At 39.0% G+C, this 144,179-nt stretch overlaps 7 protein-coding genes and 2 pseudogenes across 17 annotated transcripts in view; 8 read left to right on the forward strand and 1 right to left on the reverse strand.

Moving 5' to 3' along the window:
- LOC127433453 (short transient receptor potential channel 7-like) overlaps positions 1 to 1,387 on the forward strand; it is a 22,341-nt gene extending 20,954 nt beyond the window's left edge. Inside the window, exons 8-11 of the mRNA XM_051685379.1 lie at positions 1 to 60; positions 148 to 225; positions 635 to 710; positions 945 to 1,387. The exon at positions 1 to 60 is cut by the window's left edge and continues 186 nt beyond it. Of these exons, the coding sequence (XP_051541339.1) occupies positions 1 to 60; positions 148 to 225; positions 635 to 710; positions 945 to 1,084 (354 nt within the window). The 3' untranslated portion in view covers positions 1,085 to 1,387. The remainder of the gene's footprint in view (positions 61 to 147; positions 226 to 634; positions 711 to 944) is intronic.
- Positions 1,388 to 16,346: 14,959 nt separating this feature from the next.
- LOC127433517 (eukaryotic peptide chain release factor subunit 1-like) lies at positions 16,347 to 24,761 on the forward strand. 7 transcript variants are annotated; one of them, XM_051685494.1, is made up of 11 exons: positions 16,353 to 16,541; positions 16,905 to 17,013; positions 17,655 to 17,830; positions 18,124 to 18,263; positions 19,895 to 20,033; positions 20,120 to 20,310; positions 20,401 to 20,530; positions 21,205 to 21,375; positions 21,840 to 21,904; positions 23,122 to 23,269; positions 23,362 to 24,761. In XM_051685494.1, exons 2-11 carry the CDS (start codon positions 16,928 to 16,930, stop codon positions 23,439 to 23,441), a joined length of 1,326 nt encoding a protein of 441 aa, XP_051541454.1. In that variant the 5' UTR covers positions 16,353 to 16,541; positions 16,905 to 16,927; the 3' UTR covers positions 23,442 to 24,761. The 7 variants fall into 7 exon arrangements, with proteins under 7 accessions (XP_051541460.1, XP_051541459.1, XP_051541454.1 ...); XM_051685495.1 differs by having other exon boundaries at positions 16,908 to 17,013; XM_051685497.1 differs by lacking the exon at positions 16,353 to 16,541 and having other exon boundaries at positions 16,908 to 17,013; positions 18,105 to 18,263.
- A 397-nt stretch (positions 24,762 to 25,158) lies between these two features.
- Positions 25,159 to 42,531, forward strand: LOC127433516 (F-box and WD repeat domain-containing 11-B-like). 4 transcript variants are annotated; one of them, XM_051685489.1, is made up of 15 exons: positions 25,160 to 25,816; positions 25,899 to 25,978; positions 29,631 to 29,693; positions 32,799 to 33,039; positions 33,569 to 33,755; positions 33,981 to 34,071; positions 34,336 to 34,473; positions 35,587 to 35,705; positions 35,851 to 36,100; positions 38,864 to 38,982; positions 39,139 to 39,249; positions 39,921 to 39,999; positions 40,461 to 40,478; positions 41,314 to 41,478; positions 41,617 to 42,531. In XM_051685489.1, the coding sequence occupies exons 2-14, from the start codon at positions 25,940 to 25,942 to the stop codon at positions 41,473 to 41,475; spliced, it is 1,617 nt and encodes a 538-aa protein (XP_051541449.1). In that variant the 5' UTR covers positions 25,160 to 25,816; positions 25,899 to 25,939; the 3' UTR covers positions 41,476 to 41,478; positions 41,617 to 42,531. The 4 variants fall into 4 exon arrangements, with proteins under 4 accessions (XP_051541453.1, XP_051541449.1, XP_051541450.1 ...); XM_051685491.1 differs by lacking the exons at positions 25,160 to 25,816; positions 25,899 to 25,978 and adding an exon at positions 26,158 to 26,382; XM_051685493.1 differs by lacking the exon at positions 29,631 to 29,693 and having other exon boundaries at positions 25,159 to 25,978.
- Positions 42,532 to 43,972: 1,441 nt separating this feature from the next.
- Positions 43,973 to 58,974, reverse strand: LOC127433782 (fibroblast growth factor 18-like). Its single transcript, XM_051685977.1, has 5 exons — positions 58,538 to 58,974; positions 58,084 to 58,123; positions 57,793 to 57,970; positions 56,739 to 56,845; positions 43,973 to 46,962 (listed from the first exon to the last, which is right to left on the reverse strand). Exons 1-5 carry the CDS (start codon positions 58,654 to 58,656, stop codon positions 46,678 to 46,680), a joined length of 729 nt encoding a protein of 242 aa, XP_051541937.1. The 5' UTR covers positions 58,657 to 58,974; the 3' UTR covers positions 43,973 to 46,677.
- A 17,092-nt stretch (positions 58,975 to 76,066) lies between these two features.
- Positions 76,067 to 81,133, forward strand: LOC127433780 (protocadherin-10). The gene is made up of 4 exons (XM_051685975.1): positions 76,067 to 78,726; positions 79,514 to 79,575; positions 79,682 to 79,794; positions 80,446 to 81,133. The coding sequence occupies exons 1-4, from the start codon at positions 76,222 to 76,224 to the stop codon at positions 80,709 to 80,711; spliced, it is 2,946 nt and encodes a 981-aa protein (XP_051541935.1). The 5' UTR covers positions 76,067 to 76,221; the 3' UTR covers positions 80,712 to 81,133.
- A 644-nt stretch (positions 81,134 to 81,777) lies between these two features.
- LOC127433781 (protocadherin alpha-C2) lies at positions 81,778 to 86,825 on the forward strand. Its single transcript, XM_051685976.1, has 2 exons — positions 81,778 to 84,439; positions 85,183 to 86,825. Exons 1-2 carry the CDS (start codon positions 82,028 to 82,030, stop codon positions 85,204 to 85,206), a joined length of 2,436 nt encoding a protein of 811 aa, XP_051541936.1. The 5' UTR covers positions 81,778 to 82,027; the 3' UTR covers positions 85,207 to 86,825.
- A 9,681-nt stretch (positions 86,826 to 96,506) lies between these two features.
- Positions 96,507 to 100,187, forward strand: LOC127433223 (protocadherin alpha-13-like; annotated as a pseudogene).
- Positions 100,188 to 102,767: 2,580 nt separating this feature from the next.
- Positions 102,768 to 106,614, forward strand: LOC127433224 (protocadherin alpha-3-like; annotated as a pseudogene).
- Positions 106,615 to 117,387: 10,773 nt separating this feature from the next.
- LOC127433160 (protocadherin alpha-C2-like) overlaps positions 117,388 to 144,179 on the forward strand; it is a 28,333-nt gene continuing 1,541 nt past the window's right edge. The window contains exons 1-5 of one of the 2 annotated variants that reach the window (XM_051684859.1): positions 117,388 to 120,117; positions 122,613 to 122,671; positions 130,305 to 130,393; positions 142,660 to 142,863; positions 143,304 to 144,179. The exon at positions 143,304 to 144,179 is cut by the window's right edge and continues 1,541 nt beyond it. In XM_051684859.1, the coding sequence (XP_051540819.1) occupies positions 117,613 to 120,117; positions 122,613 to 122,671; positions 130,305 to 130,393; positions 142,660 to 142,863; positions 143,304 to 143,329 (2,883 nt within the window). In that variant the 5' untranslated portion in view covers positions 117,388 to 117,612 and the 3' untranslated portion in view covers positions 143,330 to 144,179. Of the gene's footprint in view, positions 120,118 to 122,612; positions 122,672 to 130,304; positions 130,394 to 142,659 lie in introns of both variants that reach the window. The other variant, XM_051684858.1, reaches the window with a different exon arrangement.

A 144,179-nucleotide genomic window follows, 5' to 3' on the forward strand; every position in this document is an offset into this window, starting at 1 on the left:
CAGCAAGACAGGGGATTGGCCAATCCATGTTCCAAGGTCAGAGATCAGGCAAGGGTTTCCGTATTGCTTACTCTCTCACATTGTTCTTCAAGTTAAGAAAAAACAAAATTATAATTCTTATATATTTCTTATTGATTTATTTTTCAGCTTCATCGGTTTCGACCTTACCATGCACACGAGGAATTCACAGTTAGAAATCCCATCAAACACCCAACAAGATATCAGGTACTGATAAACTCTTTCATTTATAAGAATTGCAGGCACGGTCAACATATTACTTCTGCAATCTTTCTAAGCGAAATTTCAAAGCGAAAAAGGATATTCAAAAATAGAAAAAATGTAAGACGGTACTTGATTTGATCCTTTGGGATTTGATTAGACCAGGAAAAGTAGCCATTCCATTGCACAATGGAGACAGGTGAATGGAGGGGAAGGGTTGGAAAAGGGAAAGTAATTTTAGAAGCTGATAAAGCTATTACATATTGATAAAAGATTATGAAGAAGAAACTTGGAATGTGTACTTGGAATAATGTGCATAGATGCATTGTGCCCCCTGAGACACGCAACACGCATCAAGAAAGGAAACAGGGTCAATTTTGATTTCATATTGACTTCAACTCTCTTGATCTCATAGAAACTCATGAAACGTCTCATCAAGCGGTATGTCCTAAAGGCCCAAATTGACAGCGAAAGTGATGAGATCAATGAAGGTACGATTAACCTGTTTTATGGTCTTAACTAGACTCCTAAAGACCACTAAGATGTATTTCTTCATTTGTTTCTCTGTGATCTATGCCCTAAAACACATCCCAGTAATTATCCTGTTATAGCCTACATGCATTATACAGTATGTGTGAAAAATTGCATTCTTTTTTTTTTTTTTGCAAACAAATATTACTTGAAACAAATCAAAAACATATTTTGTGTGTTACTTTTTGTCACAGGTGAGTTGAAGGAGATCAAGCAGGATATTTCCAGTCTCCGCTATGAGCTTCTTGAGGAAAAGTCACAGGTCACTGAAGAACTTGCTCAGCTCATCCAACAGCTTGGAGACAATCTCAGCAAAGGAACCAAGAGACCATGAAAAGTGAACCTTTAACAATGTATCTGTGTCCTGGGATTGATTAATGAAGAGGCAACCCTTCTACGGCTCATGAAATACAGATCTGCTAAAGTTTAGTTAAGAGGCTAAATTTCAAGGCTCATTATGCTCTCACTATATTTTAGTCATTGGTTTGTGAAATTCTTAAGGTTGCCTTTCTGGGCTGAAGTTTGCATGTTAAATTAAGTGATCCTTACACTAACTCAGGAGAGATTCAGTGCTATAGCATAAAAATAGTAATACACTTAGATGAATATATTGCCACAGTACTTATTATTAATAACAAATAAATTATGGAGCAATGTGTGTTAGTTTTGAACATTATGACAATGCATTTTCAATATAAAATAAAATATATGAATGTTTTTGGTTGTACTTTAATTTGTGTGCCAATGCCATTTTCTTCTGATTTGTGTATGTAAATCATGAAACATGAACATTTTGTCAACATTCCAAAAATAACGATACGATGAATCTCACGAAACCTGTCAAGTCCATGTCCAAAATATTTTCTTCTCAAAATAAATTTTTATTTTTTTTATTTTTGCATTAATGGAACATTCCTGGTTCAATACAAGTTAAGCTCAATTGACAGTGTTTGTGGCATAATGTTGATTACCACATAAAATCATTTTAACTTGTCCCTCCTTTTAAAAAAAAAAAATACAAATAATTTTATAAAATCATTTACATTAATTCTTCTGTTAAAACTCATGTATTATTTGAGCTGTAAAGTTGTTTAAATCATCATTTTTACAGTCGTTTTAGGGGTTGTTGACATAACGTCATCATAAAGGTTAGTTAGCGATTTTATCACACTAAAATCATGTTAACATAAATATGTTTTCGTCTTGTGGATATACTTTTGAAACAGTGATTATTTTAACATTTACGGATTGTCCCCATTCACGTCCATTGTAAATGACTCACTGGAACTCAGACTTTTTTTTTATTAAGTACTCCTCTGAAGATGCTATTTCACATAACAGATCCTCACATATTGTATATTCCACAAGACAAAATAGGAACTGAATTTACACAAATGATCCTGTTCAAAAGTTTACATTCCATTGGTTCTTAATATGGTGTGTTGCTTTCTTGATGATCAATGACTGTTTGTGTAATAATTGTTCATGAGTCGCAGCTTTGTCCTCAGCAGTGAAGCTGCCCACTTTTCTTAAGAAAAATCCCCCAAATACTGAACAGTCTTTGGTTTCACAGCACCTTCTGCACATTTGAGTTCTTCCCAACAGTGGCTTTATGATACTGACATCCAGCTTTTCACACTTGATGGACTCATACACAACTATTTACAAAAGGTGCAAATATTCATTGATGCTCAAGAAGGCAACACAAGAACCAAAGAGATACAAACTTTTGAACAGGATGACTTGTGTATATTAGAATACATTTTGTGTTATGTAGCTTCTTAAGGGCAGAGCTACACTGGCGGCCAAAAGTTTGGAATAACGTACAGATTTTGCTGTTTCAGAAGGAAATTGGTACTTTAATTCACCAAGTGTCATTCAACTGATCACAAAGTATAGTCAGGACTTTACTGATGTAAAAAACAGCACCATTGCTGTTTGAAAAAAGTCATTTTTGATCAAATCTAGACAGGCACCATTTCCAGCAGCCATCACTCCAACACCTTATCCTTGAGTAATCATACTAAATTGCTAATTTGGTATTAGAAAATCACTTGCCATTATATCAAACACTGCCGAAAGCTATATGGATCATTAAATGAAGCTTAACATTGTCTTTGTGTTTGTTTTTGAGTTGCCAAAGTATGCAATAGACTGGCATGTCTTAAGATCAATGTTAGGTAAAAAATGACAAAAATGAAACAGCTTTCTCTAGAAACTCGTCAGCCAATCATTGTTTTGAGGAGTGAAGGCTATACAATGCTTGAAATAGCCAAAAATCTAACAAGGACAGAAACAGATGTGGAAGGCCCAGATGTACAACTAAACAAGAGGATAAGTACATCAGAGTCTCTAGTTTGAGAAATAGACACCACACATGTCCTCAGCTGACAGCTTCATTGAATTCTACCCGCTCAACACCAGTTTCATGTACAACAGTAAAGAGAAGACTCAGGGGTGCAAGCCTTATGGGAAGAATGCAAAGAAAAAGCAACTTTTGAAACAGAAAAACAAAAAGAAAAGGTTAGAGTGGGAAAGAAACAGACATTGGACAACAGATAATTGGAAAAGAGTGTTATGGATCTTAACCCCATTGAGCTTTTGTGGGATCAGCTAGACTGTAAGGTGCGTGAGAAGTGCCTGACAAGACAGCCACATCTATGGCAAGTGCTACAGGAAGTGTGGGGTGAAATGTCACCTGAGTATCTGGACAAACTGACAGCTAGAATGTCAAGGACCTGCAAAATTGTCATTGCTGCACGTGGAGGATTTCTTTGATGAGATCTCTTTGAAGTAGTTTAAGAAGTTATGAAAAAAAAAAAATCAAATTGTAATGGTAATTTTTCACATTATTAATGTCCTGACTATACACTGTGATCAGATGAATGCCACTTTGGTGAATACAAGTACCAATTTCTTTCCATAAGGTCAAAATCTGAACATAATTCCAAATTTTTGGCTGCCAGTGTACATAAAAATATGATCTTTACATTCATATTATATATACATTCTGAAAGGGGTGTGAAAACGTATAAAACAAAAGGGGCATACAAACTTCTGCACTTAACTGTATATATAGTTTGTGAAAATAAATATCTTATTTTATATTTTGTTTTTCACGATTTAACCACATTTTAGCTTTTTTTTTTAATGTACAAATTCCATGTAGCCTATTCTATTCGTATAATTTCATATTGCATATGTAATTATGAATTGCCTTGTCATGTCAGGTACACATTTTATCACAAAATTCACAACATTGGAACCTAAAATTCAAAACACAATCCTCACATCTCAACATTTAAGTGCTTGTACGATGTAAAAAGTGCAGTGTAGCTGTCTGAATGTGACATATCTGATTTACCTCCGTGGTCGTGGTGAAATAAACATTCACAGTAACAGCAAAACACATCGCTTAAATTTTCACATGTTGCGGGAAGAAACGGATTGGCTTCTTTCAGCTCGCTGTTGAAAATGCATTTTTATTTGGGCATTTCTAACTTGCACTAATTGTCAGGACAACATAGAGCGCGAGCGCAAAGCGCATGACTTCATTGCCATGGTAATCAGATACACTTCAGCTGATTTACTGAAAAACTAGAATAAAAGTGTCATGTCAAATCAACGTGCGACGCAACGAAATTACTTCTCCTCTCTGCAAACGATACTGGAGACAACAGCTAGAAGGACAATGAGGATATTTAATTTAAGAAGAAAAATATCAGTGAGCCTACCAGCTGAAACCGAGACATAATTAAAAACATTTTAGAGGATTGATGGGACAGCGGGATGCACCTCTTAAAAACTGGGACTGTCCCGGGTAAACCAGAACGTCTGGTCACCCTAGACCCCATACATATGTGTATCAAATTTGGTGATACTAATATCTCATTCCGTTCATAAGTTATAACCGTTTTAGTAAAAGTGGCCACGCCCACTACATACGTTTTGGCTTACCGTTTTGATGATAAATCTAAAGTTAACAATTTATTTGATAACTTTTCATATTGGGACTGTGCTGAATCTTTCTGCACTGGTTTGGTTCCGATCGGGCGAACAGTCTAGGACTAGTTCATTTTTATTTTTTTAACATTCCAGATAAGTGGAGTCACGTGACGCCATGCGAGGAGCGGATGTGTAAACGGCGAGCTCTGCGCACTTTGCTAGTTTTTAATTATTTTTTGTCATAAACCGGTGAGATTCGATACACCCTGCTACATAACTGTCCTTTGAAGTCAACATGGCAAAGAATTCAAAATCCTCGGGTTCTGGAGATATTAAAAGACACTTACATGCTCAAGCTGATACCTCACATAGGCCTGCACACCAGGGACTCGGTTTGGACGGTGCGGCAGGAGAAATTCAGCGTCAACTGTCCAACATGTCTGTGATGCTGACGAAAGTTGTTGCCGACTTAGAGGATCTTGCTGTGATACGTCGATCGATTACTGCGATGGAAACAAAATTCTGTGAGTTGGATACAAGAATTGGGGATGTCGAGAGATGGATTGATTATCTGGAGTCATAGGAGAGGGAATTGGCTGCTAATCCGCTAGCAACCAAAATAGATTTGCAATGTGTTTTGCAAAAACTGGAGGATTTGGAGAACCGCAACCAGCAAAACAACATCCAAATTGTTGGAATTCCTGAGCATGAAGAAGGCAGAGATATGGTGAAATTCCTAGATGAGCTCTTTCCGAGTCTGCTCGACATAACAGGCCACAAGCTGGAAATCGAGAGAGCTTACAGAGTCCCGGCTCAGAGATCTGCTGAGAGAGACAGGCCCCGATCAATTCTGGCCAAATTTCTGAGATCATCCAATAAAGATCTCGTGTTGCGCAAGGCGAGGAGCAAAGGAAAGCTTTCTTGGAAGAATCACAACATTTTCTTGTTCCCAGACTTTGCGAATTCAATAAGAGAGAATTGTGATCAATTCAAGGAGTGCAAGAAACTCTTACATCAGCGGAAGATCGCTTTTGCACTAATGTTCCTGGCCAAACTTAGAATAGATACTAAGGATGGCTGCAAAATATTTACATGCCCACAGCAAGCATTGTCTTTCATAAAAAACAATGGGTGAGTAAACCATTTGGTGATTTTCATATGGCCCCCAAGTGAATTGACTCGCTGTACATACTCTTGACTGTCTGAGGAAGCTGGGTGCCTTTTTGTTTCTTTTTGTGGTGGTTCCACCTAGCGGCTGGAGTTTGTTTTGTGGAGTATCACTCCTTCAAGAAACTTTTGCATCAACGGAAGGTTGCTTTTACACTGAAGTTCCTGGCCAAATTGAGAATAGGTACTAAGGATGGCTGCAATATATTTACATGCCCACAATAAGTGATGTCTTCCATAAAATCAATGGACTGAGGAAGTAATGGTGTGTTTCTCATGCGGTCCCCGAGTGAACTTCACTCGCTGAATATACTTTTGACCGTCCGAGGAAGCTGGGCACCTTTTTTGTTTAGTTTTGTGCTGGTTCTGCCTAGCGGCTGGAGTTTGTTTTGTGGAATAACACTCCTTTGGGACAGTTTGTGGATGAATCTGCTCGTTCTTTGTGTTTATGCATCCTATTGGCTGGAGGGTGTTTTTTTTTGGAGTATTTTAGCAGGACATTGGAATGATTAGGGCATCTGCTGCACTCAAGAACAGCCGGCTCACTGAGCAATCGTTTGCCTGTCCAAGGAAACTGAACGTATTTTTTATTTTTTTTGTGCTGGTTCTGCTAGCGGCTGGAGTTTGTTTTGTGGAGGAACACACCTTCGATACAATTTTGTGAATGAATCTACATGTTCTTTGTGTTTATTCTGCCTATTATTTTCTATCATGTAAATCTGTCTCACAAAATTTGTATAGAAACACTGGACTTGAGCAATCTGATGGCAAAGTTGTCGCAGGGACACTCATAGGCATGCATGGACTTTTTGAGTTTAGAGGGATGGACGCCAGTTGGCACTGTCGTGCACGGGGTTAATGCACACGTTTTCCTTTTTTCTGTTTGTTTGGTTGGGGGGGGAAGTTCGGGGTTTGACTGTTGCACTAATAGGGAATGACTTAAAAATTGAATTTTTGACACACAATCTATTTTTTCTAATATGTCAAAATGTGAGATGTTAATATGAGTGGATTATCTCTCTCCAAGTGGAATGTGAATGGGTTGGGGCACCCCATAAAAAGAAGGAAGGTTATTTATTTTCTTAAACATAACAAATATGATCTTTCCCCTCAGGATGCTGAAAAATTTGGGAAGATATGGGGTGGACATTTTTTCTTTAGTGCTGGCTCAAGTAAGTGCAAGGGAGTCATTATATTGATAAGTAAACATCTACAATTCAAATGTCTCAAACAGATTCATGATAAATTAGGAAGAGTCATTATTGTTTTAGCAGAAATTCAGGGGCAAAGGTTGATTTTGGCTAATATTTACACACCTAACGCTGACGATCAGGGCTTTTTTATTGATCTTGAAGGGATGTTGCAAGCCGCTGACACCCCTTATGATATAATATTGGGAGGAGACTTTAATCTTTTGATGGACTCAGTCCTTGATCATAGTGAAGCAAAAGTGTATAAGCCCCCTAGAGCAACACTGATGCTTCACAGGATGTGTAAACATCTTGGTCTTACAGATATTTGGAGACTTCTGAACCCATCTGGTAGGGACTATAATTTATTTTTCATCAGTCCATAAGATTTATTCTAGAATAGATTTTTTTGGAATCTAAGTCCCTCATTTCATCTGTTGTTGATTGTTCAGTTGGAAACATTTTAGTCTCAGATCATGCCCTGGTGAGTTTAGAGGTGTTGCCACATATGGAGGAAAGGAAATCATATAGTTGGCACTTTAATGTATCCCTTTTGCAAAATCCTGATTTCCAACAAATGTTAAAGGCTGAAATCAGTGTTTATATGGAAACCAACTGGTCCTCAGTATCCTCTGTGGGTGTGGCTTGGGAGGCACTTAAGGCAGTTCTTAGGGGTCGGATCATACAGTATGCCTCATTCATAAAAAAATACAAAGCATGAGAACTCGTGGAGTTGGAAGGGAATATTAAAAGTGCTGAGGCAGAGCTGAAGCGCCGAATGTCATCTGATGGCCTCAGGGAATTGACCCGATTGAAATACAGATATAATACTATTTTGTCGTGGAAGGTGGAGTTTTGGTTATTCAGGGTAAGATAGTCATACTTTGAGTCAGGGGACAAAGCAGGAAAGCTTTTGGCTAGATATATAAAGCAGAGAGAGTCTTTTTCTACCATTCGCTCAGTGAAATCTGCTGGTGGTGAAATTTTCAACTTTTCATTGACATTAATAATGCTTTTAAAGAATTCTATCTTGATCTCTATAGTTCCACGTCTTCGTCTACTGTGAAGATATTAGAAACTTTGTGGAACCATTAAGACTCCCTAAACTGACAACTGAGCAAAACAATTCTCTTGATTCTGAGATAACCTTGGAGGAGCTTGATGAGGTAATTAAGGCCCTGTCTTCAGACGGCTTTGCCGCTGAATTTTTTAGATCTTATGCTACAGAACTGGCTCCAATTTGTTAGTTGTTTATACAGAATCATCAAAGAATGGAAAGCTTCCACCAACCATGACACAAGCCCGGATCAGTATGATTCTTAAAAAAGACAAAGATCCAAGCGAGTGTAAGAGTTATCATCCAATTTCTCTTATCCAGCTAGACATTAAATTATTGTCAAAGATTTTGGCTAATCGATTAAGTAAAGTTATGACATCTCTTATACATTTAGATCAGGTGGTGTTTATTCGGGGCCACAGCTCTTCTGATAACATTAGGCATTTCATCAATATAATGTGGTCAGTGGTGAATCATCAGACTCCGGTCGCTGCCATCTCACTTGACGCCGAAAAGGCATTTGATATGGTAGAATGGGTTTATGTTTTTAAGATTTTGGAAATATACGGGTTCGGGAATACTTTTATTGGATGGATTAAGTTACTTTATAGACACTCGGTAGCGGCGGTACAAACAAATGGATTAATTTCAGATTATTTTGCTCTGGATAGGGGCACCCGGCAGGGTTGCCCTCATTCCCCATTATTGTTCTGTCTTGCCCTGGAACCATTAACAGCCACAATAAGAAAGGAGGATGATTTTCCAGGGGTGATGGTGTGAGGTGTGGTGCATAAGCTTTTGCTCTACGCAGATTATATTTTATTATTTGTCAGAATTCACAGAATTATTCATTCCTTCTCTAAGTTCTCAGGATACAGAGTTAATTGGTCTAAATCCGAAGCTCTGGCTCTGACAGCGTACTGCCCAGTAACGGCTTTCCAGCCAGGCGCCTTCCAGTGGCCCAAACAGGGCATTAAATATTAGGGCATTTTATTCCCAGCAAATCTGTCTGATTTAGTTAAAGTTAATTGTGATTCCTTAATAAAAAGTTTCTCGAGCGATGTGGGCAGGTGGGCTTCATTACATTTATCCATGATTGGGAAGGTTAATATTATTAAAATGAATTGTATTCCAAAATTTAACTACCTGTTACAATCTCTCCTTATAGCTGTCCCCCTCTCTTACTTTAAGCAATTTGATAGCATAGCAAAGTCCTTCAATTGGAATGGTAAGCATTCTAGATTACATTTTAACAAGTTACATAGACTGACTTACAAAGGTGGGCTAGGCCTACATAAGATTTTGTTTTATTATTTTGCATTTGGTGTCAGACATTTGGCTCACTGGTCGCTTCCACCTGAGAGAGCCCCTCCCTGGTTTTGTATTGAATAGGAAGTTCAAGATTCAATACAGGACGCATCATTTTGGGACGATCCCGTATTTTACAGGATGAGTGGCAACACTAGTTCGGGGTGGGGTTGGGGATAGGGAGGAGGAGGGGTGGTAGTGGGTGTTAAAAGTTGATTTTGTATATTTATGTTTTGTTTTTCTGTGTTTTAATAAAAATGTTAATCATAAAAACAATCCAAATAAGTGGGAAAACGAAAGGGCGAAGCAAAAATGTTATGGTATTCAGAAAGATTCGACATGATGCAAGGAATCACATGAAAAAAATATTTTGTTCCTAGGCCTACGGTTCAAGAGTTATGGCCCAAAATGTGATTATTTATTTATTTATTTTTGTTCACTGTAGCATCCACTTGGTGAGTCCACGTGTATGGCTACTCAACCAGAGTACTACCATTTCCCAAAGATTCAAGTCTCTAGGGTGGCCTGCACGATCAGTTTTAGGGCAGAATAATAATAACTAGATAGGTTCATTTCCTGAAGAAAATGTGAGTGGTGCTTGCCGTGGCAAAATTTCTCACCACAATGTCCCTCCAAATGCCCCAAGTTGAAAGAGGCAACCCCCATGACAGTAGGATGTTCTGGTGCAGAGATATTGGTGTTGTTCTATAACCATCTTAATGATTAATGATTTTGAATGGAAGTCAATGGTGTTTGGTTTCTAGGGTGCTCTAAATGGTTGCTAGGGCGTGGCTAAGTAGTTTCCATGATGATACTTGAAGACTGATTGCTCACCCAATTAAAACAAGCCAACTCTCATGTCTCTAGGACATTCTGATCTGAAAATATCATACTCTAATTGAAAGCAATAGAGTTGGTTGCTAGGGTGCTCTAAATGTTTGCCAGGGCATGGCTAGCCAGTGAACAGAGAGATTCTTATTGGCTGCTTACTAACCTGACTCAAAAGAGCAAATCCACAAGTTTCTAAGACATTCTGTTCTGAAGATATCCTTCTAAGACATTGAATGGAAGATAATGGGGGTGGTTGCTAGGGTCCCATAAATGGTTGTTAGGGCGTGGCTATGCCATTTCCAAGGTTATACTTAAAGAGTGATAGGAAGCCCGATTAAAATGAGCCCACCCCCATGTCTCTATGTCATTCTGATTGGGAGATATGATCTGACAACTTTCTTGAATTGACTGCAATAGTAGGAATAAAAATCCCTTACCATAGTATGCTTATGGGGCAGATTTGGGCCGATTTTATCCCCCAGGGGTACATCTTACCCCCAATGTAATGTTATGGTCAAAAACTGCTTGCTAGGCCGAATGAAAGGAGTCCACCCACATGTCTCTACGAAATTCTGATCCGGAGAAATGAGCCGACAAAATATTTTTCAATGTTAAGTCAATGGGACATTTTGGGACGGTTTTGTAACCCCCAGTGGTGCACCGTACCCCCCACCCCTTCGAAAAGTCATAGCACAGGTGTCATAAATAGGCCGGTCAATTTGACACCTCATTCGTGGGTCTACACCAAATGGTGCGGGACGAGTTAGGTGCCGAAGTTTTGTATGGAAGAAGAAGAAGAAGAAGAAGAAGAAGAAGAACTAGATAGGTACATTTCCTGAAGAAAATGTGAGTGGTGCTTGCTGTGGCAATATTTCTCACCACGATGTTCCACCAACTGCCCCAAGTTGAAAGAGGCCACCACCATGACAGTAGGATGTTCTGGTGCAAAGATATTGGTGTTGTTCCATGGTTGCTAGGGTAACCCATCTGGTTGCTATGCAGTTACCAGGGTGATACTTAACAAGGCTACTTGCCATCCTGAGTGAAATAAGTCAACCTGGAAGTCTCTACAATTTTCTGGTGCAGAGATATGTGATTTGTTGCTTGGTTGCTAGGGTAACCCCATCTGGTTGCTAGGCAGTTACCAGGGTGATATTTATCAAGGCTACTTGCCAGCCTGAGTGAAATAAGTCAACCAGGAAGTCTCTATGATGTTCTGGTGCAGAGATATATTAATTGTTACTTGGTTGCTAGGGTAATCCCATGTGATACTTAATGAGGCTCCTTGCTATCCTGAGTGAAATAAGTCAACCCGGATGTCTTTACGACATTCTGATCCTGAGATACCCATCTTAGTGATTTTGAATGGAAGGCAATGGTGTTTGGTTACTAGGGTGCTCTAAATGGTTGCTAGGGCATGGCTAAGTAGTTCCCATGATGATACTTGAAGACTGATTGCTCACCCAATTAAAACAAGCTAACTCTCATGTCTCTAGGACATTCTGATCTGAAGATATCACACTCTAATTTAAAGCAATATAGTTGGTTGCTAGGGTGCTCTAAATGGTTTCCAGGGCGTGGCTAGCCAGTGAACAGACCGATTCTTATTGGCTGCTTACTAATCTGACTCAGAAGAGCCAATCACCAAGTGTCTATGACATTCTGTTCTGAAGATATCCTTCTGAGCCATTTTGAATGTTAATGGGGGTGGTTGCTAGGGTCCCATAAATGGTTGTTAGGGCGTGGCTATGCCATTTCCAAGGTGATACTTAAAGAGTGATTGGTATCCCAATTGAAATGAGCCCGCCCTTATTGTCTCTATGTCATTCTCATTGGGAGATATAATCTGACAACTGTCTTGCATTGACTAAATGATAGGGACTAAATAATAGGGAAAACGATATCTTCTTATAGTACCCTATGGGACTTTTTGGGATTTTTTTGCCCCCCTTTTTACCCCCTGGGGTACATTTTACCCCCAAACACAGGGTATGTTCGAAGACAGCTTGCCAGCCCGAATCAAATGAGAGCACCCACATGTGTCTACGTCATTCTGATCAGGAGATATGACAAAACAATTTGCAATGTTAAGTCAATGGGACTTTTTGGGATGGTTTTGTGCCCCCCAGGGGTGCACCATACCCCCCACTCCTTAGAAAAGTCATAGCACAGGTGTCCTCAATAGGCCAGTCGATTTGAAACCTCATTCGTGGGTGTACATCAAAGGGTGCGGGACGAGTTATGTGCCGGAGTTTTGTACGAAAGAAGAAGAAGAAGAAGAAGAGAATAAGTATGTGAGATTACAATAGTGATGCTTTGCTCCGCAAGCACCACTAATAACTAGATAGTTACATTTCCTGAAGAAAATGTGAGTGGTGCTTGCCATGGCAAAATTTCTCACCACAATGTCCCACCAACTGCCCCAAGTTGAAAGAGGCAACCCCCATGACAGTAGGATGTCCTGGTGCAGAGATATTGGTGTTGTTCTATGGTTGCTAGGGTGTTCCATCTGGTTGCTAGGCAGTTACCAGGGTGATACTTAACAAGGCTACTTGCTATCCTGAGTGAAATAAGTCAACCCGGAAGTCTCTACGATGTTCTGTTGCAGAGATATGTGATTTGTTACTTGGTTGCTAGGGTAACCCCATCTGGTTGCTAGGCAGTTACCAGGGTAATACTTATCAAGGCTACTTGCCATCCTGAGTGAAATAAGTCAACCCGGAAGTGTCTACGATGTTCTGGTGCAGAGATATGTGATTTGTTACTTGGTTGCTAGGGTAACCCCATCTGGGTGCTAGGCAGTTACCGGGGTGATACTTAACATGGCTTCTTGCTATCCTGAGTGAAATAAGTCAACCCGGAAGTCTCTACGATGTTCTGGTGCAGATATATGTGATTTGTTACTTGGTTGCTAGGGTAACCCCATCTGGTTGCTAGGTAGTTACCAGGGTGATACTTAACAAGGCTCCTTGCCATCCTGAGTGAAATATGTCAACCCAGAAGTGTCTACGATGTTCTGGTGTAGAGATATGTGATTTGTTACTTGGTTGCTAGGGTAACCCCATCTGGTTGCTAGGCAGTTACCAAGGTGATACTTATCATGGCTCATTACCATCCTGAGTGAAATAAGTCAACCCGGAAGTCTCTACGATGTTCTGGTGCAGAGATATGTTATTTGTTACTTGGCTGCTAGGCTAACCCCATCTAGTTGCTAAGCAGTTACCAGGGTGATACTTAACAAGGCTTCTTGCCATCCTGAGTGAAATAAGTCAACCCGGAAGTCTCTATGATGTTCTGTTGCAGAGATATGTGATTTGTTACTTGGTTGCTAGAGTAACCCTATCTGGTTGTTAGGCAGTTACCAGGGTGATATTAACAAGGCTTCTTGCCATCCTGAGTGAAATAAGTCAACCCGGAAGTCTCTACGACATTCTGATCCTGAGATACCCATCTTAGTGATTTTGAATGGAAGTCAATGGTGTTTGGTTGCTAGGGTGCTCTAAATGGTTGCTAGGGCATGGCTAAGTAGTTACCATGATGATACTTGAAGACTGATTGCTCACCCAATTAAAACAAGCCAACTGTCCTGTCTCTAGGACATTCTGATCCAAAGATATCACACTCTAAGTGAAAGCAATAGTGTTGGTTGCTAGGGTGCTCTAAATGGTTGCCAAGGCGTGGCTAGCCAGTGAACAGAGTAGTTCTTATTGGCTGCTTACTAACCTGACTCAAAAGAGCCAATCCCCAAGTATTTACGACATTCTGTTCTGAAGATATCCTTCTAAGACATTTTGAATGAAAGTTAATAGGGGGTGGTTGCTAGGGTCCCATAAATGGTTGTTAGGGCGTGGCTATTTCCAAGGTGATACTTAAAGAGTGATTGGTATCCCGATTGAAATGAGCCCGCCCCCATGTCTCTATGTCACTCTGATTGGGAGATATGATCTGGCAACTTTCTTGCATTGACTGCCATAGTAGGAACAAAATTATCTTCCCATAATACACTATGGGACTTTTTGGTAAGTTTTTTTTGCCCCCTTTTTCCCCCCTGGGGTACATTTTACCCCCAAACACAGGGTATGTTCGAACTCGGCTTGCCAGCACGAATCAAATGAGAGCACCAACATGTGTCTAGGACATTCTGATCAGAAGATGTCACACTCAGCCATTTTGAATGGAAGTCAGTAGGGATGGTTACTAGGGTGATCTAAGTGGTTGTTAGGGTGTGGTTAAGTAGTTTTTCAAATGGATACATAAAGACTGATTGCTCATCCACGTGAAATAAGCCAAATGCCATGTCTGTAGTATGTTCTGATCCAAAGATATCCCTCTCAGCCATTTTTAATGGAAGTCAATAGGGCTGGTAGCTAGGGTGCTCTAAATTGTTGCTAGGGTGTGGCTAGCCAGTGACCAGAGAGATTCTTATTGGCTGATTACTAATCTGACTGAAAAGAGCCAATCCCCATGTGTCTACAACATTCTGTTCTGAAGATATCCTTCTGAGCCATTTTGAATGGAAGTCTATGCTAGGGTGCCGTAAATGGGTGCTAGGGCGTGGCTACACCATTTCAAAGATGATCCTTAAAGATTGATTGGTAGTCCGATTTAAATGAACCTGCCCCCATGTCTCTATGTTATTCTGATTGGGAGATATGATTTGACAACTTTCTTGCATTGACTGCCATAGTAGGGGAAAAAAGTTTTTTTCATGGGCGAGACCCTTGCCATAGTATGCCTATGGGACATTTTTGGGATGTCTTTTGCCCCCCAGGGGTGCACCGTACCCCCAATCCCTTACAAAAGTCATAGCACAGGTGTCGTCAATAGGCCAGTCGATTTGACACCTAATTCATGGGTCTACTACAAACGGTGCGGTTAGTTAGGTGCCAAATTTTGTACGGAATAAGAATAATAACAATAAGTATGTGAGATTACAATAGTAATGCTTTGCAAGCACCACTGAGTATGTGAGATTACAATAGTAATGCTCTGCAAGCACCACTAAGTATGTGAGATTACAATAGTGATGCTTTGCAAGCACCACTAATAATAACAATAATAATAATAAGTATGTGAGATTACAATAGTGATGCTTTGCTCCGCAAGCACTACTACTACTAATAATAATAAGTATGTGAGATGCTTTGCTCCGCAAGCGCCACTAATAAGTATGTGAGATTACAATAGTGATGCTTTGCTCCGCAAGCACTACTACTACTACTAATAATAATAAGTATTTGAGATTACAATAGTGATGCTTTGCTCCGCAAGCACTACTACTACTAATAATAATAAGTATGTGAGATGCTTTGCTCCGCAAGCGCCACTAATAAGTATGTGAGATTACAATAGTGATGCTTTGCTCCGCAAGCACTACTACTACTACTAATAATAATAAGTATTTGAGATTACAATAGTGATGCTTTGCAAGCACCACTAATAATCCTTACAATTTCAATAGTATATAATAACGTAACAAAGCAAAAATTAAAAAATAAAATAAAAAAAGTCTTAAAAATAGGCTTCATTTAAAATAATAATAATAATAAAATTGTGTGTATATATATATATATATATATAAGAAAAAAAGGGCTTCATCTAAATTAAAAACACTATACAATTATTAACTTTGAATTTTTTCACTTGCACAGAGCCGAGGTAATGTCAACTAAACCCTGTTTAAAGCTATTTTGCATAGACTTAAGAATGTTTATGACTGATTCATTTTACCAGTAACATATATATATATATATATATATATATATATATATATATATATATATATATATATATATATATATATACATATATATATATATATATATATATATATATATATATATATATCTTATTTTAGAAGAAAAAAATCTTTATATAAATGTACATTTATAAACGAGTAAAATAATTTTTATATCTTTCTGCTTCAGACGAAAAAGAGACCTCTCTTTGTTCAGTTTACTATTTGCAGAATATTGTATTGTATTTCCATCGTATGTGACCGTTATCTCTGTTTTTGCAATAAACGGCATTGTTCCACCCTTTTTGATTGACAGCACAATCACCCAATTACATAGCTCCAACTACACCCCCGTGCGTCGCGTTTTCAGGAAGTGATACTAAATGGAATTTCTGCCTTTTCCCCACGTGAGCCTCCATCGAAGCACCACGCGTAGCAAGAGTAAACCGGCTGCTAACGAAAAGTGTATCAGGTCACTGTGAAAAACAGCGGCGAACTCGCTCTGGACCATTAAGTAATTGCCGTACGGACACGGCGGAGCGGATCACTGTAGCCTGTAAGTATCGTACTGACACCGCTTTCAATAAAATGCGTTTGAGGATTCTAGCAATGTTGATTAAATCAAGATATATTAAGGGCTCTTTTAAGGGTTATCTCCCGCGAGCGGCGCGTGGCACGGTGTTCACGGACGCGAGAGGAGAGAGGCCCGCGAGCTGGGTGGCGTTAGCGCATCAAACTTTAGTCCCACTTCTCTTTCTTACCCACAATAAGCCTCCCTTAAACTGTCCAACCATCCGTTCTATCATATATAGTCAACCAGTGCACTTTGAGACTTTATTTTGAATGACCGGTCTTTAAAATCGCCGATAATTCAAGTTATCCGTGTTAGCCAGCTAAAGTAGAATTCTTTTTTTCCCAGCAGGTCCAGACGGCGCGAGGAAGATGGCGGACGACCCCAGCGCAGCGGATAGAAACGTGGAAATTTGGAAGATTAAGAAGTTGATCAAAAGCCTCGAGGCGGCCAGAGGGTGAGGCTCAACTCGGTCTCATCCTCTTTATTTGTATTACAGGCGTTGAATGACAAACAGCAACACATCTGATGTGTGATTTGATTCGTTCTTGGGGGATCCCACATGCTAACCAGCTTGCTAACAGCTGTTGAAGAGAGAGCAGCATGGTGGACGGAGAATAAGACCGCGCACAGTAAAGCGCTTTATTTTTTAATGATTACAAATTTTTTCATGATGAATAACGAGAGCTTTGGATATGTGAAGGCCACTTGGGATGGCGCCTAAGCATTTGGATGGTGAACGTGACATTTAGGTTGGGCCATATATAAAAGGCTAAATGTTTTGTTTCCCCAAAACATAAATGGCAATTTTATGACTTGTTATTTTAAATTAATAGTGTACATTGCGATGGCATTATGATTGTAGTTGAAATGCTGTCTTAATGTATCATGTCACACCTTGACAAATACAGTCATAAACTTAAAATGTTATAAGGTATCTTTCAAGTTCATTTTATATAAATAAATGTCACTTATTTGTATTGAGGCTGAAACGAGATGAAACAGTTTTAACAAATCCTGCTCCGTTGCATCCTCTCTTATGTACATACTTAGGATATTGTGTTTCTTGCTAAACTTTTCTCTAAACTTTGTCCTCAGAAATGGCACCAGTATGATTTCCCTCATCATCCCTCCCAAGGATCAGATCTCACGTGTGGCGAAGATGTTGGCCGATGAGTTTGGCACAGCCTCGAACATCAAGAGCAGAGTCAACAGACTATCTGTGTTGGGAGCCATTACCTCAGTACAGCAGAGACTCAAACTGTACAACAAAGGTGAGTGTGTGGTTGTTAATGTGGCAGATGGGGTTTAGTTGGTACCAAGATATTTTGGAAGTATTTATATAACCGTTTCCATCTCTGATCAGTGAATTTGACTGTTGATCACCTTAACTTTTCTTATTGGTGGTCTTGTTTAAACATTAAGCTGGCAGTTCAAACAGATGTACTGTGCATGTATTGGTTCAATGGAGTGTATGTGGTTTGCATGTTTGTATGGCAGCTGATTTAATCTTTTCTTGGGTGTGGTCTCTCTTGATCCCCCTGTAAGTTTGCTCTCTATTTTGCAGTGCCTCCCAATGGCCTGGTGGTGTATTGTGGCACCATAGTGACAGAGGAAGGCAAAGAGAAGAAAGTCAACATTGATTTTGAGCCTTTTAAACCAATCAACACATCCTTGTATTTATGTGACAACAAGTTCCACACTGAGGTGAGAGCATTTGAGCACCAGGGAATAGATAATGAACAAACTGTTTTTGTCTTTTTCATAATTATAGTTATCATGTTTTTTGCCATAAATGTACCTGCACACTACAGTTTATGTTGCAGATTCATTGATTTCAATGGCAATATTTTGTCAGAAGGATAGTGGAAAATTGCAAGCGTTTACGACCAAAAGTTGAGAACATCCTGCTTGATTTTACACCCTCAAAACCGAGCTCACGCATTCCTACCTGTCATATGCCTTCTTATATTTCTGTAGTGTAAAGTTACCCATGTGTGATAGATTCTCCTAGTACATGTACATTTTTACAAAAATATGTATATTTTTCTAAACAAACATTTACTAAATTTTTGAAACAACCCCCTTACCCTGAGTATACTTCGATATGTAACTTGCCCCGCACCGTTTGTGCTTGGACATGAATGATACCTCAAATCATGCATCTTGTTGAGGAGAGGTCTGCTATTACTTAAAGGGTTAGTTCACCCAAAAATGAAAATTCCCTCATCATTTACTCACCCTCATGCCATCCCATATGTGTATGACTTTCTTCTGATTTTTACAAGAATATCTCAGCTCCGTAGGCCCATACAATGCAAGTGAATGGGGTCCTTTGAAGCTCATAAAGACAGCATAAAAGTAATCCATAAAACTCCAGTGGTTAAAGGTGCTGTAAGCGATTTCAGCCATTGGATTACCCACGCCCCCTCTTTCCAAAACCCCGAACTCCAAAGATAGCAAAATGAGCTTCAGTGAGAGCAGAAGCGGTTGTTAAAAAGAACAGCTGCAAAGTAGCGCCCTCAACTGACAGCTGTTATGAACAACATGGCATAAAAATGCATTATGCCTCAATTCGCTTCAATTACAATACTATGTGAACGCGCAAAAATATTGACAGGCAGAAAGTATCATTGTCCACGATCCGTGGACACATTTTTGTTTGCTGTTTACACAGTCTATTGCTGTCACAAATACCATTGAGAGATCTCAACACTTAATTCATTAATATCTTTCAGGGAGTAGGAACATTTTTTGCATACCTTTCCATTAAAAAAAATCGCTTACAGCACCTTTAAATCCGTATCTTCTGAAGTGGTCCAATCAGTTTTGAGTGAGGACAGACCAAAATATAACTCCGATTTCACTTTAAATCTTGACATCTGCAGTCTCTTTGTTGATCATGATTTCAAACTCGATTACACTTCTTATAGCGCCATCTAGCGCTCTGCGCATGCATCAAGCACCAGGGAGTGTAATCAAGCTTGAAATCATGATCTTGCCCAGAGACTGCAATGGCAAGAAGTACAGTAAAAATGAGTTACATTTTGGTCTGTTCTCACCCAAAATCTATTGGATCACTTCAGAAGACATGATTTAAACCACTGGAGTCTTATGGATTACTTTTATGCTGCCTTTGTCCTTTTTGGAGCTTTAAAGTGTTGGGCACCATTCACTTGCTTTGTATGGACCTACAGAGCTGAAATACTCTTCCAAAAATCTTTGTTTGTGTTCTGCAGAAGAAAGTCACACACATCTGGGATGGCATGAGAGTGAGTAAATGATGAATTAAAATTTTTGGGTGGACAAAAATAAGTTTACCATTTATATGTCTGCAGGCTCTTACAGCGCTGCTGTCAGATGACAGTAAGTTTGGCTTCATTGTAATTGATGGTAGCGGCGCCCTTTTTGGGACTTTACAAGGCAACACCAGGGAGGTGCTTCACAAGTTTACCGTGGACCTGCCCAAAAAGCACGGTAAAAATGTCTTCAAATCGCTTGTTGTGCCTCTTTCCTAATTTAATTTTTTTTTTTAATTTACTGACTTCTATCTTTGCTACCAGGTAGAGGAGGGCAGTCGGCTCTTCGATTTGCACGTTTAAGAATGGAGAAAAGACATAACTATGTGCGTAAAGTTGCAGAGACGGCTGTGCAACTGTTTGTGTCCAATGATAAGGTCAATGTGGCAGGACTGGTGCTCGCCGGATCAGCCGACTTCAAGACGGAGCTCAGCCAGTCAGATATGTTTGATCCGGTGTGTTCTTTAATTTAATCATCTTTCAGCATTCATAATTCAGCTTTAGGCCTTTTCTGACTTTATGGTCTTCTCTCTGGGAACATGCAGAGATTACAAGCGAAGGTTCTGAAGTTGGTTGACATATCATATGGAGGAGAGAATGGATTCAACCAGGCCATTGAGCTCTCAGCAGAAGTGCTGTCCAATGTTAAATTCATCCAAGAAAAGAAACTAATAGGTAACAATAATTTCCAGGGTGGATGAGGGTGATGGACAACTATGCACATTTCAAACTGGTTTAGATGTTTCTAAAATGACATTTAATTAAGCATAATAAAAGCCATGGCTTTCTTCTTTTTTTTTTATCCCCTTTTCTCCCAATTTGGAATGCCCAATTCCCACTACTTGGTAGGTCCTCGTGGTGGCGCAGTTACTCACCTCAATCCGGGTGGCGGAGGACAAGTCTCGGTTGCCTCCGCTTCAGAGACCGTCAATCCGCGCATCTTATCACATGGCTCGTTGTGCATGACACCGTGGAGACTACGCATGTGGAGGCTCATGCTACCCTCCGCAATCCACGTACAACTTACCACGTGCTCCATTGAGAGCGAGAACCACTAATCGCAACCACGAGGAGGTTACCCCATGTGACTCTACCCTCCCTAGCAACTGGGCCAATTTGGTTGCTTAGGAGACCTGGCTGGAGTCACTCAGCACACCCTGGATTCGAACTTGTGACTCCAGGGGTGGTAGTCAGCGTCAATACTCGCTGAGCTACCCAGGCCCCCCAAAAGCCATGGCTTTCTGTGAAATCAAAATAATACATTTTTAGAAAATGTATTTATGATTGTTTGCCTGTTTGAATTTTTATGATGTCCTTGATTGTGTAGTGACTAATTTGTTTGATTTCAGGCCGATATTTTGATGAGATCAGTCAGGATACAGGGAAGTACTGTTTCGGAGTTGAAGACACACTCAAAGCACTGGAGATGGGAGCAGTGGAGATTCTTATAGTTTACGAGAACCTGGACACAATGCGTTATGTCCTACGTTGTCATGGAGAAAACACTACACCGGAAAATGGTAAACACACATTCACTCTCACAATCAGTACGTTCAAATGCACTTTTAAAAGTTTGATTTCAGTCTAACTAAAAATATATATATATATTTTTTGGTCTATAAATGCTGACTCAATTGTATAAGTCTGACTAACAGACCTAAATAATGCAGTTGTAGCTTGGCATCGTCCAGCATGTGTAAACATTAAGCAGACCACGGTTGGCCTCGGCAGTGTGTGCATGCTCTTAAAAAGAGGTTACGTGCAGAAATGTAGTAATGTTCATTTTTGGATGAGTGACGCCTTTCCTTCGAATATTTGATTACGCAGTGTGTCACGTATGCTTGGACAGACAGATGAATACTGTAGCTTGACCACACAAAAACCTGCTCTAGCTCGAATATAACTTTGCATGTAAATGTACCGATTGTATTCAAAATATAAAAATGTTCCTTTCTCGTTTTTAATTTCAATTATTTTTTATTAGATGAAAAGACACTCTACTTGACACCAGAACAGGAGAAGGACAAGTCTCATTTCACTGACAAAGAGGTAAATGAAGAGATGTCACAAAATACATCTTATGTATGATATGACAGATTTGAATGAAAGTAGCTTAAAATGCACTGTTTGCTGGAACACTTCCCCCAGAGCATCCCTCTTGTGAGCTTTAATTGCTATTCTCAAACACCCAGTGACAATCTCTGTAATTAAAGTTGTACCCTGACCTAACATCAAATTGTCAGCCTTTGAGTTAAAACACCTGATCGTTAACAATTATGATGTCATCAACACATTAGTCATTGTAGTTCTGCTTTGTTGTTTTAGGATATATAGTGGGATCCAGAAGTTTGAGAAATGCCACATTAAAATCTAGGATTCAAAACTGAATTTAAACCTGGAAATAAAGTTTGAGGATTTTGAAAATTTTTAAAGAAACCTTATGAAATATTTAAGATTCTGCACTATTTCTAGGTCATTAATCAAATAAGCAAATTTATGACATTGACAATTGTAAGCAGCTTTCTTGCTTCCATTGAAGAACACAAAATGCCCTTTTGAACATTCTCCATTCATTCTAATTCAGTATGAAATTTGTGTTAAATTAGAGAATATGCTAACTAGATGCATTTTAACTTGTGGTTTCAGACTTAAGGACACCACTGTATGCACATTTGGTTGAACTGGATGAATTTGCCTATTGTTGTGTAATATTTACCTTTCAGTATATAACCTATATGTGGTTCCAGTTAGAGGTTGACTGATAGTGGATTTTGCAGATACCTATAACTAAGGTAGTGGAAAAGGCAGATAACCGATTAATCAACCAATAGTTTTTTTTATTTTTTTATTTTTTTTAATTATTTATAGTTTATAGAATGTAAAACATTTTTTTACATCTTTCTTTACTATGAGGGGCACAGACATTGAGGCTACAAGTGTCCAAAATGAAAAAAATCCCTGCAGTTTATTGTGCAACCAAAATCCCAATAATAACCAGACTTTTAACTATAATCAAGCCTGAAATACACTTGTTTTGAAATGACGAAGACTTGGCTTCGTTACAATCCTCCGTATTTAAGGATTTACCAAATTAAGGTTTTTATAGCCTACATTCACTAGATTAAAACTATCAGCAACTTTTGCTGATAATCGCTAGTTCCAAAAATCAACTATAGGCACCGATTAATCAGTAAAACCGATATACCGGTCTACCTCAGTTCCAATATGAGATGTAATGTAAACTGTACCGTATGTGCTTGTTTTAGACGGGTCAGGAGCACGAGCTTATTGAGAGCATGCCGCTGCTCGAGTGGTTCGCCAATAATTACAAGAAATTTGGGGCCACCCTGGAAATTGTTACAGACAAGAGCCAGGAGGGATCACAGTTTGTGAAAGGCTTTGGAGGCATTGGTGGTGAGTATTCTTCCACATTATTATTCAAGAAATATCTGAATAGCGATGATATCAAGGGGCATTTTTTCATCTCATGTTCTTGTTCTTTTCAGGAATTTTGCGGTACCGGGTGGATTTCCAAGGCATGGAGTACCAGGGAGATGATGAATTCTTTGATTTAGATGACTACTAGGTAGTCGAGACTGACACAAAAGAAATTTCAAAAATAAGATTTCCCCCCCTTCACCTACCCCGCAAACGGCAGGGGAGCGAAGGAGATCGAATCAGCAAAAGGGAGAATAAGAATTTGAAAAGATGGCAGATGTTTCCCTGGCTTTAGAAATGCAATGATCTCTGGACTGGAAGAGATTGAGTTTTCTCCTCTCCACTGCTTACCGGGTCAGCGCAACAACATGGCCATGGCCCGTCTGCCTGTTCTGCCACAGCTCTTTACAACACCTTCTTTTTCTTCCCTCCTAATCTCACTCCTTTCTTCCTTTTGCCTCTACTTTTAGAATGGCATCTGCTGCTGTTGTATTTTATTCAAAATGTATTATATTTTCTCTTATTCAGTATATGAAGAAAGCAGTAGCAAACGATTAGATCTGTGCTGCTTGCATCGCCACTTAAAGCTCATTGCTAGGCCTGCATTTTAAATTCCTGGTCAGCCCAGACATGATTCGTTGCCTTGTTTCTGCTGTTAACCAGTGGTGGTGGTGATGCACTCTGAGCCAGCGGTACACCCTGATCCTCATATCGCATTGTTCCCACGTTGAGGCAGTTTCTTGCCCTCAAATGGACCATTATAGTAACTGGACCCATACCCCTGTGCTACAGAACTTCCGCCATGAAGACCGAGAACTGTCTTTCTCCGTACATTTCCCTCACTTGTTTTCCTCAGCCCACAGGAGATGCAAATTCTCAAAATAAACTACATATGAGTGCCTGAATTTTGCAGTTTGTGAGAGATGACAGCACAGTGTACCAGCATCTGGACCCCAACTTCAGCCTGCTGCTGTTTCAGAACATAAAATCTTAGCTTGAGCCTTCAGCTCTCATTGGCGGCTTCTTTGCCAGCAGAACACATGCATGGAAATGTCCGTTTGGACCGATTAAGGGGTGGGGGTTACTGTGATAACTGTGATGTATGTCAGTTCGGCTGTTTAAGTCCCGTTTAGAGGTCATATCCCCTGAGCCTGTGATCAACCACACAAAGCTCTAATTTCTTACCATTTTGCCCAGTCACGTTGTAACAACAGATTGGTTTTAGAAAAAGATAGCTAATGCAGGTAAATTACATTTTTGGACCTTGAATAATTGTGGCATAGATGGTGTTTTGGCACCTGCTAAAATTAACTGGAAATAGACAACCCAATAATGTAAAAGGAGAAAAAAATGATCAAAGACCCACAGTATTTTAACATATGTTGTATATTTTCTTTGATGCATCACTATTTTGTATAAATCATTTGTTACATCTGGACAGACATTAAATGTTCTCATTGTTTGCAAATTGCACTTTAAGCTTGTTTGTTTTGCCAAGTCTAATTTGGGGGCAAATTAAAGGGATGGTTTGCCCAATTTTCTCAGCATTTACTCGCCCTCATGCCATCCCAGATGTGTATGATTGTATTTCTTCTTCTGAACACATACAAAGATTTTTAAAATAATATTTTAGCTCTGTCCATACAATGCAAGTTGATGGTGGCCATAACTTTGAAGGTCCAAAAAGCACCAGGCAGCATAAAAGTAATCCATAAGACTCCAGTGCTTAAATCCATATCTTCAGAAGCGATATGATAAATATAAGTACTTTTTTACTATAAATCTTCACTTTCACATCTGAAAGTGAATGTAGCAATTTATTGTAAGAAAGGACTTTTTTCTACCCACACTTGTATCTCTTCTGAAGAAGATGGGTTTAATCACTGGAGTGTTATGGATTACTTTTATGCTGCTTTTATCTGCTATTTGGACCTTCAGAATTCTGGTCACCATTCACTTGTATGGACAGTGAGAGCAATACAAATCTTTGTGTTCTGCAGAAGAAAGTTGGACACATCTGGGATGGCATGACGGTGAGTAAATGAGAATTTTCACTTTTGGGTGATCTATACCTTCATTAAGATGGGTTTTATATTCGATTGTATTGTTATTTTCCTTTCTGAGGTAACTCATAGGCGTTGCAGAAGTTTTGTAGGCATTTTAACAGGATAGTAAAGCTTCTGGGGAATTTATTTTCCCAAATATATTTATTCATCTAGTAAATTACATAAAGTAGTAAGATTGGAAAACTTTAAATATTGGCCTGCAAGCAATTTTATCAGTCATTTTCAGGCTCAGCTAAATTTGAATCATCGGGGATAACCCCATACTTTACCCTAGCACCAGAACGCGGCCAATAGCTATTTGTTTTACAAAAGACGTTTTGTCATTCGGCGACCAATCACGAGTCTTGTTTCACAGATTATACCCCACTTCGATCATGACTGGTGTGTTTGTACACGCTCTGTACCTTAGCAGCAGAAATTAGCCAATCACGACACGGACAACGCCCATTTTTGTCAGGTTTGTGTGTTTGACAGCCAATCGTATGTTTCATCTTAAGGCTTTTCTCCACGCCTCCATTTATGACGTGATTGTGTCGCAGGGCGGGGTTTCCATTTTCACTGCGAGTTTCGTGGAACAGATATGGAACCGGAGATGGAGGACAAAACCTTGGAGCTGATGGTGAGTACTCGTTTCTGCTTTGAAAAGATTGTTTAGTCTTTTTCCCAAGATATTATTGATAGATAGATATCCGTTTGCGAGGACAGTCAGTGTGAAGTTAACCAGCGTGTGAAATGTGTAAGGATCGATTGAGTTGGTGGGGGGAAGGAGGAGTGAGAGTGAGTGAGTGAGTGAGAGAGAGAGCGAGAGAAATGGCAGGCTCGGCTGACAGGGAGGGCCCTGCTCTGGATCGCTGGCTCTTTGGCTCTCTTGTTCGTTCTCTTGCACTCTTCTTTCTGTCTTTTCGTTGTTAAAACAGTTGAGACCTTAATAAACAAGCTGCGATATTGTATATGGTGATGGGTGATGATATTTACTGAACTTAGTGGCCGAGGTGGAGCGAAGAAAGCTGCCGCGGCATTGTGGTGAGTCGGAGTCTCATCGACTTCAGCCGGCGACTCGAGCTTGACTGCGGCGCATCTGCGCCACTCAATTCCGCCTAGAATTTGTCCACAGCGCAGAACTATGTTTTATATAGATGCTTAGTGCTCTTAACAGTGTTTTGTCGTGTTCTTACGTATTATTTCTGACTTATAAACATTCATCGTTTCCATATCACGACGTATTTTAAGTGGCGTTTAAAGCTGCGTAATAGGAAGTAACCGCTCGTGCAGTCAATGGTGACGCTTTTAAGCCAGAAGATGATTACACGTAAAATATAATTATGAATATTACGAGAACAGTGTTTGAATAAGTTAATATTTATATTTTAAGTGAACACAAACCTTTATCAGTGAAATATAAACACCAGTGTTGTGAAACACACAATGCTAGCAAGCAGCTAGGTGGCTAAGCAAATCCAATCATTAGCCTACTTGAACTAATTGCGATTATTTTGGTTTAAAAGAACACATTGTTTATGTCAATTGTTTTTATTTATTTTTCAAGTGTTAGAAGGTTGTAATGAAAAGTGATTAAAAAGACAATACAAATAAAGCTTTAAATTGTCCTGTTTACTGATTAAAGATGTAGGTTTTTTTTTATCCATTATCTTTTTATTTATTTATTTATATTTTAGCTTACGTCTGTGTAGTCTTATCAAGTTTAATGTAATTTTTTTTAATAAGAGTTAAGGTTCAATATAATGTGTAAGGTATTTTATATTTCTATATTATTTGTTAAATTCAACATTAAAAATATATTAGGTATTATTTAGACTTCTATGAATCAATACCTGAATTCAGTAACATTATAGAATCAGATGGCAGAGTGGATTTGCTTCTTGTTGCCATGGATACAGTGAAAATGATAGGCGTGAATACTCTTGAGTTTGTTCACTTACAGTTGAAGTCAGAAGTTTACATACACCTTAGCCAAATAAACTCAGTTTTTCACCATTCCTGATATTTAATAGTAGAAAACATTCCCTGTCTTACGTCAGTTAGGATCACTATATTTTAAGAATGTGAATTGTCAGAATAATAGTAGAGAGAAGGATTTATATCAGCTTTTATTTCTTTCATCACATTCCCAGCGGGTCAGAAATGTACATGCACTTTGTTAGTTTTTGGTAGCATTGCCTTTAAATTGTTTAGCTTGGGTCAAATGTTTTGGGTAGTCTTCCACAAGCTTCTCACAATAAGTTGCTGGAAATTTGGCTCATTCCTCCAGACAGAACTGGTGTAACTGAGTCAGGTTTGTAGGCCTCCTTGATCGCACATGCTGTTTCAGTTCTACCCACAAATTTTCTATCGGATTGAGGTCAGGGCTTTGTGATGGCCACTCCAATAACTTGACTTTGTTGTCCTTAAGCCATTTTGCCACAACTTTGGAGGTATGCTTGGGGTCATTGTCCATTTGGAAGACCAATTTGTGACCGAGCTTTAACTTCCTGGCTGATGTCTTGAAATGTTGCTTCAGTATATACACATAATTTTCCTTCATGATGCCATCTATTTTGTGAAGTGCACCAGTCCCTCCTGCAGCAAAGCACCCCCACAATATGATGCTGCCACCCCCCATGCTTCACGGTTGGGATGGTGTTCTTCGGCTTGCAAGCCTCACCCTTATTCCTCCAAACATAACGATGATCATTATGGCCAAACAGTTCAATTTTTGTTTCATCAGACCAGAGGACATTTCTCCAAAAAGTAAGATCTTTGTCCCCATGTGCACTTGCAAACTGTAGTCTGGCTTTTTTATGGTGGTTTTGGAGCAGTGACTCCTTCCTTAGTGAGCAGCCTTTCAGGTTATGTCGTTATAGGACTCGTTTTACTGTGGATATAGATACTTGTCTACCTGTTTCCCCCAGCATCAACACAAGGTCCTTTGCTGTTGTTCTTGGATTGATTTGCGCTTTTCGCACCAAACTACGTTCATCTCTAGGAGACAGCGGTAGGATGGCTGCGTGGTCCGATGGTGTTTATATTTGCATACTGTTGTTTGTACAGATGAATGTGGTACCTTCAGGTGTTTGGAAATTGCTCCCAAGGATGAACCAGACTTGTGGAGGTCCACAATTTTTTTTCTGAGGTCTTGGCTGATTTCTTTTCATTTTCCCATGATGTCAAGCAAAGAGGCACTGAGTTTGAAGGTAGGCCTTAAAATACATCCACAGGTACACCTCCAATTCAGTACACCTCCTTTCAGAAGCTAATTGTCTAAAGGCTTGACATCATTTTTTTGAATTTTCTAAGCTGCTTAAAGGCACAGTTAACTTAGTGTATGTAAACTTCTGACCCACTGGAATTGTGATATAGTCAATTAAAAGTGAAACAATCTGTCTGTAAACAATTGTTGGACAATTTACTTGTGTCATGTACAAAGTAGATGTCCTAAACGACTTGTCAAAACTGTAGTTTGCAAATATTAAATCTGTGGAGTGGTTAAATAAGTTTTAATGACTTCAACCTAAGTGTATGTAAACTTCTGACTTCAACTCTATATATTAAGCTTGAGGGAGATGGTTAAATGCCTTTTGCTTAAAGATAGCAAGCTATGTGTATAGACTTCAATAGTTGAACCCTCACAATGAAAAGTGCTCTTCCTGCTCCGCGGACCTACAAAGATAACTGGAAATGAAACCTTTATATTGTTATCACTTGTGTCTAGCTTTTATGTCACTTCACTTTTAGTCCTGAGGAATTTTGTCTGAGTTTGTATAAAGTTTGGCTGATTTTCATAGTAAAAATTATAGGTTACGGATTAAAGCAGGTGCTGAATCATGGATATGAAGAGTGATGGTATGGATGGCATAATCTCTGTTCTTGTATTTGGGATGTAAGCAAATCCTTGTTATGGCCTTGGCTAGGGGACAGCTGTTGACGCATTACCCAAACGCCTACACACCCTACCCGATCTCCCATCTATACCACACACTGATGGGGGAATTTGTCAAGTTATTAAGCACACACAAATCATAGGCTGTTGGACTGACCTTTCATCTGCTTGCCAGCATACAATGCATTTCATGATCATGAGCAGATGATAGAAGCATCACCACACAACATTAATGTTTTAAGCAGTTTTTTTGCAGTTCAGTGGATAAGTGTTGGATTCATTTTATATTTAATCTTAGTTGTAGTATTAATTTAGTTTTCAATTGAAATCACACATCATTTATTTTTTAGTTCCGAGAACATTGACCCAAATAATGGTGTGATTTCTTCTGCAGAACACCTCTGTCATGGATTTGCAGACTGCAGACCGCTCCCCAAAGATCACCACAGTGTTTAAGGTGAGGTGGATGCGCTGTACGTCAAAGTGTGTTGAAAGAATAAAAAGATAAAACTATAGCAATCCATTGATTAGCCTCTCCCTGGACTAGGAAAGTTTTCCTTGGTCAACCAGTGTTGACAGTGGAGTTTGTTATAGGGCATGGCCTAATCTGTGCCTGAAAAACCTTTGTGTCATTTTCCACAGGCCTTTATGATATTGTATTCAGAATCAATAGTTTCTTTTTTGCAAATTTGGAATGTTCCTCAAACAATAGATGTGGGCATCTTAGCTCTGTTCCAAAATTTGCTGTCAACCATCTACATAAGCAGCATCCTTACTGAAAAGGAGCCTCATGAGTGACTGATTTGGAATGCTCCACACAGGCAAAATTAACACTCCTAACATGAAGTGAATGAGGGACTCGACTTTCAGTTGATTCCAATGTAGTTTGACGTTAGCATGTTGCTATGCTAATGATGCAATACTTTTAATCTTTTAAACATACTTGCCACACACGGTTATTGGATAAAATAGTTTCTAATTTTAACGTGAACTAATTTTATCAGTATTTTTTGGTATAATTGTAATGCACATTTCTCTGGACTTGTCTGCCTTGAGTGAATTGTTTCACATTTTCTGCAAAGCATACATGTGATGCTGCCTTAGAAAATGTGGCCAAAATGTGATATCTTAAGGCATAATGTTGCTGCCTATTTTTTTAAATGGTCTTTGCATCAGGAGCCAGAGTGTGACTATGATGCCTTAAATTGTTTTCTAGGTAGATAACTTGCTGTGTTTTGGAGCAGATTATCTCTCCAATTCACCTGGTTATTCAGGAACTGCAAGGAGAGTTGCACTTTGCTGAGCAAACATACCTAAATACAAAGTTTAGTTTGAAGTCTCATTTTGCTAGATTCATACGTAATCCATCCTTTCTAAGGCCTCATTTACTCCTGGTATTAAAACTGAAGTGTGTAACTTTTTCGGTGTATTTACTTCTATCCCAGCTTAATATGCAGTGACAACTGTAAGTTAGCCATTTGTAGGTTAATTTCTCAAACTGCGATTGAGCCACACAACAACATTGGCTCAACCAATGGCGTGAGTTTGGAGCAGGACTATCTTGTTTGTTGGATCAACAGCAGGCGGTGGCATATTTGGAATGCTGTTTGAAACATTTTTTTTTTTTTTTTTTGCAATTCCGTTCGGTGGCACAGAAATTGCACATTTCAGCTTTAAGATGCGTTATGGGCGGTCCGTTGGAAACATGATGATTCTAATGACTGGTATAAACTGGGTCCGAAATATTGAGATTTGTCCACTTCAACCACATTCAGAGGTAGTTGAATGTGGTTTAAAACGCATGTGACCACATTGGGTTTGTAGCGTAAATGCTCATCTGTTTAAACATCAGCAAAGCACCACCCAATCAACCACTCCGCTAAAACAAGTGTGTGGTTTTGAAAAGAATTAACCATCTGATTGGAAATATTGAAAAAATAATCACACATTCACCTTATGCACAAGAGAAACAAGTGCGCAGCCATCTTGAAAATTTTGTCTTTGAACTTCCGGTCTAGTGGTTTCTGTATAGATATCTATGGTAATGATGTCGAAGTGTAATTGCTAGCAAAGTGGAATTACAGGTTATAGAGTTGCCAAAAGATATGAGTATTTTAAAGTGTTCAGGGGAACACTTTAAAGTGTTCAAAGTGTTCAGTTCCATAACAACTGGAAGCAGAGCAGGGAAATTTTGAAACATGAGTACTTGGGTCATAAGTACACAAGATCCTACCTTCATGCAGTGGACATACTGATATTCTTCTGTGCTCATGAAACTCCAAGAGACAACACAAAGTCATTACAAATTTCTCTGTACGACACCTCTGACCATCTTCTCGTGTCATCCATCGCGTTATAGTTAACAGGGTTCCCGTGGATCCTTAAGTCTTAATGTCTTAAATTCAGTTTTCCAAAATTTAAGGTCATAAAAAGTCTTAAATATCGTAAATGATACAACAGAAGTCTTAATTATCATTTAAAGAGGTCTTACATCTGGGGGTGGAAAGACAGGAATCGTGATATGACCTAATGTGATTATCACATTTCAAAATAATATGATTTAGTTAAACAAATGCATGCGCTGCATCCTTCAAAGTGAAAACGCGGCACTGTTATATTTTCTCAAAGCACGTGGGGGCTTGTGAGTGTTTCCAGCTGTTGCAGAACAGTTTGCAATCATTATTCTATATCGGAAATTTATGACAAGCAGTCACTAATGATCAACCGTTGATTATGATGATATATGTGTTGATGAAATATGACAGTTTACTTTTAATTGTTTATATTGTAATACATTGTAGATCATTGTAGGATGTTTTATTTTACTAATCAGTTTGAATGAGCAGCTGGAAGCGGTGAAGCGCATTTCAAAATAAGAGTCCCCGGTGTATTTCAGCCATTAAAGTTAAAAGTTACGCACTTATGAATCACATCTTTCCACCCACTTAGTGTCGGAAAAACTAACATTTAAAGTGACAGAAAAACACCTCGCGAACATTTTCATAAAGGGGTGGTGTACTCTTGATGAAAAATACTTTGTGCTCCAAAACGTAATGCATTTTGATCGACTCTTCTCGATAAGATCAACATGCAGTGACACGGATGAGAAGCGCACACACACACCCCTAGCTCAGTTAATACAGGTACTGTAATAAAATAACTAAGAATTCTGTTAGAAATGTCACGTTTGTGCTTGGATTAAATGCATAGAAGAATAATTGGGAGAAATGCTGTTTTTCTTTTTTCTTTTTTTTTCTTTTTTTTTGTGTGTGTGTGCTTTTTATTTTACTTTTTTGCGCATTATCATAATGCAGTAATACACTGATGTATTGATTGACGTATGTCATCATAAAATCAGGGACCCTCCCCTTGAAATCCAAACACAAGTGGTCAAAAAAGACACACATTACGACCAGATGTAAACAGTGTATCGTCTTGGGGGGATCGCATCTTTAATACTTGATGTAAACGGGGCCAAAGAAAAAGAAACCTGGACAGGTTTATTTTGTCTCACCAGGCCTAATATATCTATTTCTTTGTTTTTCTCATACGATTCTTCCAGCCTACCTATCTCTGTCCTCAGGTGAGTAATGGACTGCTAACGGGCTCCAGGAAGCGGCCGTCTGAAGGAAATTATGAGAAGGAGAAGGACGTGTGCATCCAGCTTTTTGATCAGTGGTCTGAGTCAGACCAGGTGGAGTTTGTGGAACACCTGATCTCACGCATGTGCCATTACCAACACGGCCACATAAACTCCTACCTCAAACCCATGCTCCAAAGGGACTTCATTACAGCACTGCCAGGTAACAAATACAAATCCTTGTTCAGATTTATACAAAATGTAACTTTTGGATTTAATTACACCCATATGCATGTTCATTGTTCTTGGCTAAGATTTAGACAAAGATTTAGTCTTTAGATTTTAAATAAAACTCATGCATTGCTTGGTCTTTTTTTTTTTTTTAATTTTTTTTTTTAAAGTGTATTACACTCAATTAAAGATGACGTGAAATCAAAATTGACACTGTTTACTTAAATACATGTTCTTGGTTTTGCTGTGCCTGATTCTTTAGTGCATGTTATTCCAGAGAAATAGTTTTCTTCAAACTACCTGACTCCATTCCGCTATATTATGCCCACTTTTCACAAACCAATCGAGTCCCGTCCTTTTTTCTTTTTCTCTCCTTGAAAATCCCCTTTCAGTCGGAAATGCATGCGTTTACGGAAGTAAAATGGGTTCAGAAAGTTGCTTCGTGTTGACTTACGTCCTGCTTTTATGGCTTTAAACTCTTACATCCTGGTATTTTAAGCACATTTCTCTTTGTGTTTCAGCTCAGGGTCTGGATCATATAGCGGAAAACATCCTGTCTTTCCTGGACGCACGCTCACTGTGTTCAGCAGAGCTGGTGTGTAAGGAATGGCAGCGCGTTATTTCTGAGGGGATGTTGTGGAAGAAGCTGATTGAGCGGATGGTTCGGACAGATCCGCTATGGAAAGGCCTCTCAGAGAGACACCAGTGGTGAGTTACAGTGCTGATATCATGGTTTACATCCACCCAACCCCCTCATTTATACATGAGGGTTTAATAACAATCTCATCATTATCTCTTTACAGTGTAATTCTCTACCAGACATGCTTGAAGCCTCCTTTAAGGCTGTCTTTTACATCTTAGTTGGTCTTGAGTTATTTGACTTGTATGTCAGTTAATTTAATTAAAAGATTTTTTATTCTTTTTCTTTCACAGGGAAAAATACCTGTTCAAGAACCGCACAACAGAAGTTCCTCCGAACTCATACTATCGCTCTCTTTATCCAAAAATCATTCAAGACATTGAGGTAGGAACTGATGTAGATGTTTTTTCTGACTGTCATTTAGATTTGTTCACTGATTCGTTCATTAAACAAGTCTAATTATGATTTGATGATCTGATTTTCATCTGTAAAATTAAAATAAGATATTTTCGTTTATGCCAGTGCTAAAGTGTAATATTTTTATTTTTTTTGTATGCTTTAATGAAAAAACAGTTTCCTCTTACTAAATTTCTGATATAGTGAGAAATTATTTGTACTTTTGTTTCCTCTCACTGTTGCTGTTTCCAGACCATCGAGGCAAACTGGAGATGTGGCCGACATAACCTGCAAAGGATTCAGTGTAGATCGGAGAACAGCAAAGGTGTTTACTGCCTCCAGTACGACGATGAAAAGATCATCAGCGGTCTACGAGATAACTCCATCAAGGTGCCATTGCACTCTCTGTGTGTCTGTTTTCTTGCGAATCTTGTGGTTTTCACTCCGTTTAGATTATGAACCCACATGATCTGATTCCATTCCTACGCAGGTGTCTTATGTTGAATTAAGTTAACCACATCTGACAATAACAGTGTACTCATTAAAGATGTGCACTGATGACGTTTGTAAACACTTTTAGCAAGTGTATGATTTTGGGACTTTAGTTGTTGTGCATGAATGGATGAGTTTTCCCAATCAAAAGGGTTCAGGATATCCATTTGTGATGAAGTGATGCTTTTAAAACTCTGTAAACAGAAACGCCCACATGCTTTAAGTTTTGACTTATTTAAAATCCTCCCTTAATGTAATATAATACTGAAACTACTTAGAGGGCATTTCAAATCAAAACCACAAGCATTAAATTCAGGATGTGACGTAAATTGGGTTTACAGCCCGCTGAAGGGATAGTTTGAAAGGACTGTCCCATTAAAAATCAATCTAGCTGATTTCTTTATAGAGTTAATGTATTCACACCTTGTTGTAGAAGTGAATGTCAGCATATGTATCTTTTGGCTAGAAAATGCGCAGTTTATTGGTGACCATATTGGTATTGGCCAAACTTTTTTTTTCACCCTCATCACCCTAGCTTCTTGATGGTGAGTTTTTACAAGAACCACTCTTGGATTTAATTACTGTATTGGTTTGAATAGGCTGCTGTTTGAAGCAGATAATATCAGTCCTTTTTTTTCACCCCAAATTAATTTCTGAATACTAAACAGTATCCATGTACGTTAACATCTATTTTAGATTAGGCTTTGAAAAAGCATTTCAGATTCTAGGTGGGGCCTTTATTTATAAATAATATCTGCAATCATATAGATGTTTTGCCATAATAATTATGTGCTCTTAGTATAGGCAAAAACAGTGCGTCTATGCTACAAATGTGAGATTCGCTGAATTTTTAAAATCCACTATGTGTGTATAATTATGTGTGCTGAATACATGTGACTAACTTTCCATAGTTTTGCATGTTCATTGTCTGTTACCTGGTAATGAGTCAGATCCACTTGTTAAGAAGACTGTTCAGCAGTTGTGATAAAACATGTATATGTTTGCATTCAGATATGGGACAAACAGACTCTGGAGTGTTTGAAGATCCTGACGGGGCACACGGGCTCCGTGCTGTGTCTGCAATACGATGAGAGAGTCATTGTTACCGGCTCCTCTGATTCCACTGTCAGGTCAGATTTCTGTCACACTCTCACTCTCTAAAAGTCCTCTGTTCATTTCTAAAAAAAAGTGGTCACACCCCCACCATCTGTTCTGCTGCAGTGAATGAGGGATTGATTATTTCAGTGCTGACTTGTCTTTCGATCTCGTTCTCAGAGTGTGGGATGTGAACTCGGGAGAAGTTCTGAACACTTTGATCCATCACAACGAGGCTGTACTCCACCTGCGGTTCTGCAACGGGCTGATGGTGACCTGCTCGAAGGATCGCTCCATCGCCGTGTGGGACATGGCCTCTCCCACGGACATCAGCCTTCGCCGTGTCCTTGTTGGCCACAGGGCTGCCGTCAATGTGGTCGATTTTGACGACAAGTACATTGTCTCCGCCTCTGGGGATCGGACCATAAAGGTCAGCGCTCAGATCTGACTGACTGTCATCGGCTGTCAATCAAACCACAAATCGATGCGTTGTAAGAAAATCTAAAGCAGCGTGAGAGGGTGGGGTGAATGTTGAGGTAGTTTCGCATAGGCAGACTTTTGACTCCAGGGTTCCTGTGGCTTTAAACCTGGAAATATCAGTGAATTTTAAAATTGTGTTGTCCAGGCATGGAAAAGCCATGGAAATTAATAAATAAGTTAAGGAGAATGAAGATAAAAAAAAGTTATGCTCTGCTCTTAAATATGGCATTGACTAAATATTGTTTTTGTGTAGAGAGAATTTTTTCGCAAGCCATATTGATGTCTGATTTGTGGGCGACTCGTTTTTTTCTTCAGTAAATCAGTTAACTTGATTCACGAATCAGTTGGAATGATTCATTATCAAATCTGTCTGAATTTGAAAGGTTTGTAAAAATCTTTAGGTCATGGAAAAGTCTGTGATTCTTTGTGACTCTCAAATGCGTCTTTTTCTCTAAATTTTGGCCTTCCGTCCATACTGACATGGCATTTTTGACAGCGAAAACCGAGCTTTTCGAAAACGCTCTCCCAAGTGGATAAATTTGAAAACGCTGTCTTCGCGTTGTAGTATGGACAGGGAAAAAGAAGATATCTGAAAACGATGACGTATTTGTTGTCATGTAATCCATTCAACCCAAAACAATCAAGATGGCGGCTCTGTGTATAATATCTGCAAATATTAACCCTATAAAGCTGTGCGTATCATATTCCATACACTATTTATTAAAGTCTCTAGATCATCAACATGATAAATACTTTGCTGAAACCCTGTTGTATGCAATGTATTAGATGTCTACTTGTTAAAGTTTCTGTACGTCTGGAAGCAGAAGACCGTGTAATGTAATTTCTACAATGTTTCATTTTTATGCACGTCTTTTTTTTAGGTGAAATCTTTGCGTATTTTGATAAAGGAAAAGTAACAATAAGGTTTCCCCACAGCCACCACCACTGGGTCCTTGAGCAAGACATAGCTTATGTTGTAGCTGTGTTGTTGTGCCTTATATTCACTTTGATAGCGTTGTTAAAGATAAATGTTACTTTGTACAACCTTCACAATGCATTCCTTCAAAGGTGACGCAAAGTTTACTCTGAATTGCTGTTCGGTGACGGAACACGAGGACAATTGCGTTTGACCGTAGATGGAACGCTGATTTTTCGCATGCGCAGTATTGGGATTTAAGAGTTTTCATGCGTTGCAGTGTGGACGAGCAACTTTTGGAAAACGCTTGAAAACGGCAGTATGGATGGAGAGCATTTCAAAAATGAAAATGCAGTTTTCAAATGTATCCGGATTAATGTGGATGTAAACTGAGACAGAAAAGGCAGGGTTATTCCAATCTCCTCTTTCGCTCCAACCCTGCTCCTTCACCCCTGTTATTTATTTATTTATTTATTTATTTATTTATTTATTTAAGGAATACTGGAGATCTTGATTTGCTTGTTCAGGTGTGTTTGATTATGGTTGGTGCTAAACTCTGCACAATGTCAGCCCTCCTGGAGCAGATTTGAATAGCCCTGATGTAAATTGTCTAACCCCAGTTTGCTTTTCATGTGTGACATTTTGAGGCTGGGGAAATCTACAATCTGTCTCAACTCTTGAATATGAATTTATTGGCAAATCCAGTGATTAGTTCTTGTGAACATGACTGTTTTCCAGTGGACTGATGCACCCATGCACACCCTTCTAGAAATTAAGTTAGCTTATGAGACGTGAATGATGTGTTGGCATGCTGTCTGAGGCTAAGATTTTCTTTGCTCTGGTATATGCTCAAAGAAGCCAGCAGAGAGCAGCAGTGTACCAACAGCCTCAGAATTCTCTTTAGACTGTTAGCTTGCTCCTCTCACCCAGAGACCTATAAGGCACTTGTATTGTCCAGCCCCTCTCTGCCAGATGCTGGGTTTGCGGCCAGTCGGGATTCCAGAAACAGACAACCCTGAGCCAGCCCACCCATCACCCTGGGAGAGGTGCCAAGTGATTCTGCAGCGCCCACCCTCTCAAAACATTCCCCAAATAATGAAGCAGGGTAGTGATGGCTGGTGTGTAGAGGCGTTTTCACATGTGGACATATTCTCGCACACTTGTTTCAGAGTGTTATGTACCAGTGCTTCTACAAATATCTCTGTAATTCATCTAAAAAAAAGATGCCACTGATTAGAAACTATACCTAAACCAGTTAGTTTGGCCTACTATGTTTTGTGTAAATATGGAGTTTGTGGAACATGTTTTTTCATGTAAACATGTGCTAGATGGAGGTCTTTGACTGTTGCGCTGCATCAAGCTGGTTTTTCAGCAACTCGTGCAAGAGCGGCACGTTTTGTAGATGTCAAGTTGAAGAACTTTAGCTTTTAAAAAAACCCACCTCAAGACACCTGCGTTCTGTTCATTGTGCTGCATCTAGCATTATGTTTGGTCTGCAATAATGCATTCAGTCGGAAATGCCCCTAATTTAGTGATTTGTAATTCAAGATTGCCATGCCAACATAGTTGTTTGTAATACAACTGTCTCAGTGTGCTCATGAAAATGGCAACAATACCAACAAGAACATCAACTTGAGTACATGAACACTGTGACATGAGTCAGTTGTGTGTTGTGTGTGTGTGTGTGTGTGAGTAGCTCAGTGATTTAATGTTTATTAAGATTAAACATTTAATGTTTAATATTTTGTTGCATGTAGAAGTCTAATCTGGAGGGTATTTTATGTGTGTATTCCGCAGGTGTGGAGTACGAGCACCTGCGAGTTTGTTCGGACGCTGAACGGTCACAAGAGAGGAATTGCCTGCCTGCAGTACAGAGACAGACTTGTGGTCAGCGGCTCATCGGACAACACCATCAGGTGTGTACGAATAAACAATAAATACAATTAATAGATGTTTACAATGGTTTGCGTTTACCTTGGGCCATTTGGTATATATGACATCGAAACCTTGTATTTTTAGTTTTTGTTTTGTTGGGGGGGTTTTTCTCTAAAAATCTTGTAATCTCCCTCCAGGCTGTGGGATATCGAGTGTGGAGCATGTTTGCGGGTTTTGGAAGGGCACGAGGAGCTTGTTCGCTGCATTCGCTTTGATAACAAGCGGATTGTGAGTGGAGCGTATGACGGGTATGTCCCAGTCTGATTTATTCAACATCAAAGGGAGGTATATTGTATTATTTTTTTTATTTGTATTTATTTATTTATTTTATTTTTTTTGATTAAAAAAAAAAAATGTGGGGGAAAAATGAAATGGATTTTTTTTTTTATGACTTTGTCTGTTTAACAACAGCAGTTTATAACTGTGAGGGGAAGATCCTGTTAAAATTTGTAACCCCATATTCCATCTTGGAGATTGGGACTTATCCCGTCACTGATAATAAATAAATCTATTAGCAAACTCCTCTTAAATTGTCTTTTCTATTCGAAATGCTCTGCAGTCTGTGGATTAAGTTTGTGCAGGGTTTTTTGTCTGGATTACGGCTGGTATATTCCTGCCCTTAATGTGTGTAATCTCTTTATTCTCGCATCTTTAATTGCGGAGTTGCATTTGTCTGCACCCTGTACTCTTGTCATAAATCTGATACTTGAGCAGTGCACAATACCCTCACAACCGAGGGAGCAGTCACATTTAATCCCAAAAAGCTCACAATTGAATCTGAGATTATCTGTAGATTACGTGTGAAATGCAGCTCTAGAGAACAAAAGAGAGTGGTATTTTAGCCGATGCATTTTGGATTTATGACATTTATATTGTGATTGTGTATTGTCTAATGGGTTTTGATTGTTTGTGTGTGCAGTAAAATTAAAGTATGGGACCTGCAAGCTGCACTTGATCCGCGAGCCCCAGCCAGCACTCTGTGTCTGCGTACACTTGTGGTGAGTTCCATTGTCCCCAAACAAACCTGCCCACCTCATTGCTACATCACTCCCCTTCCTCTTTAACGGGGAGGTGTTAAAGGTTTGTGTATGTATAATGATTTTAGTTGTATTTACTCATTTTAGATTTTGTTGGCAGTATTTTGCAACTTCAACTACCAGACTTTCAAAAATCAAAATAACTTGCAAATTTTCTTTTTTAATTATTATTATTATTATCATTTTTTTTTTTTTAAGAAATGTTGATAAAAATGGTAAATGAAGCCTTAGCATCATTCAACAAAAACCTTTTTTAATTAGCCTTTTCTGGGGCATTTTATCTTAAAAGGGCAGCACCTGTTTTTTTTCTTCTTTTTCTTATGTTTAAATATTTTGTTAAACAACCTTTTAAAAAGGGTCTAAATGTAGAGCACAACAGTCTGGTTCTGTATGTAAAAATCTCATTCATTTTTTTTCCATAGGGCAATCAACCATTAACGGTAATTTTAACATTTAACCTTTCTGTTATGTTTAAAAATGACACCTGTGATATATATATTTGTGTGTATATATACAGTATAAATATATATTGCTTCAAATCAAAGTTTGCAATGTTGTGATTCACCTCTCAGCTGGTTGATTTGGTTCTTGGCTTAGACCTGTTTCTGTAAAGAACTTTATGAAATCCCTATGCAAAAATGAATGGGAAAAATACTTTCGGATCCAAGGTGGCTGAAAAAGTGGGCACTGTTGTGCTCTATAACCAGCCATTGAGTTGATCACATTTTCTGTCTGTATTACTTTTTAAATTCTATATCGTGGTTATATTGTGCATATTTAAAATGAGGCCTAATTTAGAATCAGAATAGTTTTATTGTCCAGCTAAGATTTCACTTAGGAATTTGACTTGGCAGTTGCTAAAAAGTACATACATACAATTTAAATACAAAACAAACAGGAAAAAAAAAAATCTTTAAATACAAAGTACAACTACTAATATGTGCAAATAAAGATTGAGAATGAAAGGTAACAGATGTGCAACAGTACATGGCATATAAACAATTACATAAGTAATTTGTACAGTAACAAGGTGAATATATAAACTGTATAAAATATTTGTAATGTTTAATCTTCCTATACCATAACTAAATCAGGTCTGATTTTGTTAATCTTTTCATGTTTAGTGACTCGACTGTCTCCATTGTACATATGGATAGACTGATTTTTGTCACATCATTCCCAATCTGTTTCTGATGATTGATGGCTGTAAGGTTATGACGTAAAAGTATCACCTTAATTATAGTGGCTATCTCGTTCCTGTGTGTCTGTGCGTAGGAACATTCTGGCCGAGTGTTCCGGCTCCAGTTTGACGAGTTCCAGATCATCAGCAGTTCCCATGATGACACTATCCTTATCTGGGATTTCCTGAATGTGTCGACCAATGGACAGACAGAAGGACGATCACCGTCCCGCACATATACCTACATATCCAGATAGCAGGTAACAAACGCTCAACAACTCATAAATGTATTTTAAAAGCAGGTTAAGCAATCTCAGTTTAACAGTAACTATCATTTTGAGTATTCGAACGCTCACGTTTTACAAGCTCTACATTTTATGCATGTGATCTCTTGGCAGGGAAGCCCTGGTGGCATGCGGAGTGTGTGTGTGTGAGTGTGTGTGGGGACTGTTCGGCTGATCCAGTCTCTGTGGAAGTGTGCCAGGATCAAAGGTCGAAGAATGCAACCACCAACCCTCCCCTTCACCCTCCTCTCTCCATCTGTCCATTTGATTTCTCCCCCTCTTCTGTCGTTCCGAGGGCCTCCCCCATCACACAAACCGAATCGGTTCTCATTCTCCCTCTCTTGGAGGAGGTGGAGAAAAGATGGAGAGAGCGATGCCATGAAGCAGGGAACGTGAGGGTGGGTGTGGAGCCTGCCCCCACATACAGAGTGACGGCTGCCCCGGCTCCGCCCCCTGGGCCCATGAACTCTATCTGTCTTTTTATTTTTTATTGACATAAAGAAGAAAAGAAAAACTAAAGGGAGAAGGCAAGGTCTGAGAAGACCTGGAGCGCTTTCCTAACCCCAGGACTGTTCTGCATGAATGAGTGAGAGATGGGACATATTGTGTGCTGGTCAACCCCTGGTTTCTGTCTTGTTTTATTTTTTTTTTGTTTTTTTAATGCTTTTCCTCTTTTGGAAAATTCTTTTTGAAAAGTTGGGAAATTGACTTCACTTTTGCTTTTCATGTGAAATCGTATGAACAATTGTAGTTTTTTTTTTTTTTTTTTTTTTACTCTTTCCTGATATGTCCCGCCATTTCTCAGTTTAGCGCTGTCCTTCTCCTCTCCGTCTCGTACCCCTATCACTGTCTGCTCGTCTAGGTTCTGAATGATCCATAAATGATCTGAATTTAGTTGTAAACAGAATTGTCTTGTCTAAAATGTTGTTGTATATTGAAAAGATTTTTTTAAAGAAAAAAAACATTATTAATAAGAATAAAGTACTTGACTGTGAAGGAGTGTTAAGAAGCTTACACAAGCACATGGTGTTTTAGTGTATTTGTATGCATGATTCCTCCCATTTGAGAGAGAGTCTTTCCGACTGCCCCAGATTTCATTAACCTGCCACGATTGCTGCCAAACCCTTCTGCAAGCACCGCTGCAAAAGCACAGGGCTGCTGTTCAAATATTTAAGTTTACCTCCTGCTCAGAAAATGTGCAAATTGGCAGCACTATTTTTCATCTAATGGTGAAGTCTTATTTCATTTCTGCTTTCTTATGATCGACACCATAGCAACAGGCACAATATGAGCCCCATTTGGGAAATCATTTCAACACTTCACCGGATGGCTGTAGCAATTCAAAATATGTATGAATGCTGAGCAATTTTTTTTAGTCTTCAGTGATAAAATATGAACACTAATAGTTTCCTTAATCATAGGGCAGAATTCCATTCTGTGTGAAATGCAGAATGGAATTCCATCGAAATAAGTCAGTAGTATGAATGATTGCAGGCTAACACCAGGCAGTGTTGGCTCGTGAGACATTAGGGTGTATGTGTGAGAGAGATGGAGTTGTTATAAAGAGGGAGGATCAAAGTCAGTCTGCAGACAGGGTGATCTGGAATGCAGCAGAAGACGCTTCACTCACACATTTACTTGTTGCTTTAATGTCTTTTGATATGAATAGACCAAGCGCTTATCAAATGAGGAAACCTGGGACTTGATCTTCAGTGCTGCTGTAGAGGATGGAATTATCCTGCTATTTGGTTCAAAGTAATAGTGCATCCAGAAATGTAAAATTTGTCATGTACTCACTTTCATGTTGTTTCCAAACCCATATGTCTTCCTTTCTTCTGTAGAACACAAAAGGAGATGTTAGGTAAAATATTAGCCTTACTCACCAATCACTTTCATTCTATGGAAAAAAAATGCAGTGAAAGTGTTTTGACGACAGGCTAACATTCAGCCTAACATCTAATTTTGTGTTGTGTGGAAGAAACCCAAAGGGGTTAGGAATAACACAAGGGTGGGTGAATGATAGAATTAAAATTTTTGTATGAACAGTCCTTTTAACTAACTGTTAATGACCAGTTATCAGTTCTTAAAGGTATGGTTCACCCCAAAATCAAAATTCTTTCATCATTTACTCACCTTCCTGCCATCCCTGCGATTTTTAGAAGAATATTTCAGCGCTGTAGGTCCATACAATGCAAGAGAATGGCACCAACATTAGTCCAAAAAGCATATAAAGGCAATGTAAAAGTAATCCATATGACTCCAGTAGTTAAATCCATACCTTCAGAAGCGATAAAAGTGTGGGTGAGAGATCAATATTTAAGTCCTTTTTTACAATCAGTTCCCACCTTCACTTTCACATTCTTCTTTTGTTTTGGCAATTCATGCATATCGCTGCCTCTGGGACAGGGAGGTGAATTTATAGTAAAAAAGGACACAAACCTATTATATCTGTTCTGAAGACATGGATTTAACCACTGGAGTCTTATGGATTACTTTTACACTGCCTTTATATGCTTTTTGGAGCTTTAAAATTTTGTTACCCTTTCACTTGCATTGTATGGACCTACAGAGCTGAGATATTCTTCTAAAAAGTTTTGTTTGTGTTCTGCAGAAGAAAGTCATACCCATATGGGATGGCATAAGGGTGAGTAAATGATTAGAGAATTTTCATTTTTGGGTGAACTATCACTAAATTTCAACGTTCTATGCCATTTCAATTTATGCAAGGCTGGTAAAGGTTTAGATCTCATATAGTTCATACCTTCTAGGTCTACAAGCTGGCAATAAAACAACAATACTGGGGAATGGAATAATTATTAGAAGACATTTCGCCATTCAATGGCATAAATGAAGGTGTCATGGAACAGTAAAAAGGGGGAAAAACATACATCCACAAAATAAATACTTTAATAACATGAGTAATATCAAAATATTTCATCTCTCAAGATTAAACCAGCCCTATGCAGTTTTGGGACAGTGTTATCAAAAAGCAACATTTTGCAATACATTACTTGCAGGACTGGGTCAGTTATAATAACTCATGTGTACATGTGTAACTATCTAGAGTGGAAATATGTCCATGCAGTGACCAGTGTTGGATATGTATTTTCCCAGCTTTCATTTTCAAATGGCCCCAAACATCAGTGCAGATCAGTGTTCAAATACTTGGTTAATTAGTGGCCCATACAGAATCTGTGAACTTTTTTCCTCATTGTTAATGAAAGATGTGCCACGTCCATTTTGTTCTTTTTGCGCCAAAGATTTTCTTGCTTATAATCCTTTCAAGGGTGTTTACTCTGTACAATTCAATGCAATTCTGCAAATAAGGCAAGTATTTCATAAATAGCTAAACTACTTTTAAAATACTCCTGTGTTCACAATGCATTAGGCCACTATGATTCTATGCAATGAAAAAAAAAAAAGAAAACATCAGATCAAGATGAGTGCTTAACTCGTAATTTTGATATCTGTTAATTCTGATAATTATAATTTTTAAACTTAATTTTGACTGATCTCAAAATTAAAAAAATGTAATCCCATAATTTTTATCTCATAATTATGACTTCACCTCATTATTACAACTTTTTGTCATAAATAGGACTTTGAATTGAATAATTGACTCTTTGTCTCTTAATTATGACTTAATTATTAAGACTTTATCTTAAAAGAATGACTTTGAAGTCATAAGGTGCTTTTCCACCATCGAGCCGAATGGGTTTCGTTGTGGAACCGCACAGTTCAAGTTGGTATAGCTGCAGGTCGGCGACCTCCAAATGGGGGCAGAATCTCCAAAAGAGGGCAGGGTTACTCCAAAAGGGGGTTGTGCCAACTCCAAAAGAGTTAAGGTTAGGGAAAGTGTTAGGTTAGGGGCTCCCTATATCTTTAATGGTGATTTGGAGCTCACGCCCCTTTTGGAGCTATGCCTGTAGCTATACAGGCTCATTGCCATGGTTGCGGCTTCTTTTTCCACTGTGGTACTGCAAAATCAGGATTAAAATGGACTGACTGGGCAAGTGACCAATAATGAGCCGCCATGTCAGAAAATTCTCTGTCCTGAGTACGGTTAGCAAACTTCCGGTTTGTAATCCTCCCGTACCTGACCCATGCTCAAGTGGAAATGCTACAGGAACTGTTACTGTGCAAAGAACCGTTTGGCCCAGTGGTGGAAAAGCAGCTCCCCCCTTGTATATTATACTTAATTTCACTGGTATTCTGGTACCTTCAACACTGATACATTTGAGGGGCCCTCAGTGCTCCTTGTGAAAGTGATGTAATCACCAAAGACAACAGAAGCTACATCTGAGGCAAAACCCAAACAAACTTTTACCAGGAGTGTCCACTGTCTATTCACAAATACATTCTGATGGACTTTAGTTCTTTGTTACAATCTCATGGCTCTTATAGGCCCAGGGCTACATACTGTTAAATATGAATAGTTCACCCAAAGATGAGAAATTCTGTCATCATTTACTCACCCTCATATTCCTCCAAAACAGACTTTCTTCAGTGGAATACAAAAGGTGATGAAAAACAGCATGACAGCCTGTGTCACCATTCACTTTCATGTTATAGCAAAAAGTTGAGATGAAAGAGAATGGTGAGAATGGTCTTCCTAACATCTTAAAATTATGGCCATTTTCATGTTTGGGTGAACTTTCCATTTAAATAGCATATTCCTTGTTTTTTTTTTTCTTGTTTTTTTTGGGGAATATCCAAGTCCACAGGTTTTAGTCGATGTGTATTAAATATGAACTTGCAGGTCTTCCAGGCTTTGCTGTCAATGGATTGCATCCATGTTGCAGTTCACATAAGAAGAGCACTTGACTTAACTTGTCAGTTGCTTATTTTAAAGGTGGGACAAGTCTGTGGCACTGGACATTAGAGAGGAATTCTTTGGCCAGAAGTGCTTGGTCCCCTTGTTGTCAGGGTTTAGTTACTGGACACTCGCCCAGGAGTCTTTGGTTATGTTTGCATGATTACACAGTGTTTAAGCAACTTCATCCTTTGACTGTGACTTCTAATGGGAGGTCGGTCCTACATCTAACCTAATCACATTTTAAAGGATAGTGTGTAGTTTATCTGTCCTTTGTAAGAAATGGTCTTTGCAAACAAGCTCCTAGAGTCATTCTCCTATCAGTGCTCATTAAAACGCAGTGTTGTAGAGGGTATGTTGTATTATGGGAGTGGTTGAGGAGATGTAGAGGTCTGCTGGACTCTTTTGCTCCTCTTGCTGACCGTGGTAAAGTTGCAGGACTGTAGGTTGGGCTGTTCCCCAGGAGGGAAACGTTTCATGAAATGCACGTCTCGCTGGTTGGGTAACGTGTTGGGGCCCTTGCGTGGTCGGCCCCTTTTTGTGAAGCTTACGTACCAGCCCACATAGCGTGCTGACATCCAAGCAGTGTAGTTATTCTCAAGCATTATCTCAACGAAAACACAGCCTCCATTTACATTGCTGGCTTTCTAAAAATTGAAAGAAAAAAAAGAAAAAAGAAAAATACAGTGAGGTTCAAAAGTTTTGAATTCACTTGTTATTTTCCTTTTTTTTAAATGTAATGTATATGTATATGTATATATATATATATATATATATATATATATATATATATATATATATATATATATATATATATATACTGGCGGCCAAACATTTGGAATAATGCACAGAATTTGCTGTTTCGGAAGGAAATTGGTACTTTAACCACAGTGGCATTCAACTGATCACAAAGTATAGTCAGGACATTACTGATGTAAAAATCAAATCTAGACAGGCCCCATTTCCAGCAGCCATCACTCCAACACCTTATCCTTAAGTAATCATGCTAAATTGCTAATTTGGTACTAGAAAATCACTTGCCATTATATCAAACACTGTTGAAAGCTATAGTTGAAGTCAGAAGTTTACATACACTTAGGTGTAAGTAAACTTAAGTCATTAAAACTCATTTTTTAACCACTCCACAGATTTAATATTTGCAAACTATAGTTTTTGCAAGTTGTTTAGGACATCTACTTTGTGCATGACACAAGTCATTTTTCCAACAGTTGTATACAGACAGATTGTTTCACTTTTAATTGACTATATCACAATTCCAGTGGGTCAGAAGTTTACATATACTAAGTTAACTGTGCCTTTAAGCAGCTTGGTAAATTCCAGAAAATTATGTCAAGCCTTTAGACAATTAGCCAGTTAGCCTCTGATAGGAGGTGCACTGAGTTGGAGGTGTACCTGTGAATGTATTTTAAGGCCTACCTTCAAACTCTTTGCTTGACATCATGGGAAAATGAAAAGAAATCAGCCAAGACCTCAGAAAAAAAAAATTGTGGACCTCCACAAGTCTGGTTCATCCTTGGGAGCAATTTCCAAGCTCCTGAAGGTACCACGTTCATCTGTACAAACAACAGTACGCAACTATAAACACCATGGGACCACGCAGCCATCATATCGCTCAGGAAGGAGACACATTCTTTCTCCTAGAGATGAACATAGTTTGGTGCGAAAAGAGCAAATCAATCCCAGAACAACAGCAAAGGACCTTGTGAAGATGCTGGAGGAAACAGGTAGACAAGTACCTATATCCACAGTAAAACAAGTCCTATATTGACATAACCTGAAAGGCTGCTCAGCAAGGAAGAAGCCAATGCTCCAAAACTGCCATAAAAAGCCAGACTACAATTTACAAGTGCACATGGGGACAAAGAACTTACTTTTTGGAGAAATCTCCTCTGGTCTGATGGAACAAAAATGGAACTTTTTGGCCATAATGATCATCGTTATGTTTGGAGGAAAAAGGGTTCTTGTAAGCCGAAGAACACCATCCCAACTGTGAAGCATGGGGGTGGCAGTATCATGTTGTGGGGGTGCTTTGCTGTAGGAGGGACTGGTGCACTTCACAAAATAGAAGGCATCATGAGGAAGGAAAATTATGTGCATATATTGAACCAACATCTCAAGACATTAGTCATGAAGTTAAAGCTTGGTTGCAAATGGGTGTTCCAAATGGACAATGACCCCAAGCATACCTAAAAAGTTGTGGCAAAATGGCTTAAAGACAACAAAGTCCAAAGGTATTGTAGTGGCCATCACAAAGCCCTGACCTCAATTTGTGGGCAGAACTGAAAAACTGTGTGCGAGCAAGGAGGCCTACAAACCTGACTCAGTTACATCAGTTCTGTCTGGAGGAATGGGCCAAAATTCCAGCAACTTATTGTGAGAAGCTTGTGGAAGGTTACCCAAAACGTTTGACCCAAGTTAAACAATTTAAAGGCAATGCTACCAATTACTAACAAATTGCATGTAAACTTCTGACCTACTGGGAATGTGATGAAAGAAAAAAAGCTGAAATAAATCATTCTCTCTACTATTATTCTGACATTTCACATTCTTTTTTTTTCAATTAAATTTTTTTTATTGATTAGTAGACATATTACAAAGAACAAACACAACACTGAATCAATATTTAACCCCCACTATTATCCCTCCCCCTCCCTAATCACCAACCCCACCCTGACCCCCAATGAACACCCCTGTGGTCACAAATAAGAATACACACACACAAAAAAAAAAAAAAAAAAAAGAAAACAAAAAAGAAAATATAATAATCATATATAATTAAAACTAAACTTCTCTCTCCACAGCCCCTCCCGAGAGTCCCCAAAAAACACTTAAGTATTTGCCCCATTTCCTATCAAACAAATTCTGAACCCCCAGCTTTCTGCTTGACCCTTCCTCGAAAGCAGCCACCCTCCCCATCTCCCCACACCACTCCGGAAATGAGGGCGCTCCACATAAAACTCTGAACCTTAAACCAAATTTCTTGTATCTTAACACAACTCCAAAAAACATGGGTTGTGTCTCCATCTTCAGATTGGCATCGCCAGCAGGTGGGTGTGTCTTTAAGACAAAATTTTAAGACTATACAATCTAGAGGGGGTCCAATAGATTCTATGTAAAATCTTGAATTTCATAAGGCACAATCTCTAGATGTAGACTTGATGTTTTTTAGAATCCTAGCCCATACTCCCTCCTCCAATACCAAGTTTAAATCTTTCTCCCATAATCTCTTGATAGAAGTTAAAGCTCCAACCCCCGTGGCCAGGGCCTGGGTAGCTCACTACCGCCACTGGAGTCGCGAGTTCGAATCCAGGGTGTGCTGAGTGACTCCAGCCAGGTCTCCTAAGCAACCAAATTGGACTGGTTGCTAGGGAGGGTAGAGTCACATGAGGGTAACCTCCTCGTGGTTGCAATTAGTGGTTCTCGCTCTCAATGGGGCGCGTGGTAAGTTGTGCGTGGATCGCAGAGAGTAGCATGAGCCTCCACATGCAGAGTCTCTGTGGTGTCATACACAACGAGCCACATGATAAGATGCGTGGATTGACAGTCTCAGAAGTGGAGGCAACTGAGACTTGTCCTCCGCCACCCGGACAGAGGTGAGTAACCACGCCACCATGAGGACCTACTAAATAGTGGGAATTGGGCATTCCATTTTGGTAGAAAAAGGGGATAAAAAAAAAAAAGCTCCGACCCCCAGACTCTGAATTAGCAGGGAGTAATACACTGATGCCTCATAACCTTTTCCAAAAGCAGTAATCACCTCTCCCAGAGTATCTGCCGCTTTAGTGGGGGGTGTGCTACTCCTAAAACCAATACAGAGCAGGTGGTGCAGCTGTAAATACCTATAGAACTGAGATCTGGGAATCCCAAAATGTTAAACCAAATTTTCAAAAGATCTCAACACTCCACTGTCATATAAGTTACAGAGTGTGGTAAACCCCCTCACAATCCACTCTGACCAGCAGAAAGGGGACTTATTAATTCATAATTTTGGGTTCAGCCATATGCTTGGGGCAACATTTAAATAAATGTCCGAATTAAACACTCTGGACTCTTTTGTCCATACCGAGTGCAAATGCAATATAACGGGATGTAACTTCTCCGATTAGTTTGATAGAAAGGTTTTGCAAAGGCGAAATAGGGGCAAGAACTTCCTGTTCAACACAAAACCAGGGAGGGTCTCTTTCAGGTGGAAGAGACCAATGAGCCAAATGTCTGAGACCGAATGCATAATAATAAAACAAAATCTTGGCTAGGCCTAGCCCACCTTTGTCAATCGGCCTATGTAACTTATTGAAATGTAATCTAGGATGCTTGCCATTCCAAATGAAGGACTTCACTATGCTATTAAATTACTTGAAATAAGAGAGGGGGACATCTACAGGGAGAGACTGTAGCAGGTAGTTAAATTTTGGAATACAATTCATTTTAATAACATTAACCTTCCCAATTGTTGATAAATGTAATGAAGCCCATCTGCCCACATCGCTCGAAAACCTTTTAATTAAGGGGTCAAAATTAACTAACTAAATCAGACAAATTTGCTGGGAATAAAATGCCCAAATACTTAATGCCCTGTTTGGGCCACTGGAAGGCACCCAGCTGGAAAGTCGTTACTGGGCAGTACGCTGTCAGAGCCAAAGCTTTGGATTTAGACCAATTGATTCTGTATCCTGAGAACTTAGAAAAGGAATTATCGATTCTATGGAGGCAAGGCATAGATCTAATGGGGTCGGAGACGAATAATAAAATATAATCTGCGTAAAGCAAAAGCTTATGTGCCATACCTCCTGCCACCACCCCTGGAAAATCATCTTCCCTTCTTATCACGGCTGATTTCACCACCAGCAGAGGGAATGGTAGAAAAAGACTCTCTCTGCTTTATATACACTATATTGCCAAAAGTATTCGCTCACCCATCCAAATAATTGAATTCAGGTGTTCCAATCACTTCCATGGCCACAGGTGTATAAAATGAAGCACCTAGGAATGCAGACTGCTTCTACAAACATTTGTGAAAGAATGGGCCGCTCTCAGGAGCTCAGTGAATTCCAGCGTGGTACTGTGATAGGATGCCACCTGTGCAACAAGTCCAGTCGTGAAATTTCCTCGCTACTAAATATTCCACAGTCAACTGTCAGTGGTATTATAACAAAGTGGAAGCGATTGGGAATGACAGCAACTCAGCCACGAAGTGGTAGGCCACGTAAAATGACAGAGCGGGGTCAGCGGATGCTGAGGCGCATAGTGCGCAGAGGTCGCCAACTTTCTGCAGAGTCAATCGCTACAGACCTCCAAAGTTCATGTGGCCTTCAGATTAGCTCAAGAACAGTGCGTAGAGAGCTTCATGGAATGGGTTTCCATGGCCGAGCAGCTGCATCCAAGCTATACATCACCAAGTGCAATGCAAAGCGTTGGATGCAGTGGTGTAAAGCACGCTGCCACTGGACTCTAGAGCAGTGGAGACGCGTTCTCTGGAGTGACGAATCACGCTTCTCCATCTGGCTATCTGATGGACGAGTCTGGGTTTGGCGGTTGCCAGGAGAATGGTACTTGTCTGACTGCATTGTGCCGACTGTGAAGTTTGGTGGAGGGGGGATTATGGTGTGGGGTTGTTTTTCAGGAGCTGGGCTTGGCCCCTTAGTTCCAGTGAAAGGAACTCTGAATGCTTCAGCATACCAAGAGATTTTGGACAATTCCATGCTCCCAACTTTGTGGGAACAGTTTGGGGATGGCCCCTTCCTGTTCCAACATGACTGCGCACCAGTGCACAAAGCAAGGTCCATAAAGACATGGATGAGCGAGTTTGGTGTGGAAGAACTTGACTGGCCTGCACAGAGTCCTGACCTCAACCCGATAGAGCACCTTTGGAATGAATTAGAGCGAAGACTGCGAGCCAGGCCTTCTCGTCCAACATCAGTGTCTGACCTCACAAATGCGCTTCTGGAAGAATGGTCAAAAATTCCCATAAACACACTCCTAAACCTTGTGGAAAGCCTTCCCAGAATAGTTGAAGCTGTTATAGCTACAAAGGGTGGGCCGATGTCATATTAAACCCTATGGATTAAGAATGGGATGTCACTTAGGCAGGTGAGCGAATACTTTTGGCAATATAGTGTATATATAGCCAAAAGCTTCCCTGCTTTGTCCCATGACTGAAAATATGACTGTCTTGCCCTGAATAGCCAAAACTCCACCTTTCGCAACAAAATAGTATTATATCTGTATTTCAATCGGGTCAGTCCTCTGAGGCCATCAGACGACATTCGGTGCTTCAGCTCTGCCTCGGCACTTTTAATGCTTTGGATTTTTTGATGTATGAGCCGACCCCTCAGAACCGCCTTAAGTGCCTCCCCAGCCACTCCCACAGAGGATACTGAGGACCAGTTGGTCTCCATATAAACATTGATTTCAGCCTTTAACATTTGTTGGAATTCAGGATTTTGCAAAAGGGATACATTAAAGCAGCAACTATATGATTTATTTTTCTCCATATGTGGCAACATCTCTAAACTCTCCAGGGCGTGATCTGAGACTAAGATGCTTCCAATTGAGCAGTCAACAACAGATGAAATGAGGGACTTAGGGATATATATAAGGGATATATATAAAAAATGAGGGATATATATAAAAAATCTATTCTAGAATAAATCTTATGGACTGATGAAAAGAATGTATAGTCCCTACCAGATGAGTTCAAAAGTCTCCAAATACCTGTAAGACCAAGATTTTTACACATCCTGTGAAGCATCAATGTTGCTTTTGGGCGCTTACACACTTTTGCTTCACTATTATCAAGGATTGTGTCCATCAATAGATTAAAGTCTCCTCCAAATATTATATCATGAGGGGTGCCAGCAGCTTGCACCCCTCATGATTCAAGATCTATAAAAAAGCCCTGATCATCAGCATTAGGTGCGTAAATATTAGCCAAAATCAACCTTTGCCCCTGAATTTCTGCTAAAACAATAATGACTCTTCCTAATTTATCTTTACTCTGTTTGAGACATTTGTATAGTAGATGTTTACTTATCAGTGTAATGACTCCCCTGCTCTTACTTGAGCCAGCACTAAAGAAAACATGCCCACCCCATATCTTATTTTTCAGCTTCTTGCGGGGAGAGATTTTCTTGAAGAAACACTATATAAAATTTCTTATGTTTAAGAAAAGAAATAACCTTCCTTCTTTTTATGGGGTGCCCCAACCCATTCACATTCCATGTGGAGAGAGACAATCCACTCATATTAACATTTGACATTTTGACATATTATAAAATATAGATTGTGACAAAAATAAAATTATACAGACAACATTCCAACCTTAGTGCAACAATCAAACCCCAAACTTCCCTCCAAACCAAACAAACAGAAAAAAGAAAAACGTGCGCATTAACATCCATGCACGACACCACGACAACTTTGCCATTGGATTGCTCAAGTCCGGTGTTTCTATACAAATTTTGTGAGACAGAATTACATAACAGAAGAAAATCTATAAAACAAACTCCAGCCAATAGGCGGGATAAACACAAAGAATGTGTAGATTCATTCACATAACTCTCCCAAAGGTGTGTTCCTCCACAAAACAAGCTTCAGCCATTAGCGGAACCAGCACAAAAAAAAAAAAAAAGAAAGGCTGTTCAGTTTCCTCGGACAGTCAAACTAATGTTTTTCAACTGCTCATTCAGCTGCTACATGAGTGTAACAAATTACTTAATCACTCCAATGTCCTGCAAGAAATACTCCACAAAACAAACTCCAACCAATAGGAGGCATAAGCACAAAGAATGTGCAGATTCATCCACAACACTGTCTTGAAGGAGTGTTACTACAAAAAACAAACTCCAGCTGCTAGGCAGAACCAGCACAAAAAGCAACAAAAAAGGCACCCAGTTTCCTTGAATGGTCAAGTGAATGTTCATTGAGTCAGGCCCACTCGGCTGCAATGTGAGTATCACACAAAGACTTCCTCCACTGACTTTATGAAGGACAATGCTTGTTGGGGACATGTAAATACTTTGCGGCCATCCTTAGCATCTATTCTCAATTTGGCCGGGAATATCAGTGCAAAAGCGACCTTCCGTTGATGTAATAGTTTCTTGCATTCCTTGAATTAATCATGTTTCTCTCTTGTTGAATTTGCAAAGTCTGGGAACAAGAAAATGTTGTGGTTCTTCCAAGAAAGCCTTCCTTTACTCCTCGCCTCGTGTAACACAAGATCTTTATCGCATGATTTCAGAAATTTGGTCAGAATTGATCGGGGCCTGTCTCCCTCAGTGGATCGCCAAGCCGGAACTCTATGAGCTCCCTCGATTTCCTGCTTATGGCCTGTTATGTTGAGCAGACTCGGAAAGAGCCCGTCCAGAAATTCCACCATATTCTGTCCCTTTGCTCGCTCAGGAATTCCAACAATTCGGATATTATTCCGCCAATTACGATTCTCCATATCTTCCAAATTTTCCCAAACGCGCTCCAAGTCCGCCTTGGTCGCTAGCGGATTAGAAGCTAATTCCCTCTCTGATGACTCCAGATAATCGATCCTTTTCTCAACATCTGCCACTCTTGTAACCATCTCAGTGAATTTCGTCTCCATGGCAGTGATCGATCGACGTATTACAGCAAGTTTCTTCAAGTCAGCAATGACCTTCATCAGCATTGCTGACACGTTCATCAATTATCGCCAAATTTCCTTCACCTCATCGCCCAAATCTACTCCTGGGCTTACGGCCTGCTGCTCGGGGGTTTCAACTTGCGCATGTAAGTGTATTTTAATGTCTCAGGATTCTTTGACATATTGTCTTCCTAGAACATTTAAGAATCAGGGTGTATCGAGTCTCACCGGTTTATGACACAAAAAGTATTAAAACTAGCGAAGTGCGCAGAGCTCGCCATTCACACATCCGAACCTCGCATGGCGTCACGTGACTCGACGTTTCACATTCTTAAAATAAAATAATGATCCTAACTGACCTAAGATAGAGAATGTTTTCTACGATTAAATGTCAGGAATTGGGAAAAACTGAGTTTAAATGTATTTGTATAAGATGTATGTAAACTTCTGACTTAACTGTATTTGATTCATTAAATGAAGCTTAACATTGTGTTTGTTTTTGAGTTGCCACAGTATGCAATAGACTGGCATGTCTTAAAGTCAATATTAGGTCAAAAATTACAAAAAAGAAACAGCTTTCTCTAGAAACTTGTCAGTCAATCATTGTTTTGCTTAAAATTACCAAAAAACTGAAGATTTCATACAAAGGTGTACACTACAGTCTTCAAAGACAAAGGACAACTGGCTCTAACAAGAACAGAAAGAGATGTGGAAGGCCAGATGTACAACTAAACAAGATGATAAGTACATCAGAGTCTCTAGTTTGAGAAATGGATGGCTCACATGTCCTCACCTGACAGCTTCATTGAATTCTACCCCCTCAATACCAGTTTCAGTAAAGAGAACACTCAGGGGTGCAGGCCTTATGGGAAGAATTGCAAAGAAAAAGCCACTTTTGAAACAGAAAAACAAAAAGAAAAGGCAACAACAATCATGCCATGGTCGAAATCACTGAGATCAAATTTTTTCCCCATTCTGATAGTTGATGTGAACATTTACTGAAGCTCCTGACCCATATCTGCATGATTTTATGCACTGCACTGCTGCCGCATGATTGGCTGATTAGATAATAACATGAATAATTAGGCGTACAGGTGTTCATAATAAAGTGCTCAGTGAGAGTATATATATATATATATATATATATATATATATATATATATATATATATATATGTATATACAGTCTGTGCAAAAGTTTTAGTGATTTGTGAAAAATGTTGCACAGCGAGGATGAAATATATATATATATTTGCCTCTAGATAAATCAATATAATTGGCCCATGAACAAATCTATTTTGAGGAAATATAATTAGCCAGCCATTTTGCACAAATCAGCTTACTTGAATTTTGATCTCACTGGAATCATTGAGAAATAAGCTAATTATTTGCCAACTGTTGAAAGATGCTGTTTCAACAACAGCTCAACATAGATGCATGTGCTAAACAAGCATGTTGCTCACAATTATAAGGCGTTCCCACTGACAGCGATTTAGTCATGAAAGTCGCCATGTGGCTATGCTGTTGGTTTCTTGTAGGTGTTTATACTTGACTGCATCAGGAAGGATATCATGTAAGCGTCACTGTCTTCATTTTTATCAGTAGCTACCACATCAGCTCACTGCTTATTTTGCCTTAAGTTGAACTCTTCTCAACTTTATCACATTGTTGCTGCTCATGTCACCTCGAATCAGCATCTCTCATTGAAAATAGGGGACTTCTGGTGATTTTAGCACTGAAGACCACTGTCAGTGTGAACGCCCCTTCAGAGTCCAATACATTTTCAGTAACTCACCTTTCCCACAAGCTTCCCCTTACGATTCATGCACATGTAGTAGTTTGACTCTTTTCCTCGTATTTTCACTTGACTCCCAAAGGTGTCGGCCTCCACCACGAGCTGGGCTTGTGAAGAAACATGCACACACAGAGACAGGCTGTAAATGAAGCCTGCATTACATGCACTGACATACTGTAGAATTTAAGCTGTTCAAGGCAACTACTATGAGAAACTCAATATGTTACGTTATGCAATTTTAATCAACAGAAAACAGTAAAATGTTATTAAAATAGCACAAAGCTCTTTTTCTCTTTTGTTTGCTCATTTTATCATCTGACTTTACATGTACAGTCTTCATTTAGCAGCCACTTTTATCCAAAGTAACTTACAAATGGAGAATGCTACAACACACATTATTTATCCTAATGAGAAAGTAACATTAAAAGTGTTACAATACACAGCTCAAAAGTTGGCGAAAATATTAAGCAGGAATAACAGTAGAGAAGAATACAGTTTTGCCTCACAGTAAAAAAAAAAAAATTTTTTTTTTTTTTTTTTAAAGAAAAGTAGGGACAAGTTGAATTAATATTTGTGATAATCAACATTATGCCACATATGTTGTCCATTGAGCTTAACTTCTATTGAACCCAGAATATTCCTTTAACTTTAAACAAGTAAGGGAGGGAGGGAGTATTGACAGTGTGTTAATGGTTGTAGATGTAACTTCCAGATGTAACAAGTAACTTCTTGTATATCTTGCATTGCCTTTTCTGTGACTAATCTACTAAATTATAAAATACATTAACCAGTGTTCATTAGAGAGAGGTTAATATTGCACTGTGAGGATTTCTATGGCCTTGCAAGGGAATGAGTTCGATGCTCTCTGATTGGGGTTAAGGCACAGTTGATCGTTACATTAGCAAATGGAAGAATTGGATTGTCAGACCTCCTCTTTATTGTTATATTGTTATTGTTCAGTTATCTTATAATTAGTTAATCAGCCAGTAATTCAAATAAAAGACTGTTAATATGATGTCTTCCATGGCATTAGTTTGTTTCAACTTATCCTTACCATATTTGTCCCCATCCTCTCCCATGGCAGTGATTTTCTTGCCGAGCACCTGGACATGTTTTCCACTGGTCCGGCTGTATAGTTGGTAAACTCTGTGGTGCTTCCGGCTCAAACCGTCCCGAACCCCTGTCTGATTCTCCACGTGTACTCCAAAGTTAACATTTTCTACTGCTAACACCTGTAAAAATACACAAAGAGGAGTCCGTCAGACACCAAGAACTCTTATTGATTTCTAAGCTATTTATTGATGTATGTTATATTATTGGTAACATATGTGCAGACAGTAAGCACCTGTAATGGGCTGTATAGCAGTAAAACAGCCTGGAAACATCTGGCAAAAAACAAACAGAAAAGACACAATTGTGACTGTATGACACTTGCATTCAGTAAAATTAACATTTCAATCTAGTTATTTTCTGTACAAGATTTCTATACAACATTGAGGTAAAATCTACCCAAGCTTCTGGAAACTGGAAAGTTTCTGGTCTCATAATTAGTGTGTATTATGCTGTTATTTGAAGAGGGTCAGATTTAAACACAGACAGACAGACAGACTGAGTGGGTGGGATGTGTTTCTGTGAGAACACAGCATCTGCACAGACTATCCTCTGACCCAGAGATGGGAAACACAACAAATGTCCAGTGTAGACATAAAGGTAGACACATGCATGTCTGACATTATCAGTCAGTGGAGAGGCTCTGCAAGAAGCTCATTCAGAATGATCTTACATCAAGTCAAACTTACAGCACGACAGCCGAGGACAGGATGGACTGCATCGCTCCAGCGCTACTATCACCCGGGGACAGTGAGCTCTTTGCGCCGGATTCGGGCGATCGTTTCAAAAATTGGACCCAGGTGAGCATCTGAGCGCGTTATGGGAGGACTGTTCAGGGAGAGTCTTTTCGCAAGAAAACCTGTTAAGATGTACACGGGTCCATCCGGATAAGAACGACAGGTGAAAAACAGGTCATCGCCCTCCAGTGTGACCCCGCACTCCACATGACACACTGACAATGGCTATTAAAAGAAAACTTCCAGTGTTCCTTCTTTTTGAAATGTCCTAAATACGCATGTAAAGGCGCAATGTAGACTTCCAAATAAAACTATAGCATTGCAACACAGGGTTCCTTCTGTCCTTTAAGAAGTGGTTAGAAGATTTTCTCCTTTTGCAGTCTTCTTTTGTCTGGCCGCGGGGTGGAAAGGACCTCTCTCTCGCCACAGGACAGTGCGTTTGCTGAATGAGAAGGAAGCGCTGCTGAAGTGGAACGGAGATGGGCGGGGTGCGCTCAGGGGCAGGGTTGAAGACGGGACGATGTTTCAAGCTCAGTTATCATCACCAAGGTGGAGCGATCACCAAGACGATTGAGCACCTTTTTTGTGACTGTGTTTTCGTTCAAACTTTTTGAAATGAAAATACAATGTCAAAATATGCATTCATATTTTTAGTAATATCTATCTATCTATCTATCTATCTATCTATCTATCTATATATATATATATATATATATATATATATATATATATATATATATATACTGTATATTTCTATTATAATATATTTTTTTAAATAAGACACCACTATTTTCGGTGTTTTTAATGGATTACGATTAACAACTATCGCTGCTTTATATTTAAATATACATTTTTATATAAGACACTGCTATTTTTAAAGTTTTTAATGGATTACGATTCACTACAATTGCTGCTTTATGCTTAAATATACATTTTTAAGCAAGACGCTGCTATTTTCAATGTTTTTAGTGGATTACGATTAACTACTATTGCTGCTTTATACTTAAATATTTTTTTAGTAAGACGCCACTATTTTTAATGTTTTTAATGGATTACGATTAACTACTTTCGCCGCTTTATACATAAATATAACATTTTCAAGATTTTTAATGGATTACGATGAACTACTATTGCCGCTAAATGCCACTACCGTGTAACACCTATGTTGGGCCAAAAAATTAAACAAAAAAATCCCTGAAATGTCACAAAATATAAGATATCACTGCATAATCTAATATAAGCCTAACTGTTTCTATCTGGATCTTATTCTTTTCTTTTTTGCTTTTTATTCTCGCTGTGATTACTGAAATTTCTTGTGTAAGATGGTTTTGACATTCATAAAAAGAGAGATAATAATATGTTTTGATATCTATTGTATCAGGTAATATAACCAAAACAAAGTGAATTGATTGAGAAGCGACTCAACCTTACAGCGACACGCTTATTCAAAACTGTCAGGACTATGAAACAGCCTTACCAGCATAAATGGAGTGATTTTTACAAATAAATTGTAGGCCTATATTGAACTCTTTGTTTGTTTTGACTCTTCGAAGTTCTGTCCTCCCTCTTCCCTGATAGCACACCTACATCAACCAGACATCTATTTCAGGGCTGTCTCTAGCTATGAGCGGTATAAGCCGCCACTTAGAGCCCCTGAGCTACCAGGGGGCCCTACAAAGCAAGTTGTTTTTTATATATACGAAAAGCTGCGAGTAAGACTTAGGCAGCTGTTATGGCTCAATTAGACAATTATAGGGTACCCCCTTGTGGCCCGAGAGGGAAGGGAGAATGTCACCCGCTAGGAGAGAGTTGTGGATTTTGCAAGTGGGATTTTGCTAAGGGCCCCCATTTGCTCAGAAACCACCCTGGTCTATTTGATGTGTGTGTTTACATCTAGAAGACGTATTTTTTAGGTTGTTTGCTCATCAGCAATACATCTAGAAGATGTCAATAAGACATTCATCAGATGTCTTTGAGACATTTATGATTTAGAATGTTTGCAAATCTGATCTTTTAACATGTTTATCAGGTGTTAATGCGAAGCTTTCCAGATCTAAAAAAGACATCTCAGAGATGTACGTGTGCTATCTTAGTTAAAGATGCCAATTTTGTAAAACCTGAAAGGGGCAGTGAGTGATATTAGGTTGTATTTGAACACTTTAAAATGTAAGACAGGGTGTGAGAGAGGTATGTAAGCAACGAGTCGTTCCAAAGTGAACATTTCACAGGGATTCAGAAACACCGCCTGTTTCCCCCTCCTCTGACCACGACAGAACCGCAGACACCCGGGTCGGCCAACAAGCGCCAGCGCTGCGTGCTCCTCCACCCCCCTTTCCTCGCCCCAGCGCCCCTGTGCCCCATCCAGGAGGAGCAATAGATGTGTGCAAGTGAAGGGGAGAGAGAGATGTATATTAGTGAGTAGCTAGACAGGTCATGGCCCGTTTTGGCAGTTTTGAACATCCTAAATGGGGCATGTCACATTTCCAAAATACAGAACTCATAACTTACCAGAATCCCATCTCACCTTTAAAACCGTGCAAGTTCCAGAGACAACAAACATTTGTTTTTCTGATCAGTATAATGGTTGGATATTTCAGGTCCTCCAGTGAGAGCTTCGAGCAATTAGCAGGTTATATTGATAGTGAGATTCTACGTCTACACCCGGGTGTGTGAAAAGCTATATTAGACCAAGGAAAGAAGCAATGCCTGCTGAATAGATAATGTTTTATGTCCATTTAGCTGCCCACACTCTGGTCTTACCAATGCACAGCTGTAATTAGATAACCTTTTGTAGTGGCATTTTCTCTGCTCTCTGTCTTTCAGTGTCTGGGCCAGCCAGACCCTCTACCACCCAGATAGAATTTTAAGATGAAGTGCAGAGATGCTGAAGAAACTGACATTCATGTAAGAGATATCAAATGCACCTTCTCTCAGTGCTTTTAATGTGTTCTCTGAACTTTAACATGCTCTGTTTTTTTTATTTTATTTTTATTTTTATTTCTCAGACACCAAAGGGATGAATATCATGAATATCAGTATTAAAAAAAACAAGGGCTCAGTCAGCATCGGCTGAATGGTGTGAATGTGATCACAGTCCAGAACTGAGCATAGTTTATCTATTCTCTCAATGGAGTTGGTCTCTCCCCATCACGTCTCACCCCTTCCAAGCTCATTTCTCAGCCCGAAATGTCCAATTCTACCGGTTTCAGACAAAATATGAATTTCTCCTTCTTCTGTTTGTCTCCCTCTGTCTCGTTCTCTCTCTTCCTTTTGGCTCATCTTCCATCTTTCCAGACTTTGAAGGGAGTTTCAGAATCTTAATATAAGACAGGTTCCTACCACAACAAAGGAGTCAGCTTTGAGTCTGAATAAACACTTTCAATCCTTTTTCTGCCTGTCTGTACCCCACTCCCTTTTTCCCTCTCTGTGTTATTTCTCTCTTGGCCTGTGGTGAAGTATGAGCACTTGTTATGCATTCTCCATGGTAGCCTTTCTTCTGGAATAGATTAGCAGGGCAGGGAGGAAGGGGAATCAGTGGCAAAGTGAAGGCGGCGTAGAGAGAAGAAGGTGTAAAAGCGAGAGGAGTGTGAAAAAAGGGATAGAGGGAAAGAGCAATGGAAAAAGGAAGTAAGCGGCTCAATAATAGGGGGAAAAGGTGGATTGTGGATGAAGGAGGGAGAGTGGAGTGATAGATAAGGAGACAATAGAATACACAACATTTGGCTCATACCAGCCTTTTCTTTAGAAATTCAGCTCTGATAAATGTCATCACTGACAACTGTGCCCTCAAAACGTCCTCTACATACCAAGCAGGTTTTCATAGTTTTCACAAGCCCCATACGCCCTATTTGCCATGCCGTTACATACACTACATTGCAATCTCTGGACTCTTTCCTCGTTCTACGGCTTATTAACCAACACTCGGTCACTTCCCCACTCGCATTTGCAATGTATAACATCATGAGCTGTCATCACTCCACTCCCCTTCCCTCCTCTCTTCCCCCTCTCCTTTTCCCTCTCTCTGGTGTGAGCTGGCTGGGTTAAAACCACAGGTCTCCTCTCTCTGTGTTGGCGAGAGCACATGACCGCAGCCACTGAACTGCAAGTACGTAAATGGACATTCTCTGCCTCCTTTCTGCAGAGTGCGGATTAATTTGTTTTAGTCTGCCGACCACAGGTCTCTTGTAAGCTCACACATATTCACATACTCATGCATAAACTCTTGCTGTCATCATATATGCACACAATACAGTAATAATGGTTAGTCATTATCATGTGTGCTTTGATAGTTAGCAATCAGTAGTGCTTCATCCACTTAATTTAACCTATCTATCTGACTTAGGCTATAATATGTAGGTGTATTAGGCACAGTAGAGAAAAAAAAAATAATAAAAAAATGAGTAGACTACTGCCTAAACAACTTTCGAACTCTTTATGCATGGCATAAGTAACAAGAGGAAAAACAATGTGACTGCGTTTGAATTGCTAATAGGTAGAACTGTTCCTTTGAGCTTTGTGGAAAAAGTGTTTAACATTCAGGCTGGGCTGTCCACACAGGCTGCCCGAATTCCTCAAATCTGTCAGCCATGCTGGCCAGCTGTCAGTTACCTCTAATTTGCTGCAACATAACTGACCTTATGGCTGCTGATAGATGCATGCACGAATACACAGAAAAACCTTTCGTCTTGTGAGGAGCAGTTTTGTACTTTTCAGATTTCAGAATGTAGGGTTGCATTATCGTCAAATTTTGCAAGAGCAGTGAGGGTGCCAGGTGCTTTAGCAAACATGCTATTCTTCAATCATGTCTTCATATTTTTGGGAACTGATGTTTTAACCTAGCACAGTTTATGCTGCCATTTGAGCAACAATATTGACTCAGAAGGATTAACTGCTCTAAATGGCCCTAAAGGGAATGAAAGAAGAGATAAATCAACACAACAGGAACAGGTATATTTCATATAAAAGGAATATTCTGGGTTGAAATCAGGTTAAGCTCAATCAACAGCATTTGTGGCATACTGTTGAATGTTAAAAATTGCTATTACAGTAAGCCACTTACAATGGAAGTGAATGGGTCCAGTTGCTAAAATACTCACTGTTTCAAAAGTAGTCACAAGATTATACACATTATACATGTTAACATGATTTAACCTTATCTGTGTAAAGTTATATCCAACATTACAACTTACAAACCCGTTAATCTGGATATTGGACATACTGTGGCAAGAAAAATATGTGAACGCTTTGGAATTAACTGGTTCTCTGCATTAATTGGTCTTGAAATATGATCTCATCTTAATAAAGTCACAAGTATAGACAAACACAATGTGCTTAAGAACACACACAAACAATTATAATATTTCATGTCTTTATTGAACACATCCCATTAAACATTCACAGTCCTGTGGAAAAAGTAAGTGATTTAAAGAGGATTTAATAACTGGTTGATCCTCCTTTGGCAGCAATAACCTCAACCAAGCGTTTCTGGTAGCTGCGGATTAGACCTGCAGAACGTTCAGAAGGAATTTTGGACCATTCTTCCTTACAGAACTGCTTCAGCTCAGCCATATTCTTAGGATGTCTGGTGTGAACAGCTCTCTTGAGGTCATTCCACAGCATCTCTATTGGGTTAAGGTCTGGGCTCTGACTGGGTCACTTAAAAAAGTGGATTTTCTTTTTTTGAAGCCATTCTGTAGTAGATTTACTTCGATGTTAAGGGTCATTGTCCTGATGCATCACCCAACTTTGACTGAGCTTCAGCTGGCACACAGCCACCCTGACATTATCCTGTAGGATATCTTGATAAACTTCATTCATTTTTCCCTCGATGATGGCAAGCGATCCAGGCTCAAAAGCAGCAAAGCAGCCACAAACCATGATGCTCCCTCCACTGTACTTCACTGTTGAGATGACATTTTCATGCTGGTATGCAGTGCCCTTTTTACGCCAAACGTAGTGCTGTGATCTTCTCAAACAATTCAACCTTAGTTTCATCAGTCCACAAAACGTTTTCCCAGTAACGTTGTGGAGTGTAAAGGTGGTATTTGGCAAACTTCAGACATGCAGCAATATTTTTGTTGGAAAGCAGCAGCTTCCTTCGTTGTGTCCTACCATGGACACCATACCTTTTAAATGTTTTCCATATAATAGATTTATGAACAGAGATGTTGATGTTAAAGTGATGTTAATCTTGATTGTAGGTCTTCTGAGATCTCTTTTTGTAAGGCATGTTCCACTTTAGCAGATGCGTCTTGTGAATAGCAAACTCAAAATGTTTGAGTGGTTTTTATAAGTCAAAGTGGCTCTAACCCACACCTCTAATCTGGTTTCATTAATTGGGTGCCAGGTTTGCCAACTCCTGACTCTAATTTGCTTTTGTTGACGTCATTTGCCAAGGGGGTTAACATACTTTTTCCATACTTTTTTGAATGATGTGTTTAATGTGTACAAGAACAATAAAATAATTTGTGTGTTATTCGTTATTGTAACTGTGATGAAGTTAAAACCAGAATTTAAGACACATTTATACATAAATGCAGGTAATTCCAAGGGGTTCACATATTTTTTTCTTGGCACTTTTACTTTTACACATGTAAGGCTAATAAGCCATTTTATGACACTAAAATCATGTTAACATGTATAATGTGGCTATACTAATGAAACAATGTGTGTTTTAGCATTTGTGGACTGGCCCCATTGACTTCCATTATAAATGCCTTACAGTAACTGCTATATTTTATTTTATTTATTTATTTATTTATTTATTTTACATAAAAAGGGGTTAGTGAAAAGAATTTTTTATGGTAATCAACATTGTGCCACAAATGCTGTTAACTGAGCTTGAAGAAATATTCCTGATTCAATGTAAGTTAAGTTCAGTCGACAGCTCTGTGGCATAATATTGATTACTAGAAAGATTATTTAGATTCGTTCATCATTATTTTAAAAAGGGGTGATTCTGGGTTTCAGTGTGGCACTTACAATAGAAGTGAATGAGTACAGACACATGATTTTGATGTGATAAAATCACGTACTAATTGCTAATAACTGTGTAAAGTTATATCCAGGTTTACGATTTAGTTGCCATGACAACATAATGTGTTATCCCTGTAATCAAGGTAGTCCGCCATAAAAGCAACATAATCACATGTGAATCAGCATGTTGTTTCCTAGAGTTCAGTAAGATCGGCCACATTATGCCGGCTCACTGACAAGCGCCATCTAGGGTACAACGGGGCTAAATGCCTCCCGGGGTAAAAGGCACTTTTGATTTTACTTTCTTCCTTTATTTTTCTTAACACCTGTTTGTCACTATACATGAACACTGCAAAATATTCCTGATCCATGAGATCATTGCCTGCAATGTATAAAGTTTGATTTTGAGGTAATTTTATCTAATATTTAATCATTTTTAAAATGTTGAAAATGTATGTAGCTAATGAGAATCCCTGAAACTATCACATTTATTTGGAGACAAAATACAGTTTTGTTCAAGGTGATTAAATCAAATGTTTTTTAATAAGATGATTTCAATTAATAAGTGCTTTTATAAAATAATAAACTTCACATTTCTGACTTAAAACCCTCCAAAAATTGGCCCCATTCACTTCCATTGTAAGTACCTCACAGTAACCTCGATTTTTGCCTTTTTAAAGAAATGGAGGGACGATCCAAAATTATTTTTTATCGTAATCAACATTATGGCACACATGCTGTCAGTTGAGCTTAACTTGTATTGAACCTAGAATATTACTTTAACTTGAGATTCAAAAGATTCATTTTAAAGAAACTCTAAGAGCTGAAAGCCTTAAACTGAGCACTTTTGATTTCCTGTAAATCATAGGACGAGGAACAGAAAAATAACTTGAAAACCACAATTCACAATTCTGACTCTCAGTACATGGCACATTGGTTTGATTAACATACATGGTTAGCCATTTACACAACAAGACATCAAGGTGCAATTCACTTCTGGTAGAAATTTACTACATAGCAATATAACCACCGGCACAACAGAAAACAAGACTGCATGGAACATTTTATTTAAAACAGCTTTCATGTTTTCTATCAAGAATGTGCTGTAATAAAGGATGAGTGTAGGAGTGTTGCAGTTTATGCAGGTAGAACAGTTGTTGTGAAAGAAGAGATAATGAAATATAATGCATTTGACAGATGTTGGGAGTACACATTCACACACAGTGAACCCTATCAAGGTCAAATTTACCAGTGTGCATTTGTCAGTCTGTGGCGCTTTCCTTAGGGTTACTGTAATAAACCTCTCCACCTGCACACAGGCATTCACTGTAACACAAAAATGTACTTCTTACTGTCATAATTTCTCACACCATTGTCCTCCTCCACATTTTATGTTGACTATTTTAGAGAGAAACTATTTCAAACTGGTTAACGATGTTCAAAGAGAATTTTTGTCTGTTGTTGTTGTTGTTGAAAAAGATTAACAGATGTGAGATAAAAGCAAGGTTTCTGGGAACACCAGGTATGTGTTATCCTGATTTACAATAGATCACAAATGCATCAAGCGGGAATTTGTGACATTAGAGGATTAGAGAATCCACACTGTTTAATCTGTAATTAAGTTGAACATCAGGATTGTGTATCAATTTCTCATATTAAATGCACTTAAATTAAGATTTAAGTAATTAAGATTAAGCATCAAGAAGACAAACCTACTTAACTAGCTGCCTCTTGACACTGACACAATAAACGGGACTGGATGGCATGGTTAGGGGGTTGAGTTTTATATAAGACTTCCCTGTTCATATAAGTTCCCTGTTTGTGGTTTGGGTTACACTACAGCTTAATGAATCATTTAGCGCTAAAACACTTTTGAGAACAAAATCTGATTTAGATGTATTATTATATGTGGCTGTTTGCCACATGCCTCATCTGTTTTCACTTATAATGTTGCACTCAGGAGAACTGCTGCTGCCCCCCTTTGGACGTGTAGAGAACTTCTTGAGAGAGAGAGAAAAAATAAAAAAACTTTTTGTGCCCACTTTCATGTTTTGTCATTGTTGACACGACAGTGATAGACTAGGCTTACTCTTAGATATTTACATATTTGAACTAATTGACTATTTCCATCTGTAATAGTGACGTGCAGAAAATCAGTCTGTGTTCTGATGGTAACCGTCCTATCTGCTATACGAGGGTTTGTGTTTTGCTGTGCTGCTGGTGTGATGACACTGGAAATATTTTTACCATGACTTGTGAGTTGCTTCTTCGTAGATGCAAACTAGGGGGTTGAGAAGCCCTGAGCACATAACAGAATGTCAAGGGGACGTTCAGTCTGCGCTGTTTTCCCCCTAATTATTTTTTTGTATTTGCAATTTAACCTAACGAATGAAGCAAACAGAACAGAAAGTGTCTCGAGACGCGTTTTTAAAAGTTACTTTAAGGGGCTTTTACACCGAACGCGTTTTCTGCTTCCGTATGCGCTGTTTTGTAATTGTTTTTCTATGTAAACATGTGCTTGACAGACGTCTTTACGGTTGCACCGCCTATCGCGTTTTAAAGACACCTTGTCAAGTTAAAATGAACGTCAACTTTTGAAAAAGCGTCTCGAGACACCTGCGTTCTAATACTGAAAAACAAGCTCTGTGTGAACGGCCCCTGAGCAGTGTAGCTACTGGATGAGCTCTCAGGGTGTGACAGGTTTCCTCAGCAGCCACTCCATAAATATCAGTCTGTGGGAATCCTTCAGTTGACACAGCTGAGAAGCAGGTGTTATTCAGTCTGCTAATGTCTTTCCCACTCCTCCTCCCCCTGTCCCTGGTTCTCTCAATCCTCATTATTTTCTCTACCCATTTCTATATCTTACTGTGATATGTGCGGGTGGGAGCATCTGTTAATGTGTGTGTGTGTGTGTGTATGAGTGAGAGAGAGATTTGAGGCCTAAATGAAAACGTACGTTGTTCTTCTGATTGGCCTCCACAGACCCGCAGGAATCACAGGGTAATTAGCTGAAGACTACCTCCACCCCGTGGCGGTCCACGAAGGTGCAATTAGTCTACATATGCAGTTAGGACCATATTGAGTGCTCTAGTTTTAGTTTCCAGTTTATGCATTTATTACGCTTGCACGGCAGCAGTGTATTGACATTCTTCTTTCTTTCTCACGATTTTGTATAATTCATTCAGCTTGAACTGCATAATGTACAGACGCCAACCTTGTTTACTTTAGGAGTCTGAGGCCACATTATTCTGGATTTGAAAACTGCATTTTTGTTTTCAAAACGCTCTCTGTCCATACTGCCGTTTTCAAGCGTTTTTTAAAATGATCTTGTCCACAGTGAAATGTATGAAAACTCTTAAATCCCAATACTACGCATGCGAAAAATCGCCATTCAGTGTGCAGTCAGAAATGCAATTGTCCTGGGATCCAACGCCAGACAGCAATTCCAAGTTAACTTCCCGTCACCTTTGAAGGAATGCAATGTGAAGGTGTACAAAGTAACATTTATCTTTAACAATGCTATCAAAGTAAATAGCGGGCACAACAACGCCGCTACAGCCTGGGCCGCCATCTTGATTGTTTTGGGTTGAATGGACCACATGACTGCGTCACATGACAACAAATACATCATCACTTTCAGATATCCGTTTTCCATGTCCACACTACAACGTGATGATGGCGTTTTCAAAATTATCCACTTGTAGGAGCAGTTTCGAAAACTAGATTTTCGATGTCAAAACACGCCATCTCAGTGTGGACGGAAGGCCACAATGTTTTGGCACTACATCTTATCTCAACACATTTATTGAATGGCTATGCTCCTCTTATTGTTGAACTTATTTAAAGTTCAACAACGACAAACCGTGGTTTAAAACAGAGCTCAGGCAGCTTCGTCAGGCCAAAGAGGATGCTTACAGGGGTGGGGATAAAGTCTTGTACAATCAGGCCAGGAACATACTGAATAAGGAAATCAGAGTGGCTAAAAGAAGATACTCTGAGAAGCTGAAAAACAAGTTTTCAGCTAATGACCCCGCATCAGTGTGGAGTGGCATGAAACAACTCACAAATTACAGGACTCCTACCCCCAACCCTGTGGTGGACCAACATCTGGCTGACGACCTGAATGTGTTCTACTGCAGATTTGAAAGGCCCAATCTCACACCCCACACCCACTCTGACCTTCACTTCACACAAACATAAACACTTCCTGCAACCCCCCTCCTCCCCCCTCCTGCTACTCAACCTGCACTTAAGATCTGTGAAGATGATGTGAGCCGCGTCTTTCGGAAACAAAAGACGAGGAAAGCTTCAGGCTCAGATGGAGTCTCACCAGCGTGTCTTCAATCCTGTGCTAACCAGCTGGCCCCCATCTTCACACAGATCTTCAATAGATCACTGGAGCAGTGTGAAGTCCCATGCTGCTTCAAATGCTCAATCATTATTCCTGTCCCAAAGAAACCAAAAATCACAGGACTTAATGACTACAGACCTGTCGCTCTGACATCTGTGGTCATGAAATCATTTGAGAGACTGGTGTTGGCCCACCTGAAGAACATCACTGGACCCTTTCTAGATCCCCTTCAATTTGCTTATCGAGCAAACAGGTCTGTGGATGATGCAGTCAACATGGGACTGCATCATATCCTGCAACATCTGGACAGACCAGGGACATATGCAAGGATCATTTTTGTGGACTTCAGTTTGGATTTCAACACCATCATCCCAGCTATACTCCAGAATAATTACACCAACTCTCTGTTCCCATGTCTATCCGTCAGTGGATTACCAGCTTTCTGACGGACAGGCAGCAGCTTGTGAGACAGGGGGAACTCACTTCCAGCACCTGTACAATCAGCACTGGTGCCCCCTAGGAATGTGTGCTCTCCCCACTACTCTTCTCACTCTACAACAATGACTGCATCGCCAAGGACCCCTCTGTCAAGCTCCTGAAGTTTGCAGACAACACCACTGTCATCGGCCTCATCCGAGATGACGATGAGTCTGCATACAGAAGGGAGGTTGAACAGCTGGCTGTCTGGTGCAGTCAAAACAACCTTGAGCTGAACACGCTCAAAACGGTGGAGATTATTGTGGACTTTAGGAGTAACACCCCAACACTGACCCCCCTCACCATTCTAAACAGCACTGTGGCAGCAGTGGAGTCATTCATGTTCCTGGGCACTACCATCTCACAGGAACTGAAGTGGGAGACACACATTGACTCCACTGTGAAAAAGGCCCAGCAGAGGTTGTACTTTTGCAGTCAAAACAACCTTGAGCTGAACATGCTCAAAACGGTGGAGATGATTGTGGACTTTAGGAGGAACACCCCAACACTGACCCCCCCTCACCATTCTAAACAGCACTGTGGGAGCAGTGGAGTCATTCAGGTTCCTGGGCATTACAATCTCACAGGACCTGAAGTGGGAGACACACATTGACTCCACTGTGAAAAAGGCCCAGCAGAGGTTGTACTTCCTTCGCCAGCTGAGGAAGTTCAACCTGCCACAGGCGCTGCTGGTACATTTTTACTCAGTAGACATTGAGTCTGTCCTCTGCACTTCAATAACTGTCTGGTTTGGTTCAGCTACGAAATCAGACATCAGAAGACTACAAAGGACAGTTCGGACTGCTGAGAGGATTATTGGTTGCCCCCTGCCTCCCCTTCAAGAACTATACACTTCCAGAGTGAGGAAAAAGGCTGGAAAAATCACTCTGGACCCCATTCACCCTGCCCACTACCTTTTTGAACTGTTGCCTTCTGGCCGACGCTTCAGAGCTCTGAGCACAGGAACAGTTTTTCCCCTCAGGCTATCCATCTCATGAACAGTTAAACTGCACCATTGAGCAATAACTATGTGCAATACACAGTTTAGTCTTTTTTTTTTATATTTATCCAACACATCCAACCTCTTCTGCCATTTCATTCCTCTGAAAAAAAACAAAAAACATTTGCAATTTACATAACAGATAACACATTTGTATTAGATTTGCATTACATATGTGTATGTGTGTATGTATGTATGTATGTATGTGTGTGTCTGTGTGTGTATGTACGCATGTGTATAACTATTTTTTATTTTTTATTATTATCTATGTCTTGCTGCTGTTTTTGTATTGTTTTTGTATTGTACACTGGAAGCTCCTGTCACCAATACAAATTCCTTGTATGTGTAAGCATACTTGGCAATAAAGCTGATTCTGATTCTGATTAATCTTGACATTTCATCTGAACATCAAAAGTATAAAAAATAGTAATTTCAACTTGTCCCTCCTTTAAAAAAGCAAAAATCATGGTTACAGTGAGGCACTTAAAATGGAAGTGATTGGGGCCAATTTTTGGAGGGTTTAAAGGCAGAAATGTGAAGCTTTTTATTTTATAAAATCACTTTTATTAATTCTTCTGTTAAAACTTTTGTATTATTTGAGCTGTAAAATTGTTTAAATAGTCATTTTTACAGTCATTTTAGGGTTTGTTGACATCATCATGGCAAGTTGTATAACTGTCATTAACTTTACATAGAAAAGGTTAATAAGTGATTTTATCACACTAAAATCATTTTAACAAGCATATTGTTTACGTCTTGTGGCTATACTTTTGAAACAGTGATTATTTTAACGTTTATGGATTGGCCACATTAACTTCCATTGTAAGTGCCTTACTGGAACCCAGATTTTTGCTTTTTAAAACAAAAGGTGGGGCAAGTCAAAATTAAATTTTATGGTAATCAATACAAATGCTGTCAATTGAGCTTAAAGGAATATTCCGGGTTCAATACAAGTTCAGCTAAATCGACAGCATTTGTGGCATAATGTTGATTACCAAAAAAATTAATTGCGACTCGTCCCTCCTTTTCTTTAAAAAACAAAAAACAAAACAAAAAAAAAGCAAAAAAATAAAAGTTACAGTGAGGCTCTTACAATGGAAATGAATGTGGCGAAAACAAAAGCACTTAAATTAATTCTTCTGTTAAAACTCATGTATTATTTGAGCTGTAAAGTTGTTTAAATCATAATTTTACAGTCGTTTTAGGGTTTGTTGACATTATATCGTCATGGTAACGAAGTTGTCAAATTGGCTATAACTTTACACAGAAAAGGTTAGTATGTGATTTTATCACACTAAAATCATGTTTACACACATATCCGCTGTCTTGTGACAATACCTTCAATACTTGAATTGAACCCAGAATATTGCTTTAAGAATTATATCAGATGTATATTTTACATTCTTTATTGCATTCTTTTAACTAAATGAGCAAATATTTCTGTTTATTTCAACTTATTAATATGTTGGATGATGATTATCCTCTACATGCTAAACATTTATCTAAATATGTTACAATTTAAAAGCTTTTATCTCATATCTGTTGCACATTGTTCTTAGCGGGGCATCTTCCCCCATATTCCCCCCTTTTATGAAATTTGATTAAAATTTGGAAACCTCTCATTTATATTGTAAGAATATTCACCATTCATAATTTAGTTGAGAGCGAAGGTGTCATTGAAATATTTGAATATTTAATTGTGATTGGTCTACTTTCTTGCATCTAATCTCATACTGAAATTTGATTGGTATTTTCTTGCAACTATTTAACTGTAACTGTTTATCTGTATTTAATTTTGCAAAACCAAAGCCTACCTAATCTAAGTTTACCTAAAACTCAACCTGATCTAAACTTAACCGATCAGTAGAGTGTGTAAACATGATAGGAAGCTGTTGTGTGTGACAAAAGCAAGTAATTGTCACATATTAGATGGAAACGATGTCCAGCGACATCACTGGCTGTAGTGAAAGTCGTAGGAATTCAAACGAGTGCAGTTGCACCATATCATACGAATTAGCCAAATTTAGAATAGTCGTATGAATCCTGATGATTTTGCTGTGAGAGTGTGTTGCAAAACAAAAACACTTATTTGGCTGCCTTGCAATCACTGGTATTTTCTTCTGGAAGAGCAAATCTATTTTTTGCTACTATTTTGTGACATGCTGATGGTTACTTATTATCATAAGTTATTGAGTAGTCGATTGTGTATTAGGCCTATGTCTATATGTCATATATACTGTAGGTCTATTTATTAAATGGTCACACTTTGTTCTGAAGCCCCACACTATCAGGATTATAACAGTGGCCTGATTGTGTAGCCTAATGCTGTTGTAGGTCAATCCACGTTTATGGAGTTCACCGAAGGTTAATGTAGGCTACAGACTAATTTAAAATCGTTAAACCACTCTGGTAAAATCAATTCAGAGATTGAAGGACAATGAGCTTTTAATTAATGTCTGAACATCCATGTGAAACCTTAAAATTATTGAGGATGATTAGGCTGCATTTCCCATTATATTTTATGCCTCGTTACACTAAATACTAATAGTTATCTCATTGTAAAAAAAATAAATAAAATAGTTTACTCAATTTAAGCTGAATGTTTTACTATTCTTACTAGTTTTAATTAAGTTACTGTAACTCTCTAAACCCTAAAGTTGTCATTAATAAAAACATTTAAGTGGTCCTAACTAAACAGGACTTGAAATGTCACATTTTGGAACTCAAATACATACGTTCTTTAAATGTTGGCTTCGAGTACTACTAACTCAGAATTATCAAGTACAAAATTGTGGCTGTGTGGAATAAATTAATGTATTAATAAATGATTACGTGCTATAACTCAATTTAAATAATTAAATAATACAATGATACTTTAATTACAGATGAGTTAAGTTTAATTGTAACTAGTTAACAGTACTTAAATAATTAAGTTCACTTAACTTGAGCCAAATGAGTTTGTTTACTTAGATAAAGCATGCAAACCAATTGCCTTACAAAATCTAAGTAAGGTCAGTTTATTCTTTGTAGCTACAGTGCACACTCACATTTACTTTTGCCTCAACCTAACGAAAATAAACAGAAAAAGCGGTTTACACATTCATGCGCCACAAAAGTGTCCTCTTTTTGCCATTAATGAGAGTAAATGTGTTTGTTCGGCGGGTCGATTTAAGTTGCTTTATTTCAGAGTCGGCTCTATGCCATTTATTATGCACTCAATGTAATGGAAAGCAGGAGAATATCATGGGAACCGTGTAGTCTGCTTCTCAACAAGCGGCGGGATTATGCCTCACAAAACCTTTTAATACCACTGTTCGCTAATGATCCGGACCCGCGGCCCTTTAATCCCCACTACATTAATTAAAAAGAGCACGAGCCCTTGCAAGATCATGCCATCTGCTGCGGTTTCATTCCACAGGCAGTTTGTGTTTGGTGCTTATTTAAAACACGGAATTTCTTTTCTTGTTATAAAGCAGGCTGGGGGAGTGGAATGAGTAAAGGATAAGATTGTGTTCCTTGAATTTACACATGGAAGAAGCCCCAAGGCTATTTTAAAGCACATTTAAAACTCATTGTCTATTCAGCTTCATTCTCACGTATTTCTACTCTTCCATATACACAGTTCTATTATGGTAAATATCAAAGGGATAGTTTACCCTAAAATAAAATTCTCTCATAATTAACTCACCCTCATGCCATCCCAGATGTGTACGACTTTCCTACTTCTGCAGAACACAAATAAAGATTTTTATAAGAATATCTCAGCTCTGTAGGTCCATACAGTGCAAGTGAATGATGACCAGAACTTTGACTCTTCAAAAATCATATAAAGGCAGCATAAAAGTAATCCATAAGACTCTAGTGGTTATATCAATGTCTTCTGAAGTGATATGATAAGTGTGGGTGAGAAACAGATCAATATTTAAGTGCTTCTTTTCTATAAATCTCCACCTTTATGCAATATGCACGAAGAATGTGAATTGCCAAAAAACTAAAGAAGAAGAATGTAGAAGTGAAATTGAAAGTGGATATTTATGGAAAAAAAAATAAAAATAAAAAATAAAAGATTTAAATATTTATCTGTTTCTCACCCACACCTATTATATCGCTATACAGAAGACATAGATTTAACCACTGGAGTCTTCTGAATAACTTTTATGCTGATTTATGTGATGTTTGGAGGTTCAAAGTTCTGGTCACCATTCGCTTGCATTGTATGGACCTACAGAGCTCAGATATTCTTCTAAAAATCTTCATTTGTGTTCAGCAGAACACATCTGGGATGGCATGAGGGTGAGTAAATGATGAGTGAATTTTCATTTTTGGGTGAACTATCACTTTAATATGAAGCTAATCTTAATATTAAAAGTATTTTTTTTTCTTAATGTCCAATATTATTTAAGAGTATTTATTATTAGTGGCTTTCTGATTTCGTTTTGTTTAATGCATTGTCTTTTTGGTAGAATACATTAATTTTGTTTGATGTTTTTTTAGCATTTAAACACTTTTGAAGTAGTGCATGGAGTTAAAATTGGCGGTTTAAAGCCAACACACACCTCCACCCCCTCTTTCTCCCTCATCCAAACACACGCACACTCCCTCTCTCTTGCGCACGTGCCATTGGCCAAATGCGCGCGTTCTAACGTTAAAGTAATAGTTCAGGGGCTTCCCACTTCACTGTCATTAGCGAGCTCATTCTTTCTCGAAATGTTACTGTGCGTTTGGGTGGACTTTTGCAACTTTTGTTTACCGTTTTGTAGGTTCGTAATCCAATTATGAGAGTTTGGTGGTCATTCTTTTGAAGGCACACATTAAGAAGGGGTTTATATTGTAATGGAGCTGTTGATGTGGATATGGCAGGTGACCTGCCTGGCACTCATTGCATCTGTGGTGGATGTGGTTTTGGCACAGATCCGTTACACAATCCTAGAGGAACTGGAGCATGGGGCTTTTGTTGGAAATATTGCGGAGGATCTGGGACTAGACACCAACAAACTCTCTATTCGCAGATTTAGAATAGTGTCGGGTGCGAAAAGGCAATATTTAGAGGTCAATTTAGAAAACGGCGTCTTATTTGTGAACGAGAGAATTGATCGAGAAGAGTTGTGCGAACACAATCCATATTGTTCATTTCATCTCCAGGTTGTTACCGAAAATCCTTTAGAACTGTACAGGGTAGAGGTTGAAATACTGGATGTCAATGACAACTCTCCCGTTTTTCCCTGGAGTGAATTTAACCTGGATATCTCCGAATCGGCCGTGGCTGGATCCCGCTTCCCGCTGGAAAGCGCGCAGGATTTGGACATCGGTGACAACTCTCTTCGCTCATATCTGCTAAGCGTAAACGAACACTTTGTCCTTGACGTTCAGACGCGCAGCGACGGCAGTAAATTCGCCGAGCTGATTCTCGAGAGTCAGTTAGACCGGGAGCAGCAGAAGACGCATCTGATGGTTCTCACAGCGGTGGACGGGGGCTCGCCGGAGAGGTCAGGGACTGCGCAAATCAACATAACGGTTCTGGACGCAAATGACAACGCGCCAGTGTTCGACCAGAACTTCTATAATGTGAGGCTGGCTGAAAACGCACCGCGCGGCACAGTGGTTATAAAACTAAATGCAACAGATCTCGATGAAGGATCCAATGGGGAGATCACATACTCTTTTAGTGGGCACGCTCCAATGAGAGTGCGTGAGCTGTTCAGTGTGGATCCACGCACGGGAGAAATCAAAGTGAAAGGTCTCGTAGATTATGAAAAGGCACGAATGCATGAGATATACGTACAAGCTAAGGACAAGGGGCCTTCTGCAGTGGCGGTACACTGCAAAGTTATGGTCAATATCCTAGACGTCAACGACAATCTTCCTGAAGTGATCCTTACCTCAGTGTCCACACCTGTCCAAGAGGATGCGCCCCCTGGCACTGTTATAGCAGTTATTAGCGTTATGGATAAGGATGCTGGGGAAAATGGAAACGTTGACTGTGAGATTCCTCATCATGTTCCCTTTCAGCTACATTCTTCTTTTAAAAACTATTACACATTGGTTACTTGTGATTTTCTAGACAGGGAGTCTATTTCTGAGTATAACATTACTCTCACAGCCCGTGATATGGGATCACCGCCTCTTTTCACCAGGAAAACTATCTTGGTGCAAGTATCTGATATCAATGACAATGCGCCACGATTCAAACAGCCGTCCTACACCGTCTACCTGACCGAAAACAACGCCCCCGGTGCCTCAATTTGCACCATCACAGCACAAGATGCAGATGCGGAGCAGAATTCCTACTTGTCATACTCTATTTTGGAAAAGGAAATCTATGGGATGCCCGTATCCACGTTTGTGTCCATCAATTCAGACAATGGCAACATTTACGCACTGCGCTCTTTCGACCACGAGCAGCTCAGAAACTTTCAGATCGTGGTTCAAGCCGAAGATGCCGGTTTTCCACCTCTGAGCACGAACGTAAAAGTAAATGTGTTTGTTTTGGACCAGAATGACAACCCGCCAGTCGTTGTATCTCCCATGCCCGAGAATGATACAGCAGCATCAGTTATAGCTGTGCCCAGATATGCCGAAGCTGGATACCTAGTGGCTAAAATCACTGCCATGGACGCAGATGCCGGGCAGAATTCGCGTCTCTTTTATGAAGTCCTCCAAGCTACAGATCTGACTTTGTTCAGTGTCGCTCTGTACACTGGAGAGATCAGGGCGATTCGCCGGCTGGTGGACAACGACCCCACGAGGCAGAGGCTGGTCGTTTTGGTCAAGGACAACGGTCAGCCACCCCTCTCGGCCACGGCTTCCATCATTTTGTCAGTTGTTGACAACGTGCCGGAATCCTTGCCGGATTTCGGCGACCTCGCACTCAGCCTCCAGGACCGGTCAAACCTTACGCTGTATTTAATAGTGTCTCTGGGCACAGTTTCATTCACGTTTCTCTTGGCTATTATCGTCCTGGCTACAATAAAGGGATACAGGGACAGAAATTCCATTTGTGATTATGCGTCTTTCAGCTCATGCTGTGGATTCCGTTCTAAAGGATCTGCCAGTGATGTCATTATAAAGTCTAACCTGAACATGCACATATCGTCAGGATCTAAGGGATCCACACACTGCGTGGAAGTTAACGAGAACAACCCAATCGGTCAGAACTACTGCTATAAAATGTGTTTAACTCCAGAGTCATCTAAATGTGACTTCATGTTCCTCAAGCCATGCAGCCCGACGGGAACAGCTTCTCGAAATAACATCAAGGAAGTCGAAAACAAGACTTTGACCTGGAGCCCAGCTAGCCACAGTCTCGGCGCAAAGAACGGGACGACATCTCCAAACGAGGTAGGACAATTAAACTGCTGATCTTTGCGCTAATAATGTTGTATTTTTAGTGTCCGCAAAGATTGAGCGATTTGAAAAGTTATCAGCGTCTATATTCATCTTATATGTCTGTTAGATGAGAGCAAACATCTGCAAAGAAAACATGTACAACTTTACAAGACAGGCGCAATTAGCAAAAAAATAAAAATAAAATAAAAGTAAAAATAAAGGGGATTTTGCCCACTAGATGGCGACTTCATATCAAGTTGAGCTCTCAACAACAATGCTGGCTTGTGATAAAAGTTTAGAAATATAAATTATAGTTTATGTCTATGTTAAAATCAACTAAGTATAATAAATAATATTAATTATTAATCCTGAAGTTAATATGAATGCAGAACAGTAGCACCAACATTAAAGGTAAAAGTGTTCCACTAACTCTTGGGATGATGTATTTATCTAATTTGAGAACAATATTGTTTGTTTCACTGAGCTATTTTACCTTTGAGCTGTACTGGGCATACATATTTAATTTTTTTCTTCAGTGAACTAGACCTTAAAATTCCTAATGTACTGCTCATAACTTAATCATAAAATAAATAAATGCATTTTCTCCTATGCTCCAAATCACAGGTGTACTACAAACAAGGTGATGAATTAGTAAAGTCACTTAGTGCCTTGCGTTTTTTTGAGGTCTTTCCACTCTTCTAGGTACAATCAATTATGGTTATAGTACATTCATGTTTTCCAAATGTGCAGGCTAAATGGAGTTAATATTTCAATTTGTCTTTTTTTGTGTCTGCTGTAGCTCAAACAAGGCAACAAAAACCGGACCCTGGCCAAGAACCAGCTCAATTATACACATAAAAGGTAAATAAAGTATGGCTGATTCTATCTCTGTCTCTCTGTCCTCCCTCCCCCTTACCTTCTCCCACATAAACAAAGTATTTGACACGTCCATTTTTTGTTTTTCTAGCCATACTCCAATAAACACAGGTAGGACACTGCAGCGCAGACTGATGCAGGACTCGGACAACTATGCTTACCCATCCGTTCCACAATACTGGACTTGGGGGAATCACATGCATGGTAAGAGCATGAGCATGTCCAAAAAAATAAAATTTAACATTTCTCAGGCTAGGTTTATTTTTGAAAGCCAATTTTAGGCACACACCTAAAATTCTTGGCTACAAAAAAAGCTATTGTACATTTACATTGTAATTACATAGGATAAAAAGATACAGTTCGTATGTTATAATGTACAAGGTCTCAAACCATTGTTTGGGCAACACATTTTATAATTAATGATTTATATAAAATTACAACATTTAAAACACATGTGACAACCTGCCCTAACCTGACATTAATAAACAAAATACCCATGTCCTGAGAACACATTTCCACCATTTGGTTAAAATCTGCTTGAATTTTATAGGTGACCCTTGCCTTAATATATCCCAGTGTTTAATTGTGTTCACTTAATTACAAAAATAGGACAATATTGGAATTTAGTTTGGAGGTTTTCAAACCAACATAACAAAATCACTACTACAGATAACAGGCATTTGTGCAAATGGACTTTTGACTCAAGATCTTATAGTTACTGTTACAAATAGCCCCAGTCTCCACAATAAATGATGCATTTCAGTGCTGTTTATCTGAAGACAGTAGTTTTATATTAAGTTGAACTATTGATCTATGATTATTTACCATTTATTTGATTTTCTCTTTGACTTTTAGATTATAAGACCTCGCCTAAGGTTGGGGGCTTTTCAAATCACTCATGGACCTGTTACAACCAACATGATTCAGTTCAGCCTTCACCAGACTATCAACATAATGTTTACATTCCCGGAACACCATCAACACTCTGTACACTCAAACTGGCAAATAATGGGGACCTTGAAGTGTACAACTCATTCTCAACTTTTGGAAAAAAGAAAAAGCTAATGCCAAACAATAACTGCCAAGAAGACGCAGTAATAACCAATGATTTTTTCAAATGAATTTTTCACCTGTATTTTTCACCTGCATGCTACTTTCTGTGTATAAGTTTAATTATGTTGTGGATGTTTGTAGTTTAAATATACATGCTGCCTGATTTGCTTTCACAAATGTCACAACAAGAAAAGTACTTTGATGATACGTTTTGTATACTCATTGTTATTTAGATATCTCCCAACTTCGAATTCTTCAAGTATTTAACAGGTGGTTGCTTTAACTGTAAAGACCCATATTGGCGAGTATCTTACATTTTTATATCCTCTTGTTTACTTCATGTACAAAAAAGTTTTTGAATAAAGCATATTATTAGAAATTATGTAATGGGTCTGGTCTTTCTTTGTCAGAATAGAATACTTATAGTTCGCATGGCGTAGTCAGGATATGCCTCTGTCCGTGGTGCTGAACTCGCTTTTTGTTGGATGACGCCCAAATGTTTGATGCAGTTTAAAGAGTACCATACAATTTATCACAGCTATTCGTAATTTCAACATTTGCAGCCAAATGACACTATTTATAGATGCTGGATTTAGCAAAGACTTTAAGTAAATACATTACACTCAAAAATATTTTAGTATATCTTTAAGATTTGCACATTTCATATTCTATGACAAATTTATTATCAAAATGTACATATTTTTAATTAACCATAATTTAAAGTATTTAATTGAACTTAAATACTTTGTATGAATGCTTAATCTATAATAATGTAGATTACTCAATTCAGTTTGTTGGAAATTTGAAAAATACAATTGAAATGCAAAAATTGGCTGATTTTATATATATATATATATATATATATATATATATATATATATATATATATATATATATATATATATATAGTGAGTGTAATAAGGAGTTTCAGTATTTCACAATAAATAATAAAGTCTTCAAATATAGTGCTGAATGACTTTTTTCCCGTAAAAATATATTTTTTATAAAATCTTTTACATTCACACGATGTCGCTGCAATACCGCAAATCACTTTTAAGAGGCTCAAACAGGAGAGGAGGTCCAGGCAGACCAGCCATGCTTTTTTGCTATCATAATGCTGTTGGATAGAGCCAGTGAGAGGAGCAGTGGCTTTTAGCACAGCTATCCTGAGCTTCTGTGGGTGTTCATTAGTGGAATCCATAGCACGGCGCTATGGGGAAGCTCTCCTGGATATTTTTAAAACCTCACGTACTCGATAAGCTCGATTCGTTTAGGAAATGTCAATAAATGTGCTCCTTCGACCAGTTATTATTATTTATTTATTTTGGCGAAATATTTCGCTAGAACTTGAGCCATTGCTTTGATATTCCCTGTGCTCTCTGCAATGGAGCCGCAATCAAGCGTACTTCCGAGGAGATGGCACCTCTGTTTTCTTGTCCTCCCAGCGATGTGGAGTGTCGCTTCAGCTGTGACACGATACTCCATCCCCGAAGAAATTCCAGTGGGCTCCGTGGTCGCAAATATCGCTAGCGATTTGGGCCTTGACGCGCACAGCCTTGCGGAGCGAAAGGTAAAGCTGGATTATATTCACAGCAAAAAATATTTAGAAATAAATAAAGACACCGGGGAACTGTTTATCTCCGAGAAAATCGACAGGGAGTATTTATGCCCCGCCAAAACATCATCGTTCTGCTTTCTTAAGATGGATGTGATCATCGAGAGTCCAATACGCATCTTTAATATCGAATTGGAAATTATGGACATTAATGACAACGCGCCTCAATTCAGGCGGGAAAGAATACCCCTCGATATTTCGGAATCCGCGACGCCCGGGGAGCGGTTCTCTTTAACGAATGCAGTGGATGCTGATGTCGGAGAGAACTCTATCGAGACCTATTATCTGAACGAGAGTGACGAGTTCACGATTGAAATTCAGTCTGGAAGTGATGGAACCAAATACGTTGACCTGGTTCTAAAAGCGAGTTTAGACCGAGAAAAACAAGCAGTCCATACGCTAACGCTCATCGCTGTGGACGGCGGCATCCCTGCGCGGTCAGGTACAGCTAACATTGTCATTCAAGTGTTGGACACCAACGACAACGCCCCACAGTTTGATCGACAAGTTTACTCCGTTGATTTGATCGAAAACGCGCCGACTGGGACGCTAATTATGCAGCTGAATGCAACAGACTTGGACAAGGGTACAAACGCAGAAATCATATACTCTTTCACTTTGTACACATCTGAGAACACACAGGAGAAGTTCTCTCTCGATCCCAGCAGTGGAGAAATAAGAGTTAAAGATGTGATTGATTTCGAAGAGGTTAAAAGCTTCGAGATGTATGTTGAAGCCAAAGACAAGGCGGTCAATCCCCTGTCTGGTCAGTGTAAAATATTAGTGTTCATCACAGATCTGAATGACAACTATCCTGAAATTACAGTCAAATCTTTTCAAAGCTCAATCAAAGAAAGTGACCCCATAGGAACAGTGATAGCTGTCATCAGTGTGAGTGACAGGGACTCTGGAGATAATGGCAAAGTTGTTCTCTCAATCCACAATGCAGAATCGTTACCTTTTGCATTGAACAAGTCATCAGAAGACTTTTTTGCATTAACAGTTACTGAGACACTGGACCGTGAGAAGATCCCCAATTATGACATCACACTTCATGTGACTGACAGAGGAACTCCACCTTTGACTGATAATGAAATGATCAATGTTGTAATTCAGGATGTTAACGATAACGCACCAGTGTTCCCCCAGGCCCTCTATAACATTCATTTGATGGAAAACAACGAGCCTGGGGCTTTATTAGCCTCTCTCACTGCTCACGACCCAGACCTCCATGAAAATCAGTATCTGGTTTACGTTATCATTGAAAAAGAGATTGCCAACACATCAATGTCAATGCTGTTTTCCATCAATCCAGAGAACAGCAACCTCTACGCTTTACGCACTTTTGACTACGAAAGGGAGAAGGAGTTTCTATTTCATATTGAAGCAAGAGACTCTGGGATCCCTCCTCTTAGCAGTAATGTAACTGTACACATCATCATTCTGGACCAAAATGACAACACCCCACTCATAGTGTCTCCATGGCGTCCGCAAGGCACTGTTATTGAGGAAATAATTCAGAGATCAACTGACAAAGGATCCCTGGTCTCCAAGGTTATTGCGTTGGACGCTGACTCAATGCAGAACTCCCGCATAACATATCAGTTTCTGCAGATCACAGACACTACGCTGTTCAGCCTTGACCAGTATAATGGTGAGATACGAACCACACGTATGTTCAGTCATAGGGATCCCAGACATCAACGGCTGGTCATCATAGCCAGAGACAATGGAGAACCGCCTCGCTCAGCCACGGTGACCATCAAGATCTCCACGGTGGAGCAATTGGTGACGCAGTTTACTGAAACCACAGAGGTGCCTATTGATTATGACTTGTTCACAGATCTAAACCTGTATTTGCTCATTGGTTTGGGTTCAGTGTTGTTTTTGCTGCTCATCACTATTCTGGTCATCATAGTGCTAAAATGTCAAGAGCCCAAACAGTCTAAAGCAGCTCCACATGTTAGGAACAGCATCGTAAGCCAGAGGAACTCCACCACTGCTGACTCTACACTCATCTCAAGTGACGCCTATTGGTACAGTCTGTTTCTGGCAGAGACTAGAAAGGGAAAGGTAGTGGTACGGCAGCCCCTTCCTAACGGGACAGGGTTTATTGTATCAAGTATCCCGGGAAGTGCTGCACTGACTGAGACCAGTGCATCAAGGTCTTCCACATTACAGGTAATAACATTTCTTTGGGATACCAATGTTTAGCTTTGTATGTATTTACACAATATGCAAATACGGTTGCCCCAAAAAACAATTTGGATGCTTAAGCCATGCTAAATGATGTATGAAGGCAATTGCATTAGACAACAAAATATAAGTGGTATTTATTGAAAAGAAAGACAGCACAAGCATTTCACTGATCATTTTAAATTATAGTAAAGTGAAGTATTTGGACACCTTCTGGTTGTCAAACTTTGTGGAACATGTCCATAGTTAATATGACAAACTACACCTGTGGTTACTCTGCTAGAGCACCTGTATGATCTTGAAGGGAACTGACTTCATCCGTTAAACAATTAAAAGTAATTGCAAATGGCTAAGCCTAGAAAGGGAAAGGTAGTGGTACGGCAGCCCCTTCCTAACGGGACAGGGTTTATTGTGTCAAGTATCCCGGGTTAGTTCTGAGAGAAGGTTTAGCATCATTTATTTTATTTTTTTGCGGATGCCACTTGGTCCACTTGTCAAAATGGTTATGGGGCCACCATATGCATGCATATTGAGCATACTGTAAATGAAAAAATTACTTTAAAACAGATCTGTTTTAAAATTAGTTTTCTGATTGCCCTGCTAAAAAACATACAAACAAGTAATGTGATTCTATGAGACCAGGTTGCTTTCTTCCTCTGCATCGATGATTAAATATGTTTTTGTGTGTGTGTATGTGTGTGTGTGTGTGTGTGTGTGTGTGTTGACAGGAGTCTAGCAGTGATTTACCGTGAGCTGACTGATGGATTACAACATACTACAACTGCCAGACTCTCTGTTCATGAGGGGACGATTGATCATCTGTTTCGTCATTACTTTAAGGTTTTACTCAATTCAAGACTGTATGTCAGTCTCTTGTAACCAAATTGAGCATGACTTTGCATGGCTAAGTGAAGGAATTTTTTTTATATATCTAAAAGACTTCTAAATACACTCTACAATCGAAGAGAGAGAGAGAGAGAGAAGTCATACTTCCTGACTACTTGGAAAACTGAACTGATCAGCAGTGGAAAAATCTTGTAACAGAGATCAAATAAGGGTCAAGGTCATGTTTAAATGGAATTCATAATTTTACATAGTTAAAAAAACATGCTGACAAGAAAGTTGAGATGTGATGATCTCTGATGAGCACAATCTAATGAGCCAGGCATAGACTTTACCTCAAAATATGCTTTTACAGGAATGTAGTGGATATATACATTACATGTAGATTAATATTCTATTCTGCTCTCCACCAAATGTTAAAAATGAATTGCCTTTACCAAGTGGATTTTATAAAATACGCTGTTTTAAGACAGGAAAAAAAAAAGAGTGATCACATCTGTATGTCAGCCTTAGCGACATGTTAAAATGTACTGAAAACGAAGGAGACAGCAAAAAATGTTTTCAGATGCTAGAATATTAACAGAATTAGAATATTACCTTGGCACAAATAGTACAAATGAACAACCATGATAATAAAAATAATGAACACTTAGATTTTTTTTTATACAAGAGTTAACAATTACTTTCAAACTGCTGTTCATTGTAGTCTTTGGCCTTGTTTATTGCGATTTTTAAAATGTAATTGTTTTATATTATGAAAATGAAAAAAAAAAAAGCTTGTCATCTTTAATGCTGCTTCTTATATGATGAATGTGTGATGTATTTGTGGTGAAATATTTGGCAAATGTAAATATTTTGTTACAGAAATCAAAATAGTATTCCCTCTATCTTACTAAAGCTGTCCCAAGCAATTGAGACATGGAGATGAGGTGTAGGAGAAACAAAATAAAAAGAGAGCCAGCAAGGAGAGAAAACAGTAGGAATATAGGTTATTTGGGACATGTGAACTGATTATAGATGGACACATTGCTTGCCAGGACACCAACTGTCTGCTAGAAAAAGCCACTGGAGGTAACCTTCAGTATTCACTGATAGCAATGTAATCCAGTTCAATCTTGTTTACTTTCATTTAAGGAATTTTAGTTCCTAGCAGCAGGCTAGAGCATTTGGAGATAAATAAGATGAGTAAAAACTGCTGTGTGCCTTTATCTGTTTGGTTTAGGGTAGACAAATAAAGTGTGCCTAGAATTATAAGTGACCAAATGGAGACGATTACTCTGGTCCCCATCTGATTAGAACATTCTACAGCTCTTTTCCCACCAAATGCTGGTAAAGTCTATTTAGGCTATTCATAAAAATGTACATCACAATCTCATTAACATCCCTTGGGTTTCTCTTGTTTCATTATTTCTGTTTACTTTCTGTTGCCTTACATGCAATATGCCCTTATGCAAACAAATGCCTTTGTGACCTTCTTGGACTGTATGATTTATCCCTTGCTTGTAAATACAGCAATGTGAATAAAAACATTTACAATATGTTTCTAGATTCTCAGTCTCACTGTCTTGAACAGAGAAGGTAGGGAAGAGCATATGTGTGAGGTTAAGCAGGGCTCTATGTGTGATGTCACAGTGACAAAACACACCACATATTTCATTGGTGCTGACCTAGGCAGCACTGTCTCTATAGCAACAGTAACCATGACAACAACTGCTTCTCTTCATATTTAGAGAAGGACCCTTTTTTATCCCCAACACATTAGTCAAACAATGAAAATGTATACAGATTGCCCCACAAAGGCAAAATGCAGTAACTACATATTTTGATAAATGTATGTAAATTTATAACTGAGCAGGTTGCTTAGACAGTGACAGACGTATTTGGCCAAGTTATGCTCAGATTCACAAAAATCATGCATGTATTTAATCTTTCACAATTATTGTTTATTGCGTGCAGTAAATGTTATAGGTTTATAGGTTAAAAGTTCACCCAAAAATGAAAATTCTCTAATTATTTACTAACTCATAAGACTCCAATGGTTTAATCAATATCTTCTGAAGTGATCCAGTTGGTTTGGGGTGAAAACAGATCAAAATGTAACTCAATTTTCTCTATAAATCTTGACATCTGCAGTCTTCTTGGCGATAATAATTTTAAGTTTGATTATATTTACTAGCGCCATCTAGTGCTCTGCACACACGTCAAGCACTAGGAAGTGTAATCGAGCTTGAAATCATAATCATGCCTAGAGGCTGCAATGGCAAGATGTACTGTAAAAATTAACTACATTTTGATCTGTTCTCACCCAAAATCAATTGGATCGCTTCAGAAGACATGGATTAAATGTCGTGTAGATTACTTTTATGCTGCCCTTATATGCTTTTTGGAACTTCAATGTTTTGGACCCCATTCACTTGCATTGTATGGACCCACAGAGTGGAGATATTCAGGCAAGACCATTGGCAAAACATATCCATCATCATCTCTACTCTCTGTTTTTGACAATTTCAGTTCCAGTCCAAAATCAAACTGTTGAAATCTCTGGTCTTTCAGAGAAACCATTGCTTTAGAGACAAACATTCAATCACTGTACCAATGCTGCATGTTGATGCTGTAGTAATATTCTTATTGACTCTGTATAGATAATACTGCTCTGCTTCACTCTTTTTGAAGCAGAGAGCCGACAGAAAAAATTTAAAAGATGTCACTGAACTGCAGTTGCTCTTTTGCACCACCTTTTTGTAATATTTCCATATTTTTCCATATAAAAAAACTATTTGTTTTATATCAGTTATTACTGTCAAGTGTCTGTCTTAACTCCTTGCGTCCACAGACGTCACTCGGCCACGCCCCCATGACCACATACCTGCCCGACTCAGTCCGGGGAGCCATCCTGCATGTGACTTACTCCCGCCCAACCATTTCTAGAGAGGAAATCTGCCACAGCCATTTGCAACCCCGTCTTGTGGACCACCTCAAACTTAAAAGGCTGGAGAGCTAGATACCAATGGGTGATCCACGCATTGATATCCTTCATGCGATGGAGCCACTGGAGCGGGGCGTGGTCCGAACAGAGGGTGAATACACGCCCCAACAGATAGTACCAGAGGGTGAGGACCGCCCACTTGATGACCAAACACTCCTTCTCTATCATACTGTACTTAATCTCCCTCAGTGAGAGTTTGCGACTAATGTACAGCATGGGGAGCTCCTCCCCCTCCGCCATCTGGGACAGTACCGCTCCCAACCCCCTGTCCGATGTGTTCGTCTACATGATAAAAGGGAGAGAGAGAAGTCAGGAGAGTGCAATAACGGCCCACCACAAAGTGCAGCTTTCACCCGCGTGAACGCCTGCTGACATGGCTCTATCCACTGGACTGGATCTGGTGCCCCCTTTTTAGTAAGATCAGTCAGCAGGCTGGTGATGGTCAAATAGTTAGGCACAAACCTACGATAATAGCCAGCCAGCCCCAGGAACTGTCTCACCTCCTTTTTGGTCTTAGGTCTTGGGCAGGCTGCAATTGCTGTGGTCTGATCAATTTGGGGCTGCACCTGTCCATGACCCAAGTGGAAGCCCAGATACCGTTCTTCCACCTGTCCAATTACACATTTCTTGTGCCGCCCATCTCAATGACTTCAGGACAGCCTTCAGATGCTGCAGGTGCCGCTGCCAGTCATTAATGTAAATAATGATATCGTCCAGATAGGCGTAAGTGGCGTACGGTCTAAGGATTCTTTCCATGAGCCACTAAAATGTAGCCGGGGCCCCGAACAAACCAAAAGGAAGGGTGACAGATTGGTGTAAGCCAAACGGTGTGGAAAATGCAGTTTTTTCACTGGGCATGGGAGTTAAGGGGATCTGCCAATTAACCTTTGTCAAATCCACTGTCGAATAAAAGCGAGCTGCGCCAACCAATCGAGTAGTCCATCAATCCGAGGCATTGGGTATGCATCAAATGTAGACACCACATTGACTTTTCTAGAATCCACACAGAACTGGACTGAGCCGTCACTCTTCGGAACCAGCACCACCGGTCTGGCCCAGTCACTGTGGGATACTTCTGTTACCCCCATATCTAGTATGGCCTTTAATTCTTCCCGAACCACTTTTTTTGTGTTCGGATAATTGGTAGGGACGACTGCGTACCATCCTGGGGTGGTTTCAGTGTGGTGCTCTATGATATTCATACAACTGGGAAGAGGCGGGAACACGTCAGAAAATTCTCCTTGCAACCTGGCAACCTCCGTAACTTGTCAAGGAGACAGGTGGTCTCCGCAAGTGACCGGGGTGACTCGATCGGTGGCTTTTAAGTTCACCTCTGATCCTCCCTCCTCCACATTTTTAGGAGATTGAGGTGGTAAATCTGACGTGCTCCGCCTCTATCCATTCATTAACCTCATAATCGATTTCCCTGACTCGCCGTGTGACCTCAAAGGGCCCTTTGCCTCTTGGTGAGTAATTAAGAGCTCGATGTGGGAAGTCATACAACGATTTGTCCCAGTACAAATTCCCATAACCGAGTACCCCTTATACAGCCGGCTTTGACATTCTTGAGCCTGGAGCAAATTCTCCTGTGTTAATTGCCCCAGTGTGTGAGTTTTGCTCTCAGGTCAAGAACATATTGAATTTGCTGTTTGTAGGTCCCTCCTCCCAATTTTCCAATAGGACGTCGAGCACGACGCGGGGTCGACACCTGTATATAATTCGAGTGGGGAGAACCCCCATGGAGGCTTGCGGGACCTCTCGTACTGCAAATAATAGGGGCTGGAGCCACTTGTCCAAATTTCGAGCGTCTTTGTGTGAATCATATTCTTTAGTGTTGATTAAATTGTTTGACCAAGCCATCCGTTTGGGGGTGGTAAACGCTGGTCTAAATCGATTTAATCCCCAATAATTCGTACAGTTTGTGTAGTGTACGTGACATAAACGCTGCACCCTGATCAGTGAGGATTTCTTTCGGAATCCCCACTCGGGAGATTATACTGAAGAGTGACTCTGCAACACTACATGCTGAAATGTTGCGCAGAGGTACTGCTTCTGGATTTCGCATTGCTTAGTCCACCAGAACTAACACAAAGTGATGCCCATGTGCCATCCGCTCTAATGGCCCGACGAATTCTTTCGAAGAGGACCTCGATCAATGGGAGGGGGTGCAATGGTGCTTTTGGGGTGGCCGTGGGATTCACCAACTGACATTTATGGCTGCACGAGACGGTATTCTGCACACCACCTATGAACATCCCCATGAATGCCAATAGAAACAGGCCATCAGACTGTCTAATGTTTTTCTCTGCACTAAGTGACCTGACATCGGATTATAATGAACCATCTGGAATAACATTTCATGACGGTTCTTGGGTATTAACAATTGGGTTGTATCCACCTTTGTCTGAGCATCCTGCGTCACTCGATATAACCGATCCTTAATAATTGAAAAATACGGATATGTGAGTGCAACGTCTGGCTGGAGGCGTTGACCATCAATTAATTTCACTTGATCAAAGGCATGCCTAAGGGTCTCATCTCGTGTCTGCTCCAGAGGGAAATCCCCAGCAGGGAATCCTCTATGGGCTGGGGAAGACGAGACTTCCCCCTCCCTTACATCCTCCTGACGTGGAGCTGATGTAGACGGCCCTGGATTAACCTCCCCAACCAGCGAGTCACTCACCACACACCGATATGCTTTGTTGCAGGACCCATCCACATACATTCCCCTTAATAAGGTAGTAAATGCCGGTGTAGTGGTGGGGGCGTGGTTGAGCGCCGGCTTGTGAATGGAGAGCGAGATCAGGAGATGAGAATGGTAAGGGTCATCACCAGGCAATGATTGTCTCTAACAGCTGTCTGTCATTGCAGTGAGAGTGGAGATGGGTTTTAAGAGCGAGCCAGATGCCAGTGAAGGGAGAGAGAGCTGAGCTTCCACTGTGTGTGTGAATCAGAAACGAGTTCTGCTGAAGACCCCTCCTGGTGTACCAAGCTCTGGAGCACCTGCCGGTCCTCCACTTGAGCCTGGAAGAACACCTGGAACCGCTGCTCCTGTTCTAAATGCAGCTCAAGCAGAGACTGATGTTGGGCTTGGTGGATACTGGCGAGTGTCCTGAATACTTCAGCCAGCAGTGAGGACTCCATGACAGCGTTTTCTTCCTCCTAATCCCGGGTATAGGCACCACTGTGACAGGTTCTTAGCTCTCCTGTAAAGGAGGAAGTGGGAGCCGGATAAACAATCCACGTGAGTCTTTGTTAATACACACTTTTCTGTATTTTCATCACTGTTTGCTTTTCAGCACAATATGCGCACACACACACACAGCTTCGTGCGTCTCTCTCTTCTCTGGTGGACTGGACTGCTCTTTTCTATCACTCTCAGCTCTCATTGCAAACACAAACAGCTGTCAGAGATCATTTCCCACAGGTGTCAATCCTTACCATTCTTTCTCTTGTGGCCTCGCTCTCTACAGACGTCGCTCGGCCACGCCCCCATCACCACACATAAGTATTCTCAGACATCTTCGGTCTCTTAGAGCCAATATTGCAAATTATGAATTTTGTTCCTATGATGTTCTGGTGGACTGCACTGTTTTTTTGATGTTCTACTTTTAAAAGAAGAAACTAAGGTCAAAGTGTTAATTGCAATAGCATGCCAATAGATTTTTTTGCATAACAGAGAATTTCTTTCTTTTTCCTCATGTAGTCATTCTTGTAGGCTACAATAAGAACATACTTTAGCCATGTAGTAAATCCTTATTAGTAAATAAAGCTAATAAATATTTAATAAAATTATAGCAAATATAAATTACTTCACATTTTCTTCCATTATGATGAATGATTGAAGTTATCCATTGTTGTCTTTTGTCAATAATTAGTTAACTAAAGAAGTTTTTTTTTTTAATGTTTTTTTATTGTAATTTTAAGATATTTAACATTGGCAATATGTAGCATATTTAGATAAATATGGACAATAAATAAAAACATTTTTTGACCCATATATTTAAACTAGGGATTAAAATTTTTTTTTTTTTTAAATAATAAAAAAAATACGAAGATTTCTAAATGCAAAAATTAGTCCACATCAAAGACACCATAATTACGGGATTTCTGATGTAAAAAGAAAACATGCTGTGTGAAAAATATAGCCAACATTTGTATTTATTTTCAAATCTAATTTAAAATACAAATAAGCATTCCTTAACCCTAAAACCTATAAGGTCAAACATTTTACATTTTTGAAATGAGATTTAAATGAATATTATGAAAAGATCTAGATGTACAGAAAATAAAATGTTTTTTTTTTTTTTTATATATATACACTATATTGCCAAAAGTATTCACTCATCTGCCTTTAGACGCATATGAACTTAAGTGACATCCCATTCTTAATCCATAGGGTTTAATATGACGTCGGCCCACCCTTTGCAGCTATAACAGCTTCAACTCTTCTGGGAAGGCTTTCCACAAGGTTTAGGAGTGTGTTTATGGGAATTTTTGACCATTCTTCCAGAAGCGCATTTGTGAGGTCAGACACTGATGTTGGACGAGAAGGCCTGGCTCGCAGTCTTCGCTCTAATTCATTCCAAAGGTGCTCTATCGGGTTGAGGTCAGGACTCTGTGCAGGCCAGTCAAGTTCTTCCACACCAAACTCGCTCATCCATGTCTTTATGGACCTTGCTTTGTGCACTGGTGCGCAGTCATGTTGGAACAGGAAGGGGCCATCCCCAAACTGTTCCCACAAAGTTGGGAGCATGGAATTGTCCAAAATCTCTTGGTATGCTGAAGCATTCAGAGTTCCTTTCACTGGAACTAAGGGGCCAAGCCAAGCTCCTGAAAAACAACCCCACACCATAATCCCCCCTCCACCAAACTTCACAGTTGGCACAATGCAGTCAGACAAGTACCGTTCTCCTGGCAACCACCAAACCCAGACTCGTCCATCAGATTGCCAGATGGAGAAGCGTGATTCGTCACTCCAGAGAACGCGTCTCCACTGCTCTAGAGTCCAGTGGCGGCGTGCTTTACACCACTGCATCCGACGCTTTGCATTGCACTTGGTGATGTATGGCTTGGATGTAGCTGCTCGGCCATGGAAACCCATTCCATGAAGCTCTCTACGCACTGTTCTTGAGCTAATCTGAAGGCCACATGAACTTTGGAGGTCTGTAGCGATTGACTCTGCAGAAAGTTGGCGACCTCTGCGCACTATGCGCCTCAGCATCCACTGACCCCGCTCTGTCATTTTACGTGGCCTACCACTTCGTGGCTGAGTTGCTGTCATTCCCAATCGCTTCCACTTTGTTATAATACCACTGACAGTTGACTGTGGAATATTTAGTAGCGAGGAAATTTCACGACTGGACTTGTTGCACAGGTGGCATCCTATCACAGTACCACGCTGGAATTCACTGAGCTCCTGAGAGTGGCCCATTATTTCACAAATGTTTGTAGAAGCAGTCTGCATGCCTAGGTGCTTCATTTTATACACCTGTGGCCATGGAAGTGATTGGAACACCTGAATTCAATTATTTGGATGGGTGAGCGAATACTTTTGGCAATATAGTGTATATATACCATGGAAGTGGTATTTGGGTCAATGACGTGACGCTCATGTTTTTGTCCGTGTCTAATAAATTATTCAAAAATACATTACAAATGCAATTCACACAAAACAATTACTTGAATACACCTCTTCTATGATGAACATGTTTTCAATTACTGAGTTCAAAGTCATTTTGATATTTTTTCAACCCTCCAGAGACTTTCGGTAGACATAAAGCGGGAAACAAAAAAGGCAGAACGAACCTGGAAGAAAATTGGTCATGAAAAAGATTGAACACAGACCACACACCAGTTAAAGCAGTTTGTGCTTGTACAATTTATTAATATGCAATTTTCCATGAGCAATTCGATTTAACACGGTGCTGCATGGGCTGAAGGGGAATTCTGCGGACTCCTTATTGTCAATACCAACCTTCATGACAGTGTGTTATACATCTCAATGGCACTAGTGGGGGCTATTTAACAAGCTTTTGGTTGAAGTTACTGGGGCCTAAACTACAGACACTTGTTAGAAGAGAAATAGAATTAAAAGCACATGAAGAAGTATTGCATTGAACCTCAACATGCAAGACACTAAAGCCTTACATTAAAAGTCGAGAACCATAAGTAATGAGGATACTGTTCTCTTACATGGCCTTACAAAATGTAATTTTGTTTCTCCTGTAACAATAAGGATAATCAATCATTTATTAAAAAGCATAACTTAATATAATGACCTAATTTACATTCCCAATTCAACGTTACATTTTCAGCTGTTATGAGTTTTGCGAACCACCCACAACCACAGTATTCTTGAGCAGTGTCCTTGAAATTGAATGCTAGTTGAAGCTGTGTATGGATGCCCATTTTTTAGGCCAAAATAATAATAATTTACTAAATTCAGATTAACACACTCATATTAGCAGTCATCAATGCTGATCAGTGTTAGGTAAATTACTCAAAATAAGTAATCCACTACAAATGGCTAATTACTTATCTAAAATGTACTAAGATTACAGATTACTTTGTACAAAAAGTAATCACATTACTATTATTTCACTTTTAAGCTACTTTCTAAATCACTTTTCTTAAAAAGTTTTTTGTTTTCTGCTCAAATTCAAAATTTCTATATTTTTTTCATTCATTGTCGCACACCCATCAGCTGTCAAAGAAACGCTAACAGATGTACATATGAATTCATATTTTAATTGTATTACACATGTTACTTTACGGCAAGTAATGTATTTAAAAGTAATTATTTTAATTGAAAGTCAGTAACTGTAATATGATTACAAGAATTTAAAATGGAAAGCATTACACTACTTTTTTGACTAAAAAAAGGTAATTTTTACATTGTAATATGGATACGGATACACCCAACAATGCTGCTGATGGTGTCATATTTTACATTTTACATTTCAAACTTATCAAAATCCAGATGTTGGAATTTTGTCAAAACATATACTTTTCTCTACAATTTAAATTATTGTAGAATATTGTAGAAACTCTTGTTACATATGCCACCACTCCAAAGTTTGGACACACCTATTCATTCTTTGTTATTAGCCTACTGTTTTCCATATTTTAGAATAATAGTGAAGCCATTAAAACAAATGGAGTATGTAACTTGGAAATGTAACCAAGGACTTAATTCTGAGAGTGGATGACCTGGAATCACTTGGGCTTAGTATTGCTTCAGGGTTGTCTATTAACGATTTTGTAGTGAATTTTGTGTAATTATGAAGTAACCAACTGTAATTAAATTCAGTTTTGAAACTTAAGATTTGTCGATAATTTCAGAGTAGGCACAAATGTTATTTGTCTATAAAATTATTTTCAAGCGTTTGAGCAAAAGCTTTTAGATTTGAGATTTATAGGATTTTAAGAAACAAAAATTCAGTCTAATGCTTCCAAAATTTTGACTGGTATTATGTATCTTATATGACCACATGGTGGCACTATCTACTTGCAAATCAAAGAAAAGTCACGTTACTATGGCTCTCCATCTTACACGTACAGCCAGTTGAAGAAGGCAGATAAAGATCATGAGGATTTTTCTTTGACCAGATTTTGTAATACATTAGCCGTCTGAAACTAATCAAAGGCTTTAGATAATGGCATCGTTCAAAAAGGCTACGTTTGTATGGGTTCTCTCTACATTTTTGCTCTCCTATCTAGCTGGGAATGCGATGTCGAGGCAAATGGTTTATACGGTGTCCGGGGAGGTGAGTCCGGGAACATTTGTTGGAAATCTAACCAAGGACTTAAATCTGAGAGTGGATAACCTAGAATCACGCGGGTTTAGGATTGCTTCAGGGTCGTCTAATAATTATTTTGCAGTGAATTTAAAAACTGGTGCTCTCTGTGTAAAAGAAACCATGGACAGAAAACAATTGTTTCCCAATATTCACACTTGCACAATAAGTTTAGAGGCCATTGTTAATGATCCTTTGAAAGCATAGAAGTGAATATATTGGATGTCAAAGATAACTCGCCTCTTATCCCAGAGAAATCACAGTTTATACGTTTATCTGAGCAAACATTACCGGGAACAAAATTCCCCCTGCTGAGCGCAGAAGATCCAGATGTTGGAAGCAACTCGGTTACCGCATACAAAGTCTCAAACTATCCCTTTTTTTTTAAAAACTTGAGGTGAATACAGAGGCAGATAGTCCTTCTATGCTGGTGCTGCAAAAAGATCTGGACAGAGAGAGGCAGTCTACAATACACTTGACTCTAACTGCTATCGATGAGGGAAACCTTCATTGTCAGGCACAACAAATATTATTATCATCGTTTCAGATGCAAATGACAACGCACCAGCATTTTTCAAGGCAATGTACAAGGCGCAGGTCTTAGAAAACGTGCCTATTGGCACCACTGTACTAAAGCTTAATGCCACTGATCCTGATGAAGGTCTTAATGGTGAAGTTGTGTATAATTTTAAACAAGGCCAAAAAGGAATAGCATACAAGTTTGCCGTCAACAACAGCACGGGGGAAATATCAGTTACTGGAACTTTGGATTACGAGGAAATTGCTGCGTTTGAGTTCCGAGTGGAGGCCTGGGATAGGGGCCAGAGTCCTCTTGCATCACACTGTAAAGTCCTTGATGAGATACTTGACGTCAACGACAATGCACCAGACGTAACAATGTCTTTGCTGTTGGACAATGTAAGTGAAGATGCAAAACCAGGTACTGTAATTGGCTTTATAACGGTCCAAGACAGGGATGGTGGTAGAAATGGAAAAGTGCATTGTTCCATTCCCAAGGACTCTCCTTTTGTATTAGAGTGCAACCAGAGGAAATACTACTCACTTTTAGTTTTAAGGGAAGCCCTTGACAACAGTGGCGATTTTAGTGGGTGGCCTGTGGTGGCCTGGGCCACCCCTGAAATCTCATTGGCCACTCTGTGGCCACCCCAGAACTGATTGGTAGTTCATCATGTTCATCAACACAAGAACGAAGAACCAATAGAAACACCTGTCAATCAAAGATGACATCTCAGGTCATTTGTTGATTTAGAGCCACACTGACACAGGGTCAGTTTTATATTTCTGACCATTATAGTAGTGGGGGGACTGAAGCTGTGTGAGCTGCTCTTTGATCAGTGGGGAGAGGGGCAGGCCGCGGGTGGCCAGGCAGGTGTCGCGGGCAGCGGGCGCCATGTCTGGAGTATAATGGTCAGTCAGAAACACGAAGCTGATACGAGCTAGCGTCTACCTCCAACTTCCAATGAGTTGACGACGTCGATTTGTGGTCAGAAAGAAAGCTGTTATTTGAGAGGTATGTTCATCTAATCTAACGTTTAATTTATCCCGAATTTCCATGTGAATGTGAAAACATTTTTTCATTGTTACAGTAGCTAGGTTAAAGAGTAAGCTAGACCCTACACCACATTCAACATGTTATCTTTATATTGACATGAAATATGAAATGCCATGTTTTCTGATTTAATGACGGAGGTGTGTAAAGCGTTTTACAGATGTATATGTTCAATAGCTGAAGTTATATATATATATGGCTAACCTGTGTGTTTGTGCTGTGACTGTACTTTAAGTCTTTACATGAGTTATTTATGAGCTCTTTATGTGTATTAGTGGTCAGTCAGACCAATAAAATCTTCACAATTTTTATACCTTATTTGACATTTTAAATATGCAGTGGCAGGGCAAATTGCACTTAAATGAGGCAAATGATTTAACTAACTATTTTATTTGGTAATATTCAAAGTAATTTAAGCTATCAAAACATGTGAAAAATAAACCTGTGTAGACACTGTAAGTTTTGTTTTTTACTGTATTCAGAGCTCAATCTGCAATTTTGGGGTTTCCAGACAGACACCTATAAGCCCTCGTAGCCAATTTCACACACTGATTTGTACCCAATTTAACAATATTTCTGCTGGACAGTGCAATTATAGCTAATAAATGAATGAATAATTGATTGAATGATTGATTGAATTGCGCCTCAATCAGTTATCACCTGTACTTGTATCTTTTTATGACTATACACTACACCTGATGTTATACGCAGATTAATTCTCTACAATGAGAATAGCTCTTAAAAATGTGTAACTGACTTTTCCTAAACAATTACTGATTTAAAAATGGATGTTATATTAAAATAACCAGAGATTCCCAGAAACTGTAGTAGGTTGAAATAGAACAGGAATAGAAAACTGTCAAATGTCAAAACAACAGTCTGATATTGAATACAAACAATTCAGTGAATGCTAACATGAGTTTAAGAATTCATTTATTCTACATGTGTAGATGTTGAAGCAAAGCAATGCGATATTTACACATTTTGATCATGTGCCATTCATAAAGGTTCTCCTGGTATCGCCACCCCACTCTAGGTCTGTGCCACATCTTGGCCACCCCAGTAAAAATGTCATGGATACGCCACTGCTTGACAGAGAAACAGTTGCACAGTACAATATTTCAGTTACTGCTACGGATGAAGGCACCCACCTTTTTCAAAAACTTTAATACTAGCTATTCATATTTCTGATGTGAATGACAACGCACACCGATTCCAAGATTCTATGATCAATATTTACGTAAAAGAGAACAGCCCAGCAGGTTGCCATATAACAATCTGCCCAAGACAATGACTCTGATGAAAACGCTTGTGTGACTTACGCATTACTTGACAGTTCCAACATGCCTTTATCGACAGTATAAACTCTGGGACTGGTGAGATATACAACATGCAGACCTCCAACTATGAGCAAGTAAACACCTTGCAGTTTCACGTTCAGGCAACAGACTGGTGTTCCACCCCTCAGCAGTAATGCGACTGTAAACGTTTTTATCCTCTATGAGAATGACAAAAGTCCAGTTATTATGCCGCCTTATTCTGAACCCGTAACCATTAATACAGAGAATATTCCCTACTCTGCTGAAGCGGGATACTTTGTAGCAAAGATCAGAGCTGTGGATGCAGACTCTGGATATAACGCACTATTGTCTTATCACATTACTGAACCCAAAGGAACTAATCTATTCCAAATCGGAACCAGCACTGGAGAAATAAGAACAAAGAGATGAATGAGTGACAATGACTTAAAAACTCATACTCTTATTATTACAGTGTCTGATAATGTCTATGGATGTTGTGGTTATTGAGAGTATAGATGACATAAAGACGCCTGTCAGTCAAGTTCCAGTTAAGGAGGAGAGTTTTTCAGATCTGAATCTGTATCTGCTCATCGCTATTGTCTCAGTGTCAGTCATCTTATACTGAGCCTCATGCGGTTTGACAGCAGCAAAATGCTTCAGGACAGACGGCAGTTTCAGCAGGTACAGCACTCCAGTGATCAGCACATATCCAGACGGGAGCTGGTCGTTCTCTAAATCCAAGCAACAGTTTGATGTGTGTTTTTGCTCAGACACAGTAAAGAGTAATGTAGTAGTTCCCCCCTCACCATTTCCGCTAGTAGATGCGGAACTAATCAGCATTAATGAAGGAGATGCTTTCAATCAGACTCAAACACTTCCAAGTGCTCCCAAGGTAAGATCTTACAGTTTGATCAAATCAAATAGTAACGTACCAAATAAGTAAATTACAACATTCACAGACATGATTATAGAGGACATCAAACATTGGTTTTAAAATACATAAATCTGTAGAATTTATCAATTACAATTAAAAAAATTTTTTTTATATTGTTGTATGTTACTTTTTCTATTTTTGTGGTTTCATGAATCATTTTGTGCCTCATAATTGTTTTTCACACAATTTAATAGCAGGATTTATCTTGTAGTCTATTTGGCCCTGCACAACAATATCCCCAGTTTCAGAAATCAGTGAATAGACTCTGCTTTTTTATGTTTCCATGTTCAGCTGGAGTAAAGAATCTCACTGTTTGTGCCTTCATCCAAATCAGTAGCAGTCAAAGAGGTGACTTTTGTACCGACAGGAACATTTTCTCTCATCTTGATCTTGTACAAAGATTTACTGAAGACAAGCCAGTTGGCATTTATATCCATTACATTCACAGTTACACTTAATGATCCTGTCATTGAAGGCTTTCCCCCATCGACAGCTGTGAGTACAAGATAAATTACTGATTGCTTTTCGTGATCTAAAGGTTTTTGGACCACTAATTCAGCAGAAACACTCATCTCCTCACTTTGTACACCAATAGAAAAGTGTTCGTTCTTGCACAGTTTGTAATCTTTGAGGGCATTAATGCCAATGTTGTTATCTTCAGCTACAGGAAGGTGAAATCTAGCTCCTGGAACAATATCCTCTGTAATGTTTATAGTTATAAGGCTATCCACAAAAAAATGGGGCATTCTCATTAACATCCAGAACATTAATTTCAAATTCGATGAAGACTGTGAGGATTTTTAACTATGTCCTACAAATTCAGAGCACAATGCTGATGAGCGACGCATAACTCTCGGTCAATTCTTTCATTCATAAACAGCGCTCCCATTTTAAAATTCACGTCAAAATATTTACTTAGAATAGAAGATTCCCATAAACAAAAATAGAACACTATTCCGATGTCCCATATTTGTTTTTTCATCAAAGATTTATTTCAACTAAAAAATAAAACTGTACATTTTTGTCCCGTTGCTGTCTGACTGTTTGTCACATATATACCTTCTAGTTTTCCCTTCACTAAACGTGGTTCCTATTGCCAGGATTGGGAGGGTTACTTTTGAAATGTATTCCACTACAGATTACAGAATACATGCTGTAAAATGTAATTTGTAACATATTTCATTAGATTACTTAAAGTCAGTAACGTATTCTAAATACTTTGGTTTGCTTCTTCAGCACTGGTAGATTTTTTCACTTGATTTGACTATAAAAACTCTGCCAGTACAGTAAGACAAAATACACTTGTTAAAAATACATTCTCTGAAAAACCTAAATATCTTATGCATTGTTGTTTCTAAAACAAGATCAATCAAATTGATCTTGTTTTAAGGATTTTTAGATATTTTTACAGGAAAACAATACAAAAATTATTATCAAGAATATGATATCAAATATCAAAGGTCTTACTAGAAAAAAGAAATTATGATCCAATGCGAATTTTCTTGATAAAAAAATATGATCGTATTTGGTAATGTGCATGTAAAATGGCTAGAAATAGCATTTTAGCTTAGTGTAAAGCTGACAACTTAAACAAGGTTTATTTCTATTTCTTCTTCTCCATACTTACTTCAGACTTACTTCTCTGTCTGCTCGTATGAATGAAACACATCATAAGAAAGTGTTTCACAGCTGTTCAAATGCACTTTGGATCGCATCATTTATATGTAGAAATGTTTTCCATCTGAAAGGACTAAATATTAAATGAAACAAATGACAATAAAATGCAAAGTAATCTCTTCAGTAATCTAACTACTTTTTGAATGTAACTTTATTCTAATTTAAATTGTAACTGTACTGGAATACAGTTACTTATATTTTGTATTTTAAATACGTAATCCCGTTACATGTATTCCGTTACTCCCTAACCCTGCCTATATGTTGCACACTCGAATAAACTGAGTTCCTACCTTTAATCTTGTCAACTGCTTTACATTCAACAGGCATTACCTCGCAACTCCTCTTACACACACACACACACACACACACACATATATATATATATACACAACAGCACTTGACTACTCGCCTCTTCTTCCAACCCGCATCACCTATAGGTGTTTTGTAGACTATTAAAACTCTCAGGTCAGGGTGACTTTACATTAAGATAATTATTATTATTTTCTGTGTGTTTTTTGTTTTTGGGAGCTTTCATGTATTTTAGCTGTAGGCTTTCATTTGTGCCACACATAACCACACTTAATCCGCATGGTGTCACTGCAGACCGCAACACTTTAATAATTTTCCACACCGTCTAAACCCCGCCTATAATTCAGATGTGTGGCATGCTACAGATTTAGATGCATTTCACGTGTTTCCGTGAGGCTGATTTTTTTATTCTGAGTTTACAGAGTTTCGACATAGCTCTGATCATTACAGTTATTTGATCACCTTATCTCACGCAGAAGTATGGCTGACAGGAAGGACTTCACATTCCGGCATTTATTTACCTTCTGGTTTGGATTGTGTGTTTCAGCGCCTGTGGAATGTCAGATTGTCTACTCCGTGTCCGAGGAAGTACATTTCGGAACTGTTGTCGGGAATGTGGTGAAGGACATGAATTTAATCGCGAACATTTCAACTCGTTTTTGGCATGAGGACGATATATTTTGATGTGAATCTGAAATTTGGCGTCCTATATGTGCATTGAATTTTGAGGCGATAGTAAACCACCCTCTTAGTCTGCACCGAGTGATAATTAATGTTCTTGACGTAAACGACAACTCTCCCACGTTCCCTGTAGAATTCCAGATTTTGAATATTACTGAATCAGTGCAGCAGGGAGCTACATTTTCAGTGGTTAGTGCACTGAAAATCTAATACATGACCGCTTTTGATGGAGGGAAGCCGCCTACATCTGGCACATTACAAATTATAGTAAATGTTTTAGATATCAACGATAACGCCCCAGTGTTTAGTAAAACCATTTATAAGTCAGCGTGACCGAGAACGCACCGCGAGGAACTAAGATACTTAAAATGAATGCTACCGACTTGGATGAAGGTCCAAACGGTGAAGTAACGTATCTGTTTAGCAGTCATGACCAGGAAAATAATCTCGATATATTTGCAATCAGACCTGATACAGGGGAGATTGAAGTAAAAGGAAATATTGATTTTGAGGACAGAGCTTTAAATGAACTCAGAGTGGAGGCCCATGATAAGGGGCTTTCACCAATGACTGCTAACTGCAAAGTACTAGTCGAAGTTATGGATGTTAATGATAACGCACCTGAAATTATAATAACGTCTTTGCTGTCTTTAAGATGCGAAACCCGGCACTGCTTTGGCTCTCGTCACAGTTTCCGACAAGGATTGCGGAATGAATGGGAAAGTGAGCTGTAAATTGCTCGGAGACTTGCCTTTCAAACTTGTGTCTTCCTACAAAAACTATTACTCCGTCGTTTTAGAAGGCCAGCTCGACAGGGAAAACATCTCCAAGTATAATGTTACCCTCACAGCTGTAGATGAAGGAATCCCATCTCTTTCCAGCACCAGTGTGCTTTATGTTGAGGTTGAAGATGTGAATGATAATGCTCCCCAATTTAATGATAAAATTATAAATATGTTCGTGAAATTAAATACACCCGCGGGAACCCTCATTCACACGGTGTCAGCAGTTGATAGAGATTCAATTAAAAAAGCCGAAATTTCTTATTCCATTGTAGACAAAACAACAGGCATGCATTTAGTTAGTGTTAACTCATTGACAGGACAGCTGTATAACTTACATTCTTACATTCTTTCAATTTTTTATTTTGCCTCCTTACTCTGAACCCGGATCAGTTAACAGAGATAATATTCCATACTCTGCTGAAGCGGGATACTTTGTAGCAAAGATCAGAGCTGTGGATGCAGACTCTGGATATAACTCACTATTGTCTTATCACATTACTGAACCCAAAGGAACTAATCTATTCCAAATCGGAACCAGCACTGGAGAAATAAGAACAAAGAGATGAATGAGTGACAATGACTTAAAAACTCATCCTCTTATTATTACAGTGTCTGATAATGGAGAACCGTCACTCTCAGCAACTATGTCTATAGATGTTGTGGTTATTGAGAGTATAGATGACATAAAGACACCTGTCAGTCAAGTTCCAGTTAAGGAGGAGAGTTTTTCAGATCTGAATCTGTATCTGCTCATCGCTATTGTCTCAGTGTCAGTCATCTTATACTGAGTCTCATGGGTTTGATGGCAGCAAAATGCTTGCAGATGGAAGCTGTTCGTTCTCTAAATCTACACAACAATATGACGTGTGTTTTAGCTCAGACACAATAAAGAGTGGTGTAGTAGTTTTCCCGTCGTCGTTTTCGCCAGCAGACGCAGAATTGATCAGCATTAATGCAGAAGACACGTTAACACTCACCCAAGGTCTTCTTGGGAAGGTGAGCACTATTTCTGACCTTGTAACAAACAGTTTGACATTTTGGAGTTTATAAAGTAATGAAAACTTGACTGGACACAGGCCCGGTTCCAGATCAAAATCACTGAGGGTGCTTCTGATAATAGTGGGGGTGCTCTGTATAAAATGGAGACGTATCGTAATTACACATAAAAAAAGCTTCTAAATCAACGTAAATAAAATATTTCTTAATGTACGAACATTTATTGCTTCGTTTTTTTCTGTGCATGATCTGTGGCTGAAAATGACAGCAAAATGCTGCGCCTGCAAATTAGGTGATACTGATATGCAAAATCATACACGTTTTGATGCAGGGATTTTGTGTGTTCGCTGGATTCAAGGAAATCTGCTTTGCCAATATACAGGCTTTCATCAACTGAGCATGGGTGTACTTGGTACAGGCCAGGGGCCACATCAGCCTTTAAGTAGAACATGGAAGATAGAAGATATAAAGTTCTGCATAGTTCTTGCATCTTTTAAGCCCAGAAATAGTAGTGCACTCATTCTAATGCATGATGCATAGTTGGTGTATACAGTGTATAAAGTGTATACAGTGACTGATGGGACTATTCTGCAATTGCCTCAACAAATAAATCTTTTCTATCAGGTGTTAGAAAAACTGAATAAAGTAGAGTATAATTATTAATTGTGCCTAGCACCCTCACGCACCCCTGTAGAACCTGGCTTGACTGGACATATGGAATTCACAATATTAATTATTTTCTTTGTGCTATTGTTTTAATGGAATATTAGTTGGCATTTCAGATATAACCAGGCTTAAGGCCCCCCTTAAGGAAATGTATTTATTTATTTTTATTTTTATTTATTTTTTCCCTCTGGACGCAAAGTGTATCAAGATTTATTTTTATTGAATATTGATGGAGCAACATAATTTGTCAGAAAATAAATTAAAGATGTATTATTATTATTATTATTATTATTATTATTATAAATAAATAAATAAAAGGTGGGGAGTGGGCCTTTTACCCCAAATAAGTAAAAACTTATTGTCAACTTATGCAAATATGTTTCAGACATCTATTCATGTATAAACAAATTAATCCATTAGCCATTGTGATTGGATCAGTCAATGTGAGCCCACCTTGAACATTATTCATGACCAATACATTCCCTCCACTTGAAAACTTGAAAAGCATTTGATTTATTCACCTTGAACAAAACTGAAAATTATCAATAAGTAATTTGTCTAAAAATAAATGTGATAATTTCAGGGACTCTCATTATTAGCTACATAAATTTACAACATTTAAAAAATAATTAAATGTTAGATCACATTACCTCAGAATCAACCTTTAAATATTGCATGGATCAGGAACATTTTGAAGTGTATATTGACAAACTGTGTTTCGGAAAGTGCTGTGGTAGTTTATGTTGCTGATAATAAAATCAAATGTGCCTTTTACCCCTGGGGGCATTTAGCACCGTTGTATCCTATTTATCAGAAAAAAGATATATAAGTAAAGCAAAACACTGGTCCAGCTGGCTTTTTTGGCCCACTGCTTTATTCTAATTTATACTGTAGGTTACTTATTAATATACCATGCTAAAATGTAGCCTAAATCATGCACGTCTGTTGAAACATGCTGCATCGCACTTTGTTTACTTCAAATACATGCTTTGAAATCTACATGATTTAACAAATCTTTGCCCTTTCTCCTAAATAAATGAAGAAAATAAATAAATAAATACAAATACATAAATAAATACATTAAAAAATCTTCAAAGCTGCCCTCTTTGTGTAAAATCAAAGTGACAAGATGTGGTTTTTCCTGTATCGTTTACTGCAGCTAATGTTGCCCACTATAACCCTCTCTGATCCGCTAATTTTCTGTGCATTGGAGTTTCAGCACCAACAGTGCTGGACAGCGCCACCTCACTGCCAAACAGCCTCTTCAACAGCTTGATGGTAGTTCTGTTGTAGTTTCGGACTCAATATTTAATGATTTTTTATTAATTAATCAAATCTTTTTTGTTATAACTTTTATGACATTAAACTGTAGTTGCAGAAGCAATCAGTTCCTTCTGCCCAGATTACAGATTTTAGTTAGTACATTATTGAAGATAGAGTTTTCATGTAGAAGTAAAAGAGTCACTAAATTCTTTGTTTTAGCACTTGCATTACATTCTCGCAATGACTGTAGTGATGTTCATGGATTTATCAATACATACCATACACAGTCCAAAGGCTTTTAGGCTTCATTTTCTAACTGTCAATCTCTCCCTCTTTCTCAGTATTCCTAGTAGCTTAGTCTCATAGTTAGTTGTGCCCCTAGAGACTTTATTTCCCCATGTCATTGACAGAGGACAGGCCTGTGGAAATTTCTGTGCAGTTGGGTCAGTACTAGGTTCTGCTTCGCCCAGCTGGCTGAGTGAGATGGATTAGAAGTCTGTAAGTCTCTTGGCTGCTGCAGTCCCACCTGCATTATACTGAGACTTCTCAAGCCCCCTCTCACTCAGCACATTAATAAGAGGGAGATACTGCAGACTCTATGAATGAGAGACTGAAGTTACTACTATGGCCTTAAATGGATAGTTCAAACAAAAATAAAAATTCTATCATCGTTTACTCACCCTCGTGTTGTTCCAAAACAGTATGACTTACTGTCTATGACAGGCTCAGTCACCATTCACTTTGTATCTTTTTTCCATATCAAGAAAGTGAATGGTGACTGAGGTTATCAGTCCCTAATATTCTGTCTAACATCATCTATGGTGTTCCACAGAAGTAAGAGAGTGTTATGTTTACAGTATATCATATCTGTTTATATTGTTTTAATTCACCCTCTTGTTCTTGTTCTTTCTATGTCTTGTCCCTTTCATGTTCTTTCTCATGAGTTTGGCAGATGGAATAGTGGCTCCTTGGAATTTTACTCTCCACTCCTGGGAGTCTTCACATGAGTGTCTGAAGTTTCCATTTAATATAATAGACATTATTCCTTGTAGAGTTTAAAACATGACATTCAGCATTCTTGTCCCTTGTAGTGGAAATTAGGTGTATATTTGGATTGTGTAGATTTGAGCTGTCAATGTATCATGTTCTTTCATCCCAGAAGCTGCAAACAATTTCCACTGCTGCTCCCCAAGCTAATTCTAAATGACATTTAATATTACTGCATATCACTGATTTTATCACTAGAATACAACACACAGCCAGAGATACTGTCTTCATATTTTGCCAAACTTTGGCAGTTTTTTTAAAGTGAGTAAACCAGTAATATTATTTTCCAAATATTTAATCTCTGTCTGATAATTTTTGATCACCTTTTGAAAGGCAGATGGCATTTGGGGCAGCGCACCTGCATGCAGGCAAACAAATCGCATTTATGTTTGACAGTTACTTTATATCTCTTAGACACCACTGACATACTAACATGATTTGAAAAAAAAAAAAAAAAAATAGGAATGTCAGTGAATTCTTGGTAATAGATTTAGGTGTGCCACATGATATGAAGGTTTGACAGAATCTCACTTTTGTTTGATCTCACCTTGTATTTGTCCTAAATCTGTGTGCACATTCTTCCCCTGTGTGAGTCACAAGGTCTGTGTTTCAGTTACGACATTACTACTGTGAATTTGTGGTTTATGGGCAAACTTTAATGTATATTTGCTGAAATTAATGCACCGTTAATATACGACAAATGATAAGTCTATTTGTGCTTGTGCATTTTATTCATTAAAATACATGCTTGGCAGAGTCACGGATTTGTCAGTGCTTTAGCATTGTGACAAACTATGAGTCATAGTACAAACAGTCTGTGGGTAAATACAGAAGCTATCATCGCTTCAGTGTTATTTATTGTGAACTGACTGTAAACAGCTAAGCCTGTTGTCTGCACGCTGTGAGACATAAACAGTGTGCATGCTTGACTTCTGTTTTTATCAGACAGAGAATGACATAAGCCATTTTGTTAGGTCACACTGGCATTTCTCTCCCTCTGGCTGTATCAGAGCAAACAGAGGAGCAGAGCACATCAAATAGATTGCAATGAATGACAAATTGTTTCACAAATTCCCTATTTGTTTTCAAGAAAAATCCCACAGGTTATTTAAATTCCCCAAAGCTCAAATTTGTGTCTCTGATTGATCTGCATATTTTCCCATTTCAAGAGGGCATCAACAAGGATGCTGCAGTTATAGATGATCTCTGTCACCAAAAATATGTCAGAATGTTCAAATAATATAAACACATGTGATTTGTAGCTTTGTAGAGATTCATTGTAGAGTTTCCAATTTTTGTTCAAATGAAACACTGATACTTTCAGCAAAGCATGTAGTGCTTCATAGTGCTATAAAATGTTACATTTATTTAGATCACCTTTTATTTGTATTTGCATGTGCATGCTGATTTACAGATCCATTTTTCGTGTTCAATTGCATTGCTCATTTTCAGATGCATCTCCCAGATTGCTGGGTCTAGCAATAGAAGGAACATTTGATGCCCTGCAGATGGGTGGGTCGTGTCTGCAGAGGGCTGCAAGTGGCAGAATGATTCAAATGCACTGAATGCAGAGAGGGAGGCTGTACAGTATATGGCTTGCTATTGCCCTCTGTTGGCTGAGATGGTTTCCTGAGATCCCTACTATAAAGTGCTTATTTCCCGCCTCGGCCAGTAGAGGTCTGGCTCTTTCTCCATCTTTCTCAACCATTTGAGATGCCCCATCTCTCTCTCTTCCTTTTTTACTGTCACTTTGTGTTACATGTAACATGCCTGCAGCTCCCTTGATGCTTTGTCTCACACATTTCTTGTACATCCCTCCCTCTCCTCTCCTGTAACACTCTCTTATGGCAAGGCTTCTTTCTTAAAGGGACAGTTAATTGGATAAATAACCAAGAATACAATTACAGGTGCCACAATTAACTAATCATGAAATGCTTCAGTTATAGCAGTCCATGTAGGCCTACTCATGATCCATCAAAATCTTTGAGTTAATTTTCTATTTAACATGTTTTTAAAGCGGTTAAACATTGTAAACAAGTCTGTTGCTTGCTTATGTATATTTAAAAAAATAAAAATTGAATAGAACCTTTGTTTTTCATGCTTTTAAGAGGGCCAGTGTGAAGTTAACCTTATAGACACTGCCTTGTTTTACTGATTAAACAGCTATAACCTCCTGAGACTCCAGTGGGACTGCTGTATGCATTTTCCATTTCCCTTTTTGATTTGTAACTAGTAGCACCTAATAAACATGCAAAAAAAAAAAAAAAAAAATCTAGAGCAAATAGTTTTCCTAAAAATTGATGTTCACATACGTGGACAGCAGGACTAAGTTGTGAATTTTAATAAAACCAAGCTATAGAAAGTTAGATTTTTTAAATCAAATTGTTTATTATGTTTCCAGGGGTGTTGATTATTCATGTTTTTGCATAATTACTTCTGATTCAAAGTAATGGCCAGTATCATCCACTCACTGCCAATCATGTTAAAAATAAAACTATACACTATAAATTCTAAATCTATATGTATGTACTGATTACCATTGTCCCATGTCTGCCAAACATGTTGAGTGGTCCAAACATCATCTACAACCTGAAACTGAATTTTTGATAGGAAGTTTGGATTGAATGCACTTAGCTGTATAGAGAGCTATATGATGCTCCCTTGTTCCCTATTTAGTGAATGACTTAACCTCCAGTGTGCTGTCTGTCTGTACTGGTCTCAGAACAGTTCGAAATGCAACTTATTTTCATCCTAACTCCATATAAAGCCTCTGAAAGCATTTTTTTTTTTTTTTTTTAGCTTTTGAATGAACCATTTGATTCTCAATGTGATAATGCACAATAAATATAGGATTTCTTAGGAAAAAATGTGTTTTTGGCAGCGCGGCGTTTTGTGATAAATCACTCAAATCTTAAAAATAGCTTATCAGATGAAACTTGAGATGCTAATCTTTTGACTTAATCTGGTTTCAATGTAAAAACTTAATTAGGTTTCTTACCAGATGCAGTTTTGTTGGCTTTTCTCCCAAAGACAAACTCTGCTGTGGTCAGTGCCATGTTGTTTTGTCACATGACTCTGTACTTTTGAAATTTTAATCCTTTATCAACAGCACAGAGTCCCCTGAATTGAGATCAGTTGGTTTAAATGAATTTAATTTATAAGTTGCATATAGTGAAGCCAAATTATAATAATTATATTTATTTATCACATGTTGCACATATACAGTGAAATTCTTTTTTTCACATATCCCAGCTAAGCTGGAGTCAGAGTGCAGGGTCAGCCATGATATGGTGCCCCTGGAACAGAAAGGGTCAAGGGCCTTGCTCAAGGGCCCAACAGTGGCATCTTGGCAGTGCGAGGGCTTGAACCCCCAACCTTTTGATCAGTAACCCAGAGCCTTAACTGCTGAGCCACCACTGCCCCCACCAATTACAAAGTCCACACATATGTACATGGGGTCACACGAGCATAAAGATATTCATACACCATCCTCGGCTTGTTTTGGATGTGTGGCCTACATAAAGAATATGGCATGCAGTTGATCCACCCAAAATAAGTATTTGAATGTATATTGTATTACTCAAAATTGAGCGCAATTACAATATCAAGAGAAATAATCAACCATTATGATTTTTGTCATAATCATGCAGCCCTATCTACAGTCCAGTAGTGCAGAGGAATATAAAGCATCTGATCTTACCATTCTGTTCTCGTGACCTTCATCACCAACACCAATGGCAGAGGAGAGAAAGAGAGAATGAGATGCGCTTGAAAGAAAGAATGAAAAAGTGAACGAAAGAGGGAGAGAGATCTTTTAGCTCACACTGCAGTGGGTGGTGCGCCTCTGGATGCCCTTGCTGAGGGCAGTGTTGGAGCAGGCTGTCTGTGCCGTGTCTCTCAGATGGGTGCATCTCTTTTAAAAATCTGGCACACTTATGTAAGTGAGGTCAAGAGAAGAGGAATATCAATTTGTAAATATGGCTCTGCCTTGTCAAAGGTCTAAAGTTCACAACTCAAAGCACATCCAATAAAGCCAATCAACATTAGTGAACTAATATCATTCAACAGTATAAAAAGCTACGAATGAGGTCTACAAATGACATTAGCTGCAACTTTTGACAAGACTGTTTCTTTTATTGTCTTTTATTGTGTCATCTGTCAAGCCCCCAATAAAAATGCAAAATGTCTCCCTATTTATAGCCAGCTAAATGTTGTCAGCTGAGGATGTAGGGAGGAAGCTTAGCTCGTTATCTCTCTCGCTTAAAAAGCAATTTTCTCATGAGAGGCAGCAATATCTCAATTTGTTTCACCAGTGCAACTGCAGTTAAATAGGAACACAATCTTAAACACCATCAAATGTAGAGCAGGTGAGAATTTGGTTATTACACTCCATAGGAATCTTGTTTTAGGGTTGTACTGTGTAATTGACAGAATTACACTAATCCCTTTTCTAGATCATTTACAACTAAACACTACATTCCCTAAAGCTACAACTCACTTCTGTAAATGTCAAGGCTCTCCTGTTGTTGCACACTGACAGTGACAGTATAGAGACAAACTCATGCAGGATGATAGACCTGCTTGAGCTTTTAACTGCACATTGATTTGCTAAAGCAGAGACCATGTGCACTTGATTAGATCTAATGGAGTTAATAGATTCAATAGAGCTTTTGTTTTTTCTTCTTTTTTTAATAAGTGAGGGGCTTCGGGGACCAAGTCAATCAATGCTATTGTGAAAAGGATTGAGATTGCAGGTGATTCTTGCAACTGAGTCTGTGTTGTTAAATATTTGCCTGTGCAATAAAGTGTTTCAAATAGACATTGTGAACTATCCCTTTAAGAAATGCATGTGTAATGATATTCAATTAAAAGTTTTACAGGATATATTCAGCACTTCAATGCTTTAATCAATTAATATATTGTATTTCTTGAGGGAATCTAACATATTCAGTGTGGGTAAACATGCATTTATGCATTGTGTGTGGGTTTAGGAGGGAGAAAACAGGTCAGAAGAAAAATCTGGAGCGTACTTAAAAGGATAGTTCACCCAAAAATGAAAGTTTCTTTCTTCTGCTGAACATAAACGAAGGTTTTTAGAAGAATATCTCAGCTCTGTAGGTCCTTTTAATGCAAGTGAATGGTGACCAGACCTTTAGAGCTCCAAAAATCGCATAAAGGCATCATAAAAGTAATCCATACAACTCCTGTGGTTTAATTTATTATATATACTTGCACTTATTATAACTTTTTTATTTAATTTCCAACTGGTGATGACCTTGTAAAGCCTGCTTTAGATTATGATAATGAAATATAAATTTCCCTCACCTCAGCAAACCTAAAATGTGCTACATCTAAAATAGCTGGATGTAAGTAAAAAAATAAAATAAAATAAATAATAATAATAATTTTAATGATTGAATCAACCTGATTATGCTAGTGAATGTAATTTTAAGGATCAGGTCAGGTAGAAAGCTCTTTAAGGTGACAAATGCAAGCGTGTATACTTTGTAAAATCTTAAACAATAATAAATTATTATTATTATTATTATTTAATCCATGTTCAAACCAAGAATATAGAAAAGTTTAATAATAAATAAGCAGAAATCTTTTCTCAGTAAAGATTGTATTGTATCATGCTTGCTTTTTATGGATATGACCATTGGCGGGCTTAGCTATGTTTAACCCATTTCAATTGAAATGGGCCTTGCCCACCAAAGGGCCCCCAACTGACATGCCAGAATTGAATAATTCACCCATTTAAAAAAATTATATACTGTGTATATATATATACAGGTGCATCTCAATAAATTAGAATGTCGTGGAAAAGTTCATTTATTTCAGTAATTCAACTCAAATTGTGAAACTCGTGTATTAAATAAATTCAATGCACACAGACTGAAGTAGTTTAAGGCTTTGGTTCTTTTAATTGTGATGATTTTGGCTCACATTTAACAAAAACCCACCAATTCACTATCTCAAAAAATTAGAATATGGTGACATGCCAATCAGATAATCAACTCAAAACACCTGCAAAGGTTTCCTGAGCCTTCAAAATGGTCTCTCAGTTTGGTTCACTAGGCTACACAATCATGGGGAAGACTGCTGATCTGACAGTTGTCCAGAAGACAATCATTGACACCCTTCACAAGGAGGGTAAGCCACAAACATTCATTGCCAAAGAAGCTGGCTGTTCACAGAGTGCTGTATCCAAGCATGTTAACAGAAAGTTGAGTGGAAGGAAAAAGTATGGAATAAAAAGATGCACAACCAACCGAGAGAACCATAGCCTTATGATTGTCAAGCAAAATCGATTCAAGAATTTGGGTGAACTTCACAAGGAATGGACTGAGGCTGGGGTCAAGGCATCAAGAGCCACCACACACAGACATGTCAAGGAATTTGGCTACAGTTGTCGTATTCCTCTTGTCAAGCCACTCCTGAACCACAGACAACGTCAGAGGCGTCTTACCTGGGCTAAGGAGAAGAAGAACTGGACTGTTGCCCAGTGTTCCAAAGTCCTCTTTTCAGATGAGAGCAAGTTTTGTATTTCATTTGGAAACCAAGGTCCTAGAGTCTGGAGGAAGGGTGGAGAAGCTCATAGCCCAAGTTGCTTGAAGTCCAGTGTTAAGTTTCCACAGTCTGTGATGATTTGGGGTGCAATGTCATCTGCTGGTGTTGGTCCATTGTGTTTTTTGAAAACCAAAGTCACTGCACCCGTTTACCAAGAAATTTTGGAGCACTTCATGCTTCCTTCTGCTGACCAGCTTTTTAAAGATGCTGATTTCATTTTCCAGCAGGATTTGGCACCTGCCCACACTGCCAAAAGCACCAAAAGTTGGTTAAATGACCATGGTGTTGGTGTGCTTGACTTGCCAGCAAACTCACCAGACCTGAACCCCATAGAGAATCTATGGGGTATTGTCAAGAGGAAAATGAGAAACAAGAGACCAAAAAATGCAGATGAGCTGAAGGCCACTGTCAAAGAAACCTGGGCTTCCATACCACCTCAGCAGTGCCACAAATTGATCACCTCCATGCCACGCCGAATTGAGGCAGTAATTAAAGCAAAAGGAGCCCCTACCAAGTACTGAGTACATATACAGTAAATGAACATACTTTCCAGAAGGCCAACAATTCACTAAAAATGTTTTTTTATTGGTCTTATGATGTATTCTAATTTTTTGAGATAGTGAATTTGTGGGTTTTTGTTAAATGTGAGCCAAAATCATCACAATTAAAAGAACCAAAGACTTAAACTACTTCAGTCTGTGTGCATTGAATTTATTTAATACACAAGTTTCACAGTTTGAGTTGAATTACTGAAATAAATGAACTTTTCCACGACATTCTAATTTATTGAGATGCACCTGTATGTATATATATATATATATAGCTATATTGTGGCCGTGGTGGCTGACTGGATTCCCGCAATCGTAATTTCTCTCTCCCGCTTGGCTTGCTCCCCCTCTGTCTCTCCCTCTTCTTCTCACTCTCTAGGCCTGTAGTGAGCTGTCCATGGTGCTGAAGAGTGCGAAGCACCATTCATTGTAAACTACCAGTAGATTCAGACACTTTTAATTCCCAAACAAAATATGTTATTGCTGTTGTTGTTAATTTAATATGAGGGAATTGTTTAAGCTGTTTTTATGTCAGCTGATACATAACACATAGTGCTATTCAGTGCTGAATAGTAGTTGCCGAAGGGTGAGGCTTCTCCTTTTTACAAAGCAAAAATAATGGTATTGTTTTAGTTTTTAATTAAGGGAATTGTTTGGATTATTTCTATGCTGAGCTGTTTCTGCTGAAAGTGCACATAATGCCTTTAAGGTGAAATCCGAAAATATACCATATTGATGCAAACCAACTTGAATCTTTGCTTTTTTTCTCTCTTTAAATTTAAAAAAAAAAACATTTATGGGGGGTAGGGCCCCACATTAGCTCTTGAAACGGGCCCCCAGATGCTTAAAACCGCCACTGGATATGACATGAGGGGACCGTAATGTGAAAGGTTTATGCTTACAGCATCAGCATCAGTCTGCCCTGACTTAGTTTATGTCATCTGTTTCAAAATGTGACACGCTCCCTCACTGTGGTGCATTTTGACGGATGCACAGAGATCACGCCTGGGGCGCGCATGTCCGAATGATCTGGTCTATCTGAATTCAAAGCCACAGACGGGGAGGAAATGGAGAGAAAAGTGCATGCTGTGGCGATAAAAATAATGGCCATTATATATGTTTATGATTATTACTGGAGTACAGGGGCAGATTATGACTGACCCCAGGGCCAATTTTCTTTCTTTTCCTTAAAGAGACAGTACCATTTTAATGCTTATTATACATAATGTAAACTCAATGTAAATACTACAAAATCCATATATTTACAGGGTCCATAATAAATTATGAAATATTTTAACTTCATCAAACACTTTATAATAATTTGTTTTTATATAATGTTTTTTTTATAATTTTTAAATTATAATTTTTTTTAAAGGGATAGTTCACACAAAAATGAAAATTCCCTTATTATTTACACACCCTCGTGCCATCCAAGATGTGAAAGACTTTCGTTCTTCTGCAGAACACAAAGATTTTGTGTCACAAAGAACTTTGAAGCTCCAAAAATCACAAAGAAAACATAAAAGTAATTCATAAGACATCCGTGGTTAAATTCATATCTTTAGAAGCCATATAAGAAGTGATAAGCGATATAATAGGTGTGGGTGAGAAACAGCTATCTTTTTAACTCATCCTACACAATGTTTCCTTCAAAGACTTTACCCTCCATTGTGAGAGCTTCAAATGGCTGAAAAGTGTAGGGGTGCAAAAATAGTGGTCATTTGGTCATTTTTTGGGGAAATTCTCTTTGGAACGACCCTACAGCTCGGCTACCATTATTATTCTTCCATCGAAAAGCCCTGCAAAGGCATAATTTAAGCCTTTTGAAAGTGTCCAAAAATCCCGTAGACTACATTACAATGACAGAATATTTAAATGAGCTATGAGTCTGTTTTCAAAACTTACAAACAAGCCCTTTAATCTGCTTTAAGATGCTCTCTTCTTACTTTGTTTCTTTATTTCTTACTGTAAAACCTGTAAATATTTCTAACTTCAAACATTTAAAACTATTTTAAACTTTCAGACAAGGTTTTGTCAGACCAATATTATAATTTGTCTTGACAGACTTTACATATCTAGTTTAATCAGTGCTTTTGAACCACACAAAGTAAAACATCAGTATTTTCTTTTTCCCAACCACCTAGGCCAAGTTATTTTTGTAACATCCAGTTATGTTCGACAGTCCTTTTATACAATAATAGTCTGAAAATTATATTTTTTAAACCTGTTTAAACCTATTTTTCTACATTTTATTATTTTATTCTTTATTCAATCTATTTTTCAAGCACATGTTGCTTGAATTAAATAAAATCAAAATCAGCAAAGATTTCACATAAAAAAGATGAGTGCATCAAAACCTGATGGTAGCTACTTTGGAAATTATTTTGCAAGGTCTTCTACTTCCAGAAGAGCATAGAAACTTTCACCAGGAGACAGTAGACATCTCATACACATCGTAATGATGTAGAGGTTTTAGAAAGTCATAGTCAGTTGAAGGGGCCTTGTATAAGCTCTGGGGCCCACATATTTAAGCATATATAAACAGTTGATGGGCCACAAGACCTTGCAGCCCAGCCCCCAAGAAAGAAAATAGAATAATGCTTTCAAAGTACCCACTTTCTTAAATTAACGTGTTGCTGAAACTTTTTTCTCCCAAATTACGCGTCTTTGTTTGAATCCTTTAAACCTTGATAAACGTCTATGTTGATTTGTGGTTGCTTCCATCAAACTGCTATCTTTTCTTATAAGGATTTAAAATTTAGAATGTTTTATTTGAGTAGGCAGCCATTCCCCCGGTGTGCCGCACCAACACCAACGAGCCTGAAGAGAAGCAGGGAATGAGAGAGAGAGAGAGAGAGAGAGAGAGAGAGAGAGAGAGAGAGAGAGAGAGAGAGAGAGAGAGAGAGAGAGAGAGAGAGAGAGAGAGAGAGAGCGCACCAGTGGCAAGGAAACACCCGTCAGCGGCGCGCGCAGAGGGAAAAAAGGATAAGCGCGGACAAAGGAAACATGGGCGCATCTAAGAAGTATCCGTGCGCTTCTAGAATGGAATGGACAATTAGGCCATTATGCAAATAAATAGAAAACCAATTAGTTGCATTTAATGCTGAAGTGGGAGGCAAGGTATTGCAAACTGAAAAGGCGGAGTGTTGTTTTTAATCCGTCTGCGGATCCTATGATCTTGCGATGGCTGTTGCAGGGATATGTGATTGCCTAGAAAGAAAAGTGCCTCTTTCTTTTTTGGTATTTTTGTTATTTTGTGGCCTTGCTTTTGGACAAATACGATATTCCGTCCCAGAGGAATCTGAGAGTGGAACGATTGTAGGTGAAATTGCACAGGATTTGGGTTTGGATATGCGAAAGCTCTCCACCCGAAGGATTAAGGTAACATCTAACAACGGTAAAAGGTACGTGGATTACAAGAATGGAAAATTATTGGTGAACGAGAGAATTGATAGAGAGACACTATGTGATGCGAGCACCGCGTGCATTTTGAATCTAGAGGTTCTTCTTGAAAATCCGCCTGAAGAGCATAATGTCGAGGTGGAGGTAACAGACGTGAATGATAATACGCCGCAGTTCCCCAGAGATGAGTATCAGTTGGAAATTACTGAGTCGGCTTTGCCAGGCTCTCGTTTTCCAATCGAGCACGCGCAAGATCCGGACATCGGCACCAATTCGGTCCGATTATACCGACTCAGCCCAAACGAGCATTTCGCTCTTGATTCCAACAAACCATCGTTGAATACCAAGCACATCGAGCTCGTTCTCAAAAAGCCCTTGGACCGCGAGCTCGCCCCTTACCATCAACTAATCTTGACAGCGACAGACGGTGGCACACCAGCACGAACAGGTACCACAAAAATTAACGTACGCGTATTAGATTCGAATGACAATAACCCTATGTTTGACAGTTCAGTATATAAAGTCAAATTGCTCGAAAATTCGCCAAAAGACACCCTGATTATAAAACTGAATGCCACGGATCAAGATGAGGGAACAAACGGGGAGGTGCTTTATTCATTCAGCAGTTACACCCCAGACAGGGTCAGGCAAATGTTCAACATGGACACTAACACTGGAGAAATCCGAGTGAGGAGCAATGTGGACTATGAGGACACCAATTCCTATGAAATGTATATTCAGGCCATGGACAAAGGCCCCGCTCCAGTGGCAGCCCATTGCAAAGTGGTTGTGGAGGTTGTAGACGTGAATGACAATGTGCCTGAGATTGTGCTCTCTTCTTTGTCCAGTCCAGTGCGTGAAGATGCCCGTGCGGACACAGTGGTGGCCCTAATCAGCGTTACAGACCGGGACTCAGGCCCAAACAAACAGGTGACCCTTGAAATCCCACCTGGCCTCCCTTTCAAAATCAAGTCCTTTAGAAATTACTACACCTTGGTGACATCTGCCTTCCTTGACCGTGAGACCACAGCAGCCTATAATGTCACACTCAGTGCCACCGATGGCGGTAATCCTCCCCTTTCTTCTCAGAAAACCATTCAGGTAGATGTCGCAGATGTAAATGACAACCCTCCACGCTTTGAGCAAACGTCCTACACTGTGTATGTCATGGAGAACAATGCACCTGGAGCCTCACTTTGCACAGTCAAGGCTCAGGATTCAGATGTCAATGAAAATGCTCGCATCACCTACACGGTGCTCAATGACAACAATCATGGCATCCCTGTCACCTCTTATGTGTCAGTAAAAGCAGACACAGGGGTTGCCTATGCCCTTCGCTCCTTTGACTATGAGTCATTACGGGAGTTTCACTTCCAGGTTAAAGCTCAGGATGGGGGTATCCCACCACTTAGCCGTGTTGCCACTGTCTACATCTACATAATGGATAACAACGACCACCCGCCTGAGATTGTGAATCCCCCAGCCAATGGTACGCGCTCAACGGAGACAGTGCTAAAAAATGCAGAGCCGGGTACACTGATCACAAAAGTGGTGGCCTATGATGCCGATGCAGGACAGAATGCATGGGTCATTTATCTGCTGGACCAGGCCAGTGATCCGGACTTATTTAAAGTCCACGAGCACACAGGAGAGATTCGCACCACTCGGCGTGTCTTAGAAGACAACTCCACTTCCTTTAGCCTTACTGTATTAGTGAAGGACCATGGCGAACCATCCTTGTCATCAACCGCCACCATCAATGTTGCCGTCATGGAGGTCCCACCCAAAGTCGTGCCTGACCCCAAACGAATAATCCGCCCTCACAGCACACTTTTGTTTTCCAATGTGACTTTGTACCTCATCGTGGCCTTGAGTGCCACCACCTTTGTGTTCCTGGTGACAGTGGTTGTGCTGGCTATTGTGCGTTGCCATGCCTACTGCACTCAACCTGGGTCCTGCTCACCCTGCTGTGTGTCCCAGAAAGCCCAAGCAGAGGGTGGCTCTGGAGGGGGAGGAGGAGGTGGGGGTGGTGGCTCTCAGCCCAATAGCAACGTAGTGCTCCGTCGAGACCTTAAGGTTGAGCCCCATTATATTGAGGTCCGTGGTAATGGCTCCCTGACCAAGACCTATTGCTACAAGACCTGTCTGACCGCTACTTCAGGCAGTGACACCTTCATGTTCTACAACACAGGCCGACCCATCAGTGGCACCTGGGGCTCCGAGCGCTTTTTTACAGGAGGGAGCGGATTAGTTCGCAGGCTCAGTATGCCAGATGCAGCACTACAGGTGTGTCTCACCACAGTATTTCTGTCTATGGTTTTAGTTTCTTCAAAATTAACATGCATTACTTATACGCTACCCAGATAGCACACATGCATTTCCAATATGTCTGTTTAAGAGTGTTTCATCTGGAATGTATTGCATTCTTACTTAACAAACATCTTAAAAAGACCAGATTTGCATACATTATAAATCGTAATGTTCTTAAAGGTATCTTCTGAATGTCACTTAGTTGATGTACATGTGCTATCTGGGTAGCTCAGCTCAGGTTTTCAATAGATCTAGTATAAGTGTAAAAAGTAATTTACTCTGAAGATAAAGAGGAGCAGTCAAACTATGGCTTGGGATAGAGCTTCGTGCCCACATGTCAGAAGCTTTTGACCTGGTCGTCTCCTGTCACACTGTGTAGTGTTCTAGTGCAGCTTTACAGTGCTTTGCTTCAGCCTGCATTAGTGTCAAGCATCAAGACTTTTTGGAGTAGCACACTGCATTTCTGATGAATCAGGCATTTGCTCCCGAATTTGAAGCTGTCATCACTTTTTCCTGTAGATGATCATTTCCTTCCTCCTGCCACACAGGCCATATCACTGTGTCTCAGTCTGTCACTGTGTTTGCAGTTCAAGAATATTGTATGCATACTAGGCAATGTCGACACATCCATTTTTGTTTGAAAACTCAGTTTTCAGTTTCATAATGTCATAATTTCCCAAAGTATGCGGTATTGGAAAGCGTTTTCGATAGTCTCTGTTTTTTGTGTAGGAAAATTTGGTTTGATTTAATAAAGATTACATTTTAAAATTTCTGCAATTACAATTTTTTACTCTTTTTGTAATTTTTTGAAAACTCATAGTAGTTAAATTGATAGTTCACCCAGAAATTATAATTCTCTTATCGTTTACTCAATCTTATGCCATTTTAAACTCGTATAACTTTCTTCTGCGGAACACAAACTGGGATATTTTGAAGGATACTGTATATGTCTTTTTGTCCATACAATGCAAGTCAATGGGATACAAATCTTTCAAACTCCACAAATGACATAAAGGCAGCATAAAGGTAATCCAAACGACTCGAGTGGTTTAATCCATGTCTTCTGAAGCAATACAATCCTTCAAAATATCTTAATTTGTGTTCCACCGAAGAAATAAAGTTATACGACTTTGAGATGGCATAAGGGTGAGTAAATAATGAGAGAATGATCATTTTTGGGTGAACTATTCCTTTAATGAAGGTAAAACATGCCTTGTTTTGGTGAAGTGCTTGCGCAATGCATTTGCTGTCATAGAGATTTGTTTGTGTTCCATTGATGTGTTTTTGTCTTTGTTAAATTGCCATGAATTCATGTTCACTCTGTCAGCCATGGGTTCATGAAATGTGTTTTAATTAGCCAGAACATAATCCAAAGGCTGTGTGTCCCTGATATCTGGCTCATGGGAGGGGACTTTGCAGATGGTTTAAATAAGATAGCAAAAAAGTCTAAATATGTCTGCAGCACAAGAATAACTGTAAAATTCACAGGAACAGGCTCAACAGCATCAGATCTTTTCAGATGTGTTGTGCTGGTTGTGAAAGGCAGCTCAGTCACTACAGCACAGTCGACACTACAGAGGATTTAGGAGCAAAGGGCGCCTGTCCAAGATAAGAGAGCCAGCAATTAAATTAACCTCCAGCCTTTGATTCTCAGCCCTGCAAATTATATTGTGTGAGAGAGGCAGAGTCTCTCTGCATGCAGTCCATCCCCCCTGAATTCACTTGTTTAAAGAATGATATTTACTCAACTTATCTGGGCCATTTTCTAATGCCTCATCCTATCACATATTCCCCAACCCAGTTTTTACCAGGGCAGATATAAAAAGGGTGTCTTGCTTGAAGCTCTGAAACTACACGATTGTGCTCTCTCTCTTTCTGTAGGACCAATTAATGCATTGATTGTGAATTGCTGGAGGAACAAATAACATTGGGGCTTTCTTAATTGGGGTATTGTATTAGGTTACAAGGTAAATGGTCATCTTATGACCAGTCCTTAGATTGATTCCAGTTGCTCTGGCAGAAAATGCTCAAGTATCATTTTACAGTTGGTCAGCTGGTATTCCAGGATGATATCATTTCCATTCCAAGGGATTGGGGTGGAAACTGGAAGAAGAGAAAGATGTTGAAAGGACTTGATCTTGAGAAAAAGGGGGCGTGTAGGGGAATGGGGGTAATTAAATATGTGTGTGGTAATGGTTGTGTATGTTATTAGATGAACGTCAAGGGTACTTCATGTGCTGTATTATTATACATTCTATGCAAGCACACAAGTTATACCAGCGAGTCATGGGCCATGGCTTAGTGCCAGTACTTGTCTCTGTAGGCCTGGTCTCTTTCAGCTGCGGTTCATTTAAAATGCAAGACAGAGACACACACACAGAGCACCATGATTTATTGATGAGAGTATATCTAACCCTTTTCTGTCCTTCTACCCCTTCTTCTCTCCCCTCTCTCTTTCTCTTCCTCTCCAGCCCAAGGGGCCAAATGCTGACTGGCGTTACTCTGCGTCGTTGAGGACAGGAGTGCAGAGGTAAGCACTTTTGCTGTTTAATAATTTCCTAAAAGAGTTACAGAGCTCTCTGAGCTGTTATAGAACACCCCTCCCCTCCTTTTTGTGTTGCTTATTATGAATTATTTTGCAAGTGTTTACTCTGGCGTTGATCTCCTTTTTTATGTTTACTAGAACTCAACAAAATAGAGTGGGATGAAAGATTACAGAGGACAGTGGGTAAATGAGGAAAATATAAAAAAGAATGCCAGGTTTCTATTCAAGTAGAGATTTTAGTTTTTGCAAAAAATCTAAATATCACAAAAACAATTTTCGAATAAAGCAGCATTTTCATCTCGTGTTCAAGAGAACAAATTCAGCACTTTTGGGAGAATTGGCATAAAATACACTCACTTAGCACTTTATTAGGAACACTATGTTCCTAATAAAGTGCCCAACATGGTATTCTGCTGTTGAATCAAATCAAATCAAATCACTTTATTGTCACACAGCCATATACACAAGTGCAATGGTGTGTGAAATTCTTGGGTGCAGTTCCGATCAACATAGCAGTCGTGACAGTGATGAGACATATACCAATTTAAAATAACATCAAATTAACACAGCACAATTTAAACATCTGATATACACATAATTACACACAACACAATATACAAATAATAACATACACTGTACAGTATACAATACGCACTATATAGATACACATTAATCAATAAAATAAAAAATAAAAATATATAAAAAAGTATATATATATAGAATGTACAGTATTGTACTGTATTGACATTCAGGCTGTCGGTTGATAGTCAGTTGTTAAGAGAGAATATAATATAATATAATTTATGACAGTCCGGTGTGAGATATAAGAGTAAGGGTAATAAAGTGCAGTGCTGATGTATTTGATCGTGGGAGATCAAGAGTTCAGAAGTCTGATTGCTTGGGGGAAGAAGCTATCATGGAGTCGGCTGGTGCGGGTCCTGATGCTGCGATACCGCCTACCTGATGGTAGCAGTGAGAACAGCCCGTGGCACGGGTGGCTGGAGTCTCTGATGATCCTCCGTGCTTTTTTCGCACACCGCCTTGTATATATTTCCTGGAGGGAGGGAAGCTCACCTCCGATGATGTGTCTGGCAGTTCGCACCACCCTTTGCAGTGCTTTGCGGTTGTGGGCAGTGCTATTGCCGTACCAGGCGGAGATGCAGCCAGTCAGGATGCTCTCCACAGTGCAGGTGTAGAACCGTGTGAGGATGTGGCGGTTCATTCCAAACTTCCTCAGCCGTCTCAGGAAGAAGAGGCGCTGATGAGCCTTCTTCACAACGACTTCAGTGTGGATGGACCATGTGAGTTCCTCAGTGATGTGGACACCCAGGAACTTGAAACTGCTGACTCTCTCCACTGGTGCTCCATTGATGGTGATGGGGCTGTGTTCTCTGTCTTTTCTTCTGAAGTCCACCACAAGCTCCTTTGTCTTACTGACGTTGAGGGAGAGGTTGTGCTCCTGACACCAGTGTGTCAGAGTGTGCACCTCCTCTCTGTAGGCTGTTTCATCATTGTCAGTGATCAGACCTACCACCGTCGTATCATCAGCAAACTTAATGATGGCATTGGAGCTATGTGTTGCCACACAGTCATGTGTGTACAAGGAATACAGTAGTGGGCTGAGAACACAGCCCTGTGGGGCTCCAGTGTTGAGGGTTAGTGATGAGGAGATGTTGCTGCCTATTCTAACCACCTAGCGTCTGCTTGACAGGAAGTCCAGGATCCAGCTGCACAGCGAGCTGTTTAAGCCCAGAGCCCGGAGTTTCTCATCTAGCTTGGAGGGCACTATGGTGTTGAATATGGACATTGAACATGAAGCCCATCTGCCTCAAGGTTCCACATGCTGTGCATTCTGAGGTGGTATTCTGCTCACTACAATTGTACAGAGTGGTTATCTAAGTTACCGTAGCCTTTCTGTCAGCCTGTCTGGCCATTCTCCGTTGACCTTTCTCATCAACAAGGCGTTTTGGTCCGCAGAACTACCGCTCACTGGATGCTTTTTGTTTTTGGCACCATTCTGAGTAATCTCTAGTTTTACTCTATTTGTAACTAGTAAACTCTAGATTGTGTGGAAATCCCAGGAGATCAGCAGTTACAGACAGGGTTGGGAGGGTTACTTTTGAAATGTATTCCATTACAGATTACAGAATACATGCTGTAAAATGTAATTTGTAACGTATTTTGTTAGATTACTCAAGGTCAGTAATGTATTCAAAATACTTTGGATTACTTCTTCAGCACTGGTATATTTTTTTCACTTGTTTTGACTTTAAAAACTCTGCCAGTACAGTAAGACAAAATACACATGTTAAAAATTAATTCTCTGAAAAACCTAAATATCTTATGCAGTGTTGTTTCTAAAACAAGATAAATCATTGATCTTGTTATAAGGATTTTTAGATATTTTTACAGGAAAACAATACAAAAATTATTATCAAGAATGCGATTTTGCCCTAATATCAAAGGTCTTACTAGAAAAAAAGAAATAATGACCCAACGTGAATTTTCTTGATTAAAAAATATGATCTTGCCTGGTAACGTGCATGTAAAATGGCTAGAAATAGCATTTTAACTTAGCGTAAAGCTGACAATTTACACAAGGGTTATTTCTGTTTCTTCTGCTCCAAACTTACTTCAAACGTACTTCTCTGTCTGCTCGTATGAATGAAACACATCATAAGAAAGTGTTTCACCGCTGTTCAAATGCACTTTGGATCGCATCATTTATATTATAAATGTTTTCCATTTGAAAGGACTAAATATTAAATGAAATAAATGACAATAAAATGCAAAGTAATCTCTTAGGTAATCAAAATACTTTTTGAATGTAACTGTATTCTAATTTAAATTGTAACTGTAGTGGAATACTTTTGTAAAATATTTTGTATTTTAAATACGTAATCCCATTATATATGCATTCCATTACTCCCCAACCCTGGTAACAGAAATACTCAATCCAGGCTTTCTGGCACCAACAGTCATGCCACTGTCGAAATCACTGCGATCAAATTTTTTCCCCATTCTGATGGTTGATGTGAACATTAACTGAAGCTCCTGACCCGTATCTGAGTGATTTTATGCGATGCACTGCTGCCACACAATTGGCTGATTAGATAATCGCATGAATAAGTAGGTGTACAGGTGTTCCTAAGAAAGTGCTCAGTGAGTGTAGATATGGAAATGGAAGTTGTAGTCACTGTGGAAGCCACTGTGGCTCTTTTATTAAATGTAATATATTACTTGCAGTTTAGAGCACACAGACAAAAAGCTCTGATGAACTTCATGTTTGCTAGTGATCAGTGGCAGATGCTTTATGTCTGGTAGTGACAGTGTGTCAGTCAGTTTTGGAAGGTAATAACAGACCATCAATCTGATGACAGGCTTTGGCTCCAGCATTTCAGATTGACCAGAGCAACATTTGAGATGCTGTGTGATGATATAGGTCCACTGGTTATGCTGCATTCCATTCAACTCATGAAGTCGGTATTTCCAACTTCTTATTTGTAAAAATGCAATAGAACACCTCTTGAAGTCGGACTTTCAATTTAAAAACTTGTGCGGAAATCCTCAACTCAAATTTTGCAGAGATTCAGGTGCATGACGTCATGCAAACATGTCAGCACCCAGAAAGATTTACAAAGTTATTGTTAAACATTCACTTTTTTAGCTAATAAAAAGCATCAAAGTTCCTTCATGAGAATAAAACTTGTTTAGCGCAAGTTTGCAGAGAAAGATTAGTAAAATACGATAAATAATTCTCTCTTTTGACATTCATACACATGTAGAGACAAAGTTAGCATTGCATAGCATTGCATAGTATCATTTATTCTCTGCAATTTAGTTGGTAGGAGACATTTCTGTTGACAGTCAAACACTTGCTAAGCTAATGCAAGTGGTGCAGTTTTGTTTGCTTATACATTACATCATCTTCCGAGCATTGGGCAATGAAATACCTTTATGATTGGAGATTGGCGATATCAAGTAGTAGTAGTATCCCACATCCAACTTGGAACAAATAGAACAAAGCATTAGTCCAGTTATGAGCGAATGATTCTGTCACATGACTTGTTGAGGCAAAGTCACATTACTTTTTAACATGCATCTAGGAATGCATTCGTGTTTCCATCGTATTTTATGTGAATGTCTCTTTACTGTAGAAAAAATTTATCCACCTCAAGTAAGCGTATACATTTTTTTTAATGCACATTGTGGAAATTTTATTTGTATCTTGGTGTTTCCATTCTTTTATGCGATATCCCAAAATTTGCATAAAAATACAGAAATAGAAACCCAGCTAATGACTGCAGTGTCTACATTAGAGAACCATCTAGACACCAGAACAATGACCACCAGGTGCTCTCTGACTTCATCCTGACCCTCTGACCCTTTTTCTGTCGACCAACTGCGCTCTGTCTTCATCATGCACAAACACAAGCTCTGAAGCGTTTGCTAAGGGCCTTTCACTGGCATAGTGGCTCTATGCAGTCTGGTCTTGAGTATGTAGGTCATCAGCATTCTCCACAGCAGATGCACAGTCCTTCACTAGCAAGCAGAAAGGACAAGCTAACTGATGAACTGAGCATGTGAGCGCATACAGACACACACACGCCTGATACAAAGGCAAGTCAAATCTCTCAGAGGGAGTATTTAAATGCACAAATACTGACAAAATGAGTCATCTCTAAACCTCAAAATACATATTCACACATACACACAGACACACATTCGTATATAACAACAGGGCCCTCTCCCACCACACACATACTCACAGTTTCCAAAGGTTGAATGGCTGTCTGTTTAATGTGATAATGTTCTGCTTCCCCATGAGCTCATCCCTGGGGATGGTTTAGAGTGTGTGTTTGTGTGTGCTTTTCTGTGTGTGAAGGCTGGTGCAAAAACACACAGGGGATATATTAGATGAAATTTCACTGACGCTCTCAGAGCAATAGCACCATACAGTATAAATACAGTACAACACTGAATACAAATAAACTTCATTATTAATTATTTCAAGTTCAACCATTGCTTGGGGTTTAATTCCAGGAAAAGCTTCTGATGACTAATGCAGTACGGCAAATTATTTGTTTGTTTTAAGTTGGATTTACATTATTTATGCGTGAACTCTGACCCCGAGGGACAAAAGTTAAAGGAGTAGTTCACCCAAAAATTTTACTTACCCTTATTTTGACTTTTTTTCTTCCATGGAACTCAAGAGGAGTTGTCAGAATTGTAGTCTCAGTCACCATTCACTTTCTTTGCAAGGAAAAAATGTGTGTTTTACGGAAGAAAGAAAGTCATATGGGTTTGGAACAACATGAGGATGAGTTTTCATTTTTTGGTCAACTATCCCTTTAAGATGGCTGACTCCTAATGTACCGAATTGAACTCTGTGTCAGATTTTCTTGCATTTACGCTCATTCCAAACACCTCGAGTAGCCACTCTCAGTATATCTACTCTCTGATTTGGCCTCCCAGTGGGTTTAATCCACGCCCATCGATTGACAAGCCTTACCTTTGGTACTGTAGAAAGTCACTCATTCACTCAGCCACAGGGTGCATTTCAGCTTTAAGGGAATTAGAAAGATCCATCTTGCCAACACACACAGGATCAGAGTTATGGGAGCTGTAGATGGGAGGGCACACCCTGTGCTGCATTGCAGATGCCCTACTATACCCACTTCCTTTCTGCTCCTCATGGCTATGCATTCATAATGGATGTATAGGAGTGCTGTGGTACAATTCACAGCCTTGCTGATTATGTAGGTGCTTGTCTGATCATGGTTTCCCTGGCGATGAACACACTGAAAAGCTAAAGGCCATCAGTGGGAAGTGTGTATAGAAAATGAAATGTCCCTTTTAACATAATGCTTTCTAATACATACTCAAAGCTCTGGGTACAGCTTGACATTCGTTGAAATTTTAAGTACATTGTACATCTTCAGCTGTCTACCACAAATTCCCAGGCATATGTTGTAAATAGCCTGCTGATAGAGCGAGAGAGAAAGAGAGGAAGGGATGGAAGATGAAGATGATAAAGAAATTGAACCATGTATTAGGGGAAATCAGATTATGAAATGGGTCTTTGCGTATAGTGTTATAGGAGAGAAAGATGTTCGAAATTAAAGAAATTAATACCTTGGGTCTTTAGAGACCCCAGGACCTCATTTCACCCCCTGTACCTCATCCATTTTTTGGAGTTGTGCCCACACCTCTTTAGTATTGCTCAATCGATCTTTTATAAATAGTGTAAAAAAATGCTAAAAGTGCAAAAATATAAAAATAAAGTTAATAATAATAATAATGTTATAATGGTTTAAGTACCAAAAGTGTATAGGGTCATTAGAGACCCTAGATATGTAATAGTGTCAGGTTTTTTTTGCACTTCCATAAATTATATTTTTTACAAATATTTCATATCTATTTAAGTTTACTATCACAGGATATATATTTCTTTGTTTATTACAAGAGAAATTAGTTCTATATTCATACAAATAAATGCTATATCTATCTGTATCCCATATGCATGTACACATACATATAATACATGCTATTTCTTACTAAATGTAGTGCTGTTGTTCGAGTGATTGATTTACATTTTACATTGCTATTTGATGAAGAAACAACATGGAAGTAAACTATAGCAAGTGCAACACAAGCATTATGATATGACTATTGTCATTTAGGGTTAGGGTTAGGCTAACCCTAACCCTTTCTCACCAAAACATATTGGATGTGGGATATTCATTAAAACATCTCCTTTGGTGTTCTTCATAAGAAAGAAAGTCATTCGGGTTTGGAACGACAATAGGATCATGTTTGGGTGACCTATTCCTTTAACCTCTTTCTTTCCACATCTATTTCATCACTATTCTTCTCTTACTGCCTTTTTTCTGTGCAGTTAGACACTTTCTCTGTCAATGTGCTGTCTAGTCAACATGTCTAAAGGAGTTAAAGCATCAGAGAGAAACACTGTAAAAACTCATGACAACTCACACACAACACCTCGTGCACAGACACATCAGATCACATACAGACTTATCAGACCAGATACTTTAGGACACATTGTCACATGTACATCCACCATCTCACACACATTCAGACCAAATAGCTCAAAGAAATACAGCAACTCTTGGCACATAACACAACTGTCACCATCAATTTAATTTCTGTACTTTCACAGCCCAAAAATCAAGCCAAATTTAAAAGGGAAGTTCACCCAAAAATGAAAAATCTTTATTTACTTACCCTCATGTTGTCCCAAACCCATATGACTTTCTTTCTTCAGTGGAACAGAAAAGATGTTTCGGCAGAATGCTAGTCTCAGTCACCATTCACTTTCATTGCATTTTTTTTCCATACAATGGAAGTGAATGATGACTAAGGCTTACATTCTGCCAAAACATCTATTATTATTATTATTATTATTATTATTATTATTATTTTTAAAGACATTTCATTTTTGGGTTGAACTATCCTATTAATGTTTTCCATCTTTTTACTTAATTTTAAAATTCCTTAATTTCATTCTGCATTTTCTATTTATTTTCTTAACACACAGTCCTAAGAGTTACTGGGTGTTTAATATTACAAGACAAATGACATTTGGTTTTGCTTTTAGTTCTGTGCATATGGAGGAGGCATCAACTGTGATGCAGGGGGCTCAAGGCATGCTTGTCCAGAACTGGCCCACGGTCTCCAGTGCTGCAGGTAAGGTCACATCTTAATAATAACTAACTGTAATTACATGTAAATCCTAATCAACTGAAACGGACAACTTCATCATCTTTTAACAGAACTTCATGCTTTTGCTCGTCTGAAGTAATTTTCCCTCAAGCTAAATTATCATGTTAATCAACCTATTACATCTGTCCAAATGAATAGGCCTAATGCATATGCTGTTTTGAGATTTCTTATCAAGAATCTCAGAATGAATCAAGGCAAATCAAAATACCTAAAACATTTTACCCAAAATCAAGCCTACTTAAACTGACATGAACTCATGCATGTTTAAAATAACCTGTGTAAGATTAGATTTATTCATCCACAAATGTCAGCTTTATGCATCTCTTTCTTTGCATACCTCTCGCTCTTATACTATCTGCTTGTACTGAAAGATCTCAAATACAAGTACAGCGTGTTCTTTCCTTTTCCTCTATGTATTGTACATTCGGAATACAGTGTTAGAGATTCAAAAAGTTCACCCAAAATGAAAATTCTGTCATCATTTATTTACTCTTGTGTTGTTCCAAACCCGTGATTTTCTTTTTTTGTGTGTATGTGAAAAACAAAAGGAGATGTTACGCAGAATGATACGCCTCAGTCACCATTCACTTTGATGGTATGGAAAAGAGATGCAGTGAAAGTGAATGGTGACTGAGGCTAACATCTCCTTTTGTGTTTCGCATGAAGAAGAAACAACATGATGGTGAGTAAATGATGACAAAATTTCATTTTTGGGTGAACTATCCCTTTAATTATATCAGACATTCTGCAGTTTACATTTCAGGCAGTGACCTGCCGAAGTTCAATGGTATGTCATTCTCAAAGATATACTAGCATATTCTCATTTACTTCACATATAGCTAATCTACATAAAACCATTTTTTTTATTAACAAGTAGTGAGGTATCAATGTATCTTCCCCTGACTAGGTCTCATTTGTAATTTACTGGTGTGTCTCTCAATTGGGCCTTTATGTCCTAGCCTAAAACTAACATAATTATGCAGCATAAGCACCTAATCATTAGTTGACACAATGAACCAAATGTGTTTATTTTGGGTAAGAACTCAACGTGCAATTTTTGGGTGCCTTGGATTGTATCTTTCAACTGTACTAATTTGTAGCTGGAATTTTGCAACTAAAGGCCAATTTGGGGGTTGGTTATTGCATTTGGATTACTCAAATTTGCTTCTCCTCAAAGATCAGCCAGATAGACAGAGGATGGTCAATCTAATATGCCATTAGAGGATTGATGGAAGAGCAGTAGGTCTCCTGGGTGGTGTATGACGACAATATTGACAGACTGAAAGAGCAGAGTTGGACTGCAATGATGGTAGTCAGGGGAAGAAACAGATAGAGTAAGTGGGACAGACAGAAAACACAAAAGAGTGAGAGAAAGATAGAGAAATGCATTGATTCTTTATTATTGAGCTGCAAAGAGGTTTAAAGTGGAAGGACGAACAGCACACTGCTGTCCTGTTTAAAATTGGATTGACTTATAAAACTAAAATAAGGTGCTCTGTTTATTAGTAGGCCAATGTTCTAATGTTGGGTCAGTGCTGGTGTCAAGTCATTTGTATTTGTATAGCGCTATTCACAACACACATAGTTACAAAGAAGCTTTATGGAAAATCATGCATTAACAGAAAATGAAACTGTAATATCTATAAAGTCTTAGAGTTATCATTGTGTAGTTTGATTAAATATTATGGTAAATTGTGTATAAAAATAAATAATTAAATAATAATTGTATTTAGAACCCCAGTGAGCAAGCCGAAGGCAACTGTGGCAAGTACCACAAAACTCCATAAGATGTTGGTTAATAAAATAACCTTGAGAGAAACCAGGCTCACTGTGGGGGCCAGTTCCCCTCTGGCTAAACAGCATGAATATAATGCCAATATTAGTCATTTATGTGCAGTGCAAGTCATGGTTCAAAATGAGTAAACTTAGTAAGTGTTAAGGGCCAGTGTTTAAACAAAGATTTTGTATGAACTGTAAGATTAATGGCTACTCTCTTTGAAGGTCATCCTGGATTAACTGCAGAAGTTCACATAGATGCAATGTCCTTTGTTAGTTGGCTGATGAAGGCTTTTGTTGGCAATTAATTGATAGTCTATGTATTCCATTTTAAGAGTGTAGTCCATCAATAGACCAAGGTGATGCAGGCAGAGATCAGTGAGATGCATCGCACTTCAACCGGCAGGTCATTTCAGTGAGGTCTATCCTAAATCCAAGGTTCAGGCAGTGGCATATGAAGTATCTGATGTCTTATGGTTGGAGTTGGCATCAGTTCATCCTCTGAAGTCCATTATAAAAAACTAAAGTGATGCTGGCTAGCACCAGCTGTAGTTTGTCGTCATCACTCAGGGACACGTAGCAGTGGAGTCTGACACCAAGCTGGAATGGAGCTGGATCTGGCCGGCTCTGGTAAACTCGGGATATGAATCCCGAGGTTGAGACAGGGAAACAAATAGAATAATATTAGCGTAGATGCCATTACATTTTTTGCAGATTTATAGATCATGATAAATATTTCTGGTTCTGGCAGACCTAACTGAAGCAGCCTAATTGTGAGTTGACTGATAAATTAGGTGTATCCCTGGTTAAATAAATGAGTCTTTAGTCTAGACTTAAACTGAGTGAGTGTGTCTGCGTCCCAAACAGTGTTAGGGAGCCAAATAGGAAAAGGATCTACCTTCTTCCTGGATTTTAATATTCTAGGAACTATTAATAGGACAGAATTTTGCAATCGTAATGAACGTGATGGAATATAGTGTGGTAGAAGGTCACTTAAGTACTGTGGAGCTAGACCATTCAAAGCTTTGTACGTAGTTAACAACATTTTAAAATTAATACGTAAATTAACAAGTAGCCAGTGTAACATGGAGCTAATATGATCATATTTCTTTGTTCTAGTCAGCACTCTTGCTGCTGCAATTTGAACCAATTGAAGTTTATTTATTGAACTTGCAGGACATCCTCCCAGTAATGCATTAGAATAATCTTGTCTTGAGGATGAACGCATGAATTAGTTTTTTGGCATCAGCAACGGAGAGCATGTGTCATAACTTAGAAATATTTCTGAGATGGAAGAATGCTGTTCTACAAACATTGAAATTAGATTCCAAAGGACAGATTGGTATAAAATATAACACCTAAATTCTTCACTGTAGAAGACGATGTAACAGTACATCCATCGAGAGTCAAATTACATTTTAGCGGCTTATTTTTAGAGGATTTTGGTCCAATAATTAGTACCTTTGTTTTGTTGGAATTGAGTAGAAGGACATTTCTGGCCATCCAATCTTTGATTTCATTGATACACTCTGCTAATTTGGAGAATTGTGAATTTTCGTTGGGTTTTGAAGAAATATAAAGTTGGGTATCGTCAGCATAACAGTGGAAACTTATTCCACGTTTCCTTATAATATCACCTAGGGGAAGCATATATAAGGAGAAAAGCAGAGACCCTAAAACTGATCCCTGTGGCACTCCATACTTAACTTTTCTTTGATATGACAATTCATCGTTTACACATACAAAGTGGTAGCGGTCTGCTAAATAGGACCTAATCCATGCTAATGCAAGTCCACAAATGCCAACATAATTCTCAAGCCTATTCAAGAGAATGTCGTGATCTATCGTGTCGAAAGCAGCACTAAGATCTAAAAGCACTAGAAGAGAAATGTAGCCGCGATCAGATGATAAGAGCAAGTCATTTGTAACTCTGATAAGTGCAGTCTCTGTACTGTGATGAGGCCTAAATCCTGACTGAAATTGTTCATATATACTATTTCACTGTAGAAATGAACATAGTTGGGAGGACACTACCTTTTCTAGTATTTTTGACATAAACGGGAGATTTGAAATCGGTCTATAATTAGCCAGTTCTTCAGGATCAAGCTGTGGCTTCTTAATAAGTGGTTTGATAACTGCCATTTTAAAGTTTCTTGGGACATGTCCTAAAGATAGCGAGGAGATAATAATATTAAGAAGAGGTATTCTTCCACTTGCGCTCCATTTTCCAAGCTGCTCTCTAGAGAGCATGAGTGTGATCATTGTACCACGGTGCGGGGCTTTTTCCATAAAAAAAAATTTAATCGAAGGTGGGCGACACTATCAAGAGTGCTAGAGAAGACTGTATTTATATTTTCTGTTATTACATCAAGTTCTTCTAGACTTTTTGGCTTACTGAGTATATGAGATAAATCTGGTCGAAAGAATAGTTCTACCTGAATGATAGCGTGGTGTAGATTGAGTAACATTAGCTGATCGCAATATACAAGAGATGAGGTAATGATCCAAGATGTCATTGCTTTGTGGCATAATTTCTATAGTATCAACTCCATATGACAGAATTAAATCTAGTGTATGATTATGGTGTATGTTTTTTAGGTGATTATAGGTGTGTTTTGTAAGCTCTGATTTAGTGCTTGTAATGTCTTGTGCACTTGAGGATGGCGGAATAGCAGGAACAAGGAAAAGGCCAGAGGAGATAAGAAGGGAAATGAGACATAGATGAACGTGACACAGAAAGCAAAAGATATATGAGTATGACATACTGAGAGTCATTTGACAGATTAAGCATGTGGGATGGTGAGAGACAGCAAGTAATAGAGAAGAACGAAAAAGAAGATAGAATGAGAGTGGTGGGTGGTGGTGGGGGGTGGTGTTGGAGATGCACAGAGGTTCAGGATTGGCAGACCCCTCCGGTGGTCCTGTTGCTAGGAAACACTGTGTGACTTGTTGCCTGGCAACAACAATGAATGTTAGATACTGCAGCAGTAGCAGCAGCAGCTGGGGAGTGGGCGAGCAGGGATGGGGAGGAGGTTTCCATGGCATACTCAAAATGGAAGAATGAGCAAGGTGCGGAAGTGTAGAGGAAAAGAAGGTAGAAAAAAAGAAAGGTAGAACCAGAAGGAAAAATGGATGGAAAAAAATAAGGACTGGGGGCTAAAGACCTAAAAGGGCCAAAAATAGCACAAATGACCTTCATGCATCTAACACACAAATGCATATTAGAACAGTCTTAAGTCTTACTGTATGTACACATAAGACGGTAACAATTCTTGGTTCATTTCCAGTCGGACATGACAAAATGACTGACTTGATATTCAGTAAGATAACATGGCATGAAAAAGTATGTGAACCCTTTGGAATTACCTGCATTTATGTACTGTATGTATAAATTTGTCTTACAATCTGATCTGATTTTCATCTAAGTTACAATAATGAAAAAAACATAATCTGTTTTAACTAATAACACACAAATTATTGTATTGTTCTTGTACATATTGAATACCTCATTCAAACAGCCACAGTGTAGTTTAGAAAAAGTATGTGAACCCCTAGGCTAATGATGTCAACAAAAGCTAGTTAGAGTGCGGAGTTGGCAAATCTGGCATCCAGTAAACAAACTGAGATTGGAGGTGTGGGTTAGAGCTACTTTGACTTATAAAAACCACTCAAACATTTTGAGTTTGCTATTCACAAGAAGCATCTGCTGCCGTGGACCATGCCTCGCAAAAAAGAGATTTCAGTAGACCTATGATCAAGAAATGTTGCTTTGCATAAAGCTGGAAAGGGTTACAAAGTTATCTCGAAGAGCTTAGATATTTATCTAGACCAAGGGTCTTCAACAGGTGGTGCCGCAGGGTGTCCGCAAATTACTATTTGATCCACCACCGGCACTCGTAATAATCACTCGGACGTGAGTGAGAGACAGTACCGCCGCTCCCTATACGCATATTACGCAGTCTGTGTAGGGCACCAGCTCCATAGGGGGCACCAGAAAATTCACCGGCTGCCCATACTCGCACGTTATACATTATCCAAGGACCCGGTAGTAGTCACGGAACACAGACGATCGCCTTGTGCTCGCACGTCCCTGGCGAGAGAGGAGTATGTATTTTAGTCCATTCATATTCTGAAGCCCCTCGAACCTGCATGCCAAATCTTCCTCTTGCAGTAATCCTTCCTCATATTTGTGCATCCTGTATTATTTTGTTGTGAACTAAATGGAACGGCGAACATTGTTAAAGTTTGACGTAATTAGCCTATTGCCCATGCTCATTACGAGCCGCTTATAACGCAACGCATATCATGTTAAGCAGCGCTGCAGTAGAGGGTTGCATAAGTAAACGCGTCTGCTATGCATTTTTCGTGGTGTTCGAATGTCAGCCTACAGTTTCTTGTATTATTAGTTGCTTTTTGCTTTTAGAACAATAGCCTATACTTACTTAATATACAGTATAGACCTATGTATATGTAATATGTCTAAATACTGTATATAGTTTCCACTGAGATTATCAAGCTGCCATAGGCTACACTGATGGTCAAATCAACAATTAAAGGTGCATACAGTCAATTTGTCCTCATTACATTTTCCTCCTACAGAAATTAACTGTAATTTTGAAACGCATTTATAAAATCGATCACTAACATGAGATGAAGACTCCAGGTATAGGCCTATCAGTAACCTTATAAAAGGTTTTTTATTCTGCATGGACAGTCTGTCTTTCTGTTTGTCTGTCTTTTTTGTTTTTTTGTTTTTGTAGGGGGTGTGACACAGTGATTAAAAAGGAAAATTAAAAATAGCACTTAATATCAAAAAGGTTGCAGACCTCTGCTATACCTAATTTAATGATTATTTGTAATTATATGTAAACATCATCAAATATGTACATACGATAATATGGTACCATACATATTTTTATAGGCATAAAATGCAACACATTTTCAGACAATATGCAACAGGGGTCCCTGCTCCGTCTCTCTACATACCAGGGGGTCCTTGGCCTGAAAATGGTTGTAGACCCCTGATCTAGACAAATTGTCTATAAATGGAGACGATTTAGTACTGTGGCTACTCTCCCTAGATGTGACTGTCCAGCCAGGATGACTCAAAGGGCAAAACGCAGGATGCTCATTGAGGTAAAAATGAACCCTAGAGTGACAACTAAAGACTTGAAGGAATCATTGGAATTGGTTAACATCTCTGTTCATGAGTCCACTGTATGGAAAACATTAAACAGGCATGGTGGCCAGAGCAGGACACCACGGAGGAAACCACTGCTTTTCAACAAATACATGGTTTGGGAATAACATAATTGGGATTGCCATCATCTAGATATCTTGAAGTTTATCAAGATATTCTACAGGATAATGTCAGGGTGGTTGTGCGCCAGCTGAAGCTCAGTAGAAGTTGGGTGATACAGCAGGGCAATGACCCTAAACATTGAAGTAAATCCTCTACAGAATGGCTTAAAAAAAAAGAAAATCCACCTTTTGGAGTTGCCCAGTCAGAGCCCAGACCTTAACCCAATAAAGATGCTGTGGAATGACATCAAGTGAGCCATTCACATCAGACATCCTAAGAATATGGCTGAGCTAAAGCAGTTCTGTAAGGAAAAATGACCCAAAATTCCTTCTGAACGTTGTGCAGGTCTAATCCGCAGCTACTGGAAATGCTTGGTTGCGGATCGATGAGTTATTAAATCCAAGAATTTACTTACTTTTTCCACAGCACTGTGAATGTTTAATGGGATATGTTCAATAAAGACGTGAAAAATTATATATTCTTTTGTGTTATTAGCTTAAGCACATTGTGTGTGTCTATACCTGTGACTTTCATGACCAATTAATGCAGAAAACCAGCTAATTCCAAAGGGTTCACATACATTTTCTTGCTTCTGTATTCAAGAAAAGAACCATCTGATAAGAGTAATTTGTTAAGGAGAACGCGTTCTATGTTTTGCTGTGTTGTCGATAAGACAATGTGTTAATAATGATAAACATTATGAGTTTTGTTGTAATTAGATAATAAAATAAAATATTTGAATTAATCTGTGTAAATACCTTTTTCAAGAATGATCAGCCTGGTCTCATGATAATAATGTGACCATGGCAACATTTTTGCAAAACGTAATCACATGTGTTTTTACACGTTTGGCTGCAGTTTTCCAGTGAAATGTCCAATGGGGGGCGCCAAAAGCAAGTGAAATTGTGTCGTAATCAGACAACGTTTTTAATGTGAATATTAGGTTTAAATTAGTAAAACGTATCTCCCTAACCTAAAACTTTAACCTAAACCTAACCAATAGTGAAGTTAAATGAAATGAGAAGTAGACACAGAACAGACATCCTTACCCTTAACCAAGGTCTAAATCTAACCCATAGCATGCAAAAACAAAATTTGAAATCAAAAGCACATATTCTGAAGCAACCATGTCATATCGTGTTGCTTTGACTCTCTCACGTGTCAGCTTGCATGTCTGACTGGTCTTGTACCGTGGTCTTCCCAGTCCCAAGTCAAACACCCTATCAGGTGACCTACCACGGAAGCCAATCACATTGGATTAAGTGTGTAAATGTAGGTTCATCTGTAATACAAGTGTTAAAACATCATTTTTCAAATGATGCGTTAGAGTAAAAGTGTTTCGATATAACAACATAACTTTGAGTAATAGTGCAAAAAATAAGTGTTTATGAAGTCTTAATCAGCCGTTGTAGTCACGATTTGTGTGAAAGTGAATAAAACGCACCATTGTTGTAGTGTTAATTTCAATAGGAAACTGCGACAAACGTAGAACGCCGCACAAAGATCAGTTTGCAAAAAATGTGTTGTAGTAACGTTTATTCTGAGACTACATTGAAAATGATCTTATCATTTTGTAACAGGCTGCTAAAGGCAGTGCTCTTTTTTTTTGTATAAGAAAGTAAATGTCATTCTGCTTAACATCTTGACTTGACTTCTTCTCTTCCATGGAACACAAGTGAGATGTTAGGCAGAATGTTAGGTCACCATTCTCTTTCATTGTATATAAAACAAGAGCCTCACCTACATTCTTAAAAAAGATAAAAAATTGTCCAAGGTATTTTAAATTTAGGGTGAACTAACCCATTAAGGGAGAAAACCATCAAGCTAAAAAAATCTACAACATATTTCTGGAATATTAACAAGACAGAAGATCAAGTTACAGTGTGTTTACATATAAGACAGACAGCAAAATATAATGAAAGTCAGGTTTAAGACTGTCACTTCCAGCTCCACAATCCTAATCCTCTCTCTGGTTTCTGGAAGAGAGCAAGTCTGCTCAGTTGATCTGCTCTGACATGCAACTTTACACACACACACACACACACACACATGCACTGATATTGCTGCCATAATGAAAGCTACAGGGAGATGGAGTGAGGTGTGACTAACACATGAGCACACGAGTTACTCTCTCACCAGAGATTTGACCACTCTGCAAGTAAATGCTACCAATCTAAACCATAATATCTAACCTTCTTAGCCAAATGTGATCTGTCAAGCCCAGGGGAGGGCACATAGCGCTCTTGTGTATGTATGCGTGTAAACGCTCTCTCATTTACTCTTTGCTGTACCATCTGTGCTCCATGAGTGTTCAGGACACATTAGTGGTGGTATATTTTCAGGATGGTCAAGATTTTTCAGCATGTTATACAGAGTGACTGAACAGCCATAGAGAAAAAGAGCTGTTTGCATATTAATGGAAGGATTTGGAGTATCTGAATTTAGGGCTCTGCCTGAAATTGAGAGCGAAAATAATTCCTAATTTAGCCTACTGCTGCACACACGCATTGTCACACAATCCACCCACGCAGAATCATGTAAGCTGAGAAAAAAAATAAAAAAAAAATAAAAATGGATAATTCCTGCTAGGTTTGGCATTTAGTGAAAAAGGCAGTGCGGTGCTATATTAAACCTATAGATAAAAAAAACAAAAACAAACAGAGTTGCATTTCAGGACCATGGTTAGATCTAAATAAAACACAGAAATAAAAGTAGGTCAAAGAGTAACTGGTGTGGCAAAGAGCCCTGCTTCTGTAGGGAAAGTAGTACATAAGTCTCTCCCTCATGGGGTGGTACACTTTCAGACATGAACATTGTATGAAAGTGCACTCTACAGTGATGCTCAATGTGTGTGTTATCTGTAGGTTTAGATCAGTATTTAAAGGGATAGTTCACCTTAAAATGAAAATTCTCTCATCATTTACTCTCCCTCATGCCATCCCAGATGCATGTCACTTTCTTTCTTCTGCTGAACACAAACAAAGATTTTTAGAATAATATCTCTGCTCTGTAGTTCCTTACAATGCAAGTGAATGGTGACCAGAACTTTGAAGGTCCAAAAAGCACATAAAGGCAGCTTAAACATAATCCATACGACTCCAGTGGTTTAATAGATGTCTTCTGAAACTATGTAAACTTTGGGTGAGAAACAGATTAAGTCCTCTTTTTTTCTTTTTTTTTTACCATACATCTCCACTTTCACTTTCACTTTCAAAATATGGTTTACCTTTATGCTGCCTTTATGTGATTTGTGGAGCTTGATATGTCTGGTCACCATTCATTTGCATTGTAAGGACCTACAGAGCTGAGATATTCTTCTAAAATTCTTTGTTTGTGTTCAGCAGAAGAAAGAAAGTCATGGGATGCCATGGGGGTGAGTAAATGATGAGAGAATTTTCATTTTTGGATGAACTATCCCTTTAAGCAAACCAAGACATACTCTGTTGCAGATTTATTTAGCTATACTCCAAAATTTGACAGTACTGTTCTGATTTAGAAATGTCTTTTAGTGTGACCATCTACCCAGTCACACAGCTGAGTGTGTCTGAATCCCAATGACTTTCCTTTCTTTGGAAACAACTGTATGGTTGTGGCAGACATTAGAGGTAATGTGTAGTAATGTTTCTACTAGAAATTAAGGGTATTTTCACGACTGGCTCATTTGGAGCATCTGTGTCGGAACATGGTGCATTATCTCCACTAGTTTGGTTCGTTTAGGCATATATGAAGATGGCAATCGCACTTGGATCTGCACCAAAACAATCATCTAAAACAGTCTCATTATAATTTCCAACAAACCATACAATATCCCTATGTTAACCATGTACTGTATTAGCCTCAAGGATATTTGGAGAAGAAATCTGTGGGTCAGCATGTCATTGCATTCATAATAGAAACAAGGAATTAGCCTTCGTTTAAATACTGGAAACCTTTTGCCGACTATATATTACATATAATTGCACTTTTTAGTAAGGTGTTATTTATTAATTCCTGATGTAATTTACTCAGTGTGATCGCTTCTTTCTGTGTTTGTGGCAGAACTCTTAGGGTGTGTTCACACTTGTAGTTCGGTTCTCTTGGTCCGGACCAAAAAAGAAATTGATACATTTAGTCCTGGTTCGCTTAGCGTTCACACTGGCTTTTTTAACACCGAACCTAATGATACAAAACCAAAGGCATCAGGACAAAGTCACAACCTGATTGGACAGCTTTTATGACGTATATTTTTTTACGGAACTTAACGATCATCCATAACAATGCTGGCTGATGGGTGAAATGCGCTCGTTAAATTTATATATGTATATATGGTGGTATTTTTACCAGCTGAGAACAAATGAAGAGCTAATAAAATGTGTAAAGGAGTCAAAACAGCGCCAGGATTTCCTCCTTTGCACACACAAATGAAGATATGCTGCAAGGACGGCTGACGGCGGTTCCGACGCCTGTACCGAACTGTAATGGGCAACATAGCTCCTATGATGAGAAGAACCAGGTATGCTTGAGGTCAGTATTAGGCAAATTTTTTCCTGTTTTTGGTCCATTTAGACGTCTTTGGTCCAGGTTGCGTTCATATATCAATCAAACCGCACCAGAGTTCATTTGGAAGCGGACCGAGACCCACTATTCAGGCGGTCTCGGTCCGCTTGTTTGGTGCGCACCAAGGTTCGGATGGCAGCGTTCACACTTGTTCAAATGAACCGCACTAACAGAGCAATTGCACCAGAGTTCGTTTTAATTGAACCAAACCTGCCAAGTGTGAACACACCCTTAGAGAGAGTCTCAGAGAGCTCATAGCCAAGAAAAGGCACTTTTTAAATGCAGAAATACTGCAAAAGTATATAATGACGGATACAAATAATTCTGATCAAAATTTTGCAACTCGATATTAACATGACAGGAACAATCCTCGAAAATATTTACCTGTTGACACATTTTAGCCAGTTTCAAAACAAAGCAAACAAACTACAAGTCTGAAAACACCATTTGTGGATGCTTTGTTCATACAAAACTACTCAGAGAACAATAAATGAGGAGATCCCATTAGTGTCTTTGTCTCAAGGAAATAGTTACTAATTAGGTCTCTTTTGGTTTTGAATCTGCAACAACGATCTCAAAATGATGATGTCTTATAATCATCATTTTTCTCTCTCAGATGGAGAGGGAGAGGGACAGCTGTCCCCTCCTGTTGGAGCCGGAATCAACAGTAACAGCTGGAGTTTCCGCTATGGAGCCGGCCCCGGCTATGGCCCTCCACAAGCCCTGAAGCCAGGCGAGATCCCCCCTGAAGCCTTCATAATTCCTGGCTCTCCTGCCATCATCTCCATCCGACAGGACCCAGGTGCCGTGGATGATAAGGGTGAGTTCATCACCTTTGGAAAGAAAGAGGAGTCCAAGAAGAAGAAAAAGAAGAAAAAGGAAAAGAAAGACAAGAAGGATAAAGGAAAAGAGGATGGGGATGAGTAATGAAGAAAAATTCAAATAAAATATTAGAGCTATCAACTCGTGGCAAAAGTTGACAGAAAGAGAAAGCCAAAAATATTGAAAATTGAGGAGAAATTTCTTTCAGTGGATCTCACCACCCAATTAACAAATCTACAATGTCCACTCCTGGGCAGAAAAGGGTTTGTGCTCTATGCACAAACATACAAACCACAAATTAAACCTGCGAACATGTCTCCGTGAATTTGATTGGCTATTTTCCTAGTTCTGACCCTGAATTGATGCAAAAAAGTACTCTAGTCTGCAATATGTTAACCAAACATACTTATACCTTTGCAAATCTTCCTCTTTTAAAAGGATTTAACAAAGTTCCAGTTATATGAACTCACATGCCATACCGAGAGTGGCATTTTCTCTGACTCCATCCCTGCCTCCCTCACTCAACTTTCAAAGGCGAGTAAACAACCTCTCTTCGCCTCATCTTATACCTTGATCTGCTAGAAACAACGCTGTTTCAGAAAAAGACAAAAATCTAACTGCAAATGTATCTGAGCTGGACACAAATTATGATTGTGCAAAAAGACCACTCTCCAATTGCTAATACAGCATATCTATGAAATGTAGCAGGTTAGTCCAAGACAATTGCTTTCACTAACAAAATGTCCTAGAACAGGGCATAGAGATCGCTAACACCCACCTCTATCTTGCTGAAATCTCAAAACTCATGCTGAAATCTTAAAAAAAAAAAAAAATGCTTTAGCCAATATATTTTATAAGAGCAAATAAATATCTGCTTATACAATACAAAAATCATGCACACGTGTTTACAAATTTGTACACACACAAGGATGTGCATACAGCTAAAGACATAAAACTCTTGAAAGTTTATTGATCTCTAATGCATAACACACTCAGAAAAGCCTAATGTAAATGGAACTACAGGCCGCTCACACCCTCTACATCTAAAGCCAACACAGGACTGAAGCACAGCATCCTCTCAGACTCAAAAAAAGAACAGTAGAATGGATGCTTTGTTGCTTCATTCCAAAATACACCTACTTACCTTGCTGCTGTTTTGAATGTTTGATAGATCCCACTTCCTGCCAGCTTTTTGTCTCAGTCCAGCTATTTGCTCTTACCCACTTTTTGTAAATTCTGCTAATCTGGTGTTGCTAACCTCCTTTACCCACTGCTGTGTGCTGGCCTAAGTCAGTACTTCCCCCTGGTGGTTCG

This window comes from Myxocyprinus asiaticus, chromosome 43 (assembly GCF_019703515.2).
Source record: "Myxocyprinus asiaticus isolate MX2 ecotype Aquarium Trade chromosome 43, UBuf_Myxa_2, whole genome shotgun sequence".
Lineage (NCBI taxonomy): Eukaryota > Metazoa > Chordata > Actinopteri > Cypriniformes > Catostomidae > Myxocyprinus > Myxocyprinus asiaticus.

Bases quoted from the DNA above. Each gene is read 5' to 3' on its own strand.
- LOC127433517 (XM_051685494.1), top strand. From the start codon at position 16,928: ATGGCGGACGACCCCAGCGCAGCGGATAGAAACGTGGAAATTTGGAAG. The intron at 17,014-17,654 runs GTGAGGCTCAAC...CTTTGTCCTCAG, and splicing joins AGCCTCGAGGCGGCCAGAGG to AAATGGCACCAGTATGATTT. The intron at 17,831-18,123 runs GTGAGTGTGTGG...TCTATTTTGCAG, and splicing joins ACTCAAACTGTACAACAAAG to TGCCTCCCAATGGCCTGGTG.
- LOC127433516 (XM_051685489.1), top strand. From the start codon at position 25,940: ATGGAACCGGAGATGGAGGACAAAACCTTGGAGCTGATG. The intron at 34,072-34,335 runs GTAGGAACTGAT...TGCTGTTTCCAG, and splicing joins AAATCATTCAAGACATTGAG to ACCATCGAGGCAAACTGGAG. The intron at 34,474-35,586 runs GTGCCATTGCAC...GTTTGCATTCAG, and splicing joins TACGAGATAACTCCATCAAG to ATATGGGACAAACAGACTCT.
- LOC127433782 (XM_051685977.1), bottom strand. From the start codon at position 58,656: ATGCTCACCTGGGTCCAATTTTTGAAACGATCGCCCGAATCCGGCGCA. The intron at 58,124-58,537 runs GTAAGTTTGACT...GTTTTTTGCCAG, and splicing joins CTGTCCTCGGCTGTCGTGCT to ATGTTTCCAGGCTGTTTTAC. The intron at 46,963-56,738 runs GTGAGTTACTGA...TTCAATTTTTAG, and splicing joins AGGGGAAGCTTGTGGGAAAG to AAAGCCAGCAATGTAAATGG.
- LOC127433780 (XM_051685975.1), top strand. From the start codon at position 76,222: ATGGAGCTGTTGATGTGGATATGGCAGGTGACCTGCCTGGCACTCATT. The intron at 78,727-79,513 runs GTAGGACAATTA...TGTCTGCTGTAG, and splicing joins GGACGACATCTCCAAACGAG to CTCAAACAAGGCAACAAAAA. The intron at 79,795-80,445 runs GTAAGAGCATGA...TTTGACTTTTAG, and splicing joins TTGGGGGAATCACATGCATG to ATTATAAGACCTCGCCTAAG.
- LOC127433781 (XM_051685976.1), top strand. From the start codon at position 82,028: ATGGAGCCGCAATCAAGCGTACTTCCGAGGAGATGGCACCTCTGTTTT. The intron at 84,440-85,182 runs GTAATAACATTT...GTGTGTTGACAG, and splicing joins CAAGGTCTTCCACATTACAG to GAGTCTAGCAGTGATTTACC.